At 42.9% G+C, this 139,832-nt stretch overlaps 10 protein-coding genes across 18 annotated transcripts; 6 read left to right on the top strand and 4 right to left on the bottom strand.

The window, feature by feature from the left end:
* Positions 1-21,023: 21,023 nt before the first annotated feature.
* bace2 (beta-secretase 2) lies at positions 21,024-32,697 on the top strand. Its single transcript, XM_034549132.1, has 9 exons — positions 21,024-21,626; positions 25,659-25,747; positions 26,309-26,525; positions 28,434-28,565; positions 29,185-29,319; positions 29,571-29,672; positions 30,037-30,186; positions 30,289-30,457; positions 31,555-32,697. Exons 1-9 carry the CDS (start codon positions 21,339-21,341, stop codon positions 31,791-31,793), a joined length of 1,521 nt encoding a protein of 506 aa, XP_034405023.1. The 5' UTR covers positions 21,024-21,338; the 3' UTR covers positions 31,794-32,697.
* A 1,168-nt stretch (positions 32,698-33,865) lies between these two features.
* LOC117741810 (transmembrane protease serine 2-like) lies at positions 33,866-39,332 on the bottom strand. Its single transcript, XM_034549037.1, has 12 exons — positions 39,243-39,332; positions 38,138-38,279; positions 37,715-37,807; positions 37,516-37,620; positions 37,004-37,133; positions 36,800-36,910; positions 36,665-36,708; positions 36,172-36,334; positions 35,914-36,083; positions 35,455-35,553; positions 34,725-34,867; positions 33,866-34,057 (listed from the first exon to the last, which is right to left on the bottom strand). Exons 1-12 carry the CDS (start codon positions 39,282-39,284, stop codon positions 33,866-33,868), a joined length of 1,434 nt encoding a protein of 477 aa, XP_034404928.1. The 5' UTR covers positions 39,285-39,332.
* A 421-nt stretch (positions 39,333-39,753) lies between these two features.
* Positions 39,754-62,017, bottom strand: atm (ATM serine/threonine kinase). Of its 4 annotated transcripts, none has more exons than XM_034548178.1 (63): positions 61,736-62,017; positions 61,477-61,599; positions 61,216-61,334; positions 60,716-60,861; positions 60,387-60,551; positions 60,046-60,211; positions 59,676-59,914; positions 59,161-59,330; positions 58,844-59,010; positions 58,333-58,704; positions 58,012-58,206; positions 57,633-57,734; positions 57,229-57,463; positions 56,975-57,106; positions 56,724-56,849; positions 56,234-56,323; positions 55,935-56,121; positions 55,497-55,690; positions 55,342-55,421; positions 55,052-55,207; positions 54,560-54,635; positions 54,249-54,391; positions 53,996-54,113; positions 53,731-53,901; positions 53,380-53,555; positions 53,022-53,265; positions 52,740-52,855; positions 52,445-52,571; positions 52,143-52,342; positions 51,841-52,015; positions 51,225-51,383; positions 50,968-51,100; positions 50,771-50,866; positions 50,494-50,665; positions 50,236-50,377; positions 49,877-50,053; positions 49,528-49,705; positions 49,316-49,421; positions 49,037-49,195; positions 48,732-48,840; positions 48,332-48,420; positions 48,116-48,218; positions 47,876-48,024; positions 47,612-47,716; positions 47,393-47,512; positions 47,069-47,303; positions 46,784-46,954; positions 46,419-46,538; positions 45,710-45,927; positions 45,344-45,551; positions 45,121-45,246; positions 44,628-44,768; positions 44,282-44,420; positions 43,951-44,033; positions 43,345-43,485; positions 42,555-42,671; positions 42,191-42,340; positions 41,938-42,103; positions 41,652-41,738; positions 41,308-41,422; positions 41,036-41,099; positions 40,796-40,938; positions 39,754-40,704 (listed from the first exon to the last, which is right to left on the bottom strand). In XM_034548178.1, exons 2-63 carry the CDS (start codon positions 61,546-61,548, stop codon positions 40,524-40,526), a joined length of 9,261 nt encoding a protein of 3,086 aa, XP_034404069.1. In that variant the 5' UTR covers positions 61,549-61,599; positions 61,736-62,017; the 3' UTR covers positions 39,754-40,523. The 4 variants fall into 4 exon arrangements, with proteins under 4 accessions (XP_034404069.1, XP_034404070.1, XP_034404071.1 ...); XM_034548179.1 differs by having other exon boundaries at positions 61,842-62,017; XM_034548180.1 differs by having other exon boundaries at positions 61,477-61,570; positions 61,842-62,017.
* Positions 62,018-62,263: 246 nt separating this feature from the next.
* Positions 62,264-71,782, top strand: npat (nuclear protein, ataxia-telangiectasia locus). 4 transcript variants are annotated; one of them, XM_034548184.1, is made up of 17 exons: positions 62,264-62,496; positions 62,720-62,838; positions 62,946-63,006; positions 63,102-63,174; positions 63,292-63,332; positions 63,819-64,061; positions 64,296-64,371; positions 64,948-65,065; positions 65,510-65,601; positions 65,758-65,839; positions 65,997-66,093; positions 66,197-66,298; positions 66,640-68,025; positions 68,321-68,421; positions 68,598-68,691; positions 68,858-70,227; positions 71,066-71,782. In XM_034548184.1, exons 1-17 carry the CDS (start codon positions 62,460-62,462, stop codon positions 71,144-71,146), a joined length of 4,173 nt encoding a protein of 1,390 aa, XP_034404075.1. In that variant the 5' UTR covers positions 62,264-62,459; the 3' UTR covers positions 71,147-71,782. The 4 variants fall into 4 exon arrangements, with proteins under 4 accessions (XP_034404075.1, XP_034404077.1, XP_034404076.1 ...); XM_034548186.1 differs by lacking the exon at positions 71,066-71,782 and having other exon boundaries at positions 66,197-66,310; positions 68,858-69,916; positions 70,068-70,212; XM_034548185.1 differs by having other exon boundaries at positions 62,265-62,496; positions 66,197-66,310; positions 66,640-67,968.
* Positions 71,783-72,226: 444 nt separating this feature from the next.
* vmp1 (vacuole membrane protein 1) lies at positions 72,227-85,460 on the top strand. Of its 2 annotated transcripts, none has more exons than XM_034548188.1 (12): positions 72,227-72,526; positions 72,913-73,014; positions 73,323-73,455; positions 73,622-73,712; positions 74,227-74,337; positions 78,149-78,316; positions 78,634-78,765; positions 80,397-80,477; positions 80,691-80,807; positions 82,084-82,145; positions 83,719-83,818; positions 84,383-85,460. In XM_034548188.1, the coding sequence occupies exons 2-12, from the start codon at positions 72,948-72,950 to the stop codon at positions 84,524-84,526; spliced, it is 1,206 nt and encodes a 401-aa protein (XP_034404079.1). In that variant the 5' UTR covers positions 72,227-72,526; positions 72,913-72,947; the 3' UTR covers positions 84,527-85,460. The 2 variants fall into 2 exon arrangements, with proteins under 2 accessions (XP_034404079.1, XP_034404078.1); XM_034548187.1 differs by having other exon boundaries at positions 72,229-72,526; positions 72,913-73,026.
* An 891-nt stretch (positions 85,461-86,351) lies between these two features.
* On the bottom strand, positions 86,352-89,454 carry tubd1 (tubulin, delta 1). The gene is made up of 8 exons (XM_034548326.1): positions 89,103-89,454; positions 88,863-89,010; positions 87,929-88,145; positions 87,610-87,841; positions 87,215-87,379; positions 86,971-87,099; positions 86,706-86,889; positions 86,352-86,587 (listed from the first exon to the last, which is right to left on the bottom strand). Exons 1-8 carry the CDS (start codon positions 89,251-89,253, stop codon positions 86,482-86,484), a joined length of 1,332 nt encoding a protein of 443 aa, XP_034404217.1. The 5' UTR covers positions 89,254-89,454; the 3' UTR covers positions 86,352-86,481.
* Positions 89,455-90,409: 955 nt separating this feature from the next.
* On the top strand, positions 90,410-98,219 carry rps6kb1b (ribosomal protein S6 kinase b, polypeptide 1b). The gene is made up of 15 exons (XM_034548532.1): positions 90,410-90,595; positions 91,685-91,728; positions 91,838-91,958; positions 92,050-92,118; positions 93,871-94,018; positions 94,135-94,192; positions 94,323-94,423; positions 94,638-94,728; positions 94,887-94,977; positions 95,105-95,212; positions 95,316-95,378; positions 95,494-95,571; positions 95,800-95,907; positions 96,388-96,500; positions 96,919-98,219. The coding sequence occupies exons 1-15, from the start codon at positions 90,527-90,529 to the stop codon at positions 97,172-97,174; spliced, it is 1,518 nt and encodes a 505-aa protein (XP_034404423.1). The 5' UTR covers positions 90,410-90,526; the 3' UTR covers positions 97,175-98,219.
* A 60-nt stretch (positions 98,220-98,279) lies between these two features.
* Positions 98,280-104,615, bottom strand: slc33a1 (solute carrier family 33 member 1). Of its 2 annotated transcripts, none has more exons than XM_034548804.1 (9): positions 104,512-104,615; positions 102,960-103,420; positions 102,705-102,858; positions 102,396-102,591; positions 102,074-102,273; positions 101,744-101,928; positions 101,519-101,636; positions 100,524-100,739; positions 98,280-100,430 (listed from the first exon to the last, which is right to left on the bottom strand). In XM_034548804.1, exons 2-9 carry the CDS (start codon positions 103,376-103,378, stop codon positions 100,263-100,265), a joined length of 1,656 nt encoding a protein of 551 aa, XP_034404695.1. In that variant the 5' UTR covers positions 103,379-103,420; positions 104,512-104,615; the 3' UTR covers positions 98,280-100,262. The 2 variants fall into 2 exon arrangements, with proteins under 2 accessions (XP_034404695.1, XP_034404696.1); XM_034548805.1 differs by having other exon boundaries at positions 104,340-104,586.
* A 2,647-nt stretch (positions 104,616-107,262) lies between these two features.
* Positions 107,263-118,707, top strand: gmps (guanine monophosphate synthase). The gene is made up of 16 exons (XM_034548168.1): positions 107,263-107,591; positions 109,009-109,181; positions 109,326-109,440; positions 109,693-109,790; positions 110,426-110,529; positions 110,814-111,007; positions 111,804-111,969; positions 112,595-112,746; positions 112,929-113,102; positions 113,423-113,528; positions 113,745-113,860; positions 114,381-114,506; positions 115,460-115,575; positions 115,695-115,825; positions 116,408-116,580; positions 116,748-118,707. Exons 1-16 carry the CDS (start codon positions 107,565-107,567, stop codon positions 116,847-116,849), a joined length of 2,073 nt encoding a protein of 690 aa, XP_034404059.1. The 5' UTR covers positions 107,263-107,564; the 3' UTR covers positions 116,850-118,707.
* Positions 118,708-118,929: 222 nt separating this feature from the next.
* LOC117741809 (vomeronasal type-2 receptor 1) lies at positions 118,930-125,956 on the top strand. The gene is made up of 16 exons (XM_034549036.1): positions 118,930-118,942; positions 120,301-120,457; positions 120,883-121,174; positions 121,278-121,520; positions 121,624-121,815; positions 121,917-122,042; positions 122,216-122,253; positions 122,308-122,400; positions 122,829-122,949; positions 123,052-123,279; positions 123,409-123,532; positions 124,108-124,268; positions 124,386-124,581; positions 124,662-124,915; positions 125,003-125,202; positions 125,635-125,956. Exons 1-16 carry the CDS (start codon positions 118,930-118,932, stop codon positions 125,954-125,956), a joined length of 2,760 nt encoding a protein of 919 aa, XP_034404927.1.
* The last annotated feature ends 13,876 nt before the right edge of the window (positions 125,957-139,832 follow it).

Below are 139,832 nucleotides of genomic sequence, written 5' to 3'. Positions count from 1 at the left end.
TGTGCCAGGTATAAAAATAAAGAGCAGTGTCGAGAAACCAAGCTGGACCCATTTGTCTTTCTGTCACGCTGTCTATTCGCCTTTGCCTCCATCCCTTAGCCTACTTTAATATTCAGACTGTGGCGCATCAGGCGCACGATGAAATATCTCCCGGAAATGTGGTCTTGAATAATCTGATTGAAAAGTGGATGTGAAATATTCAGCAAAGATGCAATGGTTGGAAAAAAAAAAAATGCAGAGAGGTCGAAGGGACATGTGTGATTTCTTTTTCTTTTTTCAGCATACATCAGGCAAGTCTACATGAAGTGAGAGGAAGAAAAAGAAAGAGACAGAGCTGGAGACATGTTAGTGAGCTACAATACGTCAGGCACATGCATCATGTCCAGGCCAGAGTCGCAGGGATCAATTCAGCCTTGGGCCTCCGGAGTGTGTCGAGTTCAAAGCCTGGCCCCGGTATGTGGAGGACTGGATTAAGAGGCAGTATTTACGAGGTGCAGCGTGAATGTTTGTCTTGGTGGGTGATGGATAGCAAACTCATCACACCTCCGTCACCTGTCTTCCACAATGAACAAAAGCTCTAGTGGGGAGCTCAGACACAAGGACTGTGGTTTTTGTACAACACATTCAGTGCATTGTGTGTGTGTGTGTGTGGACAAACTTGATTTGGTTATGGTTAGGGAAAGCTTGTGGTTTTGGTAAAATGTTACTTTAATAAATAAGTAAACACGCCTTAAGTCACTATTGACTTACTCTAACCTTAATGTGATGTGAACCATAACCACAATGTACTTACTGACTGGATATTGTTGAAAAACATGACACACGTGAGTGAATGATTCCTCCTCCATGCACATTAGACAGGGATAGTATGAGGCAATAAGATATTAATGATGCATATTTAAACCATTTTCGTATACAGCAGAGCAGATAGACCAAATAAAGTGAATATAAAACAAAATAAAAACTTGGAAGGTGAATCCGTCCACAAATACCACAAAAGACCTCCTCTATTCTGTGTATGTCGATCAGCGATGTAACCGCAGATGATTTGCCCTGTCGGTTGATATAGTTATCATTCGTACTCTGGTTGTTATACTTTTAATATCTCTGGATGTACATGCTGCTATCTATACACAGTATGTATTGGTAAATGTATTCTCAATACAGACGTTACTTGGTTGGCCACGATACAGTCAGAAGAAGTACTATTATGCCGCTAATATGAAGGGAATCAGCACTGAACTGTACATCTTCACTGATGGGTCCAAGAAAAGGGGAGGAGACTGGTACAGAGAAAGCCATAGGTCAAGATATCTCATGTCTGAGGCAGGCGTTTTCTAAACTTCAACACTCTTCTTCCTAAAATCTATGCAACTAAATCCAGATAGAAGCACTCCTGCACACGGGAGCAGAAGCGCCCCTTTCTCGACTTAGTCAGTTTTAAACTGTCAAATAAAGCTTTTACGCCAGCTCCTCCGCTACAGTACCTGTGCAGTGCAGCAGAGTAATATAACATGTCACTTTGACAGGTGCTGAGTGAATTAAAAACATCCTCTCTACTGAGAACGCTATCTGAGAGGGAAACCCCCGCCAGATGTACTACAACCGCACTTTGCACGCATGATCAAACACCTACATCTGGGTGCTGAGGGCTTCTCTGCTCTTCCCTGCAGATGCTAAATGATATCGTTAACATTTTAATGCAAGAGACATTTACACGCGGGCTCGCGCAATTACAACTCTGATTCAGTGGAAGCCAGACAGACACAGTGTGATCGGTAATTACATTTTGCATTGGCTGAAACGCAGCACACACACACACACACACACACACACACCAGTCGCCGAAGCTGGCTCCTAATTAGAGAACTAGATAGGCTCGAGGAGGTACGGTACAGTAGAGTAGCCCTCATTATACAGCTGGGTTGTATGAACTAGGGGATATCTGTTATGATCACACATCAGGGTATCCATTACCTAACATTAGCAGCCCTTTCAACTGCAATCACACACTGACTTCTGAATGTAACCCAACAAACCCTCTTATAACTCACACAAGTGAGCAGGAGTTAAGTGGGTTTGTAAACTTAATTTAGCCCATTAGATATTCATATCAGAGTACGACTGCACCAGATGATCTATCACTTGACTGTGCGCTACGTGTGTTTTCATGGGGGTAATTTAATTTCACGAGCTGTGATAGCGCTTCGGCAACCAAACCCTAATTGGTAATTAGTAAACAGACTAATGCCTGGTCAGGTTTCACCCCGTTGCCTCACAGAGTCGGTGAACGACCACTGTGGCCGCTGGGAGGCCGCTGATCGTTGGACATCTTTACACAGGATTGACAATCACCTCACTGCTCTTATCAGTGCACTGCCTTCATCGGGTCATGCTTCATGTGGATTTATTGCCATGCAAAAATCCTGTTCCCCTGTTCTAGTCGCGGCCAAGTTCAATCCATCTATTTCCCCCCCCCCCGGTCCCTGTAGCGTTTTTCCTCCAGAGTTTCAGATTGCTAATAATGTGGGGTCATGTAAAATTGGCAGGCTAACTGATGTTGGCAGCTATTTACTGTACTGTAAGCTACATTGGGTGTGATGCTATTGGAAGAGATTCCTTCTTCCGAAGTGGATCTGCCTTTACCCTGAGAAATGTCACAGCTAATTGAGATAGAAATTTGATTGCGTGATCCCCTGACCTCTACGTAAATGTTCATTTATTGAAGACGTGCGAGATAAGCCCTTTTAAGTCACGAGCATCAGGTTAAGCCGCCTGTATGTCTACAAATCACCGCGGTCTTCGTGGGGACTGCATGTGCAAGAAGCCGTGCCTCATTATGTCTTTGCAATGAGAATTTGAATAGGCCAGTTTAGCTTGCTGGGGTTTGGCCTAGAGGCAGCTTTCAGGGAGAGATATTTAATATGTTACCTCTTCTGTACTGATGACTCAATTTATAAATTCTACTTTGAAGAGCACGGGAAATAGCAAAGGCATGAATACGAGAAGAAAAAGAGCCTGTGTCGGATTAAACATTGTTATGACTCAAGAGTTATCTAAGGACTGTGGTTGTCTTTTGCTTCCTTTTGACGTAACTTGCAATGAGAAATCAATTGCGATGATTTCCACTATGAAAGCAATTAAGATGAAATATTCTGAGAACATTGAGCAGGTGTGTATCTATTTTCTTTTTTTCTTTCTTTTTGCTGAGTTCATTGAGCTGACGTAAATACGGTGAAATGACCACAAGGCAATGTGGAACAGAAAACCTGGTTGCCATTTGGCCACTTATCACCTGACAATCTGATGTAACAGGATGTGATTAGCTGCTAATCAAGTAACACTGGGTCAACTCGGTTTGAGAAAAGAGCCAGACTCCAAAATCATACCATATAAACTGTATGGTCTACTATCTCCATTCTGCCATTTTGTAGAGGTGTCCGATTTGTCTAAGAAGCATTATTACACCAACCATCGTGGACAAAATGATCCAACCGAAATTAGAAGCACCGATTCTGAATGCTCAGTAGAGTGTTTGATCTTGACTTGTCGCCATCCAGACAACAACACACCATATAGTTTTCTACCCACATATATAGAGTGAGTGAGGGAACGTTTTCGGACGCAGCCCCTGACACCCATTAAGGAGGTTACCATAGAGACAGGCCAGTGAGCATGTGATAGGCCTAACTCTGAAACAGCAAGAATTGTCTGGAATCCAATCGCTGTGCCGGTTTCTATCTACAAGGTCATTCATTCATTTTGACAACGCCTGCTCAGCCGACGAACACCCACATTTTCATGATAATCAACAAAACATCCGACGGCAGAGGACAACGTCATATAGCTGTGCCTCTGTACGGGGGGATGGAGAAATCAAATCAAATGACAACGCAAACAGAAAGTGATAAAAGCTCCATGATCGCGGCGCGAATGACAAACACGGAACATGTAATGTCTGCAATCAACGCTGTCTTACTGCTTAATCCCTATCAGTTGTTTTCCACGGGCCTCCTCCATAATCCCTTATGCAATAAACGGACACAATCTTGCATGGCAGTTGATCTAATGTCAGAGTCAGATGATTATGATTAATGAGGATTCCTTATTGTTCCTTTATGAGTTTCCGCACAAGCTGGGCTGAGGGAGATACCATTTTATATGGAGTCAATAAACGAGACCGTATGAGGGTTGCCTCGTGCCGCTGAAAAAGCGACGACACGGAAACAAAAATCCATTTCGAAGCCTTATTTTATCATCCCAGCCAGAAGGGAAAATCCATTTTGGGGACACGCCATATCATATAACTGCCCCTCGATGTGGTTTAATGTATTCGTACCTGTAAATCCCCGAATATTTTGCTTCGTGAATTCTTGACCCTTTAAATCAAATGCAACCAACCGCAGGCTTGATTATGGTTTCAATACGTGTGCAATCCCCATCTTGTCACCCTGATGTGTTTTCTCACACGCATGTTTCCATTTTCTTTCCTTCTGCCTCTCCTTCTTTCGACTCTCCCTTTTTTTTTTTCCTTCTTCCCCTGTTTTTGTACACACCCAGTCAGCCATAATCCCTCCCTGTAGAAGGGGCTCTGGCCAATAAGTGAATGCAATAAGCTGTATCAATTTTCTGCTATTGATTATAGATACGCTGTATGAACACACACATATGCATGGTGTCAGCCGCATGCATGTGTGCACTGGTGCACACGCAAATACATATGTGTGCAAGAAAACAGGACGCACAACCAAATCTGTGTGTTTGAATACAGTATTTAAATGGAGAATCAGACTTAAGGATATTTGAACGGAAACATTTTGATAATTGTTTTTGTGTGCGTTTGTGAACTACTAAAAAGTGACTTTTGTGAAATGTGTCTCATCAACAAGATTACACTTTTTTTTATTTTCTTAATCACAATTTGTACTAAAGGTACTCATTTGTGTCTACAAACTAAATGTATAAGTAAATGGCATGAAGCTGTATTCAAATTAGTGACACAAATTGGATGCACATATGTTGGAAACATTCTGAGAGAATATGCATTACTGATTCTTTAATATGTATATAAACTGGCCATTGCAATGCAATATATTAATTTAGGCCACTTTAAACTTGACAAATATGCTCACTGTGGGGGAGGGGGAAAGGGTTAAACCAAATGCCCATTATACCAAATACGTCACTTATTACTAAGGGCCACAGTGGAGCAAGCTTGTGACAGAATAAGTATCAATACGAGTCAAACACAAATCACATTCATTGGATGCAAATAAAAAAATTATTAAAACTTGACTCTAAAAATCACCTCCAACTAACACAATCAAACTAATTAATTAAATACAGGCCCACAAAAACAAAATGTATATATCCGTTTTATTTAATCTGACACAGGATGTATATATCTGAAGGCCAGAGATGTGTCTAACGGTTTGTAGGAGAGCTTGAAGGGGTTTAAAAACGCAATTCATGCCTCGCCTCTCTCTCTCTCTCTTCCTCTATCAAGGGTGTCAGCCTTTTGACAACCATATAAAATCCATTTCATGTGGGTCACAGGTGACCTCCATCCCGCTCCAGTCACTTAGCTGTCCACCGGTGATTTGCCTTCTGCAATATAGGTAATGAGCGCTAATAAAATTAAAAAAAGATGAGCCGGTGAAACTTACCATTCAAGATGCTCTGGAAGAAGATAAAAGCCAATATCCACATGCCCTGCTCCGTTCAATCCCCCCAAGCTATGCTTTCTCTTCTGCCTCCGACCGGTGCCTCCCTGGGTTTCTCTTCTGTGCGCTTGGGGTAAGGTTACACATTTGCCACTGTCTTGATGCAAACCCGGTCCAAGTATCTACTTTTAATATCTCCTCCCTACTTTTTCCGCGACACGCGTTTCGTTTTCTTTTCTGAGTCCGCTCTTTGCGCTTGGAACATAAATGCGCCTCTGTGATTGTCTTGGGGAGAGCTGTGCTCAGACTCTCTCCTCCTCTGCTCCGCGTCTTGCTGCTTCTCCCTGTTATTCAAAAGGATGCTGAAGGGGTGAAGCCCAGGTGTGTGTGTGTGTGTACGTGTATGTGTATGTGTGTGTGTGTGATGCTGAGTCAGAGCCCGGTACGAGCGGATCCTGAAACAAAAAAAGGAATGCAAAAAAAAAAAAGAGGCTAAACTAAATCTTTCTTTAAAAAAAAAAAAAACTCAGCTTACTCAAATAAAAGACTGACTGACGGATCATCCTTAAGGGAGAACTAAACACAACCTCGCGAAATTAAAAAAAAAAATAACTAAAAGAGCAAAGAAGCAAACAAGGGGAAGAGGGTGGCAGAATAAGAATGACAATCAGTTTTGTTTCTGAGACTCCAAAGTCAGATCGTCTTCATCGCCTCTGAGCGTCCAGCAAGAGGCGAGCAAGCGCATCTTCCCCGCTCTCTAATCGCACCCACACTGACTCTCTGAGCATCACACAGAATAATAACCCTCTCCCTGCCCCTGCAGACGCTTTAATTCCTCATTGCCTTAAAGGAGCAGAGGCGGTTACCGGCTCGGTCCTGGGGGGCAAGGTACTTCTGGAGGTGAGAGTGCGAGAGAGAGCACACGGCGCGAGGGGCAATTTGCATTAAGGAAAATGAGCCGCACCTGACGCGCGGAGGTAACCACGGGATAACATTTTTACGCACGGAGATGTACACGCGGCTCGGAACAGAAAGCGCTGCGTGCCGGTGTGCAGGTGCACTCATACCGCACTATATACCAGATCCGGCTTGAATTAAGCCAATAGGTTATTTCTCCCATACGGATAAGGATATAGTTCCCTGTAGGAATGGAAATGTACAAGGACATCCAATGACGAGTGTTTTAGTGTTCATTTAAGTGCATGAATGAGGCTTTTTTTTTTTTTGGTGTGGATTTGAGTGACACTTTTAAATGTATTGAAGCGATTTAACAATTGTGTGAATAGAAGATAGAAAGGGAAAGGCAACATTTTGACAGCGGTTGCAGAAAATACAGGGTTAAACTATACAGCATCCCCCACCCCAAACACACACGGACACACACACACACATACACATACAGACTCCATACCGCCTCCCTCAACCCTGTAATCCACCACCCCTCCATTTTAATGCCTGCCTTGAAGTCAAGGGTGTAGCTGTAGTAGGCAGTGGAAGCCTGTGGGCCTGTCCACAGAGCCCGGTTACACTGAATGTGATATAACCAGCAGGGCAGTCTGCATCTCATTCTCTATTCCACATGACAGAATATACTGAAAGTGAAATCCTGCTTATTTACCCCAGGATACACATTGTCTGCTCTATACATCTGGACTGAGGAGAGGATCTTTACAATTTGGAATGTGTGCAAAAGAAAATAAATGGAGAAAAAAAAACAATACATGGTTGGTGTGTGTGTGTGGATCACATGTCTTCCCCTGGTGATATAAATACTCAGCACACTCTGTGTATAGCTGATTATATGTGTTTGTCTAAAAGAGATACGGTCTAATCTCTGTGGGTTTGGGAAAGATGGAGGCATAACTCTACCTTTTCCTCGTGTTTTGAACAGGCAATTTTCTTGTCTTTCTCTGTTTGTCTAGTCGGTCCACTTGTCCGCCTGTCTCTCTCTCTCAGTGTTCACTCCAGTGCAGCAGACGAACACTGCTCTGCATTCACTGAAGTCTGCGCCAGAACACACTGTTCCAGCTAGTCGGAAGATGGCATGGCTCTTTTCTTTTTACTTTGTATTCAGCAATAGCCCAAATTAAATTGTTCTTTCACCAGAGATGTCCTCTTTTTGAACTATTATTACACCAAAATGTATGTTTAATTGAGTAGGATTATCATTTTACTTACACCCCCCCCCCCCCCCCTACCCTACCCCTAAGCTGTAAGATAAACCCAAACAAGTTGATGTCTCTGTAGTGCTGAGGAGAAAACATGGGTGAATCAGGGCAGTGGGTCAGAGATCCTGCCTGTCATTTAGAGTGGATTAGGAGCACCGTGCTTGTGTTTCGGCTCTGGATTCTTGGCTTGGATGGGCAAGTAAGTTCATTAGCAGCAGCAGACTGAGAGATATGATCATTTAGAAGGCAGAATGCAATACCAGCCAGGCTGCAACATTATGAAATGTGTTCATCCTCATGAGATGCAAAGCCATTTACATCACAAAGGCTGCAACTTCTAGTGCCTCTGAACAATTTTTGTGGGAAAAGTGAATGTAAAATACCTTGCTCAAGGGTACCTCTGTATTTTTAGTGTACTTGTTTTCTGTAAAGTCCACATGTGTGTGTATATGATGCCAAAGGCAAACGCCTACTCACGCCCTACAGGTATATTCAACCACAACAGACCTGCAGTAGTCATTTCCCTTGGTTGAGCCTTCAGTAATTTGTGTTACTGAAGGTGACATTAACAGCCAGCAAAGACAAACAAAACACTCAGAGACAGGAAAAAAAAGATCTGACTGTGGGCTCAAGGGATTGGGAGAGGGGATCCGTGGAATTAGAGGGTGCCATCTGACATTTTAGGGGAAATGAGACATTGGTATAATCTAGCTCAGCAAACAGGATTTATTGAGAAGCCGAAATTAAAAACCAAAAAAAATGGAAAAAGAAATGGAATAAGTAAAGAAATGCAAATCAAAAGGTTATATTTGTTTGCGTGGGACACGGAAACAAAGGCTACCACAAATAGAACAATCTTCTGGCATCATTTGAAAAGAGGAGCGATGGCTCTTTTCACCCAAGTACATATAGGCCACAGGGGTATTGTGTGTATAGTATATACACACCAACATAACTGTATACAAAGTACGCATATGTGGGAGTTGCCCATCTATAAGCAGTTTCACAATGTGTGTTTGACAGCAAACAAACACAGAGTAACATCAACACTGACCAAATGACCTTACAGCCACCAAATGACAGCAGGTGTGCACAATGGTTTCTCAAATTACTGATATTATAGGTTGAAAAAAGAATCTATATAATTGTGTTTGACCCTGTGTAGCATTTAATACTTGGTTAGTGAGAGTTAATCACTCTTTCACTTTCAAAACTGTAATTAAAAAAGAATTTCCTCCTTCTCTGTATCCACAAATATTCAACTATAGGAGGGAGGCTTTTAATGACATGTGCATTTAGGTACAATACAATCCCGGAACACACAGCGGATAACAAGAACAGTTTAGCAGTGTAGCACGATATTGCTGTTGTAATTTTGCCGATACAAAGATCAAATTTAGCTGACCGCGGTGATACACGTGGATCAAATGTTTCTGTTGGTGCCACACAGGGACTTCCATCCTCATGGAAAACAGGTGCTGGCGTGTAGCAGACAGCTGTACTACTGAACCGGCTACTTGTGATGTGAAAGACAATACCTTGATTTTCACTCTGAAGACAAGAGCCTTGACCTTGTGACTGCGGTATTCAGTGGTGAACCCTTAAGAGATTATATTCAGGCATATGTTTGCCAACTGCAAAACCAATATCTACATCCTTATAGGGCTAATGTGAATTATTTTCACTTATATACTGAATTTGAAGCCCCTCATGCTTCTTAATTAGTATATAATTATGACCCGTTTTGGGGTGTGGAGGAACACTTACAGTTAAACTGCATTATAAGAAACAATGATCGTGTTTGTCAGGTTGCACCTGTGCCATGTAACTCAATAATGTAAACTCTAAACAAACATTACAAAAGAGAATTAATGTGGTAAAAAAACATCTCATTTACAACGTAGTTTGTCATCATATATCCTCATGACTACATGGCCCAAGTAACATAATTCACTTATATTTTGAGTATGAGTAAAGTGGATTTTTGGTGGGGTTTGAGTTATCTGTGTGGGTAGTGGGTATGAAAGGGGTGTAGTTCACTTTAGCCCCCCAGCATGATGCCTAAACAGTGGTAAGTGAATGTGACAATGAGGCCCCTGGGCTGTCTTGGCCCTGCTGTGTGGCCATGCATGCGTGTGTCTGTCTGTCGGTGTGTTTACATGTGCCACCATGTCAGTGTGTGGATACAAGGAAAGAAGTAGAGCACATATGAAACGATTCATGGACACTGCTCACCCCAGGCCGTGACTCCTCTGACTGTTATACTCACACTGGCATGGGATCTGGCCTCGGTGCTCTTTATTTTACTGCCAACTTCATCATGAACGATAAAAGAGGACATTAATCAGAGTGTCGGTGGACGTTACCAGTGGAAGTTGCAGTATTTTAATTTATCCCACATAGCAATGTGAGAACTATACTATGTGAAATAATTTGGTGTAAAGGCTGTTAATGTCTGGAGGTGAATTCACTTAATATGCAAAATATTAAGAGGGGAACATATCTCACAGTCCAAATGTTTGGCAAACAATACATTGGGATTAAATATATGGTGAAGCAAAAAAAGATGTAGATGAATGGATAGAGGGAAATTAAAGAAGGATTTTTGAACTGCAAATTAACCGCATCCTAATATCAGGGAGGTTTTCTTCATGTATTGGTGTTCTAACAGATGAGCAATTTAGGGATACAGAATATTTGAATTATCACAGTACTTTACTGCATTTTTTACTTTGAAAAGGTGCTCAATACAAAATTATGTGCATTTCTATTGCCTCCACAGAGCTCTCAATATAGCGTCGGTGAGCCTGCGGCTTGCAGCTAATGGGGCTAACAGCGCAAACTAAGGCAACAGTGCTGACAAAGTTAACAGTGTTTACCTGAGGGGATGTCAACAAAGCACAGAGGCTCAGATTACAACCCACATAGATACTCAGGTATGCTGTTTGCTGCAATAATATTTGCTCTGAATATTGTATAAATAATCTTTATTTAAGACATTTATTTGAAAAAAAGGAAGACATAAAACACATACAATACACAAACAAAGCACATACATGACATATTAGCCATGCCAGAACATTGACAGTGTATTGAGCTTTAAAAAAAGGTTAAGATTAAAAGGGAAATGTTATTTTTTTTGTCCTTTATTTCTGTTAGTCATAGTAACAACTTACTCACCAATTGTGTTACACCAGCAACAGGGACTTCCAGTCGGACTGTCCTCGAACAAAGAAATTCACGACAAACACTCATCAAGCTTGTCCAATAATTGATTAGCTGATTTAATTTGACAGATGTGTAAAAGTGAGTTTCTCCACCAAAATACCACTTTAAAAGTTGTGTTAACCAGCGAGGTACTGTAAGTTATTCAGCGTGAAAAATACATAAAAGACGACCAAAAAACGAAAATGGCCAATTAGTCTACCCATCAATTAAGAGAGAACGGCGCTCATTCCCAGTGAACCACTTTTTATTTTTATTTTTAGTCTGACACAAAAATAAGAGTTATATTCTTTAAAAGCTGGAGCAGGCTGAAGCTCTTTGCCTCCATCGATATTACTCTTAGTGCTCAAATCTCAGATGGTAAGTAAAATGTTACCAGTCTCCTTATTCTTTATTACAGTGCCATTTATCCCTATCTTTCATATTTCATATTAAGTGAAAAAAAAATGTTGGTCCTCCAGAGCTGTTTTGTTTGGATTGCAACCCGATCAGAGTCACATCTCATCTGCTCCTCTATTTCAGAAACTTTTCACTATTCATGACAAATATGTGTTTTTATTTATAAGATACTTTGACCTGAAGGGAATACTCACAGCTTTATTCTTACTCAACTCGTCAATCTTCACATCTTTATCCTCCTAAATTACTTACTAGCGGAGGTCAAATGTCGATAAGATTCAGGGGAACCAAATTATGGAGTGGCTTTTCCTACTGAAAAAAAAGAGATATATGTTCCTCTATAAAAATGCATCAAAAGATGCTTAAAAGACTATTTATTTGCTGATTTGTAATTGCTTTCCTTATGAATTATTGTCCATGTATTCCTTGTTTCAGGTGTTTTTTGTTGTTGACACTGTTTTTGTAATTATATATCATATCTTGTAAAACATATTTTGCATTACGTAGTCATAACTTATGTATATTAATTTTGTGATATTTAAATATTATATAGGTGAAGGCTTCAAAAAAGCCGAGTGGGTTTTCTGCCTCTTCCTGCACCGTTATATATATTTATCTATGTTATGTTTGTGTATTTTATAAATCGTGAAAAATAAACTAAACTAAACAAAAAATCTAATGACTAATCGTGATAATGGACTAAAATATGAGGATACAATCTGCTGTAAATTTCCCTTATAAATATTCCTGGGCATTACACATTAAACATCAAAGAAAATGCTTCTACCACACGCCTTCACTCTGCACTCCATCACACACTGTCCTCTACTGAGCTAATGAATTGAGATCAGATAGGTACCAACACACAGTGTATCTTCAGCGGTCATACTAATTACATCACAAGCTAAATCAAATCAAGTGCTTCTTCTGATTTATCGAAACATATTCCAATATTATTGTGGTCAAGTTGGCATGTAATCATTTTAATAACCGTTGTTGTTGCAAAATAAAATAATTGAAAGTAAGATAGAGCCACAGCTATGTTTCTTCCTCACGCCTCACACATGTTCATATACACACATACAGGCAACACAAACACATACACAGAGCCCCCCGTCCCTCTGGCCGACCCTGTCCCTGGCGTGTGTGCAGAGAGGCTGGGTAATCCCTCAGGATGGGGCCTCTTGTTTTGACAACTCCTGTGAAGCCCAGTGTCCCTTACAACAAAACACAGACTGGCCTATCATCTTCAAAATGTCACCCCTCGGCTCACCCCATCGTCACCCAAAGGAGGATTAGGTTACCTCTACACTATGCGACCCATTAACTCAGAATAGAAACATTCTCAGCACCAGTATAATGATCCCCTTTGTTTGCTAAGACAATGACATTGATAAGAGACAAACGCGCTGGTGGCTCCTGATAGAAGTGTGTATAAGGTTTCATGTGGCCAGGGCAGGAGAGACGTGGCTCCTAAACAGAGTTCAGCGTGGTGTACTCTTACCTTCTACTGGTCCCAGTGGATGGAAAAGACACCAGCGGGTCAATCAGCATCAGGACACATGCACACTCCTTAAATTAGGACTGCTATAAAAGGGTTTAAGAAGTTAACATGTCAAAGGGACTCATGATGACATAAAGAGCAGATGTGAGGTCAGAGGAAAGAGTAAAGGAGTAATGTTCTGAGGTTTGATTACCTTCATTGGAGGGCCACCCACATCAAACATGCCCTCAAGGCACTGCTTGATGGCGTAGATGAAATACTTTATAATTTGAGTTAATATTTTACGGACACATAACATCTTAAGCGGTGAGTTAATCTCTTGAGTGAAATATTTGGGGAAATGTGCTCATTCGGCATTGCGAAAGAGGCCGGACCAATGAGGCCAGGCCCTTGAGACAGGAGGCACAAAGAAGGAGGCAGGGCCATTGGGAAGGAGGCCAGGTCCAGGGGCTGGATGCAGGAAGCAGGGGCAAGGAGTCAGGACCCAGGAGCCAGGACTATAGCTTCAGACACAGCCAGGTCCAATGGCGCATGCCGAGCTCCCGTCCTTCTGTCTCTAACACTGTAGAGGGTGCTGTGGACCAATCTGCAGCGAGCACACGGAAAGGCTGCTGGAGAAGGAGAAAGAAGGAAAAGACAAACGTGCTTCTTAGTTCAAACTTTTATTGTGGGTGCTGGTAGCCAAATTTCTAATTTAGACTCTAACTAAAATGACCATGAACAGATATAACAGGATTTCAGAGACGAGACATTTCTGTAATACAGCCCCACATTTCCTGAATACTGTATTTTTACCCTCGATGGACTGGCGGTCTGTCCAGGGTGTCCCCTGCCTTCGCCCTATGTCAGCTGGGATAGGCTCCAGCGCCCCCGCGACCCTAATGAGGATAAGCGGTATTGAAAATGGATGGATGGATGGATGTATTTTTACCTATAAGACTTCAGTTCCTCTCTGCAGAATGGACCACAGTACATATACTAGAGTAACCTTTTCCATCTCCCTCTAAATTCCCAATACCAACATCCTTGCCTGCTACAGCAACCCCAGCCAGTTTCCCATTGGTTAGCCCCAAGGCACAGAGGAGCATATCTGTAGCCAACCTTGACGTGCTAAACTAGGACGCTGAAGGGGACAGAAATGGGAGGAGAGAGGGGGAGAGGCAGGGGAGCGAGCGAAAGAAGGAGGGGGGCAGGGAGCGTAATGAAAGGCTGGAGAGTGGCAGAAATACGGAAGTGAGGATGGAGAGCTGAGAGAGTGATGGAGAAGAGGGGATAGAGAAAGGAGCGGCGAAAGGGTATAGGGAGTGAAGGTGGCGAGTGCAAGCAAAAGGAGGGAGAGAATAGGGTGGGTTTTGGTGATTTGTACTCTAGCTGCATATGCGCCTGGTCTCCATCTCCTCCACTCTCTGCTTGAAAACTGGAAAAATCAATACACCCACAGTCTAGTGTATCCCCACATGAACGGAATCATTAAAAATATATAATCAAACACCCCGCCGTCATTTTTCATCACTATTACCATCATCACGTATCTGAACAGGCACGTCTATCGGTATATCACAACATGGCTGTAACAATGTATTAACCCAATCAATGGCCTCCTAATTATTCCAGTGGCTCAGTTAAGCGTCTAGTTAAAGCATCCTTTCAGCCTTGACTCTCAGAATGGCGCACAGAGACAGGCTGCTTGTTATCAAATGTACACAGCAGACCCGAAGTGAGGCTGTTGTAATAAGAATATCTGACTTCTCAGCTTCACAACTCAATCCAACTCAGGGGCGCAGTGTTGCCTAGTAACGATGGCACACTACTGACCTTATCAATGTGGTCATAAAAATGTATGAAGAAGCCCCCCCCTGCGCGTTCCTTCAAATCCCACCCTGCCTTCAAACCCCTCCCTGCCTTCCTTCAGTCCTTCCCACAACCCTCACAGCCCTTATCTCCCCCTCTTTTGAGTAGCGTCTATCCATGGGGTAAGCACCCTCCATGCCCCTCTCTTTTATTACGGGGGGGGGCATTTTAGCCTTGTGCAAAAACACAACGTGCTTGTGTACACTCACAGTAGGTGCACGGAGAACACAACAGATACAGCAGTAGTGGGTAGGTAGTGGGAGGCTGGAAGGATGCAGATTGCATACTATGAAACTGATAGATAGCTGTAAGAACAGAGGGACACAGTCAAGCGCAAAGGAGACTCAACACCACACCGCAAGGTGAGCTGGCACACCAGCCTTCATGAGGATATTACTTCAGAGTGGAATCTTTGCTCTGCCTGCTGCGGGAGCAAAGAAAAATTGCAGAGTGTGAGAAAATGTGGTTATTTGTATGAGAAAACGACAGAAATACGGTCGGCTTACCTCTGCAATGAGCATCCCAAATGTTGCTGCATTTGTGAAAGCTATTTGCTTGTGAGAGATGATATGTATCTGATCTCTATCCACTCATGAGTCCTTAGAGCCAGGTTCAGCTTTTCTAATTGACTATCACCTTGGAGATGCCCATCCTAATGAGGAAACAAACTCCAGGTGTTGCACCTGATATAACCCCTGAGAGTCACAGGGGGAGTGCGACACGTACTGTATACACACACTCATCTGCTCCATCTGCTCTAGAATTAACACTGGCAGGCCATAATATGTCCGGATTTCCACCGCAGAGTAGAATCAAAGATTAGTAAACTGCTTGTATCTTGTTTATTCAACTCTGTTTTGGAAACCAAGTACCAGAACTAGGAAGTCATTTTGTGTTGCGCATGAAACTGACTCTAAACCATCAAAATGGGTTATTTCATGTTATCTCTTTTGGCAAAATCTAAAACCAATTTCTACACCAAAGTAAAAACATCTGTAGCTAATATGTTTGTTATTTCTAACCAAAGAAACAGTCTCACCTGCGAGAGGTTATAAGTCATGACATCAGATGCAGATAATTATCCCAGCGGCTGCTTTAAACCAATCCCAGTACAGCGTGACCTAACTACGTTGACAAACAGCATCTCAATAATGTGGATCGGCCGAAGCCCGCCACCACTCTCCGGCCCCACTACTACGGCTACATCTGCTCTGTGGCACCCGACGCATCAGGTGGGATCTGTGGTATTTGAACAAACACAGACGGCATATGTTCGTGTATGTAAGCGTTAGAGTAACCAGGAGACTGGTGAGGCTATGAGTAGTGCCTTGAGGCGAGGAGCAGAAGGGGTGGCAGGGTTCCTGACTCCCACTGCGGCCTGACTAGACACTAGCCTCTATGACTCATCTCCGTGTCACTAATGCTTTTCCTATGAATGAACAAACAGATACAGATACACTGCAGAGATGCAATGCTACCACCACGGGGGGAGGGGGGGAGAGTAACTGTGAAAAGCCTGCGAGACTTGCATGAGCCATCCTTAGTCATACTCCCGCCTGTCTAAGCAGTGAGAGTTGCCATACAGTTACAAGTAATTGATCTAAAAAAAAAAAACACACACAAAATAAATCAAAACCAGCTGTCTTTTATATGGCTGGAAACATGCAGGTACCAGGGAGTGAGCAGTGGCGTACCCACGCACCTGTTGTCTGGAGCGTCCCTCTCATCTTATTCAGGCTCTCCTCATTTGGGCTGCTCTCCTGCAGTAGCAGCTGTGAATATGTACACCTTGTTAGGAGGTAGACAGTTCTGGCAGAGGGAGATACGGTGAAGTAACTTGTTATGAAGAACGGGATAACTTTATGTCAATCCCTGCTATGCAGTGAGAGGAAATACAGAAAACAGACAAATAATAAACAGGAGATCTTCTTTAGAATACGGAATATACGAAAAATCATCTTTTCACTTCAGTCTAAATGAATTAATAGAGCAAGCCACATTATATCAAGTTAAATATTTGAATGTACCGCGTTAAAGCTAATTGACCCCGGCCACTCTGCTAATACAACAGCATGCTAGACTGGATATCAAAATGAGATTTGCCTCGGAACACATGTGGCCGGCAAGCCCATAATGACCTGCCCCTCTGTAATCCCTATTTGCAGCTCATCCAGCTCTGTCATGCCTGCGCTGTAATTACACTGCGTCCAATATCGCGGGGAAACGCTAACAGATTCAACAAATCTCTGATCAGCATTATGGACTTACAGTGATTGGGGCTGTCTGTGGGGCTGCTTATCAAAGCTCTCTGTGACGCTATGAAACACAGTGCGCCGGGGTTCACCAAGCAGGCAAGAATTCATAATGTACGGTTTCAAAGGTAATCATAGCTAATGTTTGATTGAACTTTCCGAAAATGTAAATGCAAATACTCGTTTACTTTCTTGCCGAGAGTTCGTGACAATAATATATGTTGAGTAAATATAAGGCTACACACAGTTGGTTAGCGTAATATAGCATGTTATGTCTCATATCTGCACAGTAAATATAGGGTAGATGATTAGCTTAGCTTTGCATATAGGGTTGGTTGGTTAGCTTAGCATCAAGAATTTAAAAGGGCTAACTGCTAACCTGGTTTTATACAATTGTAAACAAAACCACTTTAAACTTTGTTTTTGTACGAATCAAATAAATAATTTTAGGTTTCTTGCTGGGGGGATTTTGGGTGGATTTTGTTTGACTTACATTGTAGCTGTCGAGTTTGTTTGAGTGGCTTCAACTGAAAAATAAACAGTTATATAATTTGTCATGCATTTTTTTTAGTATTTAGCTATTAGCATTTTTGGTAATTTGTCCTGCAGCTTAACCGTTTTCCTGCTGATTGTTGATTGCATGATGTACCCTTTGTAACTCAAATCCCAGATTCACTCACTTTATGCCATAATAACGCATTTGCAGTAATGCTGACATGATTAGTTGCTTGCCAAACAATCGGTGATTGATTGTCTATCAATCTATTATTCACAAGTAATTTATCATAACACAACTTTAGTCCTTAGTTTCAGCTACTCACATTTCTTCTGTCTTTTCTGGTTGTTTATTGAATATCTTTGATTGTAGGACTGTATAGACAATATAAGACATTTGAACATGCCATGAGTCTTTTACTTTTTTTTTTACAGTTAAATATTTTAGGGTGTGATATTGTGTTAAGAAGGAGAAGGATGCTTATTGTCATTGTAAAAAGATACAACAAAATTAAGTTGGCGACTCGGTCAGTTCAGTTCAGCAGCAACAAGGTAAAAATACATTACTGATTTAAAACAATTTACAACATTCAACAAATATATAAGACATTGAATAAATATATAAATTATAAAAGATAAAACACAGGCATAATAATAATAAAACAAATACAGAAATTGCATTAGTAAAAACTAAATTATTTGTAACAATAAGTGACCACAAATCAACAGCCTATATTTGTTATTAGGTGGAGATGTGTGTGTGCTGTTCAGACAAAGGTGGGTGCATGAGAGAATGTGGAGAGCTCTCATCAGCTGTAATGATCAGAGCTGTGAAGATTAAGTACCTCTGTCCCAGTAAAGGAGCTTTGCACTGCCAAATGAAGGAACACCGGCTCTCCTAAACTGGCTGATTTGCTCACATACAGAAGATGCCACAGCACCCTTAGATTGGATTAGAAGCACAGGAATGGTGTGGAGTGCCTTGTTGTGGCCAGCGGTGGAACTGCACGAGGAAAGCTTAATGAACACATTAGAAATACTGAATCAACAGATGCAAAACAGGCACTTTCTTTTCTTTTTTTTTTAAACATAACTAACAAAAAAAAGTAAATGAAAGTTGTGCTGGAGCAATTGTGAACTTTATTTTCAAATGTCATGGACAATTCGCTATAACACTGTTCCATGAAAGATTATCATCATCACAAATCCAAAGCTTTAACTTCGTCTTGATCTATCTGATTAATGCTTGACTCATTTGTATTACCATTTTATTTGTATGACATCTATCACTATTTATGATAGATTCGTAGATTTGTGTGCACTCAAAACAAAAACAAATGTCCACGACTTCAGAGGCCTATAATTGCGGATTGATATAGATTGTATTGGTCCCTGAAAAATAGGTTGTGAGGCAGAATAATTTAAGAAACCTGCTAACCCAAGGAGGTGTAACACACATGATCAACCACTGGATTCACTGTGTTTCATGGATAGTAACAGACAAGTAACATATGCATTCCTGCTTCCCGCTGTTGTTATACTCTCAGGCGAAGGAAGTGTCTCAGTGTCACAGGGTGCAAGAAAGAAGGATTGTGCTTAAATAGGTCATTCACAAGACCAAGTGCATGACAACCAATACACCGGAAAGAAGATGTTTTGTGGTCACAGTCTTGCCCCATATTATTCAGGTTGTTGTAACTATAGTGATTTACTTCAATGAAAGAGGGAAACAGAGAGAGAGATGGAGTGAACATGTGACAGCGTAACTGTGGACTCATGAGGAATTCAGAGTGAGACAGTGGTTGTCTCTGTGTGAAACAGGCAGCATGGAGGAGGCTTGTGACATTGATCTTGCCTCACCACTGGGATCTGTTTCCTCTCTCTCTGCACTGTCAATGCGGTAAATGAGAGTGTCCTGGTTGAAAGCATGCAAAGACTGAGGAAAAAATAATTTGGAAAATCAAATGCAGGAAATACCCATAATATATATACAAGAGCTGGTATTATTCCCCATATTGTAGTGGAACGGAAGTAGTCGGAGGAAATGCTTGTGACGGCTGTTGGCATTATTTTTGGCAACTTAATCGGATGTAAACTAATTGATCTTCGTGCATTGGCCAAGTTGGGCATGCTATGGGAGTAAATGGGGGCTTTAAAACACTGCATCACGCTTATTTGAATAATATAACTATGCATGTCATCAACATGAGCCTTTGTGAGCAGTTATCTGAGCATGTAGAGACTTTAAAGGAATAGCCTATAATACACTTCAGATACACTGTATACACTTTCATTTTTTTACATTTTCATTTCCTTTATTATTTAAATTCTTAAATGTAATATGCCCTGCTATTTTATTTTATTGTATTGTATATTTGTAAAAAATGTTTTGCTGCTGCTTCAAGAAATTTCCCCATGGGTATGAATAAAGCAAAAATCTAATTTAAATGCAATGTGACTGAATGGGCTTTAACAGATTTATTGTATAACTCCAAATACAAACTGTGAATATCATCCTAATGGCCTTATGTTAATAAATGTACACTACTGAGCATACTGAAATCTCAGTGTGGTTTATACTCTCAAAGCTGGGAAAAAAATACATCGGTTGTCTATATATATAAAAAAAATAATAATAATCAAGAAAAGAAAAAAAAACAACCCATTTATAAAAAAAATTGCACAAGTTGACATATGAATTGCCTTGGGAGCATTAACACCTGTATTGTAAGAGATTACACACAGGACTGTTTTTAATTAGTCACATTTCAATTGAACTTTAAAGATGTCATGACTTGTGAGGAGATTTACTTTTCTGTGACTGGCCACATTAAAAGAGCTTGAGCGCCATAACAAGACGACACCAGTGCAAAGGATGGAAAATTGGATTCTCGTCGTAAATGGGGACACATTAAGCGAAGCAAACATGTGTGGAACAATGTCTAATGTTGGTAACCGTTACCTGTCCGGAGAGTTCAGGTCAATTCAAGTTATAGTGGGTAGTTGTTCAACTCCCCTGGTTGGTTACAATCTTTTCCAGCACCCAGGAAGTGTTGAAAACAGCCGCGTCAAGGCTGTAACAATAAGACAAACGGTTAGGCCATTTTGCATTAAAAATAAAGGTTTTCACAATACAATACCAACAAATTAAAATAAATGAAACAATAAAAAAGACGCATACTAACTAGATAAAATGCAAAGTGTTGACGAACCACACCTTGAATAATACGAAGCAAGCGCCACAACACATTTATGCTCATACTTTTTCCTGGTATAGTCTGTGATTTGAGTATGTTCTTCCCTTTAATCATGACGCATGTGACTCATATGCCTTTTTTTTTTTTTAAAACACTTTACTGTTTTTTTTTACACTGAAAAAAAACCCAATAACCGCTCAGGTTTACTTTAATTTGAAAGCTTTATACAACCGGAAGCCGTTGTTTCATATTTTCGGCGAGCTTGATGCAGTTCTCTCCGACCATCAGGTTACATTGTAGCGAAACATCTCGGGAGCCGGGGGGGGGAAGAACCGACAGCCAGCGGTCAGACAGTCGTCATTGTGTCCGTAACACAAGTTCTACCATGTCCGCGTATGTGACTCTCTATTGACGGCGTTTCCGTGATGTCCGTTGTCGCGGCAGAGGCGTTTCCGTGGTGGCCGAACTGAAAACTTAAGGAGCAAACTTTGAGCGAGGAGCCTGAGACTTTCTCCAGACTTCCACCACCCCCCGGCCCTCCTCCCCCCTCCCACCCGTTATCATTCAAACTAAGTAACTCCGCAATGGCACACACCGCTTCTGTTTCGACTTGGGCATTTGTTTTTAGTTTTTACTTCGGCGTGTCGAAGTGTTACTTCGCTATACCGCTCAAAATGTACGCAGGAAGATACAATATATCGTCGGCCGTCGATTTGACCCGACGCGTCCCGTTAACGTCTGATGAAAACGGCCTGTCTCTGGCCTCTGATCCGACCGGGACCGTGAACTTTCTGGACATGGTCAACAACCTGCAAGGGGACTATGGAAGAGGCTACTACATAGAAATGTTACTTGGTACTCCTGGTCAAAAGGTAATGATCACAAACACTGTTGCTTTTCGTTGTTTTTGTTTGCCACCTGTATTATTTGCACATGTGTTTTGTTTTTCTTCCATTTTTTATTAAGACTATTTAAGGTTTTTGACCTGCATGAAACCGAGATACCCCTTTCTTTCCCTTTTCTTTTCTTTTCTCTACTTTTCTTTTTGTTTGTTTGTTTATTTGTGTTTACAAAAAGTCGCGTGTTTATATTCAGACACTCTAATATATTCAGACACGCTAATGCACCCCACGCATGGGTGTGGAGTGCATTAACTGCCTCAAGTCTTCCCAGCCTTTGGGTCTGAAGGTAGACTAAAGCCCCACTCACATGCACTCACATGATGCAGCCTGTGAGGACCTCTCTTTCTTACCAAGCAGCTGATGGGGATTATGAGGCTCCAAGGGAGCAAAGAGCAGCTCCACAGTTGTATAAAACAGCACTAGCCCTCCAGGTATATGTTCTACTTATCTTCTTTTGGTTGCACTGAAATAGGCCTGTGAAATGCCAGGTTGTTATGTAAAGTGCCTAATGAGATCATATTAATGATTAAGGGGGTCTAAATGGTCCCGGAAGTGCACTATTAAAAATGCATGACGGCATTAGGGTGTTGTAGGTTTAAAGCTATGCCTTGCCATTGTGTTGTAAGAAGATGTGTTTGAAATGGAGCTTAATCCGAAAGGTGAATTATCTCATCAGTGACTTGACCTGTTGTTCCTGGGCCTCTCAAGTTAAACAGATCAGAGATGTTAAGACTCTTGGGTGGCACAGCTCAGATCCTCAGGCTCACACAGGCTTATCAGTGCTAGCTGCCGTGTCACTGCTCTGTGTCAACCTCTCAGGGTACAGTACTCGCAGTACTCGTAAGAGTAGAGTTTCCACAAAAGTTTACAACCAGTCCACAGATGTACTTTGAAAAATATACTTAATGGTATATGTTGTTTGAGTCGAACGCCCCCTGTTTTAAAAGCTCAAAGGAGGAAACTCTCAGACTATGATTTATTCAAAGAATTGTTGTTACTCCTTTATCATCAAACTGCATAGAGAGCAACTAATACACTGAACTATACACACCCTTTAACCAAGCACAGGTGTGTTTCCTTATCAGGAATCAACAGTCAACCGATAACTAAACGAAAGATTTAGAACATTTATCATTTGACTATTTCATAATTAATAACCAGGAGATAAAATGAATCAAAAGTATTAATCCATGTGGGAGTAAATAATTAATTAAATTTCTTGATCATGACAAAAGTGTATTCGTTGTGTCTCCTCTTCTTACTCAACAACATTATTAACATATTGTATTATTTATCTGCGTTGAGGATGATGGTGCTGACTCTCGACAGTTCTTTTAAGATCCTGTCAGTGTTTTGTCACGAGACGTGTACGAGTCTATAGCTAATAGAAGTTACGTTTTTAGTTATTTATAAACACAAATATAAACTTCCCTATATGAAGGCATCTTTGATTACTGTTTCAAGGAACAGCGTCAGGGGCGCCTCACCTGGTGACTTCTAATGGAGCTTTGCCACATCAGGAATAAGCACAGGTGCAACTATTAAACACTAACAATGGCTCAGTTCCATTAAGTGTCCCAGTAAACAATTCCAGTGAGCCTGCAAACGCAATGCCGGGACCCTGAAACCATGTCAGTTACGCCTGTGTGTTTCCTGCCATGACGTGACAAAAATAAAGCTGTGACAAAGGTCTATTGGGGACCTTGTGTCGGGTGACTTTCTCTCTGCACAGCCCGAGGAAGCTCAAGAAGAAGTGAACATTGATGTGAATGCTTCATGTTTTTACTGATGAAAACATCTGTTGCGGCCTTTATACTCATGTGCCTTGTGTGTATTTATTTTTCCTGCCTGCAGAGCTCAATTCACGTTTTGTTGAGATTGGTTATGCAGTGCCAAAATGTCCCGTAACTCATTACTATTGAGTTATGCTCTCAATATTATTCCAACTAAATGACGATGTGATTACAGGGCTGCGGTGTTAAATTAGGCACTCTTCAAATGAGCCACTAATTGCTGCATCTGTTAGCGTGCGGCACAGCCAGGCTCGGGTGTCGGATGGAGAGCCTCACATCTGCTAATTGGTACAAACAGGTAGCAGATGCACATTGCCGCCATGGAGCCACTGCCAATTAGACAGCGAGCGCTCAACTGCAGGCTGCCGCAGCAGCGGGGGTAAAGCTTCGCCTGAGGCTCAGCAGCCGAGCTAAGGGAGGATAGTGTGACCAGAAAAGATACGTGGTGTGGGGGGATAAGGAAATGCCCCTGCTTCTCTCTCTCCCCCCTCACCACGAGGTTTCAGTGTTTTCCAATCTGGCCTGTTTGGCCGGTTCAGGCCTTGTGTGGGGGTTTTCGATGGCACAGTCACACTGATGGGACCAGAGCCTGTCCAATGAGGAGGAACTGATAAGCCTGACTCCCACGGACGGGCCAACTAGGGCTTCCGGTGCCCGACTGAAACGGTCGATAACACATTCTTGATAATTACCCCCCCTCCCAATTGTTTTATAATGACTTCATGCACAAGTGACCATGACAGAGGGACGTTGGCTAAAATAGCTAAGTTCAAATACTTTTAGTGTCTGAGGAAATAGTGTGGTATAATAATGATCATGCTCCAGTTAGACATGGTTTAGGTGTGATAGGCTCGAGGAACTAAGCTTGAGGAAGTGGATTTCTACACGCAATCGTTATAATTCCTTGTTCCTTCCCTGTCAAACACTTACATATCTAAGATAAACTACTTCCTGATGTTCTGGTCTTTCTAAAATAAGGGGTAGGCGTGTCAAATTACCTCTTCTCCTGCATGCCGAATTAACCCCCTTTCTCATCATATATTTCTATTGACTGTGTCATGTGACATCATTGAAAAGCTAGTGTATAGACCTCTTTGTTGTTGAGTCATCAGGTGGCCATGGGGCATTAGCTTTATGACGCCGTCCCAGTGAGAAATGCTTGCTTGTGAGTGTTAATGTGGCCACTGCTCAGTAGTGGAGGTGACAGAAGTCTGCGGGCTAATTAGTTCCTGCTCGTTGACTTGATGCCTGCAAGACAACATTATCTCAACCGCTGTTCGCTGGTCTGACCACACACACACACACACACACACACACACACACACACACACACACACACACACACACACACACACACACACACACACACACACACACACACACACACACCAGGATGGCCGCATAGGTCATCCATTCATGTCAGTAGCTAGAGGCAGTCATGTTTGTCTCAGGGAGCAATTACATTAGAGATGCATAGTAATTTCTGCAGTTTGTGTGACACTGGAATCTTTATGAATTGGCGATACTGCAGTCAGGGTTTTTTGTTGTTGTACCTTATCCAAGTTAGTATGACATTTCTGATGTATGCCCAGTCCCATAAGGATGTTTACAAATGATCTAATAAAATACAGCAGTAAAGTACACTCTTCCCTTTAGCCTGCAACGAAACACTGACCAAAACGTTGACTGTCTGTGCCGCATCAAAACAAAACACAGTTTGCGTTGCTTTAATTTCCCATTCATAACACATATGTGACAAGAGGCATTCTGTTGATTTTAAAGAATGTCTTTATAAAGTCCAAAATCTCAATCTTTCAAATAGGCCTGAAACCTCGTTCACAGAAATCAAAACAATTCGTTGTCTTACTTTTTTTGTCTTTTTTTTGTCCATATTATAGTCTTCACTATTTCCAGATTAATTTCCTCATCATGTTTGTGTTTTTATTTACTATATTGTTGTTGTTGTTGCTGTTTTCCCTCCACGTCCTCTGCTTTTTCCTCCTCTAATTACTCTTATTTGTACAAACCGAATCTTTAATGTCTTAGTGGCATTTCAAAAGTCTTCTTAAAGTCTTCTCACCAGTGTGTTCTACTGCGTTACAGCTCTTACTTTTGCCCTGTGACTCAGGAGCTCTGAGGCAGGGCGTGGTGGTCATGAAGCAGACATCAGCAATGGTTGTTCCAATAAACTCTCCTTTGTGTATTTCAGGTAAACATCCTGGTGGATACGGGAAGTAGTAACTTCGCCGTGGCTGCAGCTCCACACCAATATATTACTCACTTCTTCGACACTGCGCTGTGAGTAGCGTGGACACTGTGTGAGATATTGAAAAACATGTCATGAATATTCATGTTAGAAATAATGAGAATAGATTGTAAATATAGCGATTATCCGCTCAGGCTGTATTGAATTTGGGTGTGCAAACTTAGGGTTTCAAGTTAATACCTAATTTATAAAAAAGAATGACTCGTTGGTGAAGTTATAAACTGTGTACTTTGCTTAGGCCACTGCTGGTTGACGGAAATGTAGTAATAAAAAATACGTGCATGAATGCATGCAGTGCTTTGGCCCAGACAGTGCAGTAGTGTGTGATGCACATGTAATGGAGGAATGCACTGTGCATGCACAGGGTTGTCATTTTACTGAATTTTTATTTAATGGTCCGCTGCCAAATGATCTGTACATGTGATCCGATACACAAACTCTCGGAAACACCATACCAATATTAATGAATTTCATGATCTCTGCTATGTAATGTATGTCTTGAGATAGCCCCTTTATTACAGTCCTAGACCTGTGTTACCACACATTTAGCTTGCTAACTATTCACACTATGTGCCTTCTTACCCTGTGTTTAGCTCCAGTACCTACCAGTCATCTGGCCAGACTGTGGCTGTCAGGTACACTCAGGGCAACTGGGAAGGTGAACTGGGCACTGACCGTGTCTCCATTCCCAAAGGCCCAAATGGGACTATCACCATCAACATAGCTGCCATCCTGTCATCTGAGGGCTTCTTCCTCCCTGGGGTCAACTGGCAGGGCATCCTGGGACTGGCCTATCCCATGCTGGCAAGGGTGAGAGATAGATGCTCTTAAAGTTCAAATCCTACTTTGAATGTTAGTTCAGTGTTATGCTTTTTAATGCTTTTTAAACTTTTTTTTACACTTTCTCCGAAAAATTGACAAACGATATATCACATATAAAAACAATGCCAAACAAAATAAACATTACATAGTCTCCATATTGGACTCTGTGTTGCATCTCAAAGGCGCTAAATAAAGAGCTTACAGTGCTAACAGCACTAACAGTGCGAACTACAGCAAAAAAAAAAGTTTCCTGAATCGAGACTGTATTGAATGCGGTAGAGAAATGGTACTTGCATGAGTCCACCCTCTTTACTTCTTCCCCCTGGATGACAACCAAGACAGGACATATCCTGTTCCTCTGGTATTCCACCACAAGCTCATTGGTTTAGCTGATATTGAGCTTCAGGTGATTGCAGTTGCACCATGTGATGAAGCTCTTTATCGGCCCTCTGTACTCCTCTGTAATAATGGTCAAGGTGTGGACAGAAATAGATATTAACTGCAACTGGACTGGTTGGAGGAGGCATACAACTGTTAACTGTTATGACTGTTTTTTTTTTCGAGGTCTGAGTTTGTGTCTCGATCATTGAGAAATATATTTGTATATAGAGGTAGGTTTCCCATTCTTTGATGCAAAGAACTAGAATCAGTGCATATTAACAGTAAATGTATCCTATAACTTTTATTTGAACTTAATAAGATGATAGCAAAAAAAAAAACCATCAAGTTAATCAAGCAGTGACTTCCTGCTGTTGTACATGTCTTTCACAGCATCGAACGACTTTGAGATCTTATCTGCGAACAGAAACATTTCATGTTCGTGATTTATTTTCAGCAGCAAGACTGATGCTTTTGCATAATAATAAAACAACTCTGTTGTAACAGATCAGTAAATTACTTGTCATAGTGATTTTTGAAGATTAATTTAATTGGATAAAAACTACATATGATTATCTGGCCTCCTCATTAGACATACAAGAAGCACATTCTCTGAGTCTGAGACTGTGGGCCTCCCCTCAGATGAAAAAAAACTACCCCCAGAAGCACTGTATCTCTGAACCATCTCTTTAACCACAATCTAGGCTCTTCTATGTGATCCTCGTTTGATAACCAAAGTAATATTTGTTCACTCCTATTCACTGAGCCTCCACAGAAACTGTTGGGAGCCTTCCTCGGGAGGCCCGCCTTTCACTTTCATACTGCCATACAGTATGTGTGAAGTTTAACACAGGCACAGAACCAAGGCGCTTCGCCCCATCGTCTGCTTTCTTTAATGCTATAATATAGTGTTGATGGGACGGGGGTGACATTAATGGTATCCTTTCATTCTGTGCCCACCGTTGGTATTACATGCCAGTGATTGAGGGGCAGATAGGCTCACACTGACCACTTTGTGCTGCTGCCATCTCCTGAGTGTTCACGTTCAACGTGCTTGAGGGCTGTTTGTCATGCGTGACATCAGAAGAAGACGGAAGAAAGAGAACATCCTTTAGTCAAGGGGCACACACGCCCCTGTCTCATTCACAAGTCCTCGCACGCATTCTTACGGATACACTCGTACACCAAAGTATTGTGTTCAATCACAGCCTGACCAAAGGGTTATGGTCATGTCCTTTTTTATTTGTGATCCTTTTAAGTAGCAGTTATAGTAGCATACCTATCCTTGTACATTTTTGTTAAACGTCTTTGCTGTTATTTCTTTTTCCCCATGTAATCGTGTTTGGATGTCCCAAAAAAGAAAGTATTTCTTTATTTCACAATAAAAAAACTTTCATTCTTTTGTTTTTTAACTTTAATAATTTATTTTGCTAGCCGTCCATACTTAATGCACAGTACATGTAAGTCTGTCTGTATACTCTTGTGTTGATGATTACACATCTCCTGTCTCTCAATTAGCCTGACTCGTCTGTGGAGCCCTTCTTCAACTCTTTGGTGCAACAGCTGGGAATTCCCGACATCTTTTCCCTCCAGATGTGTGGTGCTGGCACTTCAGCCAGCAGCACAGTGGACCCCCTTGTCGGCAGCCTTGTGAGTAGTCGGGAGGGGCCGAGAGTGATCAAAGACACCTTTTAATCTCTGCAGTCTTCTGACCTTTTTTTTAATTAAATAACACGCCTCTAAATGGGTGTTTTTGTAATACAGTTAGTGTCTCATGAGTGCATCGGACATAATAGCTGATATCCTCCTCGTCAATGTGGTTTCTCCACTGGAGGTCCAGTCTAGTTGGAGTGGAGCTAATTAAGCTAAAATAGCATCCTGCTGAGAGCAGGTCTGTTGCTGTTATACAAACGGCCTCGGTGCCTCGCTCACTGCATCTCCATCATGTGACCTACTAATGCAAACTGTGTGTGTGTGTGTGTGTGTGTGTGTGTGTGTGTGTGTGTGTGTGTGTGTGTGTGTGTGTGTGTGTGTGTGTGTGTGTGTGTGTGTGTGTGTGTGTGTGTGTGTGTGTGTGTGTGTGTGTGTGTGTGTGTGTGTGTGTGTGTGTGTGTGTGTGTGTGTGTGTGTGTGTGTGTGTGTGTGTGTGTGTGTGTGTGTGTGTGTGTGTGTGTGTGTGTGTGTGTGTGGCCAAATTGTGGAGGCATCACTGTGTTGTTGTTGTTATGACCCATACATGATTGAAGAAGTATTTATTTTCCTTCCTTAGATCATGGGAGGGGCTGAACCAACTCTGTATCGGGGGTCAGTGTGGTACACTCCTATAGTAGAGGAATGGTACTACCAAGTGGAGGTTTTGAAGCTGGAGGTCGGCAACCAGAATCTGGAACTGGACTGCAGAGAGGTATACACAAAACTATGTCTTACATTTGAAGCAGAAAAGCAATAAGTTGATAACCTACTTTTTTTTTTTAATCGGAAATTCTGAGCTGATTGTATCAAGGTCACAGCAAGGAAATGAAACTTGATTTGAGTCGCAGTACTGCAGGGGAATATACTCAAGAGCGTCCTCGTTTTACATTCTTTGGTTTTGCTCAAGGTCCTCCTTAGAAGCCTGTTGACTACTGCACGTCACTCTTTCTCCCTTTCTTTCAGTATAACATGGATAAAGCTATAGTTGACAGTGGGACCACGCTGCTGCGTCTTCCTGTCAACGTCTTCAATGCGGTGGTAGAAGCCATCACGCGCAGCTCTCTGGTAAGCTGCCGTCTCTCCGCAGACGGTGATGAAACATGTTGTCAGAGCGATGCAGGGGAGGATAGCACACACTCACCGCTCAAGGACATTGTGGCTTTGAGAGGAATGATCGGGAGCTTTTCTGCTATAAAAATATGCTTTTTGTTTTTCTTTCCTCGTTCTACATTTTTTCTACATCAACAGTACTCAAGGTTCATTTGAACCTGGAAGCAACATTTTCAATTAATGAACCCACATCCTTGCAGATTAATCCAGAGTGGGACAATGAGAGAGACACAAAAAAATGTTTTGGTGCTGTACTGACCTTCTGATTCTGAGCGTTCGTCTCCCTTTGTCTATTTCTCTTTGTTTGTCTTTGGTTCAGATACAGACCTTTTCTTCTGGGTTCTGGGATGGCAGCAAGCTTGCATGCTGGATGAAGGGAGAGACCCCCTGGAGGTTTTTTCCCAAGCTGTCCATCTACCTAAGGGCCACAAACACCAGCCAGTCCTTCCGCATAACCATCCTGCCTCAGGTACCTGGATAAACATAAACCAGAAAACAAGTAATCGCTTCTAAAGAGACACAAGCGCTCATTGGTCCTCTTTAATCTCTTAATGTGTCTGTCACGTCGCAGATGTACATTCAGCCAATCACAGACGTGGACGGCACGTTGGAATGCTTCCGTTTTGGATTGTCTTCGTCGGCTACCGGCCTGGTGATCGGCGCTACTGTGATGGAAGGCTTCTACGTGGTGTTCGACCGAGCCCAGCGGAGACTGGGCTTTGCACTCAGCAGCTGTGCAGGTGAGGGTACAAACACGACTTTGACTAAGACGGAAAAATGTGTCCAACGTATCACAGTCAACAAATGGGTTCAGGTTGTCATCCCGATATTTATATTTTTGTCAGCCTAATGATAAAATGTGTTTGGCCCATCTCAGCATGCTATTTGTAGTGTATGCTTGTGTAAGGAAGTGCCAAACTCAATTATTCTCAGCAGTAGAGACGGAAGTTTGTACAAACACGGCTGTGTTCATACTCCGTTATCAACATATGCTCTAAAATCACCAAAACACTTGATATCATATTGACTGTCAAGTGTTAGTGTCAGCAACCACTCACACATACCTACATGCTATATATCTATAGAAAATGTTGCTTATGATAGTGCTTCAAGACATTTCACTTTTAACAAAGATGAAAAACCATAGTCTGAAACGTGCCTTTTATTAACTTATGGAAAAGCAAACGGTAACGTATGATGTATTCTTTCACATTCGGTGCTGGTTCACTGACCAAAACCCAGAGAATATCCTGGTCACCATGACCTAAACAGCAACGTTTACAACTTTTAACAGGACCACTTCCTTGTATTTCTGTGCAAATATGAAGCAGGGCTTCCAACTCTCATCTTAAAGTACAAAGATCATATTGTTCCATATTTGGCAAACAGCTCTAGCCAATGTCGGCTGAAGCTTAAGGATGGAGGCTTGTGACAGTAGGGTAGACAAAGAGCTAGTCTCATCATTTTCTATTGATGACTTGCTCATGTATTAAAGAATGAACCTCGAAATACTTTAATGATGCTGCCAGTCTAAGACAATTGTTGCTGTTTTAAGAGGACGACACAAGTAAATGTCATCTATAAGCTCATACGTATAGTTTTTATTCAGCAGTGGTTAAACACTTTAGTTCTAAAAAAGTATATGTATGAAGATGTTTGAGATGCATTTATTTTAACATATTTAAGTGAGTGCTTTTTAAGGGTCAAGCGGTGCATTTAGTTTTTTTTTAGCTGGTACATCAATATTAATGTAAGTTTTCCAGCACATTTATACTTAACTTTTAACTTGCCAGTCAGACGTGAGACATGCAACGATCTGTCTTCTATCTCTCCGCAGTGAGCGACGGAGAGGCTCTTTCAGAGATCGCAGGGCCGTTCTCAGCAGCAGACGTGGCGGCCAACTGCTCCGGCGGGCCGCCGAAGGAGCCTCTGATGTGGGTGATCTCCTACGCCCTGATGGCGGTCTGCGTGATGGTCCTCATCATCCTGTTGCTCCTGCTGGTCCTGCCGTGCCGCAGAAACCGCGCCGGGGAGATCACCGACGAGTCCTCTCTGGTCCGCCACCGCATCAAGTGACTGAGGGGAGACGGGTGGGCGGACGGGGCGAACAGCCAGCAGAACCCATCCACAGCGCCGCTGAGAGGGGTGACAGTGACACGCGCCTCCGAATGTCTGACTGATTCTAGTCTGCAATCAACGGCCTGGCCCGTGGAGATAGACACAGACAGATCAACCACCTCTTGACAGGAGAATCCACCCCAAAAACTCTTCCTCAAAACGTCTGGCGGTGACGAATTTATGGTTCCAAATTCTTGTTTGACGGTGACTATTGCTTATTCTCCATCATGTCATGTGTGACACAGGGACATTCAGCTTGGTGGTAGAAGGAGAAGCGATGCGATTTCTCCACTGACTGTAGGAAGTCAGTAATGTGATGTCGCTACAGAGCAGTTTTTAGTAATGGGTATGAATTACTTTTTCTCGACTATTAGTATTGCTCTACCCGAAACTACAGATACAGACAGAGGGGTGAACCAAAGTATAAAACACTTTCATCTCCAGACGCACACTAAACGGCACACTGACGTATGACAGTATCACAATAGCTAAGGGTGGAATTCTCCTTATTGACGATAAGGACAGCAGGTGGGGAGGAGGCGCTCAACAACCATCGGCGCATTCTTTAACAATATAAACGCTACTGATTTCCTTTCCAGGCAAACTGTATTATTCATGTCTAGATGGGACCTCTGAAGATTTCCCTTTCCAGTCCAATCCGTGAAGGAATGTTTCTTGTGCCTTGTTCTAGTTTGACGTTTACCTCCAGTCCTCTACGAAGTGAAATCGATGCCTGTGTATGTTGAAGTTCTGGGGAAAAGCTGCTCAAACAATCACTGATGATAGGAAGAGGTTACGCGCGTTTACAGTGCCGGAGTGCCTTTTTAAGCTCAGCTCACTGCGAATACAAAAACAAAAAAAATATATATATATATATATATATATATATATAGTATCATCAGTTTGAGACTTACTCTGCTGAAATGCACTTTGTTTCTTAAGTCAATCAATATTTCACAATCTGTTATGCAATTTGTTGTAATAATGTAATCTTACTAATTTTATATATATATATATATATATATATATATATATATATATATGTCCCAAGTTTATATTTAATTATCTTTGAATGTGATTATTCCAAATGTTTGCTTTTTAGACACTAGATATTCAAGGGTACATATTTATAAGGCATATTTTATACAAACACTAAATCACATGTTCATTCTGGGTACCTGTGGAGTCGGCTTGCTTGAAAAGCTGAACAACTTGTTGGCAACAAAGTTGTCAAGCGTTGTGTTACGGAGTATATCAGTGTTAAAGCTGCACAAATGTGTCACTGTCTGCCTCAACGTAGAATTGACCATTTGAATCTTTGAAGTGTATTTTCTTTCTGTGCCAAAATCGTACTTTGGACCAAATCAAAGATGTAAATCTTTTTTAAATAAAGAAAGGGTGTGTTTTTGTGAAAATGATCCAGCTGCATGTGATTTGTGCTTGACCTTTGGTTTTATGTCGAGATATGACCGGCTTAAATATCACTATTAATTAAATGAAACACTTCAACCATATTTACAAAGAATATAATAAGACTTCAACTACAAATGTATTATAATAAACACAAACTGTTATGAGACAATAAGAAAACATTGTTCATTGGAGCTTCTTATGTGAATTTGAGCATCAACAGTAAATTTAAATTATGAAAACACAGAACGGTAATATGTAGAAAATACATTATGTAACTGATACAGATATTGATACAAAACTTTAACACAAACATCTCAGTTAATCTTTGGTCTTGTCATCCTCAGTCATCTTGATGCTTCTGTAAAGAAAATCAAAATGTAACACTTTTTTTTTTCTTCTCATAATTGTGGGTTTTTACAGCCCTAATTGAAATGAATTGCTCTCTGCAATAATACAACTCGTGTAGGTTTTATCACTGTCCTCCAGCATGAGTCGAGCAGTATTACTCCAAACAAATAAACCTTCTTATTGCATCCGGTCTTCCAAGCAGATTATATAAAATACTACAAATGATCTGTACACGGAAATCCTCTGCATCTATTAGAATCTGATTTTGTTTAACTGCCTTTACAAGTCCAATCTTTCACTGTTTTTACCCTCATTTGGTTGTAGATCCAGTCCAGAAAATAGGTGACGTTGCCATAAACAGCTGGTTTGCTCTGCTCAGGGCAGTGTTCCCCCCAAATGCCGTCCCCTACGAGCCACCACACTCCATCCTTCAGGGACACCAGAGGGCCGCCGCTGTTTGTCTGAGAAACAGAACGGATTGATATTTCTATGAACTACACACTCTGGAAGATCCATGTAACGCTTATCAAGAATCCCACATTCAAGATCAAGAGCATTACAATTATCTCAACGTCTCTTTTGGTGAAATTTAAACACAATAAATGCTTTTCATGCAGTCTCATTTAAGGTCCTTCAAGGGAACGCCAAGGTCCACAAATAAAACATGATATCATGGTCAGCTGCCACCTCAGGGATCTAACTTTACATTCATTGTTGACTCGACTGTATGAGTGGTTTGTTATAAGTCAAAGCTTTTTACCACGTACAGAACATAATGCAGGTCTTGTTGGACTAGGCCTCAAAGCAAGTTACATAAGAGCATGAAAATGCATCTTTAAAGTCAAGGAACTGCTCAATTTGCACCAGAAGATATCTCATCATAACGAGTGTTTGCTGCTGCTTGGGTGCACTCTCATCGTTCTAACCAGGGTTACATCTCTATTTAAAGAATGTATTTGCAACTAATATGTAGAACTATTAACCCTGGGGGCAGCCACACTGCAACTGTCTGGTACTTACGACAAAACAAAACAAATTGTGAGATTTTAATGCGTATCATTGTCTCATTATTTAAAGAAATTAAACATTTTATTCATGTCGCGTTTCTGCGTGTGTGGCTTGTCTTACATGGCACACGTTGGCTACTGCCTCCGTCTCTCTGGCGCATAACATGTCCTGTGATATCCTGCCATCGTGAGCGATGGAGCTGTTGCAGTATGTGGCATTTAGGAGAGAGACCTGAGCCTCCATCAGGTGTACAGGGCCAGAGTCTGTCAAAAATACAAGAATGCACTTTGACCTTCATTCAATGTGATTTAAAGTATTTGTTCATATATGTATATACATTGTATGTAAAAATAAAAAAGAGACATATTTTAAGATTAGATGAGACTTTAAAAATTCATTCAAACTATCTTTGTCTTTACACGCTGTGACATTAAAGCGATGTACTGTACACAAAATGCATCAATATGCACAATCCAATAATATAATATATTCTGGAATGGACCATCACGCAGAATGAGCTTGTTTACTTTTGGTACTTTCAGTATATTTGAATGCTTAAAAAATTCAGAATGCAGTCCTTGTCACAGAGTATTTATACAATGTAGTGTTGTAACTTTTACTGAAGTATAATGTCAGAGTACTACTTCCATAAATGTGAATCACTATCATTGAGCACAGAGTGACACATTTTCAGTCTCTGGTGCCATCCAGTGGTCGACGATGCAACAGACATTATCTTTACACACTTCTAAAGTCAAAATATGACTTTGGTAAATTGGTTTAAATTTCGAATATCTTTAAAATGTCTTGAATCACAAGACATAACCACGTGTGACCATAACAGTCTCACCTCCATTTACACGACTGAATCGTGTTATCCATCCCTTCTGAGGAGCAGCGATGCTTACGCCAACATTCGGGAGGCACACAGGTCGGATATTACTGGAGGCTACCGAAGGAAAGAATATGTCTGTCATCATTTATCAGCTGTTTTGCAAAAAGAAAATGTATTGGGTTCACAGAGCTAAAACTAATGCAGTCTAATTCAGCAGTCCTGCAATAAATCCTCCCTTCATGAAGGTTAAAATGTTCACTTCTTTGTTGAAACTGGCTAGGTGTACCTAATAAACTGGCAGCTGAGGCTGTATAAGAAATATACGATGAGTATTATCTTGTTATTACACTAACTAGAATAACTGACCACACAAAGACAACCCTGTGTTGTTATTGTAGGTCGAAGTTCAATAAACTTATCATTCATCGTTTATTCCTTTTTAATCGTTGTGTATGTAAATGTGCCTTTAAACACCTGAGATGGCCAGAGGTTTAGAGAGCCTCATAAGAGCAATGTCATTCCTGCGAGTGACCCAGTTAAAGCCTTCGTGGGCTTTCACGCGGCTCACAGAGTATGCCGGGTTCAGAGTGCCGAGTGGATCCACGATGCCGGCGTACACGGCCCAGTCTTCAGGGCTGGAGGCCCTGCAGGGGACACACAGCAGAGAGTAGAGTCGAGCCGGATCGGGCCACTCATGCTGATTAAAGGAAGTGTGATGAAAAAAGGCCTCACCTGGCCACACAGTGTGCTGCAGTGACGATCCAGTAGGGGGAGATGACGGCTCCTCTACAGCGGTGGGAGCCCGCAACCTGCAGGCTGACCTGCCACGGCCAGGCCCCTGGAGAGGCCAGCTGGCCCCCAGAGGCCCTGCTGGAGTTCACCCCACTCCCACAATCTGAGGGCAAAACTGCTGTTAGAGAGGCGTCGTTGCACTGCGACCGTGAGCCGAAAGTGAAAAAATCGTATAATTAATTAATTATATTCTTGTTATGTGTACAATGGTGTGGCCTTTTTGAATTGGACAACAGACTTGTATCGATACATGCATTTAAAATGTAAACAAATAACAGTAGCTTAAATGAAGATCATTATTTTAAACCTTGAAACAGCTGAAGACATCTTAGGTATATAATATGAAAATCCCAAACCTTTAACGGCAGCAAATAATCAACTCAAATGCAGAACCAGTACCACCCACTCCTTTCACTTCATAGCAATAACATACCAGTACAACGCAAAGTCACCGCACTGTTGTTGGGACAGGTGTTGCTACAGATGGCAAAAAGAACAGACATTTGAGGTCCATGTTGATTCAGCATGAACACATTTTACACTGGTTCCTCTCCACCAGTTCACTCACCTGAGCACCAGCTGTTGCAGGATGGATGCCTCAGGGTTGAAGGCAGACTTAGCTATCAAGTACCCATCATCTGAATCAGTCTGCCGTTGGCCTGATTTAAAATATGTGCCGCTGTCAAACCACACAACGGAAAATATTTTAAAAAACACACAAATCCTTCACATGTCAGACTGGAGTGAAGAAAAGACTGAAGGAGCGTCTCACCGGCTGAAGCCGACCTGCTGGCAGCTCGCTCTCCCCTGCTGGTCGGTCCAGCCGTGAGAACAAACAGTCCTCCAGTTCTTATTCTGAGTCGAGTAGATCTGGAGCAGGAAGCTGGAGCCATGCAGCCTCACTGAGCACAAACAGTGAGGCCGTTACTCAGGTAACACAACAGATAACTGGTCATTAACCACAATGTTCTCTTTGGAGTCTGGAGTAGAGTTGGAGAAGTTTGATGCTTTAAAAAATGTCTCTTAAAGTTCCCATATGACACCTTTTATAAAAGTACCAATGATGGCCTCCAATTTAAATGATGTGGCACTACAGGACACTGTGTTAATGGGATGTTAAAAGTGACAGGCACAGCTCTTAGATGTCATCTTTAATCTAAGCCTGTATCACGGTGTTCCTTTTAGCTGTAAAAGATGTGTAGCTTGGTTTTCTAAATATGAAGGCGAGTGAACAGATTTCCAGGTGTTTTTCTGCACTTGGGTCCCCTGGACGAGCTCGTTTACCACAGTCAGCTTCATCCTGGCCTGAACGACAGTCTTTGGCCCCGTCACACCACTGGGACTCCCACACACAGCTCCCGTCGCCACACGGGGCACAGGACGAGGAGTCTGAGGCGACGACAGACAAGAATCGACTCACAGACAGTCTGTAACGGCATAAGAGCAAGTACGGTGGCCCGCGGGAGATAAAACCTGCACTCACAGTAATAAATGAGGAGGACTCCCACCACCAGCAGGAGGAGCAGCAGGCAGATCACAGCAGCCACCGTGAACTTCACACACCTCTGTTTTACACCTGACAGGACCACGCACACGCACACACAAACACACGCACACACACACAGTTATAGTTGGATAATGAGAACATATTATTGTATCCTATAAAAGACAATGGCTGTCCTCAAAATGACAATAATGAGTTATCAGTTGATCCCATGTATTTCTGTATCACTAACATACGTTTGGACAGTTTATTTACATTTTTGGACATTTGGTACAAACTGTAAACATTCAAATTAAAAAAATATCATACATTGTATTTTGGTTGCAAAACAACATTTCAAATTCTGCACAGTGATCCTATTTGAGAATCACTTGACCAGTGTTGAACAGGAGACCGGCCTACTTCTCTGTTTGGAGTGGTTGATTTCAGGTGGAGGTTTCGTAGCCACATGATGAACATACTGAGGCTTCACATCCGATCGGCTGAGTGGAGGAAGTTTCTGCTCCCCGTCGTCTCGGATGAAACAAGGACCTGAGTCCAGGTACTGTCAGTAAAGCACACGTGATGAAACAAGGACCTGAGTCCAGGTACTGTCAGGACCTGAGTCCAGGTACTGTCAGTAAAGCACAAGGGATGAAACAAGGACCTGAGTCCAGGTACTGTCAGGACCTGAGTCCAGGTACTGTCAGTAAAGCATAAGGGATGAAACAAGGACCTGAGTCCAGGTACTGTCAGGACCTGAGTCCAGGTACTGTCAGGACCTGAGTCCAGGTACTGTCAGTAAAGCACACGTGATGAGACAAGGACCTGAGTCCAGGTACTGTCAGTAAAGCACACGTGATGAGACAAGGACCTGAGTCCAGGTACTGTCAGTAAAGCATAAGGGATGAAACAAGGACCTGAGTCCAGGTACTGTCAGTAAAGCATAAGGGATGAAACAAGGACCTGAGTCCAGGTACTGTCAGTAAAGCATAAGGGATGAAACAAGGACCTGAGTCCAGGTACTCTCAGTAAAGCACACGTGATGAAACAAGGACCTGAGTCCAGGTACTGTCAGGACCTGAGTCCAGGTACTGTCAGTAAAGTACACGTGATGAGACAAGGACCTGAGTCCAGGTACTGTCAGGACCTGAGTCCAGGTACTGTCAGTAAAGCATAAGGGATGAAACAAGGACCTGAGTCCAGGTACTGTCAGTAAAGCATAAGGGATGAAACAAGGACCTGAGTCCAGGTACTGTCAGTAAAGCATAAGGGATGAAACAAGGACCTGAGTCCAGGTACTGTCAGTAAAGCATAAGGGATGAAACAAGGACCTGAGTCCAGGTACTGTCAGGACCTGAGTCCAGGTACTGTCAGTAAAGCACACGTGATGAGACAAGGACCTTAGTCCAAACAAACTCATTTTATTTACTCACATTTATAAACTTATATTTTCATTACTGGCATTATTATAATATGAAATGGACTTAATCTACTTCAAACTGATGCATATAAAATGAAAACTTACCAGGTTCGTGGCCATTCTGTCGAACCAAAATATTTCAATCATCAAACTTGCATGTAATTAATCTGGCCAATATCAGTGTCCAGTCCGAGAGTTATTGGAGGTTCCTCACAGCACTGCTCTCTGATCCAATATCTCCTCTGTGAGTTCTCACATCAGTGATGAAACAAAGCGCTTGTATGACCGTGCGAGTGGCCACACCCCGCTCTTCACTGGCATCGGTTTAAAAGCCCCCCCCCCCGAGCACACAACAGGCACAATAAGGACGGCTGCCTCGTCTAAACACCCCACAAGTGTTTCCTGCTGAGCTGTCAGCTTGCTGAGCGAGTGCCAATGGAAAGGTACTCCATGAACTGTATACAGGCAAACACATTAGGCCTCAGTACCCGAGTCAATGATTGACAGGAAATGCCGTTATATCTGTAAATAAACTTGTGATTAATTAGCAGTCAGTCAAATTGAATTAACTGAGAGATCATTTTGAACAAAAGTATTTAGTGACATAGAAACTGTGTTAAATGGCAGCATTTTTATTTTACAAAACAGATACATCATACAAAGTATAATCATATCTTTTTAATGCATTATACTGCATATAAACCTTAGAGCACATACTATTCACTTCTTTAATAGTAAATAAACTGACATGGCTGAACTGAAACTAACTTCTCCTGGATAAGGCTCACCGTATTCATAAGGCGTGTGTTCACGGTTAAGAGCTTTGGGTAGTCATTGGCAAAACTTAATAACTTCATACGACAATCAAAAAGGTAGGAAAACATTCACATCCGATGGGCAAAAATACAGAACAAAAGCTCACTTTCACATATACATGTCAGACTCATCCCTTCACACTCATGTCAGCACTACAGTGCATTTGTCTTTTTAAATTCCATTTGCAGTAAGAACAAAATACAGAAAAGAAAAGGTGATTTTCTGGTTTGTTTCTCCAGAATCGGTGCGTGCAATCTGCAGAAATTAGGGCAGCAGAAATGAATAATCCTAAAAACAATGTTGATCTGTTTGTGTTTAGTCTGAAAATGAACAGCCTTATAATTGCAGATGGTCCAAAGAGGAGTATATAAGTAACCAGGGAACTTGTTTCACCGTGTTTATATTCTCATTTGCATAGTGTCTTTTGCTTTTCTTAAACTACACGGTGACCGTATTGCTGACTCAAGCGAAGAGCAAGACGCCGGTACTGATCGCACAGAGGAGACAAAGAAAATGTCCTCATCCAACTTGTTGCCTGAAGCAGGAACTTAGTGCAGCTTCCCCTCACGCCTACACCCAGGCCTGCCAGCCGGGGAAGAGTCTACTGAGGTTTTTGGGGTCCATGGCTTGTTGGATGAGCAGGTTGACCTGCCCCCCCACGCTGAGCACCGCGCCCTCCTCCACCCCCTTCAGCTTATCCTGCAGCCTCAGCAGCACCCGCTTCGCCACTTTGTTGAAGTGTTGACTGTCACTGCAGGAGGAAGAGTAAAAGACGATGAGACGGAGCTTCAAAAGAGACTTCAGAAGATTACAATCACTTTTCATCATGTACCGTATAGCACCTGGATTTACGGTGGTTGTCTATGTCATCCCCCCCCATGGTGGAGCCCAGCGTTGCGTTGAGCTCCTGCTGCTCGTCAAGCTGCAGGTAGAAGGCCTTCAGTGGGTTCATGGTCCAGTCAAACAAAGGGTCATACAGCAGCACCTACTCACACGCACGCACACACACACACACACACACACACGTCAGGTTAAAGAAATCCCACGTGATTTAAGTACCTGCGTGTGTCCCGTGATCTCACCTCTACAATAGTCAGCAGAGCTTCTTGAGAGCTCCTCATCACCTCCATCGTCTTCTCACAACATCTGACCAGAGAAAACAGGTGAAGATCATTAAATGTCTGGATTCATCACGGTGTCTCTGAAGGCACCACGAACCAAGGTTTTAAAAATGTAAGTGGAAGTAGATTTTTTTTTTTAACACTGTTTTGACATGAATTTAAAATAGTGGAAACCAATCTTAAAGTGTTGTGATTTGGAAAATAGTAACAGACATGACCTCACTCCTCCTCACCTCCTGAAAACCCCCTCCACTCCAGTGATGCCCATCCCGTCCACGATGTCTCTGGACAGCCTGAAGGGGACAGTCTCGGGGGTGGGGAGGATCTTCCCCTGCTCGAAGGCAACACCTGAACACCAACAGCAATGAGAAGGTGTTGGGATGCATGTCTTGATCTTTGAATTTAGAGCTTTGAAGCGTTCTAATGCTGTATGCATTTTACAGCAAGAGTCCATATCTGATTAAATGTATTGCCGAATCATAAATGCACCAAACTCCTCTCGATGCAGGATGGATCCCTTTTCTGAAGTTAAGAGAGAACTATATATGTTTTCGTACATAAATGACAATGATTTTACCTAGATCGATGTGCACCAGTTCAGCGGTCTGCTCGTCAACCAGAATATTCTGGTTGTGTCTGTCACCCAGGCCGACGATGTAGCCAACTGTGGGCACAAAACAGTAAACAAAAATAGTTGGCAATTCATTGGTTGAATTCAAAAGCTTCTGCATAAAAATCTGTAGCGTTTTCTACACCATTATTGGTTATAATTAAATTAAATAATAACAGTCTGTGTCATAATTTATGCTGTTTTAGATGCCTTGAGCTGAGCCCTGGGGGTGAACATGCAGGACTGTGTGTACCTATAGAAGAGGTGGCCACACTGCGAGTATAAGCCAGCCGTTTCTCCATCCACACCGCGGGGTCCAGGAATCGTTCCATGCAGAAATACCTGAAGACCGGCCTGAAGCTTTTGCACACCTCAGTGTAAGCCTGGAGCTTCTCATCGGACGCCAGCCTCTGAGCCTCCTGCAGTTGTACCGAAACCGATTAAAATACAAAAGAAGGAAAAGGACATGCTCAGGCGCAGCTGAAACCACGATTAGCAAACAGTACCATCATCTTCTTGCGGCAGGCCAGGTTGGTCGGGTCCCGAGGTCGGAAGCGTTTGTGGGCTCCTTTATTGGGATCCACCAGAAACTCCCCAATAGGCACAGTGCCCGAACACCACTCCAACACGCCGCTACGCTGGGAGAACGGCACCACCTGCGAATGAAGACGAGAGAAAGAAAGCAGCTTTGAAGGATTCTTTTAAGGAAATACGGGAATTACAGGGCGACGACAAAAAAAGATCAAACATCTAACCAATAAATTCCACCTGATTTATTTATGTCCTCGTTGAATTAAAGAGCAAAGGGTTTAAATACAAGATCAAGTGTTTAAAAAGAAAAAAAAGAAAAGAAGAATAGATGCGTCTAACCTTATATCGTCTGATGTTGAGCTTCCTCTTGCGGGTGTCCGTGTTGCGCTGCAGCAGCATGGAGCACATGCTGAAGACCTGCTGCATCACCGCGTCCTGCCGCAGGTCGTCCTGACCCTGGTACCAGAGAGAGGCAAAAGGTCACTGGGGAACATACCGTGTACCGCAGCACCGAGAGCCTCCGTACTCTACGGTTATAACAAACTGTTTTATATTTTGCCATATTGATTAGTTTCGTCAACACTAAAGTGTTCAAAATACCAGAAAGGCTCAAGACAGACTCAGCAATGTGAAATTCATATCCCTAAATATTACACCTTTTTATCCATGTGACATAAACAAGAGTGAACAAAGTCACATTGATAGAAAAGTAGAACTGAAGTTAAAGATTGGGGGGGCTGCTCTGGCCACCATGACTCTCCCAAAGTGTCTAAGTGGTGAATTATTAGCCTTCAAGTGGCTGACAAGTGTTACTGCAAACACAAACATGCGCTCTCACACACAAACACACACAATGTCCCCTGAAGAATGTCCTCATAACAAAAGGTGTCGGATTAATATAACAAACTTTGTATTTGCCCTGGTACAAAAAACAGATGAATCATTACTAAACTGAAATGGAAAAGAACTCAAGTTAAAAGTTCTCTGTCAGGCCCGACTGCAATCACACGTGACAGCAGCTTCAGCTTCAAAGAGATTTGTTTAGTCGAGAGAACGCACACGCACACAGGCACACACACACACACACACACACAGGCAGGCACACACACACACACACACACACACACACCTTGACCAGCTGTCTCCTGCTCTTGCCGTCGGAGCCGACACAGTCGATGATCTTGGGCAGGTTGACTCCTCCGACCAGGCGATAATGGGGCATGAAGGACCTGACAGTCACCAGGTTGTCATAGCAACCAGATGGATCCACCTATTTGCACAATGAAACAACACTTGTTATTTCAGAATCAGAAACTTTTAATAGCCAAGTAGGTTTACACCTACAAGGAACTTAGCGTGGTGTGGTTGGTGCAACATAGGACATCAGACATAACAAGCAACAACAGTAGACAACAAATAAACAATCAACAACACACTTGTCCCTGACGTGTCATTCGCTGCCAACAATACTCAAGCAAACACAGACACAACATTTAAATAATTGATTTTTTTCTCACATGAGAATAAAGAAATATTTAAAAAGTACATTTTAACAGGAAAACCATTTTATAAAGAATAATAAGAATAATATTAGTCAAATAAAATCCACTCTGTTAATCAAATAAAATCAATCCCATCATCAGTTGTAATAGGAACCCCCTAGCATGCATACATATGTTATCTACTTCAGGAATTACATCACAAAAATGAGTAGAGAAGTTTGATAATCTTTTACCTTGATCTCCATTGTGGGGATGGTAACCTCATCCAGGTCTTTTATTTGCATGATGGGCTGATCAGCAGGGATGGGAAGAGCCTCTGTCGTGAAAAAAGCACACAAAGGATGACTAAACATCTCGATATTGAGTACACACATTTAGGGATAAGAAGAGAGGCGTTTTCCCCCAATTTCACTCTAATCAAACAGAAATAGCAAACTAAATGCCATTTGCCAAGTATGCAGAAATGTGATAAATGTTGGAATTTCAAGGACAGCTATCCTTAAATCCTTGAAAAAGCCATCCAGTGTGAGTGTTCATGTACGCCGCTGTGCTCCGACCACTCACTCTTCTCCGTCTTGTGCTTGCTGGCGTCCATATAAGCCAGAATGATGTAGGCGTCACACAGACGCTCGAGCCCTCGTACCATCTTGCCTCTCTTTTTCCTGATCACACTGATGATCTTCTGGGCCACGTCTGACCGCTCCTGCACCAGAACAAACCTCACTTGTAAAGACACAACTGGCGGTGTTTGGAAAAAAAATGTATTTGAGGAGGTGGCTGAAGGAGGAGGGGGCATTTTCTTCTATCGAAAACTTTTTGAATATCTTGATTTCATCCAAGAGAGCCCTTTAAATTGTCTTTTATTAAATCGACTTGTGTATTTTCACATGAAATCTAATGAAAGTCTCACCAGGTCGAACGGTGAAGGCTGCCGAGGAGCGCTCTTAGACAGTCGGGTCTTGCAAAAGTTCTCATCTTTGTTGGCGTTCACCAGGGCGAGGATGATGAAGAGTGTGTGATGAGGGTGCTCCAGAGACGCTCGGCAGATCAGCTGTGAGGAGAGAAAACAAATGAAGCAGCAGCTTTAAAAAAAATGATTATAATCCATTTTCTGCATCAAGTGCTGTGTTTGATACAAAGTGGGCTTTTTCAGGTATTGAGTGACACCGGTTAGACACAAAAGTCATCATTGAGAAAAGTCAGATTGCTGCGGTCTGTCTTTCAATCAGGGGGTTGGTGGTTCAATCCCCGCCCTAGTCGATGTGTCCTTGAGCAAGACACTTAACCCTGAATTGTTCCCTGTAGCTGTGTCTACAGTGTATGAATGTAACATGATTGTAAGTCACCTTTGGATAAAAGCGTTAGCTAAATGACATGTAATGTAATGTAAAGTGTTGCATTACCTCTCTGAGGACATCATGGAAGCCTGTATCCTCACTAATGCCAGTAGCCATCTTGGTTCCCATGCGAGCAGCCAGCTGATACATGAGAGGCAGAAACTTGTAGGAAGGGATCCGCTTCCCCCCTTTCTGGAACACAAAATAAGTGAAATGTAAAGCACCGGGCATCCAGGCACTATAGTCCTAGAATCAAAACGCGAAGTCGATTCAGATGCGTTTTACCAACCTTCATCATGTCGTTTACAGCCTTAACGCCGTCATTCTCCAGCCACAGCGAAGCCAGGCGAAACACCCAGGTGTCATGCTCCTCACCTTCCTCCAGACACTGGATGTAATTCTCTACAGCTTTACACAGGAAACGCTGTCTGTCGGCCCGCAGGTTGGACAGGGCCTTCTCATCTAGCTGCAGCTCTTTCTCCACCTTCACTGTGTACCTGTGAAGTCAGAGGAAGAGCCCATCCGTCTAGTCAGCCATGTTAAGTCCCCCCAATTGCTTTTTATTCATTAATCACGTAAAATGTTAAATCTTTGCAGAGGAAGGAGCCAACTTTTTCACGTGACTTTAAACAAGCAATTAACAGAGCATGTGCACCTGTTGGAAGTCACTTTACGCTCCTTTATCAAGTCCACTTCTTCTTTGGCCTTCTCCAGCAGCGCCTGCTTGTTCTCAAACTCAGAGGAGTTCATGTATTTGTCGATGCTCTGGTACTGAGCATCAGAGAAGCGGGCCAGAGACAGGAAGGCCTCAGTCCGCTGACTCTGCAGCCTGGAGTCGTGAACTCCTGATTCCTCCTCGATCAGCTCCACCGCCTGAAGGAACAGCACAGGAGAGCCCTTTACAGCTTCTCTGTCACAAGCAAGTTAGTGTCAAAATAATGCTGACAGGGAAGCATCAACAGTGAAATTATATATATATATATATATATATATATATATATATATATATATATATATATATATATATATATATATAATCTGCCGTAGCCCAAGTACATAAACTGTTAAATTGCAGAAGTAATGTCCTTGGGACATAAATGATGGGTAATGTGTGCACAAATGTGCGTGTGTGTGTACTTCAAGGTGTTAGATAAATCTATCAGGTTACACATATTAGATATTTTGAGACATTTAGGTTTCTGTTTGCCACCCTTTTCCACTTTCCATGAACTATGGACATCACCGTTTGTAAAAACGGTTCTATTTTTGCCGTTTCCCTGAGAAGATATCCATGAAAATACTGCAAGTCAAACAACAAGGCCTGCCTGTAAAAACTGGCCTGTTATCATTTTGCTTTCTCTTACCCGCTCCAGGTATTTCTCCAGTATTACTCCGGGGCTTTCCAGGCAAGTCTCAGCCAGCCAGTTACCACACAGCCTGAGGCACTCAGTGTAGACCGGGACCACAGCAGGATTCAAGTCCACCTGGCCAACGAAAATACAACAACACAGAATAGTTCAATGATGTCTCTTGACATTTTGGATTTTAATTATTTTAATTAATCTGATGCATGACGGTGAAGATGTTGCTACTTATAAAACGGCTCAATCTTACTGTGTTGCACTCGTTGCAATGTGAAAAATAGTCTCAGTGGACAGCGTAATAACATTTAAGGATGTTCCATAATTAAAGTTAGGTTTTTTTTTTTTAATAGATGCTAAATACTGACCTTGTCCTCAAGGTTGTGTATCATCTGTCTCAGCAGGCCCAGGGCAAGTCCCTGCTCCCCTTTTGCCCAGAACACCTGGGCCTCTTCCAGTTGCCATGACAACACAGGAGGTGAATCCAAGAACCCTCCACCACCACGCTGCTTCATCTGGAAGACTGCCCGCTCTGCGAGCTGGACAGGAAATACACCACTGAGTATTTTGTTGTTAAAATAAAAAAATTAAAACTAACATACACGCACACATGCACACATGCACACATACACACATACACACATACACACTACCTGCGTATTCCCAGCCTTTCGAGCCAGCCGGCAGAGCTCCATGAGGTGGTCAGTGAGCACAGAGCTGAGGTACTGGGTGCTGTCGGGGTCTCCCACCCTAGATATCAGGGTGTGGAGGGCCACGGTGCGGACGGCCAGAATGGGCTCCACCAAAGCAAAGTCACTGTCAGCGAGCAGCTGGGAGTGCTGTCGCCACTGGCTACAAACTTCCCTCAGAGTCAGATCCGAGAAGGGCCTGATATTAAAAGTACATAACATAAATCCTCAAGACTCCTTCCTGTGTGAATGACTACGTTGTTACTCATGTTTGACCACTCATATCACCTAGAAAAGAGCTGTTTCACACTCTCCAGCTCCCTGATGCTCTGCAGGTTCCTGAGAGACGGGTACAGAGAAGACACAGCCTCCAGACTGCCTCTGCACAGCTCCTCCACATCTGCACCCCTGTGGAAACGCACACGTACATAGATAAGTGGATTATTCTACAAGTGGGAAAACTGAATTAGAGTTAAAAATGGAAATTTCATGAGATGTCTATCATACCTGGCCTGTTTCATTGTTTCATAAAATACGGAGAACTCTTCGTCCCTCAGCGCTTGGAGGGAACAAAACAGGGATTCGTGAAAGCTGGATTTGGAATTTTCACTCCTGATACAACAAATTAGATTCGGAGGGAGAAAAACAAAAAAAGGTATTAGGTGAGAGATTGCCTCTGCTTCTCTGATGGGTTACAGTTGTGTTTTGTGTAGCAGACACCACGCTCTCAGCTGTGTGTGTGTTTGTGTGCGTGTGTGTGCTTTGCCTCACCTCTCCGACAGCTCACAGTCCCACTGTGTGTTCCTCCAGGCGGCCTGAAAGCGGAGCTCTCTCAGCTCAGCTCCACACTCCACCCCTTCACTCTCCAGACCCCTCATGTAGGTGGCAAGGATGCTGCTCAGACCAAAGTTCTGCAGGCCCTGTTGGTGCAAACATAAACAACTCAAGAGAATGCATGACATGCATCAATATCTGAAATAGAAGAATACAAATTTCTCTTCGTTATTTTACCTCCACGATTCCCACTTGACGAGTGACCTCAGGCAGAGGAGTGTGAAGGTCGTATGAAGTCAGGGCCTTGCCCCACATCGCCTCATGCTCATAGGTTCGAATCCTATAAATGAGTGTGACATACGACCTTTGTAGTTCTGATAATGATTGAACACTGCAGGGAACAAGTGACAATGTGAAAGGGATGCAGGTCTCATTAATCTACTTATTGATTACCTCGTCAGTGGACTGGTCATCGTCTCCCCGCCGCAGCCGTACAGACTATCAGGCTCTCCGATGCTGCGATAAACCTCAATCAGCAGCTCCTACAAAAAAAACATAAGAGAGAGTGGAAATAAATCACTCATGACAGTATGAATTTATATTGGATTGCAGACTATTTTAAAGCCATTTACACTGTTGTGCCCAACCCCTGTAACATTACAATGCAAGTGTTGTGCATTTGTGCCACGTTTTGAAGTCATTGGTCATTAAACTGGACTCACATTGGGTAATAAACAATCTAACTTGAACTGCTTCAGGGGACATTTTTCAGAAATACTTTAGGGAGAAATCTGAATGAGCAATTGCTTTGTGTTGTTGGCTTAGATACAAAGTTGTTAAATGAAAAACTGACCTGCAGGCTGATATTGGTGTCTTCCATACTCTTCTTAGTGAGGCTGGAGACAGTGACGTTCTGGCTGTTCTCTTCAAAATTGAGCATACGTGTTGCTCTGGAGTTGGTTCTGCAGATGTGGTAAATGCACGGATAAAATAACAGGATAATTCGATAAAACTCTCAAAATGCTAATTACAATGAACCTTTAGATGTAGCTTTTCAGAAGCTTAAAAATATATATATATATATATATATTTACACATTGCTTATCAGTAGAGAACCAATTTCTAAGTGTCTGAATCCCATGTTTAAAAGTTGCATACCGTCGACTTTCCTCCATGTTAGCTTTGATCTTATCCACATAGATCTCAGTGTATAGCAGAGCCGTGAAATGTGCCGAACAGGACTGAGCGGCTTTGGCCACCTCCAGGTAGTTCAGCTCCAGCCAGAAGTTTGAGTCACACACCGTGCCACAGGAGTTGCTGGAAGGAGGATACAGTGTTTATTTCAAAGACACCGTTTGTCAGTGTACATGAACCTACATTAACAAATACACAAAGTCCCTGAACACATCTGACACATATTTGATTACAATAACAGACCTATCAGCTTCCAGTGGTCTCTGTTGGTGTCGCAGATAGTCAACAACGGCAAGCATTGTACGCAGAGAGGTCTTGTCGTACAAGCCCTGACTGGCAGCATCTGACTCTGTGAAGAATAACACACTTCAATCACAAAAAAAATATGAAAACATACAACCTCCTGAACGTGAGCGGCTGAAGAGACTTATTATTTGTCATTCTCTCAAGCTTACCGGAGTCAGAGTTGAGAGGCGTGGCAGAGCGACTGGCAGCCTGAGTGCTCCTGGAACAGAAGCTGAAGAAGTCCTGAATGTGGGAGGAGAGCAACTCCCTCCACAAACCATTACTGTCTTCCAGAAGGATGGAGTGAATGATGAGCGGCAGCAGCCTCTGACAGCAGTCCACCCTCACCTGGAGACGGACCGAGGACACAGGTTAGAGCTGGAGACCACAAATGCTACAAAATGCTCTAAAGCACAAAAACCCAATACAAGATGTGGATACTTTCAGCACATAGAACCCCATTCAAACGGTGTGTGTGTGTGTGTAGGCAGGGTAAGAGGTCTACCTCCGTGTGCTCACCAGACATAGCGGTCGTGACAGCAGAAGAGCTTCTCTCCTGACTCCTCCGCTGTCGAGCAGGGAGGTGCACAGAGCATTCAGCCAGGCCTTGTGGCCGCCCGCCTGGGGAATCCAAAGCTCCTGACTCACCAGCTTCTCCCTGGCCTTCAAACTCACCTCATCACTCACAACTTCCACCTAGTTGAGGAAAGTCAGAGGTAAAGCGTCAGACACAGATGTCACACGTGCATACCCGAAAACACAGTCATACAAGCGAGGGAGATACATTGGTGTTCAATTGTGAGTGCAAAGTGGTGAAAAGTTGTTGATCTGTTCTGTTTATTGGTATACATACACACTGTTAAACTTCCTTAACCCACCTTCTCCTTGGCCTTTCTGAAGGGGTTGAGGTAGGTCAGCATGGGGTCTCTGTTGTCTTTGTGCTGCTCCCAGAAATCGACTCCAGACTGAGTGGCGAGGATGCTCTTCACACACTGAGCGGCTGCCTGCCTCACCTCGATACTGGCAGAGGATCGCGGCACAAAAAAAAACACAGTAAATATAAAACACAAGCCGCTCCCTACTCCATAGTCGTGCACAACAAATGTTTGATCGCTGAGATCTCGGCTTCAGTGTACCGCTGTTGAGTGAGTGCGTCATTCATGCAGTTGAGGACGATGTAAAGACACTGCGACTCGGTGGAAGTGAAGAGAGAGACAGCCTTTTCATACAGAGGGTCTCTGCCATGAAGCAGGGCGATGGTGGAGAAATCCACGGGACCCATTTCTCCCAGACAGCTGCCTGCTGCCTCTGCAGGAACAGATTTGTGTTTGTACTAATGACGAATGATTTATGTGTCCCGACAAGGCTGAGAACACAGCATACTGTCGCTGTAGGAGTTCTTGGATATCTTACCAAGAATGTCTGCTCCTCCCGGGTGGTTGGCTGCTAGCTTACAGAGCTGCAGCAGACTGAGAACCAGCTTCACCAGCACACTGTCAGTGGGTTCAGCTACAGGAAGGACAAAGAGAGGGAGAGAACAAGCTTATTAGACATTTCACATGCCAAAACGTGTTTATGCACAGACCATTTTGCCTCATCTGGCATCGTACTGCGGCACTCTTTGAGCAGCTCTCTGATCTGTTCCTTGTTGTCATGCAGCTGTCTGGTCAGCTCCTTCAGCCCCTCCAGTCTGGTCAGAGGTAAGGAGTCACATGACGTCACTGACAGGAAGTGGGCTATCTCCTGTGAAAGCGAAACATGGGAGGATGTAGGTCAGCAATGACATTTCTAATTGTTCATTTCCATTGATAACCATGACATTTGCATAAAGAATTACTTGTGTACATGTTACATGGATATTAGTTACCTGTCTCAGTGTGAAGCTCCCAGTGTTATATTTGAGCTTGTGCTGCACAGAGCGCAGCTCTCGGAATTCAGGGAGGTCAGGAAAAGGCTCCAACCTGCTGATGGCCCCTTTTAACTTCTCCTGATTTTCTATCACGAGAAACTGCAGCAGAATGTTCACCTAGAGGGCCAGAGAGGAGTAACGTGAACGTTAGAATGTGGCTCGCCAATGCTGAAAGGAGGCAGATATTTCTCTCAAACAGTGCAAAGTGCAGAACAGTAATACATGTCTTAAGGGGAGTTAAACAGTCTATAAATACAGGGAGAATAAACCAGTCCAGACTTTTGTCTGGATGCAAAAGTCCCACATTCTACAGTGTGTGGTTTTAAACTGCACTTCTCTGCGGATGTAAAAACTCTCTAAAAGGGTATTTAGAACATATTTAGAAAAATAACCCAAATGTGTGAAGGAAGTGGGCCCTTTTTTCCACTGTGTAACATTCCTGCATGTGGCAGTTTTGCTTAATACATGCCTTCTTCTATACATACGTCTATTGCATTTGCCTTTATTTACATATAATTTCCTCTGCCAACATGCAAAACAGAAAACTCCTGTACATTGACTCCCGGTTGCTTACCTGCTGTGAGATGGCGGGCCGGCTTTTCACCTGAGTTGTGAGAGTCCCAACGATGACCTGTAGGTGGCAGTCCAGAGCATCGTCACAGAACTCCAGAGCTGCCCGACACACAGAGGTCAACAGGTCGCAGCACAGAGAGAGGCTCCGGTTAGAAACCTCATCACATTTAACTGGTCTGAGGATGAGAGAAACACAAACTGGTTCGACTTTGTCAGGGAAAACAATATAGTGAGTCGGTTGTGTCTGCACAGCATGACTGATACTGGGTCTGTGATACCTGGGAGTGTTTTATGTGCACCAACCTGCTGTTGAGATGGTGAATGAGTGTGTACATGATGTCCCTGAGGACGAAGGCCCAGGCTCCCCCGAGGCCGTCCTTCACCTCCCTGAGCAGCAGGTTGACAAACAGGTGATACATGAGGAGGATGCGATGACGTTCATAGCTGTTGGTCGTCTCTGCCGCTCGTTCACACACCGCCAGTAGAATCCTCTGGATGGAAATCTAAGAAGGGACGACCCACAGGTTACGAGCTACTAAACACTACTTCAGAGCAAAACAACGTCGGTCAATGGAACCACATAAGGGACAACTTGCATGTCTTACTGGAGTTTTTGAAAGAATGGCTACCACAGTCTTGTGGTTTGCACTTTGGCACTTGCTGAGGTAGTCCAGTGTAGCTTTAATGACATAAGAGTTGAAGTATGGCGGGTTTGGTACCGGGTCCAGTTCCCTGAGAGCCGTTAAACAGTTATTTTGTCACATTTTCTTCCACTTTTCTTTACATTTTGATTGAGACAAACAACTTTTATTAACGTCCAGGGTGTATGGAAAAACAAATGAACTAATAAATAAAATGGACTAAAATGAGGAAAGCATGGTACATTTGAACAACCATTACCCTATAAAGAGCTTCAGGTCTCCTCGGTCCCCTTCAGCTCCACTTCCTTCATACAGAGTCATCAGCAGTTCGACCACTATGTCCGCCAGGTTACTGTGGATCAGGTTGTCAATTTGCTGCGGACACATACACAAACATTTTGCACTTCAGATTCACCTTCTACTGACAACTTAAAAGTTCACACCTGGTCCTGAAAATCACATGTATTTGATTTCCCTTGCTGTCTGTTTTCAAAAGGTAATTATTGTCATGATGTGATCAAATTATAAAAGCTGTGTTTACCTGTTTGCCCAGACAGTTGGCATCTTTGAGCAGGTCGTACACTTTGTGAGCCTTCTCCCTCTGCTGTGTGACCTGTGAGTCCTGGCCAGACAAGGCAAAGTATGGCAGGATGTTGACCATGATCTTGGGGAAACAGTCGGCCAATAACTCTTTCCAGTCCTTCTCAAGATACCTGCCGATAGACTTCACCTGCTCAAAGTCATCCAGGAAGACCAGGTGGGGGATTAACACCTGGTAGGAAGAGCTTCAAGGAAACACAAGACAACAGGGTATCGTTGGATTTTATTATCGTCTGGGGGGGGGGGAAACAACATCAAATGGAGTTGTGACTTGAAATAACAGAAGTTAAGTTCCTCACCTATAGAAATCTTTGATTGTGTCGTGGTCTAGGAGGGTGTAGGGGAAAGATCCAAGAGTGTAGCGATCGTCGGACTGTCTCTGCGCCAGCCACTCAGCTACCAGGTAGTACAGGTGAGAACTGACAAATGTTTTCACACTCTTGTAGCCCAGCGCTCTGGATACACTGCACAGCATCTGTGACAGAGAAGAAGGACAGAAACGGTTCCTCTCACTCGCCTCTTTCTGCATTTTTTTTGGTGTTATATGCACAGGCACTAGTTTCATTGAATCAGTTAAAAAAAATTCTGTTATAGAAACTGCATTTGGCATTTTGATCCTTTCACTAGGTGCCGGGCCCTGACATTGTTACCTTTTTGATGAGCTGTTCCTCTATACTGTTCTCCTTGTAGGACTGGAAGAGGGCAAACAGGGCCTGTTTCTCACAGACAGGACTACAACAGAGCACGCCAGACAAAGTCTTCAGCAGGGTGGCCTTGCGGTTAAACAACTCGTCCGTCTGATCTTCGGCAGAGCTGCTTCTCTGTGTACGTTCACACAAGACACAAGAAGCATTAGGAAAGTCAAACAGAGGTGGGAAAACGCCACGCATAATACACTTTTCCTGATGAACTTACCGGGAGCTTCATTCCTTCCTGAGCCTTCAGGTAAACGTTCTCAAAAGCCGCCTGCTGGTGTTTCAGCGGCAGCATGTTCCTGTTATCTGGATGCTCTGGACTCGTCTCCAGAAACAACCTGGAGAGACGCAGGAGAATAATGCCGACAATCAGATCTATGATTTACCATGTTTAGAAGAGACATCTGTTGTGTGATGTACATCTATTACTAAAATGCATCCGGAAACGTTGTCAGCTCCGGGCTTAAGTGTACCTCTCCACTGACATGGCGACCAGCATGCGGACTTGGTGGTGGGTGTCTGCGAGGTGAGAAGGAAGGATGACAGACACTGGGCGATCTTCCTCTCTGTCGGGCCCTCTGATACTTAAGACCGCCCAATTACAACAAGGGTCAGCCTGTCAGAGGGGGGAGAAGGCAACAACGAAAACAAAAGCACGTGAAATATAGAAAGCGACTTTTATATTTTGACTGAATATGTACATAGAAATGCTGCATTTCATGGTTGTGCAGATACATACAATAACTAAAGCAATAGTATTCCCTAAACCTCCGTGAGTGCTCACCTCCAGCAAGGCAACCAGACATCTCACTAACGCAGCTCGTACAGCTGCCATGCATTTCCCCGTTTGGCTCAGGAAACTGAAACACATTATAGTCATTGAGTTAGTATCAGACATCGGTTCCAATACCGATACTACCGTACTATTTATTATATTAGAACAAGATTTTGTATTTGCTCATTGACGGCTTCAAATTTCACACGATGGACTGCGATGGATATCTGAGCAAGAAGGTCGAAGTTCGAGGTGCAGTGTTTTGATGAAGTCGTATGTCCCGGTTGAATGCATACTGCATGTGACAGTACACACTTTGTAAGGGCAGCTGCAGTATGTACTAAAAGAAGAATCCCTTCACAAGGTAATACAAAAATGACTTTTAGAAGGGACTTTGTTCTCCTGAGGCACATTTTACACTTGATCCTCCTCCTTCAAAGACATGTAATCTCTTGCAGACCAACCCTGCATCTGTTCATGCTGTAAAAATAGGCTGCTAACCAGAATCCAGACACCACTTGTAGCAGAGATCCCTGAACATGTCTCATCTCCTCCGGCATGTGGTGGGTTTTCCTGAGGCTCGTGATGGAGGGTAACAAACCCAGCAGTACAGCAGCACAGATCTCTTGGTCCTGACGGTACAAAGAACACAGGTCCCTGTAAACACAGAAATCATAAACAAAATGCATTAACTAAACGGCATTATTTCATTTCATTTTGTTTTATAAAAGACAGAAATGGATGCATTCGAAAAGAAAACATTAATTTGTGTGGCAGAAGGATTTCCCTACGCGAGAGGACGGAGCAGCGAATCAAATTCCTCCGGAGAGAGCGAGTCCTCAGCTGGAAGCTTCTTCAACAGGACAAGATACTGGAAGAGAACCAGATATTAATGAACCATCAGTGCCGCTGCAACCCACGACTCTCCACAGCATCCGCTACCCACCAGGTTGAGGTGCAGGGCTTTGCTGAAGTCCATCTGCTTCACCAGCAGCAGCAGTCTGCGCCGCACCTCCTGTGGTTTGAACAGCAGACCGTGGACGTGCTGCATGGAGCCGCACTCACACAGGAGCTCCAAGGCTGCGAGGAGAGCCACGTCCTGTTGGGCCAGATGATCCTCTGCTAACAGGCTTTTTGCACCTGACGGAGGAGAGAGCCAAGATTCTCTTAACAGTCATCCGCTTATTTGGCTTTGCTGGCGTGTGGTTCAAACGACACATCGAAACCCTTTTTCCTTCAACTGCCTACGTTTGCAGACTTGGCTTTACGTGTAGTAGCATCCATCCATCAAACACACTGGATCCCCCATACAAGTGAAATTCCACCTTGCCCAATGATAATATCAATAGCAGGTGTTCAATGCGAGAGATGGATCCCTTCTTACCTGGCCCACAGGAAGCCTCCCTGTTGTCCCCCTTCTGTCTGCGAGTCTCATTGGTGCTGCTGTGGGACTCTTCGCCCTCATCAAACAGGTCAATGTCGTCCCCTAGTTGAGTTCTGCTCACGTCCAAGTCATCACCCATATGATCGTCTTCATCCACGACACTGACTCTCTTAGAAACACTGCTTAACTGAGGATGTGAGAAGAATGTCAGCGTGTTGTTCCTGAAATGAAGATCGTCCCTTTTTTTTCTTCTTTTCTATCCTCTTGAATATGCTACGTACTCAATATATGTCACTCACCAACAGTTTGCAGATCTCAGACAGTTCACTGAGGAGACCGGCCGGCAGAATCATCATGAACAGACTGGAGGAGGTAGGACAAACATTATCCTGCAGACGAAAGGACAAAGATGTACTCCAAACAAAGAGCTCTTGGACAGCATCCTTCATTTTAAATGTGTGATTAAGATTCATCTGTATTATGTCAGCATTGTGCATCCCGTCGAGAGGGAGGCTCGCGGCGGGCAATATGGAGAAAGTCAACCATTGGTGCTTTTGGAAAATATTTTGCCAATAAGATTTTTGAGAAATAATCAGCAGTGCTGTGGATATAATGATAATAATAAGTAGGGGAGGGCAAATGATAGAAAGGCTTGGACAGTCTGGAAAGAAGACTTCAGAACTCTAAAAAGACAACACTTGCCACATGACTATTACAATATCTGGTCTCATGTCACAATGTCAATGTAATATCGATTTATTGCCCAGCCCTAACGCAGACTTTTGTCACCTTGTTTTTTCTGCTGGCTGACCGTGTGCAGAGCTTCATGACAGATCTCAGAGTGCTCATGGTTCCTTCCTCAGTCATCTTCACTCTCACACTAGAAACAAACCCGCTGAAGTCCTGGGCCAGGGCCTGGCAACAAAAACACACCGACAACTTTAAATACTTCTGTGACTTCTGTTTTGACGTAATGTTTTAATGTTTAGGAACAATAACTGAGGGATGGAATGATTCACATATTGCAATGCATCTGATACCTTGGCTTTCGTGTAGAGTTGTGAGCGGCAGGCCTCCTCCGAAGTCAGAAACCCAGTGGACACGTAACCTGCTAGAACTCCCGTCAGTAGACTGAAGCAGCGCACCAGACACTCTGGAGGCGTGGACTGAGACTGCGGTGGGGGGGTGGGGTGGGGGTGGGGGTGGGGGGGGGGTGGGGGAATCAGAATAAAATCTGTTTTCACCGCGACAACTATACAGACACATAAACACACGAGCATTAACTTCCACTCACATCGGGAGAGTAGCAGTTGAGCAGGTTGTCAGCCACACAAAGCAGAGATTGCTCCAACTTGTTTCTGAGGCACGGGACAGCAGCGAATTGTCCGTGAGTTGAAGCCGCGGTCGCGGACTCGCCAGAGTCTCGCCTCGGTGAGGGCAGCGTGTTGAAGCTGAACTGCAGGTAAAGCCTCTCGATCTCTTCCAGGTTGTCTTTGGAGTTGGATGTTGTTTGTTCTTGAGAAAAAGCACTTAAAAAAAAAAAAAAAAAAAAAGAACAACTGAATTATTTATATTCCAAAACAGCAATTAACACATGGATTGTACAAAAAGTAGGATTTAGATTGGAGGTCTGTCACAGTGTCTGTGATTTTGGTACTTTGAACACTCGGACTGTCCGACCAGGATCCTTGCCCTCACCTTTCTACTCCTTCAGTACCCAGCAGACGCTTCAGGCCAGTTCTCGTGTCTTTCAAGGTCAGGGAGACCAAGATGTTCGCTATTAGGTTGTAAGGAAAGTCTCTGCACACAAAATCAGAATGAAGCATCAATTTACAGACTTTGATTTTAAAAGAAAAATAGCACCATCTTAACACAGAGAAAAGAAAGGGGGAAAAAAAGAGAATGAAAGTGTAATTTGTGTTTGGAGCTTGTATTTTCTGTGCATCCCGTGGGGAACACCAATCCGTAAGTGGAGCTTTCATAAAAGCAGATAGTCTCAAGAAATTACAATTCACTTCTTTAAATAAGCGAGTACTGAACTAGGATGAATTTATCTAGAGTCAAAGTCGGTAAAAACCTGCAGATGATGGGGTGAGGTCTGGAGCTGTCCTCCATCTCCTCGCTCTGATCGGTCATCAGCAGCCAGGCTATGAGGGTCTCCTTCAGGTTGGGTGTTGCAGAACCCTCTGTGACCCCCACATAGTCCCTTGAGATGATACTTTTAGGGGTCGGACAGCTCAGCAGGGCTTGGGCGAGGCAGAGAGCAGCTCCCCTGTGGATAGAGAGAAACATGGGGCTACTAACTGCAAACACAAACCCCCACACCCATTTATCATAACGACACATTTTCAGTATGAAGGCATTTATTGTTATATGTCGAGAAATGACGACGACTCACTGAGACGGTTTACATGCTGATCCACAGAAGAGCTTCCAGAATTCTCTGTCCATATTGATGAGTCCACTGTGGACAATGGAGCTCAGCAGGTCCAGGCTGAGGGACTCCGTCTGAGGTGAGCTGACCCCTCGCATTGCCAGGGCCCACACCCGACCCCACAGCCGGGCCAGCTCCGTCCTGTGGACTTGGGCCCTTTCTGGGTAGCAGGCCTGGCACCGAGCCACCTCCCTCAGACAACGCAGCACGTATGGCCCCCGCTCTCCTCTCCGCTGTTCTGCCAGGAGCTGGTACAACACTGACAGCAGCGGGACCAGCTCCTGGCCGGGCACCATGGACGGGTACTTAGAGGTGAGCACTGCAGCGATCTGCAGCCTGAGAGGAGAACAGAGGGTTTGAGTATCATTACTATCAGAGGCTACTTTGAGTGTTTCTCTACCACGAAATACATACTCGGAACTTACTTATTTACCGTTAAAACATTCTTATTTTAATCATAATAAGATTTTCATACCATGGTATGACATCAAAGTCATTTTGCTGAGGCTGCAGATGGTCCCGGAGGACCTCCCAGCCCAGTTCAATGCGCCGTCGCTTGCTGGTGGGACTGCCCATGTGTGTGGCTCTGAGGGAAGCCTGGGTCACCTCCACGATATGGGTGTCATTGTCATCAGGGAACAGCTACATGCAGGAAACACAGGATGAAAGAAATAGTCTTGACAACAGAGCCTTTTATACTAGCTAAATTGGCTAGCTATTAATTATATAAACATTAACATCAAAAGAAATTGTGATTTTCTGTTTCCATACTTGAGACTTGATCTGTGTTACCTGATGACAGATGTCAGCTGTGAGCTCAGTGAGATTGTCTTTGACAGCTATGTGTCGTGTCCCGGTGACGTACTTCCCTCTGCTGCCTATATTGCTAATTTCTCTGATTAAGGCTTCATACAGGTTGTACAGCAGACTGCGCCACCTGGTCCAGTCCTCAGCATGAGCACCTACAATATGAGAGAGGAGACAACTAGGTAATGGATGATAGTCCCAGGTCATACCTGTGGTTTAAAAGGTTTAAGTTCACTACCGTTAAAGCACATATTGCAAACAATTATCCAAGTTAATGCAATTAGTTATCCTTAAAATATTTCCTTGGTGGCACAGTTTAAACTTTAAAGATTAAGTTCATCAAATGCTTCCTCCGTGTCTTGGAACAATCATAATAGGGGTATCAGCCTTGCATGGAACCATACACAACCCACTATAAAGCTTTTCGGCCACACAAGGTCAACTTACGGTGTCACCACCGCGAGAAAATAGTTGGAAAGAAAAAGGAACGACTACTCTACCCGTGTCTTGTGTCTTGGCTCCTTTGGGGTGGTGGACACAAATCTGCAGGTTAAAGAACTCCACAATCTCCTCTTTGAGAGTCACACTGGGCCTCATCTCCGCCCAGACATACAGCACAGAGGGCAGAAGCTCCTCTCCCAGCTGACACACCCTCATGCGACAGTTCATGGCCGCGGATCTCAAGAAGATGTTGAGCGCCGAGATGAGGTGCTCCAAAACAGTCAAGTGCTTCTCCTGCCTAGCAGTATCACAGGATGTTTAGATTACTGTCTAGTTGGTGTATATTATGTCCTAAATATGGATTTTTAAGACAATAGCAAAATAGCCAATTTAAAATGTTGATTTAAAAAAATTAAAAAAAGTCTTCACCTGACATTTAGAAGTGCTTTGGAGAAGAAGCTGAACAGAGCGTTGTAGAATCCGTCAGTCTGCATGCAGCAGCCCTGCACCACCGTGTGGATCACTCTGCTTAGCAACACGCGGTTGATGGACTTGGACGAAGCATTAAACATGTCGCAGTACAAGTTCAAAAGATCTATGGATCACAAATATAAACAAAGGGGATTGAGTATTGAATTGAATTGAAGTATATTGGTCATCAGTAATACAACTGTGTAATGTAAAGCAATAATAAAAGATTTGTGTTGTAGTGATACATTCTCTGATCATTTATATAAAATATACGTAGTTTAAATGGATATCCCACTGACTGTGCCACTGCTGCGGAGGGATGTCACACCAGTACTTGCGGACAGAGAGGATGTCCTTCACTAAGAGGCTGCTATAATTTTCTCCGAAGGCTGAGCAGCTGTATGAATTCTGCAGGATGTCCATCACATGTTTCAGCATCTCACTGCACTTAAGACGAGGCCCGCCTGCAGATAGACAGAGACACGTTAACTGCAGTCCCAACATTACAACAGTATGGTCCAACAGCTCGGAATTTCTGCTGTTTTTTACTCAGATGAAGAAATAAAGGATGATTATTGATGATTATGATCTTGTAGAACCAAATATCCACAGAAATCAGCGTTCTTACGTTTGTTTGCGTAACGAATGAAGTATTTGATCAAGCTGCATATTTCAGCCATCTTCTTGTGCCGCGTGGCCAGAGTCGTCGCAGAGACGTTGGATTTACTTGATTGCATGCTCTCTGTCTCCTTCTGGACATAACGCTGCAAATATCTGACATGGGGAAGAAAGGAAAAAACTGACTAGAAAGTGCTTACTCAGCAAAACCATCGCATCCGACGGATAACTGAACCTAATAAAACTCAAACTCGCACAATATGGAATGAGAACAGACTACGTGGGAACAACTTTGAAAAAGATCCGCCATTGTAATTATAGAAAGATCATATTTAATATGTTGTTAAGTGCAGTTGGTCAAATTTCCATTTGATTAATGGCTACAGTGAGGTTCCCAGAAGTCAGCTGGTATTGATTTGTGAGTGATGCAATGAAAGTGAAACTAAACAGATTGGTGGAAACAAGGCTGAGGTAACATATGCAAAAGTACAACAACCCACATCAGATTACCTGAAAACAGTATCCCATGTGAGTTGCTTGGAGCTTTTAGCTTGAGGTCCGGAGCAACGATCCAACTCCTGTACAACCTCTGGATTTCGAAGGAGTCTTCTTAAGCGTTCAGTTTCTTTCTGGGAGCAGGAGGAGAGGATAAGACTGTCAAAGTTTAGGATTTATGCTGCACTTACTGGTTGAACTTGTTTACAGTGAGGCTGGCAAAAGCTTTGAACAACATATCTCCTTTAAATGTAGTTCATACGCAGGTGAGATTACCTTCCTCTCTGTGACCTTGTCATTATCCAGCCCCTTGCAGCAGAGCAGGAGATCATGAAGAGCCAGACTCATTGTGCTTCAGTGGATGGAGCAGCTTTCATTTAATGGAGATAAGGCGAGATCCTGCAAGGGCAGGATGTTGACATGTTGATTGTTGGTCCACATTAAACATGCAAAGCACTGCTATCCAACTACTGACATTAAATGGCAGTTTAACTACCACCACTTAACTTAAATACAATAAATCTCTCGCCATTACCTTAGCCGCAGTAGCAACAGCGACTCCAGCAATACAACATTGCCAAACTAGTTGTTGTTGTTTATTCACACACGTCCATCCAACCGCCCTCAGTCCGTTCACTGACCTTTGATGGCTGTGCTGACTTCACGGAGCGGTGCAGATGTTCACTGAGGGAGGCGCAACATTTCTGCGTGAGCTCGCGACAACTATTGCGTTGGCATCATGACGTGCGGTAACGGATACACGCACGCACGCACGAGCAGACCACTCAGAAAATTCCCGCCCCGGCATCCGCAGTGGAGAGGCTACGTCACTTCCTGGTCACGGGGAGAACCCGGCGTGTCCGCAAAGTTTAGAGCCAACGGTCAAACAAACGTACTGTTTTTGGTTCGGATGCAATATTATGAAGGTGTTAGAAATCATATAGAAGTCATGTCCGATCTGTTACACTTCTAATGTGTATGTGGCAGGCTCCGGGGCGTAGCGGACGTTTGACGTTTCGGATTGGACTACAACTCCCAACACTCCAATCGGGACGTTAATTCAGACGCTTCCGGGTTACGTGCTTGAGTTCCCCGCCTTTTGAGTAAACGACAGTATCCCAGGACGTCGCCTTCACAATAATAACCACTGACGGCTTTTATTTTTTATTTGACGCGGTACAGCAGATTTTTGAGAGGTTTTTCTAACCATGTAGCAACCCAGCTCACTCTTTACTCTGAATATCGACTGACTGGCAGCCATGTTGCTCCCGTCCGACGTCGCCCGGCTTGTTTTGGGTAAGTCTAATCAGGTTTAGAAGCAAAGCTGTAGCTGTACGTTAGCGTTAGCCAACAAGTATACTCAATTAGCTTAACGTCAACTGTAACAAGGTGGTTCAGTGCGCATGGCGGTTAACGGTTAACCAAATAACCAACGGTGCATTTGGGGTGATTAAATGATCCAAACTGCCGTTTGAGCGTTGTTATCTCTTACTGGATGTTGGTACATGTCCTTCCCCAGGGTACCTCCAAGAGGAGCGACTGTGCGCCACAACACAAGCTTTCATCCACGAGTGCCCAAACTTGAAAGAGTACGCCGAGCACTCCACGGAAGATGGGACTATTCCCGCTTGTGTTTTTGTAAGTGCGCCTTTTGTCTCCGACAGGCCCCTTTCAGAGACTCTTTAGTGTTTATCATGCTCGTCTGTGACTCCATGTTTGTCCCCCCTCCCCTCTCCCTCATACAGTCCATCTTTGGGAAAGGCCTGACAACCATCTTAAACGAGTATGTAGCTGCCAAAACTAAAGGTGAGCTTATCTGATATGGTTACATTTACAAAACTGAGGCGTTTGTTATATATTCTAAATGTGTCGTGCTTATGTTTTGGGTCATTTTTCAATAGAGTCTTGTCATGAGGTACCTGCAGTGATGACCTCTTTGTGGAAAAAGCTGGATTTTACCCTCAACCAGATCAAGTAAGGAGCTTCAAGTGACCACAATCTCAAATCTCAGCGATTTCTATTCAATGCTGACATTAAGTTGGGTATTCAACACCGATATTGTTACATTATTCTTCCATATCTTTTACTTAGGTCATTGCAGAATTCCCCAGCTATATCAGCAAATCAAAGAAGTAAGTCTGTTATACGTTTTTCCATTTTAACATATTTAATATGGCCATTTTGCCAACAATACTTTTTTATTGACACCAATCTAAGTACATTTGACTCAACTATAAATAGGTCTGTGTTATGATTTATACCCATTTAATGTATGTGTGGTATGCAGTTGTACATATTGGAAAAAATTGATTCCTTAATCGGAAGCTTAGTGTGATTTCAGTGCTTTTTAATACAGTGTTGAATACTATAACCCCGAGCACCAGCATGTAAAATCCCACTCTAAGCACAAAATGTGGGAAACTAGGATTTTTTTTTTTTTATCTGACCAGAATTGCTGCTCTCTAGTAATGTTGATGTGTTCTTCTGTTGGTGTCGGTTATGGTTGTTGTCAATGGTAAAGTTTCCTATTTATGTATCTTATATTTGCTGTCTGAGATGTGTTTTTGCTCAGGGTTTGTTTTTAGGCCATTTTATTGACTAGTTTCTGTTCATTGCAGTACGTTCACGCATTGGAGTGGCAAACATGGCTAGACAGCGGGTCTTGACCGTGGCTTCGGCAGGTGCTGTTGTCTGCTCATCAGTCTCTGAGACAAGCTCCATCATCAGCCCTGCAGACATCTCCCACAACATGCTCGGCCACTCCACTCCCCTGAGCTACACTGTCGCGCAAACCCGACCAGCTACCGGCAGTGGCACACACCAGCAGATCCATGATGGCAGCCGATTACTAAATACGCCCAGTCAGTATCACAAAATAAGCAGTACTCTATGTTTTTTGGTTTTATTTACAGTGCAGTTGAGGTGATAGTTTTGATAATGTAGAAATGTTGAGACAAACATGTATTCTATTTTTCTTGTGTTTTTGGTGATGGCGTAAAAACGTTTCCCGGTTTATTTTGTGTAGATTTTGTTGATCACCAATCATAAAACAAATGTGCTTTTGTATGAAGTGTGACATAATGTGTCCACCACAGGGGATTCACCAATACAGATCATTGTTACGGAACAACGGCTTAATCCAGGTCCGATGTCTCCTGGACGGCGGAAATGGTATGGATGATTAACAGTCAAATGTAGGAAAAAAAGCATGCGTGTAAATGATCAGATTATTGATCACTGAATTTAATTTAGCTGCTTCCGTTTCAGGGTCTTTATTGTGCATGCTAGTTCACTGTTGCACTGTCATGGCTTATTGGGGTACATGACTAGAATGCATACCACATTGCATTATGTGATATTAATGCCGTTGTAGTTTCCAGTCTTTGCATTCTGTAATATTAGACTGCAAATTGCATGCAATTTTCAGCCTATTGGTTCCATACTAAGGTTTTGGATATACCTACAATCTTGCGCTCTGTCTTAATTAATAAATAGCAGGACATTTTGGAAGAAATCAAAAATATCTACCGTGAAAAGAGCTATTGAAGTCTTGATATTTTAATTAATGTATCTGTATGACCCTGGCTCAAATTTGGTGTGTGAGGTACAGGGCCTTTGTTTAGACCTTATATTAATTAATATTATTAGTTACACCTGTGTTTTTGTATGAAATTGTGTTGTCATGCCTTCTGCTTGTTAGCAGCCACCTCATAACCTCCCATATATATTATTTTCTGATGCCTTCAGGGACACACCCAGAAAGAGAGGTGGTGCTCAGAGTGGGTCCAGTACCCCTAGCAGATGTGCCATGACTGTACCCCCCAATGCAGAACCTCAACCTGAAGATGGTGATGGGAACTTTCCTGTAAGTAGAATATATGTTAGTTGTTGTGACCAAACAGGTGTTTTCACTAAACCAAAGATCTTGTGCAGCACATTAGGGCTAAATTACCTTTTAGGTTATCACCTCTAGGATACCTGAAATAAATATGTTTCATTCTTGTAGTATGTTGAATGACATAATACTTTAGACACAGAGCAGTAAGGCTTTAACACTGAACTTTCAAACAGTTTTATCTGATTAATTCTACAGGGCCAGTTTCCCAGGGACATGTCTCAACACTTCTTGAATCTATTCTTTATATTTTTGGAGTTAAGTGAGTTGGGTAAAAAGGGGGTAACGGGAACAATTGTTTCTCAGACCAGCAGTGGGTTACCTCAGTCTACTATTTCTAGAAGCAATTCAACTTTTTTTGTTTCATATATTATTTTTTTTTAGATGTTTCATAACACATGCTAATTTCCACAGCAACTTGTGATACAAAATGCACGTGACAAAATATTGGGAGACAGATCGTTACAAGAGAAGCTTGCTGAAAACATCAACAAAATCCTCGCCAAGTAAGTTTTGAGTTGGCATTTCCTTCACTGTGTTTGCATTACATTGTTGTGATAGATGATTTATGATTTGCTCAGTGGCAAAGTTGTGACATGTCTGCAAGCATGTTATTACCAATGTTAGTACCAATGTATCCTCCGTTTCATCTCTAATATCAGTGAGCCAATGCCCCAAACATCTAAGGCCCCATCAAGTACAGTGGAGGCGGACCAGTCCATAGATGAAATACTGGGACTACAGGTGCTGGAAAAACTAGAAATACTCGTATCATGTTTAATTCCTTTGTCCCATAAAATGTTCCTCATAGACGGTGATCACAAGCATAGTGATCCCTCCATAAAGATGTGCTTGTTTTACTGTGTTTACATTATTTCCTGACATATGTCCTCTGATACAGGGGGAAATCCACATGAGTGACGATGCCATCCATGACATTTTGGAGCAAACTGAGTCCGACCCAGCTTTTCATGCCCTCTTTGAGCTCTTCGATTACAGTAACTTACTTTGCTTCCATTTAGTTTGCTGTGCAGAGCACTTCTTTTTAATTGTGTTATAAAGCACTATAGAAAAGAGACCTTTTATAATGTGTATTTGCAGATAAAACACGATTCCCTGATGGCGAACCGGGGAATGGAGATATTAACAGTAGTCCAGAAGAGGGTGACCCTGCTGGACCTTCGACAGTTGGACCCCTTCCAAGTAATGATCCAGGTATTCTTACAATGTAATTCAGTAGTAAGCTCTCAGAGAAAACCATGCGGATACAGTCAGATTTATAATTTATTGTGAAAAGTCGTGATTAGGGTCACAAGCTTCACTAGAGTGTGCAGACTCATCACAGTGTGTTGCTGACCAGCAGTTGGCCAGCTATAGCAGACTCTTTATTTATATAGAGACATTTTTGGTTTTGTTTTCAAATGCTGATGTGGATTTTTGATGCACAATAATAAAAAAAATGTCATACCCCTATTGAAGAAAAAGCTGCATTAAATACACACATAAGCACAGAGTAATCCTCAAATATTTATTGTATCTTTCAGTCACTGCTCACCGAGATGCTAAGGCTTCGGATACAATGCCAAAGACTATAAAGATGAGAGCTGGACAAGAGCATAAGACTAGAAAGTCAACTGCGCCCACCTTGTTAAAGAAAAAAACTCTTGGCCCCAGCGGCAGAGCATCAAGAATTGAAAACAGTTCAGCCAAGTTGTTAGTGAGTCATGGGGATCATCGAAGTGTCTCGTCTGCTGCTGTGGACTCAAACAGGAAGGAAAAGCCCTCACTCTTCAATAACAGTGTTTTTGTAACACCAATGGATATTGATGAACCGTTGAATACACCTCCCCCTCCTTCAGACTGTATGACCATTCTGGAGCCCGCCACAAAGGACTACCTGTCCATTGCAATTTCTCCAAGTGAATCAATTATTCTTCCCTCTGCTGTATTTAATGTGCCGGAAGCGACATCAAATGTTGTTGAAGGACAGGAGCATATACAAGAATCTAAAGTGCAACTTGCGACAGCCCCCTCTGCTTTTTTGTTTCCTTTGCCAGTTGAACTAAACAACACTCCAACGCTGACTGCTGACCTGCCTCACATGTCTCTTTCAAGCAGTGGAAGAGACACTCAAACAGGGGGTACTCGCTCAGTGACACCTGAATCTGCCACTTACACATCTCCTTCTAGCAGTGCCACAGTCACAACTGTGCCTGCCTCGCCCTCATCGACACCCACATCAGCTTCTACCTCTGCAACGCTAACAGCTACACCTGCCTCCTCCTCTCCTGTCTCACCCGCGTCCTCCTCTTCTTGCGCCCCAGTTGGTGCAGCACCTGAGCCTCCAACTGCCAACCACACCACTCCAAGCAAGGCTGCATCTAATTCCAGTGATATAGTTTCTTTGGAGATCATCATTAGTGATAACCAGGATGAGGATTTTTCCAACAACACCCCCTTGAATCCGGAAATTTCTGGAGACAAGATACCCACCATCTATCTTTCCTCTCCACCTAAGTCCTCTGGAGGCCCTGGCACACCAAAGGCCACCTTGGATGAGGCGGCACAGGCAGTTAGTTGCTTACAAAGCGCTGAGGCACATGCCAGTCCTCTCAGCTGTAAGGCTGGAGCTGTAGTCACATCTCCATTAACAGGCACATCACAGCCTCAGCAAAACTTCATAATTCAAATCCCCCTGAACACTGCTAACCCTGCCCTCCAAAGAGCCAGCTATTTCCTTGTGACTGAACCCCCAATTGCAGATGCTCAAACCAGACCGGTGTTACTGTCTGCTGGACTCTCAAAGGGACAGCCTTTGCCCACTAACCTGTATGGGATGACCACACCATCTCGCGCTCGAGGCTCCTCCCCCGGTAAGAGACAACAGACTCCAATAGTGGGTCATCTCGGTAGACAAAAGTTACTCTCTAGTAAGTATCAGTAGCTGGCTTTTGATTTTTGTAGTTGCAGCTTTTGATGATTAGTTTGTTGTTTTTTTTAACTTACTGTGAAGGGGACTCTTCCCCTTTTTTAAGGTACTTTAGGCTGGACAAACATTAGACATTGTCACTTTTGCCCCATTTTTAGAATATGATAATGCAATACATAATGCATCATTTGGTGTGCTCGTCTACATTGAGACATAGGTTGCAGTATAAAATATTGAAGTTGAGCAAAGTTCATTTTCATTCTTGTTTTAATTGTTGTTTTCTTTTGTGTGTGCAGGGCCAACACTCATCTTACCATCACCTGTTAAGCCCATGTTGCTTCCTCTTTCTGTTATGGGGCCAAATACTTTAGGGAAGGTCCAGGTGGTGTCCAATCAGGTAAAATACATTTATCTGCAGTTCTTAAGTTGGTAGTCAAAAGGTATTTATTTTCCTGATAATGCTGGTGATCATCTACCATTCTACACCTTGGAGGAAAATACTCTTTGACCAACACTTTGGTCCATGATGAGTAAGTATCTTGAGATCTAATGGGCAGATTGTTATATTTACAGCTTGTCGCCATACCAAACCTAGTACCGGTACAACAGTCAGAATCTGTCAAGCTAAAGTCTTCCACAGTGGCAATCCAACCGTCTACTCCTGCTGGTGAGTTGCAAGTTAAATTGACCTCATATCCTTTTTAATAATAATGCATTCTATTCATTATTATTTTGTTTAACTTTACGTTACCAACATATTTCCTCATTGTTTCTCTGCTTAATGTTTTAATGTCACTGCCTTACTTCTCTCACCTTATTTCTCTGAATTCCAGGCACTGAGCAACACCTGGTTGGTAAATTGGTTCAATCTGTGTTTGTTGAAAAAACAGACCAGCAGGATACAGCAATGGGGCCTAGTCATAGGAGAATCTTGTGTTTTGACTCTTCTGCAGAAGTCCAACCACAAACTGCTAAAATAACTAGAACCAGCGAATCTACAGCTACAAATGCATCTTCACCACAATCTGTCCAGCAGACTGAGAAAGATAAAGAGTCTGTGACTCGGACTAAACCTACTATCTTGGGTGGCAACAAGCCCATGAGGAGAATAGAGACTATCAGATGTTCGTCAGATCCCCGGACTGGAGGAGGCTTCATGAAGGAGGCAGAGAAGTCCATTTCTCCACAACAGCACCAGAAAAATCCTCTTAAAAAGAACTCTCGCAAACAAGATTATAGCAACCATAACGAAGAGTATCAAAGTGCAAGTACCAGCAGTGTTGATGCCTCACAGCTTGAGACTTTGAAAAAATCAGAATCAGGAAGGAGATCAAAATCTATAGATACGATACACAATCATGATAAGGATGATGATGCAGCAAAAGCTAAGGATTCTCTTGCTTCTGAGTCATTGTCCTCTGATTCTGCTCTAAAATCAGGTTCTAGAAAGGAGAAAGATGAGATCAACAGGAAAGAACCTGCAGAAAAGGCTCCTGGCAAATCACGTGATGGGCGTACAGAAAAGAGGACTCTTACTCAGGAGGTGCCAAATGTAACAGCTAACAAGGAAAATGAAATGAAAAGCAGCTTGCAAGAGCAGCAGCATTCAACACCGTCATCCTCCATATTAAGAGACTTCAGCCCTCCAGTTGTCACCCAGCCTGCATCTAATCCTCAGGCCAAGGTCACAAAAGCACCCTCAAAGACCAGCTCTCTGGCCAAACAGGCAGCTGAGATGCTGCAGGACATCCAGGGGCTCAACTCTCCTTCCTCCCCAGTCAAGAGGCCTGGAGCCGGCAGTTCAGACCACAGTCTTCCTCGTACCCCGGGGACGGGCTGTAGCCTGGAGGAGTTTGCTGACCGTGCCAGGACTCCTTCCCGACAGAGGAAAGGTAAAGATGGAGAGGGGACTCCCAAGCATCTAATTCCTCCCAATACCCCGGATGTCCCCACCTGCAGCCCAGCCAGTGAGGCTGGCAGTGAAAACAGCATTAACATGGCTGCCCACACACTGATGATTCTCTCACGTGCTGCCATCGCCAGGACAGGCACTCCACTGAAGGACAGCCTGCGTCAGGAGGAAGTTGGAGAAAAATCGCCCACAAGCTCAAAGAACTCTAAGAAACGCAAACAACCTTCGCCCACAGCCAGCCCGCGTGCAAAGAAAGAATCAAAACCATCTCCCAGCCAAAAGACAGACCGAGTGAGTATAACACGAGGATATGTGTTTTAGTGTTAAAACTAGAGCTATTTTCTGTTCTAAACAAGTTCTGCTTTAACAATATCCTGCAAACGCCGACTTTCAAAAAAATGGTGTCTTATTTTCTCGTTTAATCGCATGGGCTATAAATTGTCAGTGAAGAGTGAGCATTTTACAATTTAGAAAAGCCCACAGTGATGTCTTCAAATGGCCTATTTTGTCAAAACTTCACATTTGAAAAAAAGCTGTAACAAGGGATTGTTTGATATTTTAGATTTTAAAATGACGTGCAGTCATTGAAGGCAATTAATCAATTATCAAAATAGTTTAGCAGATACAATTTCTGTTAAACGATTAAATGACTAATTGTTTCAGCTCTGCTTGAAAGTCTTGCTGTTGTAGATGTAATTTTAACAGTATTTTCCCCTCCCACAACCCTGCAAGACTACCAATATGCTCTGATTCTAATGATACTATGCTAAAATGGCATATACTGAAGAAAGTTGAGCTTAGTCTTTTAAGTTAGCCTGACAGGCTTTTTTCTTTTAAGACATGCAGGTTTGGACATGCATCTCTTAAATGTAAATGTGTCTACATGTGTTAGTCCTGTAATAGACGCGCAGTCGGCACGGGGTGCCCTCTGTGACAAGAAAAGTGGATGAATAGATTTAGGTAACAATGCAGCTTTTACTCTGGTGTCTGTCGGCCCCTTTGGTTAACAGTACTTTTATTTTAGATTGTAATGAAGTGTTTATGCATACCCAATCAATGCCCAGAAATGAAGAGTCATTTTGATTCATGTCATTGTCATGTAATTCTGACCTTTTGTTTAAATCTGCAGGAAAGGAAGAAGCTTGTAGATTGTTTCCCCCATGACTTGGATGTGGATAAGTTCCTATCTTCACTACACTATGACGAGTGAAACCGGACACGGCCACAGGAAAGGACCACCATATTGCTACCTGCTTAAGTCACTATCCAGGAATAGAACAAGCCATCTGGTCCTATGGTTCCTATTAGTAACCTTGTCTGAGGCCTTATAAGCTGTAATGTCTCCTTCAGCCAAGGAAGGACTGATCTATCTTCGATTGTGGATGATCTGCATAAAGTCTTGTTTGATGCAGCAGCAGTCGGGCAACATGGCACTTTGTTGTATTGTTTTTATTTTTTTCCCTCATGCGTGCTTCTGTTTTAAATTATCATTGTTTTGTACAAACAACATCACTTATTTTGGAGGTCTTTGACAATAATGGATGCATGGTGATGAAATTGTGACTCAAAGCATTTTCTTGGTCAATATTTGACTAGTTTGATCAATCCAGCTATCACTGGCTGATAGGGGTTGTATGTATATGTTTTGTAATTTTAGTAACACTGAATGCTCTCATTGGTTTTAGTTTTTCATGTTCAGAGAAGTCTGGTTAATTGAAAAATACTAAAGTAATGTGACATTGTATGTCTCGCACACAGCGTAGGAGACACAAAATGGCTGCAATTGTTCAAAACTGCATACTCAGGCTTTATTCAATGTTGTAATAAATCAGTCTGTGTATTCTTCCTCAGTGTACAAAGATGTATGTGGTCAAGGAAAGTACAAGGCCTAAATGTCACGTCATGTAGCTCAATAAATTGAGTTTCTGCTCACTATGAATACAATAATGATATATGCAGATTTTGTGTGGGGCATAGGCTCAAACTGTAAAACAGATGCATACCTGTTTTACAGTTGGACAGTCCTGACCCCCTGACGGACAGACGGACGCTCAGACTCAGACAGTTTTAGAAATGATCAGGAGCAATGCCGTCTTCATCTGGTTTTAGACAAATATCGCCCAATGGCTCAAGGTTAAAACTAACCCATTGCGAGTGTTGCAATAGTCTCACTTTGTTGGCAAATTTGGCAGCCTCCTATTGGACCATAAAACACACTTTACGGAAATACGTCTTCAATCAAGTTTCACAATAAAAGCATCACCTTTATAAGTTGAATCTTGTTTTTTAATTTGAAGACCAGACGGTGCTCTATATAAACTCCGTCTTAGTCCCAGGTTCATACAGCGGATTGTTTCACCATAACAAGATACCAAACCTGCTTAAAGAAAGATATTTCACGGCTGAACCGCATTACCGGTTTTTACTTTAGCACATCCACCGTTTGTTTCCGGGTTTAAAGGACAGGAAAGAGGTACGACTGTCATATGATTTCAGCCAACATCGCTCCAGACCCCCTCGATGTAGAATAAATGTTGTCCTTACTATAGCAGCAGAACGACAAGGAACGTTTTTACACATCTCCCTACAAGTAAGACGACTTCTTATTGATTTTAAAAGCCATTACTTTGCTGTAGAAACTGCCAACCTCCCTAGCTTAACCATTAGCATGTTGGCTAACCGGTTAGCATGTGGAGGCTGGTGATGTGCACGCATTTGGCTTTATGTTGTTACAGATTGCCCCCCCCACGGAGCGACGATTATTAAGTTAAAGACACGCGCTATTGTCACGAGGCAGTCGGTAATAGAGCTTGTGTGATATTTGGTCTTTGTAATCACATGTGAATGTCTGTTGGCGTGTCCATGGCGTTGTTTCCCCGTTTTTTAAAAATGTTTTAAGCTGATAAGGATTTCGTGACAGTCATATATTGTCTCTTGGTCAATGGGGACCGACTTTTCCTCTCTCTTTCCCACTAGACTGCCTGACCTGCCCTGCTAAAACCTCGACAGACATGGCAGCCAATGGAGCACGTTGTGGACAGCCACAGAAACGTCCAGGAGCCAAAGCAAAACAGAATGGCAAGTCGACAGGTTGGTGAACTTTCCAAATGTAGAGCAGAGATCGGGCCACTCATCTCCGTTGTGTCCCTGAAGTATTCAACTTGCGTCATCTCTGATGACACAAGTTGATAACTGCCACCATATGGGTTGAACAAGTCATAAAGACTCATTTCATGTAACTTTTTTCGATTTCAAAGGGTGGCCTGAAATATAACTTGTCACACGCATCATGTATTTAGCATTAACAGGTCATGAGACTACGGTAGTGGAAGTAGAGGCAAGTATTCCAGTATTTGAAGTTGATTGGATTTCTGTTTGCTCTCCAGACTCTTCAGTAAGAGAGAGGCGACAGAAAGATAAGGAGGACCGCCTGTCTCTGGTGGTATGGAGGAGGCCTGTCACCACACTGCATTATTTCCTCCTGGAGACCCTCATCAAGCTAAAGGAGTGGACCGTGAAGTAAGAAGTTTAAAAAATAAATAAAAATGTCTAGCGTTTTGTCAGGATGTTTTTGTTTGCTGGTGCTTAGGACCGTATGTCATGTTTGGAGACACTGACTTTAATAGTTACAATTATTGGAACTTGTTTCCTTACTGACAGTTTGTCTACTTTCCTTCCTGTTCAGGCTTTGGCAACGACGAGGCACGGTGTTCTTAGTTTTGTTGTTATGTTCTCTGTTCTCCTTCGCCTACTCCACTGAGGGAGCACACCAACACGTAAGGCTTGACCGATTCTGTTATTTATTCATTTGTTTTCCCGTTAATAATCAACACCATTGCTCTGTCACCAGCCTGTTTAAAGGTTAATGATAAGTCACTCTTTATCCATCTATAAACATTCTTGTGAGGAAGCTGTTAGGAAATAATGAGGTCTGCGCTGTTGTCTAGTTAACCCTTGGTTATAGTCGGTTGGCGGCAAGTTATGTTTACAAATTCCTCCGTGCAGTGGTCCGTTACCGTTCGGTGAAAGCATCGGCGAGTTTCAACATAAAATGAATCTCTCTAAATTCCTCACATTTCTAATGATGAAATAATATGTAACCCACAACAGCTCTTATGTAAATCATTACATATGAGTGAGTACGTTGTAACATCCAACAGACACTGAAGCACTCAAACTGTTATTTACAGTAATTAAGAATCGCCTTTTTTAGAACAAGGACATCATTCAATTAGCATTTCCTGTTTCCTACGCCATCTAATCTGTTTTATTTTACTCTCCTCGGTGAAGTATGTTAAGTACCTGGAGAAGAGGTTCCTATGGTGTGCCTACTGGGTAGGCCTTGGGATCCTGTCCTCGGTTGGCCTCGGGACTGGCCTGCACACCTTTCTCCTCTATCTGGTAAGATGACACTCTATGGTTTGGCTGAAGTGTTTTTTATACACCAGTTTTTTTTTTAATTGGGTTAGTACAAAATATAGAGACGCTCACAAACAATATACCAAAAAAAGATCAGGCTTCACTGAATTAAGAAAGCGCTGCAATCCCAGCAGCCACCTCACTGCTATGGTGGCTGTGAAGAAATCATCAATTTTAAGCAACAGTGCAAAAGGCTCCACTGAGAGTAAAAACTAACATCTTAATGAATTCGAAAACCGGCGACTGTTCTGGCTCTAAATAAAGTTGAAACCAACTGGAGAAAATGTTGATGAAATGTGCCATTTTAATAAGCAGCATGAAATTGTAATAACCGGAAAAAGTATTTCAGTTGCCCACCTGTACAAAACAGAAATTATAAATGCATGTATCTCTCCACTTAAACCACTTTAATATCGTATCATCCACATGTTTTTGTCATGACTGTACCCATTACTACATTTACATATTTCCTGGAAAACTTACTCCAGCTGGCCAACATGCGACCCATATCTCAACATCTCAGGAGAGACTGGTAACTGTCATTATCTGGTCGGCTCTACTCGGCATGAGGGCGTCCTGTGTGTTTCTACAGTATGTCAATTACATCTAATAAACCACACGCTCTAGTCTCTTCTAGATGTACCTGCCCAATGGACATAAAAGCCCACGTGTGTCTATTCCTGTAGTTGCCAGAGGATGGCGTCACACTCCATAGTCACCGTCTGCTGCTCCTTCAAACTCATTCCATTTTGTCACCCTTCAGTCCAGAGCTAACCAGAAGTTCAGTGTCCTTTTTCCCTGACATGCAGTCACAGAATGACTGTATGACTGAGTCACCAACATCTGTCATTTGTCTTGGTTTTTTTAAATTTTTTAAAAAGACAAGAAATTAGCAACATAAAACTAGAGTGCGACACAGTCCGCTTTAGACCGATGATGTGGCTTCTGTTATGGAGAACTTGTGCAGATGTGGACCTGCTGAGTCAGATGTTTCCATGATATTGAAATCATTGGAAAATATATTGCTGTGCACTCCTTCCATCAATGCTTCACATTGCACCGTGTGTTTGTTTGATTGGATTCACGGTCCTCTATTGTCTCTAGTCTTCAGTTACTTCAAACACTCAGTCCACCAACAATATTGCACTGCTAGTGGTGGCTCATACTACTTCTCTTTAACACTTAGACCGTGTGACCTCATCCTCTCTCCCTTCTCTGCCTGAGGGAGGTTTCTTTCAATGAGTAGGCACCATCATCTCCCCCATATGGAACATGTGGAGCATCTGTTTGTCCAGTTTGTTTTTCCTAATTTATGCTTTTTAACAGGAGGAAAGTATTTAGTTGGGTAAACCCATTCCTTTGAAATTCAGGACAATCATATCATGTCTCATTTGTTTGTTATCATAAGTAGGAGGGCTCTTGTGGCCCAAGACTGAAGAATAACGTAACTTTTCATCATGAATGGACCAAAGATAGAATTGGTTTCAACAGCATGTTCAAGGGGTTGTAGCTGTGGAGGAGTGGTCTTGAAGAGGTTTCCTGTTGCGGGGGCCACATCAGCACATCAGTCCTTTCCCAGTTCCTCTCTGGTCGACCTTCTGCCATCTGCTCACACCAATGCAGGCGTCCTTCATCGTGTTCCCCTCTAGATTGTATCGCATTTACTTTAGCTCTCATACATATTCACCATATGATGTCAACATGCTCTGCTCACAAGGAGACGGTTTCCTGTGCCTCTGTTCCCTAAAACAGAGACACGGGAACAACAGCTCCTAATACTGCAGCCTACTCAGTGTTGATGTTGGCCGTAGACGGGTAACCCCCGGTTTCTATTTTGAAGGGAAAAACCACATGTCCCACCTGCGCAGTTACACTGTGAATTCACCTCGAGCCTGAAGCATTAATAGATAGCCCCATAGAAACGATGAAATCATCATTCACTCACCATGATCTTATGATTCATCATGATGTTTTGGATGTCATTGCCGTGCATCTGTGTGCTGGATTCTAGTCATAATATTGTGCATGATAAGAGACTTGATCAAAGCTGTAATGATGGGAGCTAAAGACGATGATGTTGATTCACCCCTTTCTCCATTCGTCTCTTTGGTTTCAAACGGGGTCAGTCCTGCTATGACCTTTTTTATGATGCCCAGAGAATGATTCCTAATTTTAGGAACTGCATGCCTCATATCGGGTCAAAATTGAACTCGACCAACACAGGGTGTTTTGCTAATTAGTTGTTGGCATTCCATGTGCTGTGGTTGGTAATGATCCCTACAGGATTAAATCATCATCAACATTTTTGGTGAAGCAGCAAACCTAAAAACTTCCCTCCTGCGCGATCCAGAGTTCAAAAATGTCAAAGCAGTTTGACCGGGAAATTTCCGGAACTCCTTCATGCAAAGGGATAAACCATTTTAATCACCCCATGGCCATTCGTCTCGAGTCACCTTCCCAATAACCTTTTACATACTGAGACCCATTACTGGTTGGAAACGGAAGAATTGGTAGTATGTTGTGTGTGTGTCATACAGCGTGAATGTAATGAACTCTGCTGCTTTATGGGTCCACTAGCGGTGTTTTTGCCTGGTTGTCTTGTTCCTAAATACTCTTTTTAAATTATTTTTTTTATTTAATGGAAATCTACTTTGTCAATGGCACACATAATTGGTTTATCTGACCTGTATGCAAACTGTTGTACTTTGGTGAACAAAGAAGTTCACTGTAGGGCAGCCTGTCCGATGAGTATCAGAGTATTAACAAGGAAGAACTAAGCTGTGAGTCAAACTCTGAAACCAAACTGACTTGTCGTGAAGAAATGGCAGTTAAGTGAAGTCCTGTTTGGTTTAAAACAGCGTGTTGTGTAAACTAAAGAAGCCTCTTGTGCACTCATACTTGGTGGAGCGGGGGGGAGGTGTACTACGGGGGCTTGGGGGATGGTTCCAGTCAACACAGATTAATTGTGTGCTGTCCATCTACTGCCTGTATCACCTTGAGGAGGCATAATGGAGGAGCTGTGTTGTAGTTACAGGTGGGCCAACTGTTATTGAGGCCAGGTGGCTGGGGCTAACCAGACGCCTTCACAATGATAAAGGATGACATACCTGGCTGTCAGTCAACTACCGTTGGTCTGTGTCTGTACCTGTGGGTCGATGAGTCTGTTCGCACACTCCGTTTTAAAACGTGTGTGTGTGTGTGTGTGTGTGTGTGTGTGTGTGTGTGTGTGTGTGTGTGTGTGTGTGTGTGTGTGTGTGTGTGTGTGTGTGTGTGTGTGTGTGTGTGTGTGTGTGTGTGTGTGTGTGTGTGTGTGTGTGTGTGTGTGTGTGTGTGTGTGTGTGTGTGTGTGTGTGTGTGTGTGTGTGTGTGTGTGTGTGTGTGTGTGTGTGTGTGTGTGTGTGTGTGTGTGTGTGTGTGTGTGTGTTGTAAGGTCAAATCATACTCTCCTATAGACAGCCAGTCGGGGTCTCAGAACAGCGAGGGAGGACGAGCTCCTGAGACCAGAGGGCCTTTTAAGTGCAGCACCTGCACACAAGGCCCAGGTGTTGCCAGTGCTGCCAATTTACTAAGTACACATGGCTAAAAGTAACAGTTCCCAGTTTATTAGGTACACCTAGCATTTACTGACTGTCTAAAATATCCTTTTACCTGGGACCTCTGCAGATTGAGTGTGTACTGTATTCCCCATTGCTCAGCTCCCCCGAGCCAAAGTTTTTGCCACATTTATGAAGCGGGTCAAGTAGTTCATGATTTCAAGTTGGATGAAATGATTGTCTTGTCTCACCTCTCTCAGGGTCCTCACATAGCATCAGTAACCCTGGCAGCATACGAGTGCGGCTCCACAGACTTCCCAGAGCCTCCGTACCCAGACCAGATTGTCTGTCCCCAAGGTGGAGGGATGGAGGGAAGCATCTCCCTCTTCTCGATCATGTCGAAGGTCCGCCTGGAGGCCTGCATGTGGGTAAGTCGTAGTTTGAATGAAAACACAATTCAGTGATGCACTCTGAGAAATGGCAAGAATGTTAGCCAGTGCCAGCAGTGGGTGGGCATTGTGACAGCTGGAAACTACTCTCACTCTCATTTCAACATTCCTACGTTATATTTATATACGCTCGAAAAGCTTTTTTTGGTAAGAGTTACCTACACAAAATAGTCGTCTGTGTGTGTGTACGAAATTCAAAAGTTCATGGTGGCATGAATTCGTTGCCTTTGGATGAACGTGGGGAAATGGATGAGCAAATGCTGACATGGAGCATTTTTTTAATTGTGCTGGTTTAGGGGGCGGGCACTGCCATCGGAGAGTTGCCTCCGTATTTCATGGCCAGAGCGGCTCGTCAGTCAGGAGCTGATCCAGAGGATGAAGACTACGAGGAGTTTGAGGAGATGCTGGAGCAGGCGGAGGGCGCACAGGTCAGTTACACACTTGCACCCACACTGATATGACAACCATTGGCTTTGTCGTCAGCAAGTCATGTACACAGAAATACAAAGAAATATTCATATAAAGATTTAAGAAGCTGTACCCACCTCCCAGAGGATCTTTTCTCTTGATTAGAAGTGGCACAGAGTTACACCTTAATGCAAAGTGTATCATTTTTCATCTGAGTCAGGTAAAAAATCTCCAAAGAACACACACCCAAGTTAACTGAATAGGTTACACTACGTTACCAAATGTGCCACATTTAGTGCAGAATGTGGCCTATATTCAACATCCTGTCCTCCATTGAAGACACACAGCAACTACCCTGAATGTTGAAGTATTTATCCCTCTATTAGGTTACATATTAGCACAGGTGTTTACACTTTACCTACCCACCCAATATGATATGATCATATCTGATCTGGCCTCATCTTTATAATGCACCACTGACCATGCAGCCACTGTCCAGTGATTGGTCTCAAAGTGCCATGTGACTTCAGTGAAGCCCCTCCCTCCTTGCGCTTCCAGTAAATCGGTCTGTTTGTGGGTGAGTCACCCTGAGCACAGCTCCCCCTTTAATCATCCCCTGGGCTTCACTCTCTCTGCCTCCCTCTTTCCCCTCCTGTCTTTTCACCGGCCTCTAATTTGAATGACAGAGAGTTCTGTCAGGAACCAAGCTCACATGACTGGAGACGGCTGAGATCAGATGCTGAGTCAGCAGCAGCCACAGAAATCAGAGAAACCTTGTACATTGTCTCCATGAGCTATTCTCACTTCGCTGGTTCTCAGAACAATGGGATGAAGAGGCCCACCTCAGATCACATGGCTTTCATCATGGCATCTTATGTCAGGGTGTATCCACATGTGCCTTTTTCACATGTTTACTAAGCAATTAACTCGACAGAAGAGTCAGAAGCATTTTTACTAAGAGCTGAGGAACACATGGTCCATGGGAATAAATGTCACACAAAATATCTTAAGAAGTAGATTACATCCAGGTGTGCATTGCTATAAGAAATATTCTTAGTTCAGTATTCTTTATTGGACTGAAATCAGATGACAAACATGAAAAAAATAATAAATAAGAACTTGTCACTTCTAACTGTCATACAAATACCTTTACAATTACTAGAGAACATGAAACGGATAATCTGTCATTTTAATCAGAAAATATGATTAGAAGTTATTTTAAGTAACTTTAATGCTGCATCTTTAAAGGTGGAAAACAAAATAATAAGGAGCATATAATATTGCTCGCGCAGGGTTTTTGTTTCTATTCATCTTCCCTGTGTAATCGCAGACATTCACCAGGATGAAGATGGATCTAAAGATCTGCTGCACTTTTGTGCCACTCAGTTTTCAGATGTAATGTCACCTAACTAACTAAACCAAAATAGATTATTTTTTTAGAGAAATGGCAGGTATTTCACTCAACAGGGCAGTTCTTTATTGCAATAGCCTTGCAAACTGAGAATTTGCCGAGAAATACAGTTCAGGTATTTTCAAAAATGAATAAAATGGTGATGTGTTTAGAGACGCCAATGAGTTTAAAAAGTGTGCAGTCATTCATATCTGACAGCTGTAATGTGGTTTGAATTGTTTTTTTCTTAATTTGTTGCAGGATTTTGTCACTAGAGCAAAACAGGGCGTTCAGCATATGGTGCAGAAAGTGGGATTTTTTGGGATCTTGGCTTGTGCCTCGGTAAGTTCTTTAGACTGTCCCTGCAAGTTTTATGCATGCATCATCAAAGATTAATGTTGCATTCAAGATGTCTTTCCTTATTTCAACAAACTTGTGTCACTGTTGATTCAAATATACTTCTAAAGGAATTAACCTGTAATAAGGTAACTTGTGAACTGAAGCCGGTTCATCAGTAATATGTGCTTTATGATTTCTGTTGCGTGTGCGTTTCAGATCCCCAATCCCCTCTTCGACCTGGCCGGAATAACTTGCGGCCATTTTATGGTTCCCTTCTGGACCTTCTTTGGAGCAACTCTAATTGGGAAAGCCATCGTCAAGATGCATATACAGGTCGGTATCTGACGTGGTTATACACAAGCAAAGGACCAGTTCACGTCAAATTACACCAGGCTTTTCCTTTTTAACATAAAAACCACACCGGCACAGAATATTAACCATCTTTTGTTTCATGTCATCACTATTCTCTGTCCACATATGGTATCAATGCATGTCAAACAATCCACTCATAAGAAAAGAAAGAGGTATGCACTGCTGACTAATTCACAATCCTCACAACCTCAAAACGTGTGGGAGAACTCCGAACAAACCTAGAGCTTAGATCATGGGCCATGTGGCTGTGAGAAACTCCTAATTGTGCACTTCTGGTTAACTCTTTCTGACAGGGTCCTTTTGGGGATTCCTTATTCTAGTTCTTAGCTTTGGGATTCATCCAGACCATATAAACAGGCACAAGATGAAAGGAATGAAGCTTTTAAAAAGTCTTTAATTAGAGTTTGGATTTTTGTTTTAGATCACAAAAAACGGTTTTAATGATGGCTCAATTGTTGAGTCAGCCACACGAGTGACTAATATGAGCCGATACAATGAGAGTCTGTCTGCGGGTGAGTCGCTGAGTGTCTTAACAAACTAAACCTATCCATCTCATGGGGGTACCAGTCGGTGACCTCACTCTGAGGCCTTTCAGACAAAGGTTATGGAGGCTTTAGAGTGGACATGAGCAGCCAGACATCAGAGAAGGAAGTTAATCAGACGGTGAGACGCTGCAGGGGGTCCGTTTGTGTATATTCTTTCTTTTTTTTTGTACCTTGGACCTCTTGGGCATCACGTGTCATATCCTGTCTGATTTTGTCCAGGAGGCCATGTGTCATGCTGTTTTAAAGCTGATCAGTTTCAGGACCGGAGAAAGAATATTGGGGATTTTTTGCCCCCCCCCCCCCCGCTTTGCAAACCACACAAAGCCCCTCACAGCCCAAGATTTAGCTTACTGCCAGGTTTGGGTTTTGTAATTGGTCTGTGACGCTGGCAGATGTGGCCTCAATTTCCCACAGCTGTGCTGCTGAAATAATAAATATCTAAATATGTTGTATCTGTAAATATATATTTTTGTTTGTTGTGCATTTCTAGAGACACTTTGTTGTTTTGGTAATTATTTTTATTATGAATTATTTTCCTTCCTAAATGTTTCTTCCCATTTCCTGTAAAACATTGCTTTATAAAAAGATATATAATGTTGTGTCGGGTAAAAGTTATATGTTGTATACCTCTGCATATTATCTGAAAGTAATGTTTTTTAACGCTTATTAATCTTTCCCTTGTTTTCCTCCAGAAACTATTTGTTATCATTACCTTCAGCAAGCACATAGTGGAGCAAATGGTGTCTCTCATTGGGTAAGTGTGTGTGTGTGTGTGTGTGTGTGTGTGTGTGTGTGTGTGTGTGTGTGTGTGTGTGTGTGTGTGTGTGTGTGTGTGTGTGTGTGTGTGTGTGTGTGTGTGTGTGTGTGTGTGTGTGTGTGTGTGTGTGTGTGTGTGTGTGTGTGTGTGTGTGTGTGTGTGTGTGTGTGTGTGTGTGTGTGTTGTGTGTGTGTGTGTGTGTGTGTGTGTGTGTGTGTGTGTGTGTGTGTGTGTGTGTGTGTGTGTGTGTGTGTGTGTGTGTGTGTGTGTGTGTGTGTGTGTGTGTGTGTGTGTGTGTGTGTGTGTGTGTGTGTGTGTGTGTGTGTGTGTGTGTGTGTGTGTGTGTGTGTGTGTGTGTGTGTGTGTGTGTGTGTGTGTGTGTGTGTGTGTGTGTGTGTGTGTGTGTGTGTGTGTGTGTGTGTGTGTGTGTGTGTGTGTGTGTGTGTGTGTGTGTGTGTGTGGGGTGGGGGGGGGGGGAAGACAAAGACAGACACAGACAATCAGGTTATTTGTGGAGTCATGGTCTTCTCCTGGTTTTGTGGATGGCAATACAGTTGTAAACATTTTCAGATGCATTTTGTCCCCTGATTGGAGATCCTGTATGAATAAGTGCTTCCACTGCGGGGGGTGTACGTACATGCATTTTGCATTTTTCCACACAAAAGATTTACCTCACACACAGTGGGTGTCTGGCATGTGAGGTCCCATCTGAACATGTTGATCTGACTCACCAAGTTCAGCTTTGACTTAGATATTTACCCCAGTGAGGTGGGAAACCTTCTGACTGTTAAACTAATTTCACGTTTAACCAATTTTAAGTGCTTAACGGTAATATCTTAATGTGGCATTCAAAATTCAAATTTAGCAATTACCCAGTTGTTTAGTAAATTGTCTAAAAATTCATGCAGTGGGAAGTCTGCTTTTCTTTTCTAGGTAATAATAAGTTTCACATCATGTAGAGATCCCTTTCAACTGTACTACTGTTGGCCAACATCTAAAACTATAGCTCCATTGCTTCTATATGACATGAATTAATAAGATTGTATCCATTATGATTGCCCCCCTGGTGAGCTGATCCACATAACCAAATAAGGACACGAGCACACCCTGATTGGATATCTTTCCACCGAGAAGGCAGCAATGGTGGTAAAGGTGATGACATCATGTCGACTCACTTCCTGATTTAAGGGGCTGACACTGGCTCCTATAGAGAGCTGAGGAGTATAAAAGGAGGGCTAAAGGCTTTCTGCTTCATTCCGCTCTGCTGTCTGCTCCTGCTCACAGCGGAGGAGAGGAGGTGGAAGCTCCAGGATGGGGCCCCACATGTAGGATGGGGCCTCCAGCAGCCGTTACAAGGATGCTCGTTGAGGACCTTTGGTAGTGTTCAGGGAAAGAGAAGACTTCATGAGCTGCTCTTTAAGGCTCTCATAGGGAACTAGTGTTCTTCTTCAGTTGTTTTTGTCTCCATGTCAAAGGAAGGATGCTTAAAGGGTAAGTCAACTAATGTTCTTCCCCTTCCTGTCTCTTGTGTCTCTTTTCTTTGCCATGCTGTGTGGATGTACGGTGTCAGGTCTGTGCCTAGAGTGGGACCATCACTCCAGAAGCCCTTTAGTCAGTACCTGGAAGCACAGAAGAACAAGCTGCACCATGAAGGAGGAAGTGCACCAGCGGTAAGAGCAATACCTCATTTCACCGGGCACCACTTTGGAATGATGGATTTATTTATTAATTTATTTATTAATGGATTTATTTGTTAAGATGAACAGTATATGTATTTGAGCCTTTTGTGTGTACTTTTTACATATTTTTTTTTTATAAAGATACTTAGACTTTATCATTAAAGAAGTGTGAAGATGATAGTCAGTGCTCTCTAGTGGGCAAAGTATGTAACTAAAGTTTTATTTAGTATTTCCTCAAACGTCTTTCTTCCATTTCTGTAGTGTTTAGTTACTCGACCAACATATGCGTTGATACTTCTATATTTTCTAGCTCTGGGTTGTAGTTTTTAATCAGTCTTTGGCTGCTAGACTACATATACGATACACTCCATGGGTTATATTCTGCAAGTGGGGAAGGTTTGTCATTGCATATGAATATCATTTTCTTCATGTACTACTGACATGTATGGAGGATGCAATCAATACTCACAATGTTATTTCTATGAACTAATACTACACTATGCTCTTAATGATGGTAACTGATGGCATGTGCACCACCCAATTGTGTGTTTCCAGGATGAGAACTGGCTGTCGTGGGTGTTTGAGAAGGTGGTGCTGGTCATGGTCTGCTACTTTGTCACTTCCATCGTCAACTCCATGGCTCAGAGCTACGCCAAGCGCCTGCGGCAGCAGAGGCTCTCGGCGGGGAAAACCAAGTGATGTCCAGACAGAGCGGTACAAACATCCAAGTGACTGTTTTTCCGCTGCCGCCGCTGAGAGCCCACCACCCACCCCCACTCGGCCACAGCCACTTACAACTTAACAACAAACCTCACCCCCCCCCCATCCATTCTCAGAGGCTGACCACTCAAAAACCAGGCACTATTTGTTGGTGTGTGCGAGCGCGTGTGTGCTTTTGAGGATGTATGTGCTGTTTGTCCCTCTTCAGGTTTTGTAGTTCTTCCTCTCATCTCACTCTCTTGGTGTGTGTGTAGTGCAATTGGTTTTATTTCTGATCTTATGTTACTTTGTTAAATTAACCCATTCATTGACCTCAGATGTAAAGCAGCAGTTCGGTGGTGACTGCTGTGTAGGCGCAGTGCCCATCAGATGCTATGCCTTATGCAAGACGGGGAGGTCTCACTTCTCTTGAATATAGTTCTTGACTTAACTTGATTTTTATTTAATTTTGTAACATTTCTGTATGGGTGGATCTTGACTTGTTTGTACAGTGTGCTGCCAAGATAACTGCTATGGACTGTCTTTATTTTCAGGGTTTAAATTTTACTCATGTTTTTGTCCTGTTAAACGAGACCAAATTAGTCTTTTTTTTTTTTGGTCTCTGGAATTGTCAGTTTTCAAATGGTGAAGGAAAAAAAAAAAAAAGAAGCAATATCAACTTAAAACATTGTGGTATTGACGGTTTGCACATTGTGTAAATATCTTAATATCTTTTTGACAGTATGCACAGATGTATTTCTATTCTAATGGTCTGTGTGGACATGAGTTAACTTGAACCAAAACAAAAAAGAAAAGGTGATATCATTTGTAAAGTGACATTGTACTCTCGGCTACCTAGACCCATTTCTATTCTGTACATTTAGGTTGAACCTTGGATCAGATCATATATAAAACATGTAAACCATGGACCTGGTTTCCAAGTCTGATTGTCTTTTTTTTTCCCTTTGCATTCTTTTTGTTGAATAACTTTTAAATGTTCATCCTCCATAAGCTATGTTGTGGTCTTGTGCTGTTTAAAAACTGTTGTGAAGATTCTTAAAAACCCACTAATGCTTAATGTTCTGAGAAATGAACATCGTTCAGGTAAGTGAACAGTTCAGCACTATCCGTTCTTAATGCTTCTTGTTGCAGTTGTTAATCGGGGCTGACTCAGACTTTTCAGCCATGTCGGGGTGGGGGGAGAAGTCCGGTCTGAAACATACTTTGGTCCACTCCAGCTGGTGGATAAGACCCCCTTCTCTAACTTTCCCATCCCGTCAGCTAGCTTATCAGACTGGTGTTGGCTGGTAAATTAGCACGGCAACAGCGGTCTGTGAGCTGGCTGAAGCGATGGGCCTTCAGCACTTTGGTTTGTGCCGCTTCGTCCATTTGTGGAAACGAAGACCCGTCGAGAAGCTCCGCTTTTAATGTCGGGGCCATTCCACTTCTGGAAATACTGTGATGAAAAAAAAATTAAAGTGTTGGAAAAGTATGTTAATGGCTCCTGTCACTTTTTTTTTTCTTTGTGCCTAAACACTGCTGAACACTCATTTACATCTTCAAACCAGAAAAGCTCTGTAGCTGTTGGGGAGCTTCCTCAGCAGATGGCGACGCTCCGTTGTGGAAGTCGACTTTTTCGGAAACTCTTTTAAAAGGCTTCTCGTTTGTCGTCTGAAAAGTTGAAATTGAAAGCAGCTTTTGACAATTATCTAATCCCAAAGTCCATCATGACTAATTGAATAGTTCCAAGGGAACCTGAACGTGTCTCCCAATGATACTTTGTGTAAATAAATTGTCAGTGAAGGAATTTATTTCTTCAAGTGAATCAAATAAAATATTTCTTTTATTTACATGTTAAAAACCAAAAGCAGCAGTGCTGCAAGCACAAACTGGTATATTGTGTGTGGGCCCTGCAGTCCAAAGGGCCAGGTGGTGCTTGTTAGATTTCTCCATTTCTAGTGCAGTTGACTGTAGCTGGAGATGACTTGCTCAATACACGTAAAGCTGTCTAGAAAGTCCTCCTCTGAGATCCCAAATTTAATGTACTGGTGGATGTAGGCCCTTTAACAGAGGAAAGGAAACATGATTAAAAAAGACATTTAATCCAGAAATAAAACATTAAAAAATAACTGTTTGGACCCAGCATTTCCTAAAAGTTGAAGCATTTGTTCTGACTCACCTAGACGCAAACATATTCCAGGCTTTTCCCACCATGTTGTCCAGAGGTCTGAGCAGAGCCTGGCTGTTACTAACCAGCGTGGCACATTTTTCATACTTATTAAAAGGCACTGGGGATTTCCACGAGTTGAAAGCTTCTTCTGGCGAGAGCCAGGAGGTGTACAGGGCCGGGTCCTCAAAGCCACCTGTGGACAGCACAGTTTACATCTCTTGTTCACTCCCGACGAGTTAAAAATATTAAAATCTGAAAGCCATTTCAACCAGACCCGTCTCTGCGCTGTAAACGTCTTTCCCTCTCAGTACGAGCAGGTTGGCTAGGGAGCGGTTAAAGCCGGATCCCGCGAGACTCCTGGTCCGCTCGGAACCTGCAGGTGGACGCACCTGCCAGTCGATACCTGACGCAGGACAAACGGCGACTCCCTTAGAAGTGTTTCACTCATCACACTCACTTTCAATCTATATAATAACAGCTTGACCAACTAAGCTGAGACTGAATTTGACAGAACTTGCCTTCCTCCATCTTGGTGTTGGAGATGAGCATCTGCCGCAGGTGTTTGAGCATGCTGGGCCAGCTGAATGTGCTGTAGGCCATGGAGACACTGGGCACCTGAGGGATGGTGCACACGCTGAGCAGCTTGTACTCCGGGTGGCACGCCAGGGCGCTCACCAGCTCACCTGAGAGACGACAAAGCGTAAAGACATTAGCGTACATGCAATGAGGAGATGGGAGGTGTGAGCTGATGATGTTGGGAGTCATTTCCTGGCAGAGGACGTTTCCTTCCGAGTCAAATTTTCCATTTCCTCTTTTAAAGAATGTATAACACTCTGTAAACTACACCTCTCCTTATCCCATTCCAGGAGATCCGGGCCCTGTGAGGAAACCTGCGTGTCTCGGCACCGCTCACCCAGGGGATTTCTGCCGTAGAGGCCGCGGGAGTCGGCGGTGAGCGCGGGCTGCAGGACGCTGCCCAGCTGGTGAGCGATCACCCTGTTGACGTCGCCGAAGGAGATGTGTTTGATGTTCAACAGCTGACCGCAGATCCTGTGCACCGTGTCGTTCTCGTGCACCAGGATGGCGTCCGACAGCTGGTAGAGGTGAGCCTGCGTCAGCACAGAGTTGTAGTTCTGGACAATCACCTGGGAGGAAAATAAAAAAAACAACATTAAAAGAAATTGCACATTATTCTAATATTAAAGACGAACGCTCGATAGCCGTTTCCGTACCTCCCCGGTCCCGTACGGCCAGGTGAGGTGGTTGAGGATGAAGGACTTGGGGTAGATGTCTCGGAGACACTGAGTCACGTAGGTACCAACGCCGGACCCCGTCCCCCCCGCCACACTCATCATGGCCATGAGTCCGGCCAACCTGTCACAGCGCTCCACCTCTCGCCTCACCAGCTCCTCCACCGCATCTCTGTGACGAGGCCCGTGGACACAGTACCTGGTGGGATACAGGAAGCAGGTGATGTATCTCCAAACACAGGAGGACTTTCCTGTGTTTGTGAGGAGTCTGTCCTAAAAAGATGGTCATATTGAGTTACATTTTGATTGTTTTAAAAGAATGAAACAGTCCCAACTCAAGGTCCGCTTACTAGCTTTTTGTCAAACTGCCACTTCTAAAAAAGGTCAAGAATGAACTTTGATGCTTCATTTCCGAGCTGAAACAATGAATTGATCAGTTAGTGGATCGACAGAAAATTAACCAGCAAATGTTTGGAAAGTCAATCAATCGTTTCAGTAATTTTTTAAGCAAAAACTTCTCAATTGTGATGGTTTGATGCTTTTCGTTGTAATAAACTATACTAAATAAGACATAATATAAGGGCTAATTGTTGACAATTTTCTAACTAAACAGAAAGATCTGCAAATGAATCAATAATGAGTCATACTTAACATATGAATCCAAAGAGTCCTTAAAGTGCCATTAAGAGCTACTGAATAGTGAATTAATAAGAGCTATTAAGTTAAGTCATCGTAGTCCTCGAGTTGGGATTGTTTTGAACATGTTTACAAAATGATGAGGCGATCGCCAATGTTTTGCTTTATACTCGTCATACTACAATCACAAAAAGTGTTATTTCTAGGCGCCACTTGTGTTTTTTAAAAACCAGAGTATTCGATTTGTACATATTTTACAGAAAAGGTCAACAAGTCATACCCATTAGCCCAGTTGTTCCCGGAGCCCTGCTTCTGGCTGAAGTGTGCGGTCTCTCCATACCTCCACATGCCAGACTTTGCAGCCCTGCTCATGCTCTGGTTGATCACTTTGGGCTCCATGTCAATCAGCACCGCCCTGGCTACAAGCTCTGGTGTTCAGAGGGGGAGACATGACAGTTAAACATGCGTTATTATGCATTATGACGCCTATGTCACCCGGTACAGGATGATCAGGTGTTACCTCCACGTGTGGTCTGGTAGAAGAACCGCTCGCAGCCCGCCGCGCTGTACACTCTCCTCTGTCCCTCCAGAGCATCGCTGCAGAGGACGTCAAACAGCTCGTAGCCCACCTGGTTGCCGCACTGGCCGAGCTGAACTGTGACGATGGACATGTTCGTATCCCCAGGTGTGAAGACTCTCCGGGAGGATCGATAGGTTTCCGATCAGAGTATCAGAGCACGCGGTCTGAGATCCACTGGCGGGTTCACGCTGTGAGTGAGAGGTTGTCATGACGGAGTCCACGGAGCCGTCAGCATCTTTGTTGTTTAAAAGAGGCGCTGTCGTCCCCCGCCACGGGAAGTTGAAATGGCATTTCCGGTAGAAACTTTAGAAATAAAACTCGTGTGGTGAGTTGTTGCAAACCTGTTTGAATCCCCCCCCCCCCCCCCCCCAAAAAAAATTAAATATCCGATTTAAGTAGTATGATATAATGTACAGAGAATATTATTATTATTATTATTATTATTATTATTATAGTGGTTTATGGGTAATGATAATGTATTATGTTACTGGTGTGTTTGTGATTGAAATAGACAGACATAAAAATACGTTTTCCTCAACGTAGACTGAATTGTCATTTTTTACAATGGTTTACAGTGTTTTTCGTACAAAATAGAGCAAATTCAAGCAGAATACGTGTCAGTATTGAACTAGTTTAGCATTAAATGCACCTGGATATTGTAAACGTCAGGAGAGACCCGAATAGTAGTCAGAGTAGTCTCCTCCATCAACCTGACTGTCCCCCCCAGCTCGTCTGTCCACCATGGGGTCAAGAGCCTTCAGCCGCTCTGCCCCTCGTCTCTGGAACTCCCTCCCCCCTGACATCAGAAACATTGACTCTATCATTTTATTCAAAACCCACCTCAAAACCCACCTTTTCAGGCAGGCCTATGCCTGACGTGTTCCCCTCTGGGTTGCTCTGCTGCAGACTGTTCTGCTTTTAACTGTGCTGCTTTTTAAATTGTGTCAGATTTTTTAATATGTTGTACGGCGACCTTGAGTGCCTTGAAAGGCGCCTTATAAAACAAATGTATTAGAGGAGCTTTTTTTTTTTTATCCAGACCCTTTTTATTGGCCTAAGTATTTATATTGAGAATCTTTTTTATTTCAGTTTATTGTTATATTTCTATAAAAGTCGACGGAAAGAACTAATACGGTTTATTTCATATTTAGTTTTAACTTAGTTATTATACTGACGTTCGTTTATGAAAAAAAAAAGAAAGAAAAAGCGAATCGCCCAGGGTACCGCCCCTTTTGGTCGAGCGTCGCAATGCGCATGCTCAGTGTAGTAGCCGGTTATGGCGGCGGTGTGTGTTCGTCCATGAGGTGGGGGGACGCCTGCTATTCTTGCAGTCTGTGACGGAGCGAACCGAGCGAAGCGCTGCCATGGCCGGAGTGTTTGACATTGATCTGGACCAGCCGGAGGAAAATGTCTCCGACGACGAGAACGAGGAGGTACTTAGATGGCGAGACGTTGAACGTGGCTGCGGGAGTTTGTCACGGCGGAAACTCTCCACGCCAGAGTAGCTAGCTGTTAGCCTCGCAAGCCGACACGGGCCTCCTCCTGCAGCCGGGGCTATCGGGCCTGTTCACACAGGGTTAGCGGAGGCTGCTGGGAACCTGACAGCGATCTTCACGGGGCTGTCACTCGGTTCCGTTTCTATTTCACGACTAGTGATAGCTAAGCGATGAACTGCATGTGTGTGTGTGTGTTTTTTTAATCCCGTCTCGTTGAAATAACACCCCTCGCTGTCATATCAGAGTTGTGCAAACAGAGCCCTACTTGGCCAAAGGTGCTGCAGTGATAAATGTGGCTCGGTGTGCAACAGTTTATTTTGGCAAGTCTGTCCCAGAGTGGGACTGTGGAGTGGACACAGAGCGTGCGCGTGCGTGAGTGTGTGTGTGTGTGTGTGTGTGAGTGTGTGTGTGTGTGTGTGTGTGTGTGTGTGTGTATTCACATCGAGCAGCAACAACACAACAACTGACTGCACACTTGACTTAATATAACCATTACCTGAAATGGTTTTATTATTATTCAATGGTGTGTCAATACTGCTTCATGCAAATACAGCGAAACCATCATGGCATGCTATTGAAGGAGTAGAATAGTCATTGAATAGGCGATAGCACCTCTGCACACACATTGGGGATGTAGTTTTCATCAAGATAAATCACGTGGATGTCCAGTCTATGAAGTATGGATTATAGTTGAAATATAGTTAAGCTTTTTTTCTTCTTCTTTTTTTTACAATAATTCAATTCAGTTTATTTTGTATAGCCCAATATCACAAATTACAAATTTGCATCAGAGGGCTTTACAATCAGATATAATGTAACTTGGGCTGCAACTACTTTAATCTGACAAAGTGACAAAGTCTACTGGATCCGCGTTGATGTCTTGACATTTTTTGCTTCAAAACAAATCACATTTATTGCTTTTTAGCTCCTCGTTTTCTCAACTGCAGTCTCTCTACTTCCTCATTTAGAACAAAAAAGCTTCGACTTTTGTGTTTATGTTTTGTTTTGTTTGACTTTGTCTTGCAGATTCAAATCGTTGACATCATGGACCAGTGCAGTGGATTTGAGTTGTAAGTTTTCACTGTCCTTCCGTGCTTGTGTTCATTTATGTATGCTGTTTTTTGTGTGCGCAATTGAATCTGATAAAACAATAACACAATGCATTGACTGTTTCTGCAGCAACATGGACGACTGTGAGAAGATTGAGATATCGGAGGACAACGTCAATCAGGGGACGGAGAACATCAGACCCGAGTGCTTTGAGCTGCTGCGGGTCCTGGGGAAAGGGGGTTATGGAAAGGTACTTGTGCTACCCCCGAAGCATCAAGCCTTGAGAAAGTGTTTATTTGAGTGTCTTAAACTTTTCAATAATTTCCCCTCTTTTTTTGCAGGTTTTTCAAGTTCGAAAAGTTGTTGGAGCTGCATCTGGCAAAATATTTGCCATGAAAGTTTTAAAAAAGGTACATTCCTCTGCTTAAATACCTATAATTAGAGCACTGTACCGCCGCTGTGTTTGTATCCTATGAACGTAATTGCATGCTTGTTTTTTTCTTACAAATAAACATTATGCTGCTTCTGTCTGCAAATATGGGCTGTCCTTTAAGCCAGTGGTGGGGTAAGGTTTCATTGCTAGTTGGTAGGGTGCCATCTGTGCTGCTGCAGCCTTGGCACCTTAAAACACTCTGCCTCAGCCTCGCTTCTGCTTGATTGGCTAAAATGACCCCAGTGACCCGTTGAAGACCTGCCAGATTTCAACCGGTCGTCTCAATCGTTGAGCTTCAGAGGGCCTGTGGTTTTGGGCTAGAGCCCGGGACCCGTGTCTGTCGAAGCATTTCGGAGGAAGACATCAGTCATGACGTGTCCAAAATTCTCAATGACACATATGCAGTCGTACATTTAGGTTTTTCCAGGTTTTAGGAGAGCTGCAGAACAGTACCAACCTGTTGGGAGTTCTCAGCAGGTAGACGGCAGCCGGACAAATGGCAACAGACACGATCCAGCTCGTGTACACACACACACACACACAATGTGCAACATTTGATTTAGAATAGAGATTTTATTAGATTGAATTGGAGGGAGAGAAACAATCAGATTTTGTCCAAGATAATTCCACTGCAGAAAAAGTTACATTATATTCCAATTAATACTGAATTATAATCTGAAATGTAGCCACAACATCTAGGATGTAGCTATGGCTGCTATTCCACATCAAAATGTATTTATATACTAAAGTGTAATTTATGTATCATTTTTATTTTCAGATCAGATATATTTGTAGTCTTTTTACAAACAGAACTAGCTTGTAATACAAGCTTCAAAATGCTGTGATTATTCTAGATTTTCCTGCTTCACATTATTTATAATCTGTTTTGAATGTATTGATTACACATTGAACCACAGAGAAAAACAAGCTAGAAGTTATTGTTAATGAATTATGTGTCATATAACAATTATGTCATTAACTCTTAAATGAGAACTTTGATTATTTACTGTGCGTGCGTAGCAAGGCTCATAAACAACTTACTCCTCTAAGGTTGAGCCACTGATTCTTAGATGTTTAATTAAAATGGTCCCATGATGTAAAAGCTCACAGCGTCGTAGAGCAGTCAGTGGATGACCGCTAGTTACTACTGGTAGTCCAGTAGACGGAACAGGCCCAGTTTGCGACTGGGAAAGGCCTTAAAAGTCGGTATGCATAATTGGTCTCGGCAATAAGTGAATGGTGAAGACATTTTAAGGTTTCTCAGCCGGCACGCTTGTACTGCACCATTTCAAATGGAAGGGCTCGTCCCCGCCTCAGTTTAGCTCCGACTCTTGTGTGGTTCTGACTCTCAAAGCTAAGAACATTGCTGCTGACGGCAATATACACAAGGTATATTATACTGTATCTGTTGAGCTCTCTGATAGGAGAGTGCTTACTATCAACTTTTTAAAGCATCGTCTTCATTGTGAAGATTTAGTGTTGAGTGAGTCAGAGCTAGAGACCCAGAAACAACAATAATACATGATATGATCTGCCCTGTTGGACTGTATTCATTGACTACATCAGCGATAATTAAGGAATATCAATGCGTTATCATATGTCAGCGATTTGTCATTGAGAGCGTTTCACATCGACATGAATGAAAACATGTTGTTTCACCCTTCCTTCCGTCTGCCTTTTGAGTTGACTAATGCTGATGTGCTTCTCCGGGGCGGGGGGGGGGCACCAGGCTATGATTGTACGCAACGCCAAGGACACGGCCCATACCAAGGCGGAGAGGAACATCCTGGAGGAGGTGAAGCACCCCTTCATAGTTGATCTCATCTACGCCTTCCAGACCGGAGGGAAGCTGTATCTCATCCTGGAGTACCTCAGCGGTCAGTACGAAACATGCACACAACGCACACTCTGCGGGACGATCAATGCATAGGTAGGGAGGTGTATGTGTGGGTCACCTGTGTTAACAGCACACAACTTGTGTTCATCTGCGCAGGAGGAGAACTTTTCATGCAGCTGGAGAGGGAGGGCATCTTCATGGAAGACACGGCCTGGTGAGTGGTGTTTGTGTTGAATAAGGACGCTCAGATAGCTCGGCAGACTATTAACTACAAACATATGATATACAGTCCCAGTCTGGTAGATTGGCATTTGGAAATATTTTTTCTTTGTCTTTCTCTGTAGTTTCTACCTGGCAGAGATCTCCATGGCTCTGGGCCACCTGCACCAGAAGGGCATCATCTACAGAGACCTGAAGCCTGAGAACATCATGCTCAACAACCATGGTGTGTGTGCATGCGTGTGCGTGTTTGTATATATGTGATGAAATTAACTCAAACTTTCCTGCATGATTTGTCTTTTTAAAAAAACATTTGTCCTTTAAATGTCACTACCCATATGCACAAATACCACGTCATGGAAATAACAGTAAATAGGGACCTTGTTGCAATGTAACAATTGTAAACAAGTGCATCTGAATATGTGTTGTTTTCCTCCCAGGACACGTGAAGTTGACAGACTTTGGACTGTGTAAAGAGTCGATTCACGACGGCACGGTCACCCACACGTTCTGCGGCACCATTGAATACATGTAAGTGGAGCGCTCCGTCGATCTCGCTCACTCTTCGATGCACTCGCATGCCAACAGGCTTCCTCACTCACTCGTACCCTCCTGTCTTCTGTCCTGCTCGGGTATTGACCCGTTTCCATGAATTGATGAGTAAGAAGTGTGCACTGGCATTGTTGCAGGGCCCCAGAGATCTTGATGAGAAGCGGACACAACAGAGCAGTAGACTGGTGGAGTCTGGGCGCTCTGATGTACGACATGCTCACCGGAGCGGTCAGTTAAACTTACACATTACCCAAAAAAACAAAGCTTTCTACTGTACTATTTATAAAATATGAGTCACAATTTGGGAACGTTTGTGTAACCCATTCCTCTCCTCTTCTTTTTCCCCCCACTGTAGCCACCGTTCACTGGTGAAAACCGCAAAAAGACCATTGACAAGATCCTGAAGTGTAAGCTCAGCCTCCCACCCTACCTCACACAAGAAGCAAGAGATCTCCTGAAACGGGTATCTCCTGTTTGCTTTAAGCTTATACCACGTGTGTTTATCCAAAATAAGTGTGGCGTTGTCGTGTACGTATCCTTTTGACACTTGACTGCTGGTTGTACAGCTGTTGAAGAGAAACGCCTCATCGCGGCTGGGAGCGGGAGCAGGAGATGCCACGGAGGTGCAGGTGAGTTACTGTCCCACAAACCCTCTCGGGACACACCGGTGGTGACATACGTGGTTGCTGTTGTGGCATCAACGGCCGTCTTATGGCCCCGTCTTGTGTGTTTGATGTCCCATAGGCCCATCCCTTCTTTAGACACATCAACTGGGAGGATTTACTGGCTCGGAAAGTGGAGCCACCCTTCAAACCTTTCCTGGTGAGTATCAGAGGAGCAGGCCACAAGGAGTTGCAAATTAAACGTTGACTCGTTTTTCGAGATGAGTTTTAAATTTGGGCTACCTGCCCAGATGGAACCAACTGAACCAGTTTTTGGTAATTCAAGCCAGGACTTCTCGTGTTTCAGACCCGCCTGTTGTCAGTTGACACATCTACTCGGGTTGCTGCACCTCCTCACCTGCCTTTGTCTTCCCTTTTATCTTGGCAGCAATCGGCCGAAGACGTGAGTCAGTTCGACTCAAAGTTCACCAGTCAGACACCAGTCGACAGCCCGGATGACTCCACCCTCAGCGAAAGTGCCAATCAAGCTTTTCTGGTGACTTTTCTTTTGTTTGTTTTTGTTCTGCCGCCGTACATTGGTACCTGCCTCCAGTCCAAGTGTGTTTTTCGTGTGGCACAAAGATCCAATAGGACTGAAGGAAGAACTGGTTTTGAATTTGGTGGTCCAAGATCAAGGTCATGGTGACCTCATACCAAAATAACAAAAACAGATGTATGTGCTCATTAAGACAATTGCACACAAATGTCTAAAAGGATAAAAATGATGAAGTGATTGAATTTAAGATGGACTCGGATGTAATCTTAATTATCTCGTGAACACGCAATAAAGTTCATTCTTTAAACAGGCTTGTAGTTCACCAAATCAGTCGGGTGAAGCATTAAAATATCAGCTTGAAAGCATTGCTGATTCACGCTGCTGCTTCAGACTCGGTAATACAAGACGTCTTCCTGCCCCTCAGATGTGACCGTGCACCACCTGCGGCTGTGTTTGTCTCTGACGTCTTTGTTCCTCCAGGGTTTCACGTACGTCGCCCCGTCAGTCCTGGAAAACATCAAAGAAAGGTTCGCATTTGAGCCTAAAATCCGCTCACCTCGACGCATCGTGGGCAGCCCAAGAACACCTCTCAGGTATGCCGGCAGCAGCCACTTGGACTGGTTGGCAAAACCAGCCCCTTACTCCAACCCTGAGTTTGTGTTGAATACCTGGCCTCACTTTGTTTCACCCAATTATTGTCATGTATTGCTGATTTAAACATTTCCCAGTTTTCTTTCCAATCATATATGTAAAACTCTAGCTTTTCACTTCACCTGAGGCAAAAGAAAGCGGTAAAACTGTCAGGCCCACAGCACAGAAGCCCAACTTGATTAGCTGCCCTCATTCGTTACACAGAGGGTTGCATGTTTACGCCGTCGCAACTGCCTCCTTAACAGCAGCTTATTGTACATATGAGTTTTAACTAATTTAACTAAGACCAAGAATATAGCAGAGACAAATGCCTCTCGGTTACATCTGTCCGTTTCCTTCCTCTCCTCTTTGCCCTTTCAGCCCAGTCAAGTTCTCCGGTGGAGAGTGCTGGGCCCGGAGCCCCCTTCACCCTGGCGCAGGACCAAGTGTCCTCCAGTCTCCTCAGGACCAGGCCATGGAGCTGTCCACCCCGGAGCAGATGGACGTCACAACGAGCTCCGAGGTCTCGGCCCCTCTTCCCATCCGTCAGCCTTCCGGGGTCAACCTGGCTCAGATGAAGCAGCAGGCCTACCCCAGCATTGCCAAGCGGCCCGAGCATTTACGTATGAACCTATGACCCCACCGCGCCTCTTTAGGAAAGTTTATTTCGTGACTCTTTTTTATTATTATTTTTTAAAGAAACAAAGCAAAAAGGTATGGATGCTCGAGACAATTCAAAAATCCAAATTTGCACATCCGCACACTCCGTATACTGTCACAACCTGGAGTTTGTCCGTGGGTCTGCGACTCCAGCGCGCTGCAGTGAGGTGCTACCGACGATATCAGCGCCTCGCCACTTCTCCTCAGGTCTCGTGACCCTTTCTGAACTGGACTAGTGGGACTGGAAACCTTTTGAGGAGCCGCGGCCTTTCCAACCTGGAAATCAAAGGCGACCATGTATCACACCGTATGCAAGCTATTTACTCTGAAATGCCGTCAGTCTACTGTACAAGATGACGTCCAGAGTGCTTTGTGCTATTTGAATGAATGCCAGTGAGGCAAACTACTTCCATTGGGAGATTTTGAAAGATATTCTCAGACAACAACAAATGCTTCCTGGCTCTGAATGAAACTATATAAATTAGGTTAATTATTGAAAAGGATCAAAGAAATGAGCATTGTGAGCAGCGGATAAGCAGAGGTTCTGTTATTGATGAATATAGCTTCATGTCTTAAGATGTTTTACACAATGGATGCATTAACTGTGTTATACATCAATGATGACTCAAAGAGCCTCAATTAAACAAGAAAAAAAACTTTGACTTTACATTCTTTCAGCATTGAAGGCTTATTTGATGTGGGAACCTTATTTCAATGATCTGCTCTTAAAGCTTTCTACACTGTACGATGAATCACTGGATTAGTTGACACATTAGACATAATTCAGCTTGATCACCACGACCACCCACAAATGTCAAACTGATCTCGGTTGACCCCCGCTCTGGTCGCCACGGAGAGAGTTCATACTGGAGACTGTGGCACCAGTTGATCTGGATCTGCAGTTGTGGGCTTTAATGCTCCGAAAACATGTACAGCCTCTTACATCAGCTCACTTGTTTAAGAGGGACATTTTTAGAAATCCCCAAAAGCAAGAGAAATTCTAATAAAATGTAAAAAATATATATATACAGAATGCGTTGTCTTTTTTTTTTTTGTATGAAAGGAAAAGACATCTGGAGTCCTCACAAGTGCACATGTTTTTTTAATTGCGTACAAGATATGGTTTCAGATCTCAACATTGCATCCCATGAATGTCAAAGATCCTCAATAATCAACATTATAGAGAGCTGCCACTCGCATATTTAAATTTCTTACTTTACCATCACCCTGTGCTATACTTTTACTTTATACGATTGGGAATTTAAAAACTCATTGTAAACTAAAGTTGTGCAAAGTAAAAAAGAAAGTCAGTCAAAGGATAAATTAAAATTATTTGTTGCAGCTGAAATGCACCTAAAAGCCAATTTTGCAGATTAAAGTATTCGATCAGAAACTGATATAAAATATAAAAACAAACAGTAATATTTGTCAAAGAAAATCAAAACAATAAATCCAATCTAATGGGGGGGGGGGATAGGCAGCGATACAACAGTGATGTGCTGGTACAAAAACAGAAGGAAGGCCCAATAAACATAAAACAAAAAGGCATGCAGTGTAACTTTTAACTGATGTTAATGTAGAACAACTGCTGCCATCGTATAGTAATTTGAAATCGTTTGACCTTTGACATGTAGTTCAGAAAGTCGGCCTCAGAGTTCAAAATGAAGCTCTCCTGACATGAGCCCTGATTGTGTGCTTCAACGCTTTCATTTGACAGAAGTTTTTCATAGCTGGCGTTAGAGGAAAATACTGTAACATTCAGTCCTACATACAATATGAAAACATAAACTGGGCACCCCTGCATATTACATTTATCTTCAGGGCTGCCGGTCTGGGATCTCAGGCTGGTTTTAATGTCCCACTCGACAGGCTTTATGGATGTTAAGATGTCTTAATTATGACTGCTGTAATACATTGTTGCATTAACAGTTAGTGTACAGCATATTGGCCTTTCACATACAATGTGTTTGGATCGTAATGCATCTGGAAAATGCAGCGAGACTTACTAACCTTAAAAAAAGAAAGAAACTTTTTGCAACTTAAAAATGACTTGGGAGGGATAACGTACCAACCAGGCCCCACTGATAACCAAGAGGCCCCAACAGTTCAAAGTCCAATAATGCGATTAAAGATTACATTTGGTCCTATGATGGATAAAACTGATCAGACTTAAGGAAAGTGTAGAAAACAAAAAATGTTCTCCACAAGAATAGTTTTTAATATTTCAGACATTTAGTTCATTTAACCGTTGATCGGCAGTAATAAAGTCATTCATGAGGAATGCGTGCTCAACTTTATATGATGGAGTATGTATAAAGAAACAAACTGCAGTGTGATCTACCAAAACAAAAGAAAGACTTTGAAACACCAAACAAGGCACAAATCACTGAAGAGCAAGAAAATATATATTTAAAAAGGAGGATTTAAAGAATAATTTGTTCAGATCTGAGTCAAGCAACAATCAAAGATAGTCTTCACACTGGGTTTAACCAGCAACCCGACAGTTCAGCTGTATGTTTTGCCTTTTACTTTTAGTATCCGGTACTAGATACAGTGGTCACTGTCCGGGAAGGTAAACAAGAGTCTGAAGTGCTAAGTTTACGTGTTTTTCAGAAGAAGTTCAAGAAGTTATTTCAAAGGCAAAAACTGTACTCAACTTGTACTTCCCACATCGTATAAACTCAATAAACTGGCAATCCAAACAGGTATAAACACACCTTTTCGTTTTTTTAAACATATTCTTTGAGTCAGCTCTTGTTTGGTTAAGCTGTTCCAAGCAGCAGAATATGGTTTCAGAAAAAAAAAAAAAAAAAAAAGTAAAAGTTCTCAGCTAGTCTGACCGGTTGTTTCAGATTTCAGGGCAAGGTTGCAAAAGCACAAGTAACGATGAGATGGATTTTTTACCTCTACAGAGACAATGGAGTCCTTCATCAGATTTATGCCCCTCGAGAGACCAGCTGGACTAAACGGACGTGAATGGAATAACAATATGTCCACCATTCAGCTGTCTTTGGAGCAGAGTATCCGGAGGTGCAAGAAGAAAGTGGCCCTGATGAGAGGCGTCGTCACCGATTAGCTTTGCACCTCCATGCAGCGGGCTTCTGTTCCTGCAGGCGCCTCATCTTCTTCCCAAACCACACCCACCAGACTAAACCGATCACAACGCACACCACGGACTCCACGTAGTAGCCGTCTAGTGTCGTCACACAAGCTCCGCCCTCCTTAACGCACAGCTGCAAACGGGAACAGGGACAAAGGAATCAGTATATTAACTCGAGGTAAGTGCATACCCCACTGTGCAAGATTCTCCATCGCTGCTCACTCACCCCGACCTCCTCTACAGAGCCACAGCTCTGCCCGACGGCCCCCTGGCACTCCTTAGAGGTCAGGGGGTCCACCATCCACAGAGCCAACGTGGAGGGCCAGTTCCCACCGAGGTTGGTGACCGTGTTCAGCAGGGTCATGTAGGTCCCGCCGATGAGGGGGTCGCTCACTTTGGCATGGAAAGCCATGCAAGCCACGTACATACTGTACAACGCCACCTGGGGAAACAACATGGGAAACATTTGTTCAAGCTGATCAATTGTCAAAATTACCATGATATTGAACAACTTACTTATCATCACATCAATTTAAAAAAACATTTAACTGCTGTTTTTATCTTTTTGGCCAGATGGTAAAGATCCAAGGTCCAGAAAAAGAATAATTATAAGCAATACAAATTATTAAAATTTCATAGAAGCAAACATAACCTCCCTCACCAAAATATGCCAGAAGTATTACAAAAAGAAAGTGAAAAGGGATAGAAATGTTCCAGCCCCTGATACTTTAGATTTCCTTCTGTTGCACAGTGACATCTGCAGGCAGAGTTAGGAAATTAAAGCAGGTTGTCATCTTTCACACTTGTCTGCCTTTAAACAGCGTTATACTTAAAAATGAGGCTGTGACAAACATCCGTGTGTCTGCAACACACGTTTTGATAAACCTGTTAATAGATTACATATATGATTTGCTTTTAATTGCTTCAGTAATGAAGACAAAACAAAATTAAAGTCTACAGCCATTGTAGCAGCACTGCAAGGCTGATCTCAGAGCTAAATGCTAATATGTTAATATGCTAAAATATGCTACTGAGCAACAAACACAAAGTACAGCTGAGGCTGATGGGAATGTCATTAGCTTTGTGCGTTTGACCCTCTGCACATTCCTAATGTCAAATGCCCTTTCTAAGCAGCGGACGGATCCTGTCACCTGGAAAAAGTATGATACGGGCTAGAAGCAGTGAATGGAAGAGAAGCACGATATTAACACAAATACAAACCTGATGCAATGCGTAGCTCAGCAGCACTATGGCGTAGTAGTAAAGCGGGAACCCTCCGTCATGCTTCACGCTGGGCGTCCACCACACCAACAGAGCGTAACCCAGTCCTATGAGCAACCTGCAACCACAAACAGCAAAACTCTGTCAGCATTTAGTTTGTTGAGTGTGTGTGTGTGTGTGTGTGTGTGTGTGTGAATGGGTTTGTGAGCCTGTGTGTGTTACAACCTAAAAGGGAAGGCCTTGTAGAAGACATCCAGAGGTCTGGGCCCTGCGGTGTATTTGCTGATGATCACAGGTAGTAGGATCTGCAGAGGCACCATGGGCACTGCCAGCAGTGCCAGCTGCTCCTTGGGAACTCCGGCCTCCACCAGCTTCAGGCCCGTCACCGCATCTGCTGCCGAGAACCCAATCTGAAACACAAGGAAAAGACGCAGGAGAAATCTTTCATTTCACTTTGGATATGTGTGTTCAGCATTTGTGTTCAGTGCATAAGCAACACTTTCAAAGTAATATTTCAGAAGTAAACCAAAAATGTTTCACGTAATGCTCAAGTACTTTGGCGGTGAGGAGCAGGGAACAAAAGGTGAAGACTGTGGGCATCTTGATGATAGAGAACAGCAGCTTGTAGGTTTCCATGACGCCCTGCGTTTCCTCCTGGACTCGCGGCTTTCCTTTGCCCTGCTCATTTTCACTTTTCATGATGGCTACCAAAGTCGTGGAAACCAGGAACACAATTCCCCAAAAAAACAAGAACTCTGCAGCCGGAGAACAGAAAGCATTAGAAAATTACACTTAATTCAACTAAAAATGACTGCTCTGTTGTAAAGTGTCAAATAAAAAAATAAAAACCCTCTGTGAGGTCAGGGGAAACACATACCTGACAAGGTGACGATGCCTGTGTCCTTGGGCTCGACTCTGAGGTATTTGTTGCAGAAGTCTGCAGACTCCAGAGCCAGAAAGAGCACATTTCCCAGGAAGTATCCCGCTGTCTGGCCCACAGAGTTGCATGTAGAAGCATATCCCACATTCTCTCTGGATAACATAGTCAGGGCCCAGCCATCTACAGCTATGTCCTTAGAAGCAGAGAAGCCACAGAAATTGGAGGACAGGATGAAAAACCAACCGAATTGAATGTAAATTATCTTCCTGAATGTGTGTTAGTGTCCCGGTGTTTGCGATTGCCTACCTGTGTGGCTGCGAGGAAGGCAAGCATAAAGAAGACCGCAGTGAGTGTCACCACCTTCGGTCCTCCCTCACTTTGCATCAGGGAATTGACCGTCCCAGAAAGGTAGAGCATGAAGAGGCCCAGCAGGTACTGTGTGGGCACCAGCCAGGATTTTCTGAAAAATGTAATAAATATAATCAGGAAGAAGATACCGTATAGGGGGAAAAAAAGAAGATTAAAACATCAACATAAACAGTATGCGTGTGTCCTTCTTACCGTCTACCAAACCTGCTGAAGTAGAGAGCGTCCACCAATGGTGCCCATAAGAGTTTGAGACTAAATGGCCAGAAGACAAAGCTGAAGAAGGCTTGGTCTTTGTAGCTGATGCTCTTACTCTGTAAGATCAGTGGGATGCTACCTGCCAGTCCCAGAGGAATCCCTTGCAGCACATACAGGAACAGCAGAAGCAAAACGTTCCCCAACTCGCCACGGATCCCCGGCCGGACCCTGTGCCTCCTGTCCTGCGTGTGCATCACTTGGATGAGACCATCCCCTTCCTCTTCCTCTTCCACTTCTGGTTCAGAGGCGCTCGTCTCTCCCCTGTCCATGCCCCTAATGTTGTCAGAGAAGAGGGTGGTACCCGCGATTTTCCTCTGCCGTCCGTTCTTGTGCGTCATCGAATTAGAGTGCTCCATGTTGGAACAGTGGGCATCAAACCCGCTGTGCCCTCAGCAAATCTGCACAAAAAGAATACAGGGAACTATTGAAGCAGCAAAATTGACTGCATGGCGGCCATGAATATTTTCCATCATTTGAATCCCATTAAGATTGTTATCATTGCTGTTTGGAAGGCATAGCCGCAATAGCAAAGGTACAGAATGTGACATGCGGACAAGCTGTTAAAAGCAAGAATAAAGATACAATAATCAAATGGAATAAAGTAGGATACAATATTGAATAGAAAGGTTTGTGTCATGGTAGAAAACAGCCAAACAGGATGAGTGGAAACACATTCAGTGAACTACAAGCAATGGCATGTTGATTATGCATGAGCAAAAGCAGTCAGCATACCGGTCCCAGGAGTTTCCAACTGACTAGAATCTTAAAAAGCAGACTCATATCATATGTGCACACACTTCCAATGACACGATAAAAGAACATATACATACACAGAAACTTGTGCAAAAGAAAAGAAAAAAAAGTGTCAAGTCATTATTGCAGTGAAAGATGACGGTGACACTTCCAGAGGCCAACAAATCGATCCAGGATTATGTTGCTTAGAAATGAGAATTTGTAGAGCTTTATAATTCATACTATCTAATATAGTACAAGGGAACAACTAAAAACGGACTGTCCAGTGTGAAATAAGCCCTAAACTAATGCAATGTGTCCGCCCACTCACTGCCCACCGTTTCAAACAGAAAGCAATCAAGGCTATATGTAGACGATAAATCAATTAATGTGTTCACCGTTACTTTCAGCTGTCGCCTAAAACAATCCCCAAATGTTACTTTACGTTATCCTAAACGTAAAAGACAAGCACAGTAAAATGATTACATGAATAGTTTATAGAACACACAGAGACGTACAAAGGACATGCGTGAGATGAAAAGGTAGAGTGAAATCACACAAGCATTAAGATGAATTAATGTATACCTGAAGATAATAACAGCATGCCGAATGTGTAATGTCAGATCGGAGAAGAAGAAAAAACACAAACGGCTGAATTACAGAGCGAATCAACGGGGAGACGATTTTCATTCTATGCTCATGCAATTGCGGATTTGTGGCATCTTAATATTGGTAAGAAACACGAAAAAATCACTACCGTTTCACTCAGAACAGGTTACATCGATACACACAAACACAGGAGAAGAACCAGGAAGTGCGGCGTGTGCGACGTCTAAATGTGTCCGGCACCTACAGATGACGTGTCAAAGGCTAACTGACAGGGGTTCCGTTTCAGTATGTCACGTGGGGGAAAGAAAATACATTTTAAAAAGTCCCCTCTTGAGCTCATAATTAAAGTTTTTGCATCATCATCATCAACTGTAACAGCAAGGCAGACAAATGGTAATTTGATCAGTTTGCAAGTCTTTTTGGCTGAAATATACTATAATTAATCAGGGTGCATATTAATTAATTCATTGTGAAGTGTGAAGCCCAGAGCATTTTTTAAAAATTCATTATCATTTAAAGTCTATCATATTAATAATGTCTTGGGGATTTATTAGTAGCATTATGAGTAGTTATGGACAATTTTGTTTTCAAAATTAACCCAAAGAAGTTACATTTTTCCGAGAATACCGAAATCACATTCAAACATTCTCCTCCATCAAAAGATCTTATGGTAAAGGTCATGATGCCTCCACCCCATTTAAATAAGAGGTAATGAATAACGGGACGCTCTGCCTTGTGGTTTTTATGAGTGCACGTGAAGCTGCTTATTCACACCGAAGGCATGTGACAACATACAGGCATATTTGGGTGGATCATCATGTGATAACAGGAGCTCTTGGAAGCTACAGTTTTAAACCATGTGAGAGGGCGTCAATCTGCCACAACGTCTCCTGATAATAATGCAGAATCAGAACAGAGTATATTATTGTACTTACACCATGGTCACTAACCACATTAGATAGGCTACGCTCCTATTGTTCGAAGAAACATCCTTTTAAAAAATATATCTTTAACTTATTTTCACCAACAATGCAAACTGGACATCTGCTTAGGGCCCTCGAAGGCTCCATATTCATGATGTCTCGGTTGGTTTGTGTTGATCTGATTAACTGCACATTTGTTTGTGAATTTGCACCAATGACAGGCAAAATGTCAACATGTCTGCATGCCTTGTAGATATGAGCTTTGTCAAAACATACATGGTACATGATATTCCTAAAATAAATGACCAAAAGCAAAAGGTCAACAGGGACACAGATCAGTTGTGCTTTGTTGATTCACTGAACAGGAAGTACGGCTTTAATGGTTAGTGTTGTTTGTGCACTGGAGAGAATAGGTTATAGTTTGACTGGTTATAGATTGACACCCACCAGTCAATCAGAAATTAGTATTATTCTTATTATTCATTATTCATTATACACGTAACAATTGTGTTATAAAGTTTCATTACATTTTCCACAGGATGGCGCTGATATGATCTGAGTAGCAGAGCCCAGTGGTTCTCAACCTTTGTTTATGTGCCTTCAGATGTTTTATTATCCCATCACAGGCACGTTTGTTGAGCTTTTTGTTTTTACCTCTGAACCTGCGATTCATATGAATAATTGTTCATTATTTATCTTGCGTTCTTTAAGAACTGTGGTTCCCAGACCTTTCCTGTTATGCTACTTTTTGAAATTTGGGGAAAAAGACGAGTGAGAACCATGCAGTTAATTCACAGGAAACATTTTGACTTGTGGTTGCAGGAAATGCACAGATGGAAGTAATAATTTGAATGAAGGCTCTGTTCCAGCAATCATCCAAATGATATGCCACAATTAATAGTGTAAATAGATGTGCCCTCATGGGCCTTGTACAAAATGGACTTGGATACAAAATGGAATGGATATTTGACACTTGAAATTATGTTTTTGCTGTTACATTGCTCTTTAGCTTTCAGTAAAGCAGGATGAATGTTTCTGAGAGAATGCAAGAATCTTTATGTCGGAAAAAATATGGATACCGCAACTACATTATTATTAGCTAAATAAAGTAATAAATGGAAATGGCATTGGCAAACACAAAAGACACCTAATATGTGGCTTTTGTGTTATGAACAATGAGCCTTGAGGTAAAAAGAAATGGCGAAACGAAAGCTTGTGTAACATATAGTAGAGTAGATGTGTTAAAGTACAGGGGGCTCCTCTCACATACTTGCTGCCTGTGCCTGACAGGAGTCTGAGGTATGAGGCATTGTAGACTCATTGTGATGTAGAAAAGGACTTTCTTCCTCATAGGATATATTTTACTTTGGGCGATACGACCACATATAAAGTGAGACTATATAAATGTGTCTATTGTAAGAGAGAGCAATCCCCTTAATGCCACCTGCTTGTATTCGGATATTATTGGCACTGTCACAAATACGTGAACCGGACTATTTTATGATGATTTTGAATGTATAAGATTAAGTTCAGATTAGGTAATTGGTCAAATATAGAATATGAGATGAATTCACTGGATAAACCAACAACAAAAAAACAAAAAAAAAAAGGATATTACCATCTGTTTTCTTAAATCTACATAAGTTGTCCAGAAACATGTGCATATTATGATCAATATTCACACTGCAACATCAAATAAATTATAGCATGTGTGAGACAAGTTATTTATTCACATGACTGTGCCCCTGCCCTAGCACACAGGTATGTCTTTAGCTGAGAGATGTCAGTAAATTTAAAATACAAATAAATTGTAAAAAGAAAAGAAAACAATTCTTGCGGTTAGGGATCGGGAAATATCCTGGAAGATGGGACGATTACTAAAACACCTTGCTATTAAACTCCATCTCATATTCTATATAAACGTTTAAAACCCAATTGCCACCACTATTTTTGAACACGGTCAGTCAGATTTGACTGTGCCGTCTAAGCCCAGCCCTCTTGGGGCCCCTGTTCTTCACTCTCATTCCGTGGGATTTAACTTTGCGCTCCACCCCATGGCACGTTCATTTAGTCTGTTCCCCCGCTGTGAAAGTTATTCCCTGCCGGAGAGTCTGTGACAGCCCATCTCCAAACCTCCACAACCCAAATCTGCTTTTGAAACAGTAGTTGGCGTGCTGAGCCAGGAGCTAACCAGTAGCCCTCTCTCTCTCTCTCTCTCTCTGAGACCTGGGACACCGAGGCGAAGGGGAAAGCTCATTCCACCACACGGCAGTTCTCCATGGCTGTGTGCAACGGAGACAGCAAGGTCAGTGGTACGGGGACGACCCGCTGCTTTCGGTACTTTGTAACCCGGTTGACCGGTTCCCTGTGTGAGGATTCCCGGTGTAGTCCCCCCCCCATACCCCCCGGTTAATTACGGCCTGTGTGTACCTCCAAAGGGGGGAAAGTTAGAGTGCATGCAGCGGTATCCCCGGCTCTGCCGAGGAGCTCCGAATACGCTTTTGCCTGTTGCAGTATTACATGAACACGTTGCTGCTCGTAGCCGCACAGGACATCTCAATTACGAGTATCCGAAGTCTTTCACACGTTTAAACTCTAGTCGTGGCTGCCCTCTCCCCATGGTGGATCACTCCCCGAGACCCTTCGCCTCCACGCACCGCGTGGGTTTTTAGCATAGCTCCGCTAACTTAGCCAGCTGCTCTGCGGGACGTGCTGCTAACACGCTAATGGTGATTACTGCTGTTTATACTGCCCGTGACCTAGCATGCTACACGGGATGTCTGTTAGCTAGCTCGAGCCCGATTTGTAGGGAAAGTACTACGAACCGAAAGTCGTGTATTGTGACTGTTGGGGTTTTCATTTTGTAAAGTGATATTGAGCCCACGTTAGTTTATTATACTCGGCTGCCTGTCACATACTTGAAGCCAACGGACGTTAACTGACAGCCTGGCTAACGTCGTCACGAAGCTAGAAAGAGCCAACTGGCGGTTAACGTTCTGTTTTCTGACAACAGGAGCCACTAATGGATGTGTTATCCGCTGATTTGGTAAAGTTTGCTGTGAAACTGTCGTTTTTTTGTTGTTGTCTTGATGCGACAATGTGTTTTTAACGTTAATACGCCAGCTGAAACTAAAGACGACACATCTGAGGTGATGCCTAATGCAGGTTTGTTTTTAGAAAACATCTACAGCGGAAGTGTCTCGACAAACCACGTGGGATGTACCCCGTTTAACATTTTTTTAGATAAATTGTCTATCAGTGATCTGACATCTCTCTAGTTATTGTACTGACAATTGCTTCCCAATCTTAGAGATGTGCTTAAATTAAAAAACAATCCATACTTAAGTTATGTCAAATATAACAGATAACGAGCCTTTGACTGACTTTTAGGTTTCATGTGATTCTACTGGAATCACATGAAACAAGAGTTGACTGTCTGTGGTCAAAGCTCACATGTCCATAATTATGTTAGGCTTCATTGGGTCACATTTTCCACGGGGATGTCTGAAGTGGAGGCGAGGAGGAATGGGTTACCTTACAGCCACCAAACTGTCGACGTTAAGGACGGAATTAGGGAATAACTTTCTCTGTGCTTGTCAAAATCATTCAGTAACTACTTGTGTGCATGAGAGACTATATGTATGTACTTTTTTGCCCGCTCAGCTCAACACAAGCCCTTAAATCAAGACTGTGTGTGTGTGTGTGTGTGTGTGTGTCCACAGCTGGAGATCAGCAGCACAGAGCAGAATGGATCATGTGAGGGGGCGGTGGCGATCCTGGATGCTGGGGCCCAGTATGGCAAGGTGATTGACAGACGGGTGCGGGAGATGTGCGTACGCTCTGAGATCCTCCCTTTGGAGACCCCGGCCTTCGCCATCAGAGAACAGGGCTACAGGTACAGATATGAGAAGCATATGAACCAGATAATGTTTTTTTTAATATTGCATTATATTATTGTTATTACATGATTCTGTCATTGTGGAAGTGTTTTATAATAAATTTTTGTCTTGATTTGTTTTCGCTCTGTTCCCCTTCTTAGGGCAATCATTATTTCAGGAGGTCCCGCTTCTGTGTATGCAGAAGATGCCCCCTGGTTCGACCCTGCCATATTCACCATAGGAAAGCCTGTCCTTGGGATTTGCTATGGGATGCAGGTATCTATGAGCATGCATGCATACACAGTACACCTCTGTGATGGGAGGACTTTATAGTGGTTAGGCATGTGTTACCAGCTGAGGGAGAAGATAGCATTACTTGCTACATTTTCCCAGCTTGCCTGGAAACTAAAATCAGCAGCCATCCATTCCCTTCTCATTTCTCTAGACAGCTGGCAGTTATCTTTGTAATCACACTGACATGTCATCTTTGTGTCAAAGTGTTAACTTTGCTCTGCGTGTGTCTTTCAGATGATGAACAAAGTTTTTGGCGGCACAGTACACAAAAAGAGTGTCAGGGAAGATGGCGTGTTCACCATTGGACTGGACAACACGTGTTCTCTCTTCAGGTAATATGGTTGCTCAAGAACATTTGAATCAGATTCTTACACATACTTGCATTTTTAAACATATTGAGAGTTTGTGGATGAGGACAAAACATACAAATATACTGTGCATAAACAAAATGGTGTAATGCACACTGAAGAGTTGAAATTAGTACGTGGAAGGAGCATCTAGGGTCGGGCCCTCTCTCTGCATGTGGCTGCAAAGGAAGGGCAAATGGAGTTGATCTGACATGACTTTAACCTATTGAAGATAGCCAATGTTCCTCAACCCTAAAAATATGCATTCGAAATAATCCCTTCTTGATCAGTCAGCAAACTTACAATACCACCTCTTCGCTTAAATAATGGAGGACAAATTGTTGTGGGCTGAATAAAAATTAAAAAAAAACTGCTGTTCAACAGGTTTGTCCCAGTGCCATATTTACTACATAACTTGCAGAAGCAGTCCGGCAGTCACACATTTCCCCCTGGTTGTTACACAAATACTGCAGAGTCTAAAATAGATGTCTGCAGTCTTTTATTACGGTCTGCCTCTCACTCTTAACTTGCATGCACCCAGCGAAAGCAGGCCTGTACACATTTAACATTGAACACCGCATATCTTCCTCTGACGTCGATGTGTGTGTCTATCTTCTCAGGGGCCTTCAGAAGGAGGAACTGGTCCTGCTGACCCACGGAGACAGTGTGGATAAAGTGGCCGATGGCTTTAAAGTGGTGGCCCAATCGGGGAACATCATTGCCGGTGAGGAGCATGCGAAATGAGCTGTGACCCGTCATTAAAATAATCTAAATTTAGATTGTGGTTATAGACTCACACGCAGGTCTCAAATAAACACCTGTATTTGTTTGTTTTTGTTAGAAAGCATACAATACTGTATATATGTATACACATCTGACACTAAGAATACTAAGTCTATATTTTGAGTTTTTCTTTTTCAAATCTATTAAAAATCCTAATTGTGTGTCATTCAAAGAGGATAAATAGCAATGTTAACAGTCCTTCACCACATCTGATGTACCCACCAGGGATTGCTAACGAACAGAAGAAACTGTATGGGACACAGTTTCACCCTGAAGTCGACCTGACCGAGAGAGGCACTGAGATGCTGCGTAACTTCCTGTTCGAGATTGCAGAATGCACCAGTAATTTTACCGTGCAGAACCGCCAACAGGTCTGCATCGACGAAATCAAACAAAAAGTCAACAAGTCTAAAGTGCTGGTGAGTAAAACTGCACAAAGTTTCATGATTGTGTGTTCTAATCCAAACATTTCTAGGGCAGATGACTTAAAAAAAGAAAGAAATTAAAAAAGAAAACAGCAGAAAAAGGAACAAAATAATTTCTCAGCACATTTGAACCAACAATGGGAGATCATTTGACTGAAGTCAAAAGCTGGGTTGCTGGTTGTGATATTTAGTAGGCACTCATGAAGTTGTGACAGCAGCAGCAGCAGTGAGAAGCAAAGTAGAACCAATTAAACTCTCAAATTAAACCCTGTTTTATCTGAAAAGAGGTAGTCGACTCCCTGAGCGCCTTCTAACTGGGCTTCATCTCAAGGGATTGTGAAAGCGATAAATGAGTGGAAGAAATGACCTCAAGGCACATTATTTATATTTAAAGAAATAGTTGCATCCTCTGTTTCTTATTCTTGAACTACAGTCTCAGTGATACATGTTTCATGATCTGTACGTCGTCGTAGTGGCTCCTGTCGTCCATTTGGATGTGAGTCACAAGTTAGTAGTCAGCTAATATAAGTAAAGAAGTGTCTTGGCTGTAGTCCTTTTCTTTTTGATTGGGTTGAAAATGCCTAATATTTTACAGGCTGCTACCAGACAAAACACCAGAAACAGTCAAAGACAACATGACCAACGCATTGAGAGTCTAACGAGATTAGACATGTAGTTGTTTAGCGAGCGAGACCGAGTTAGAGAGAATTCCTCTGTAATCCAGCAGAGGCTGGATGCTGCTCAACTACGTGTCTGCACAGCTAGTGACTGTTTCTAATGTTTTATTCAGGTGCTGCTGAGTGGTGGAGTAGACTCAACCGTTTGCACAGCTCTCCTCAACAAAGCGCTAAACCCGGACCAGGTGATAGCAGTTCACATCGACAACGGCTTCATGAGGAAGAGAGAGAGTCAGAGTGTGGAGGAGGCCCTCACCAAGCTGGGCATCAAACTCAAAGGTAGGGAGCAAAGTCCTGGTGTTCTATATGAGTTGGGCTGGTACAATGAGACCTTACACGTGAAGGGAGTGCATCCTTTATACTTGTTATTACAGTTTATAGATGGAGGGTTACTTTAGTAATCCTTTTTGCTACAGCAGCAATTATACAAACAGGTATGCAATGAACAATGCACAATATATACAAATAATAGAATATCAAGAAAAATGCACAGTATCTACAAAAAGAATAATACTATTTAATTAAATTAACTAACAAAACCAAACAGTGCAAAGATGTGGCCAAACAAACAACAGTGTAACTGTTATCGTTGAGTGATTGATTTGGTCAGAGGGGATTTATTGTAAAGTGTTATTGCAGTGGGCAGGAAGGATCTCCTGTATCTGTCCTTGGAACTTGGATGGGTCTGTTGTCCCTGCAGTAAGTGGTGAAGAAGGTGGTCCGGGTCCAATATGGATAATAATTTCTTCAGTGTCCTCCTCTCCACCACCTTCTCCAGACTGTCCAGTATGCAGCCAATGATGGAGACGGCCTTCTTGGGTAGTTGTCCATTATATTTGACAGACTGTAGACAAAATAACTAATTGGTATCCAAATGCAATCATTCTTTTTCTGCTCTATTTAGTGGTGAACGCAGCTCACACCTTCTACAACGGAACGACCACCCTCCCCATCTCTGAGGAGGACAGGACACCACGAAAACGCATCAGCAAGACTTTGAATATGACGACCAACCCAGAAGAGAAAAGGAAAATCATTGGGGATACATTTGTCAAAGTGAGTATTTGGTCTTAATCAATTATGACATGCAATATGTTGTCAGTTATCACATTGTCAGCTCAGCTGAATTCTTGACTGCACATATGCCTGTTCACATCTGCCAATATTGCTGGTTTATGTTTTCTTTAAGTTACTGCTCCACTGTTGTATCTGACGTTTTGCATTCCGTTGCTTCACAGGTGGCAAATGAAGTTATAGGAGAGCTGAATCTGAAGCCTGAAGAGGTTTTCCTGGCCCAGGGTACCTTGCGGCCCGATCTCATTGAGAGTGCATCCCATCTTGCCAGCGGCAAGGCGGAAGTCATCAAAACGCATCACAATGACACTGAGCTCATCCGCAAACTCCGAGATGAGGTACTGCACATATACACATCCACACAAATACTAGGAGGACGGCTAACAGCTAAACATCGTTCACTTTTTTTTTTTTTTTTTTAAATTAAAAAATGTATTTCTACATCATCCACCATTTCCTTGAAAGGCCTTCTTCAACAGTTGTTCAGTGTCTCGAAGGAGCACTGATTCTTCATTCATCCTCATCCTTATGAGCTGTTTACGGCTCACGTTCTATTTGTTTTTGTTTCGCTCAGCCCACTTTCATATCAACGCACAACAATGCAACACCTAAGAATATAATGCTTTAATGCTGATTCCACGCCTTTGTGATCCTCCAGGGAAAAGTAATCGAACCACTGAAAGATTTCCATAAAGATGAGGTCAGAGCGCTGGGGAGAGAACTGGGCCTGCCAGAGGAGATTGTCTGCCGACACCCTTTCCCTGGCAAGTACCAAACACGTGCCAATGATGTGACCGTGCTGACAAAAGAGATTATTCATATCATGTTTAGTGATTTCTTTCTACCATTTTTCTCCTTTCTTCTGTCTCTTTCTTCTTGTACTCGTTTACCTAATTCAATCAGACGGACTCAAAACTGTCCTCACGTTGCTTTCATATTTGCTAACAGAAAGTGCACCTCCTCTCTGCTTTATTTTTTAGGTCCGGGTTTGTCCATCAGAGTGATTTGTGCAGAGGAGCCCTACATCTGTAAGGACTTTGCTGAAACTAACAACATCCTCAAAATCATCACAGACTTCTCTGCAAGTGTCAAAAAGGTCAGATTAATACAGAGTCATACAAATCATATAACGGATATCTGTTATGTGTTTTAGGGAAATGGCATAAACAGGATCATAATTCATATGTTTGCAACTAATGGCAGGAAATGAACCACTGCTAATATGGCTCTTTTTCTGCAGTTTGTATGATGCATCCACATTTTTGTATACACATTTGATTACTGCTCGCTGAAAACAACCCTTGTGGCTCACAGTAAATTTCCTGATGACAAATATTAGAGGTAGTACATAGATCCAAACAAACCAAAGATGGATGGAGGATTGCCACTTCCAATACATCCAGGGGAGACACCAAGTATTCCAAAAAAGTCACTAAAGTGCTGTAAGGGAATAAAGAGTGTGGACTTTATATGTATTACTGTGTATTGACCCATCATCATGTTCCCTGCAGTTATTGGCAACTGTTCATTTTTCACACAAACTAGCAATAAAGATGCATGATTTTGAAGTTGAAGTTTTACATGATGATTTAATATTCTCTCTCTCTCCCCTCCAGCCCCATGTCTTGCTGCAGAGAGTCAAGTCATGCATATCAGACGAGGAGGAAGAGAAGCTCCTGCAGATCACCAGCCTTCATTCACTCAATGCCTTCCTGCTGCCCATCAAAACTGTCGGCGTCCAGGTAAACTAGCTTCTCAATCAATTCCTCAAATCCAACCAAAACGCTCTGAATGTGTGTGCGTTGTCTTTTTGCTGTCCCGCAAAATCTGGTAAGATGGGCTTTTCTGACAATTTGTAGGGTCTACATCTTCTGTCTCGCATGATGTGAGTAATGCTTCAGCTGACGTGCAGCCCCAATGCTTTAATCTGCAGTCAAAACAGTTTGAAAGCAGACCTGCTACAGTGGCTTCTTAAAGGCCCAAGTGAAAGTTAAAGAGGACAGTTTGTAGGTTGAGCCAAACATAGCTCGTTTGTTTAGGAGTTGTTGGATTCACATGTATGCCGAGGGTTCAAATGTCTCTAGAACTGCAGCTGAATGTTTAGAGGAAGCGTGAACCGGTGTGTCTCACTACTGCCGTTTGTCTCGCTGTGTTTTAACTATAATTTAGTTGTTAACCACGAGGCATACTCACCCACACAAAGCCTCTTGGTTACTTTATTTTTGACTTGTTTGTGTGTCTCTTTCTCTTTTTTTCTTCTCCTTTTTCCCCCTATCCAAGGGATCGGTCTGTTGTAAATATTGTGACATGTTTTAGTTTCTCCCTCAACTTCTCTGTGGCTAGACATGGCAAACACAATTTTCCAGTAATTCATATGGACCTGTACTGTTTCACAGTGACTATGGGCGTGTCCTAGTATTTCCTGTTTGAGTTTTAAATCACCCATAACCTCAAATTGTGGGGCAGACAGGAGACTGTGGACACACACAGGCAGCGTTTATTTCTGGGGAATTTGTTGAAAGTGACAGATGTGATATGTACACTTTATTTGAAGAAACTTCACTGTTTTATTATTTTAAAAGGGAATGTTTGGAAGTTGAAACATTTGTTGCAGATTTGTGTTATCTTGTTTTTTTGTTTTTCTAATAAGCCTAATTTAGAAATGACTGTAAAAAAAAGACATCTTCTGTCTCAGGGGGATTGCCGGTCCTACAGTTACGTGTGCGGTATCACAAGTAAGGAGTCGCCACACTGGGAATCTCTCATGTTCCTGTCCAGACTCATCCCTCGCATGTGCCATACTATCAATAGGTAATACACCGCTTTGCTGTTCATCGCTCCCCAGTTATAGGCCACATTAGACACTGTGTGTATTCAGTTGACACTCACCCATTCATTCACGTCTCTCTCTCTCTTTTTTTTTTTTCCAGAGTCGTGTATGTGTTTGGCTCTCACTTGAAAGAGCTGCCAACAGACATTACCCCGACCTTCCTGACCACAGGCGTGCTGAGCACACTCAGACAGGCTGACTTTGTAGCTCACTCTATCCTTAGAGAGTCTGGTAAGTGTTTCTGTGTGTGTGTGTATGTGTGTATAGCCAAGTGGTTATAGACCTTTTTTAATTCAGCCAGATGTATTGAAGGATTACAGATTATTAGTATGTGTGAGCAACTTGAGAAAATGCAAAAGAAACCACTCAAATGCAACTACAGCGCTATCTTAACAATGTAGCCTCTCTTAATATTATTACGGTATTAATATGTCTGCATACTTGCATCGACATGAGGAATTTAACGTTTCCCCAGAGGCAAACCACGTACTGGTTTTTGTGATGTGTCTCTTCTCGACTGTCTCAGTAATTCAGGGTGGATTTAAAGATCATTTTGCCCACATTTGATATTGTATAAATGATCCATAGGAGTATGTCAGCCTTTTTGCTTCATTAAAATATTTCAAAAGCCATTTTTGCACATTTGTTAGGTTATGGCCTCAATATGTAATACAGACAGACATGATTTAATTCATCTTAAAAATATATATATATATACACATTTTTAGATTCAGTCAAAGACAGTGAAGCTACTTGTGTTTGTTTGCGAACATGTTGTTTATAGCGGCAATGAGAACATGTTCTCTCTTACAGGCTATTCCAGGAAGATCAGCCAGATGCCAATCATCTTGACCCCCCTGCACTTTGACCGTGACCCTTTGCAAAAACAGCCATCCTGCCGACGCTCTGTGGTGGTCCGCACCTTCATCACCAGCGATTTCATGACCGGCATCCCTGCCACGCCAGGCAACCATATCCCAGAGGAGGTATGCCATGATTCAAGCGCTCTACTTCCTCTTGGCGTTATCTGACCCTCATGGATACTAACCTCTGTTAAGGGCTTTGAGCATCATCAGCCCCAGAATGATTTAAATATTGTTTTCTCTTTTACTTGTTCAAAGTTTTAAGAGTCGTTTGTCTTGTTTTTCCGCAGGTGGTGCTGAAGATGGTAAATGAGATCAAGAAGATCCCGGGCATCTCCAGAGTCATGTATGATCTGACCTCCAAACCACCTGGCACCACAGAGTGGGAATAAAACACAGCATGATGTTATACAGATAGGACTCACACACACACACACACACGCGCACGCACACTCACACACAATGCACAAACACACTCAACAGATCTCAGAGGACTGGTGAATCCCCCCTCCCCCCCCACATCTCCCCTCCTCCCGCCTCCCTCTCTCTTCAACATTCCCACGGAAGGCAGACCTTACTGTGACGGGCGCACATGCAAAGGTGTTTCTACTCTGCCCTCCCCACCACTCCTCCCTGGTCTTAATATTTTTGGCGATAGGGATTGATTGATTACTGTTGGTTATTGATAATATATCGTCACTTTTGATCCACGTACATCAATGTATTTCCTCTCTATGATGAAAATGTCAATTGCTGCTTGCTGTTTTTAAGTTCAACCATTAAAGTCAAGTGGCAAGAGGCTGTGAAAAGCTCAGAAGGTGAACTTTGATGTTGTGCCTCCGGTTGCATTAAGGGACGAGCTAAACACGAAAACTAGCAAGTAAGTGTCACGAACTGAAAGAGTTCCAGCAATTGTTTTCTGCCTTTTTTTTTTTTTGTCGGATATGTTTTCGTTTCACAGTTGTAGGTCAGACTATCTTCTCTCTTTGTTCATTTTCAGTTACTGCCTGTATACTGTGCTATGAAAAAGGTTGTCTGTTTTTAAGGTAAAAAAACAAAACGGCAACCTATGTGACCAATCAATAATTTTTAAGCTTTCTGTTTTGCCAAAAGTAAAATCTGCCGTGATGATATATAACATTGTGGGCTCCTCTTGACGATCTTCTCCAGGCTACATTAGTTGACAGCTCTTGACTTGTTGCTGTGCCACGGTGGACAGCGGACAACCCGGGATTAGCTCCAGTTTGGTGACTAGTGTGCAGGACGCCAATACGACGGGCTACTTTGTATGTGCCTGTTCTGTTGTTTTTGTTTATTTCTTAATGTGACTCGACCTGGACTTCAATGTACCCGGAAAAGAGGATATAACACTGTTTCTCTTCATGCTGCAATATGTATGCTTTTAATGAAGAATAAACATGACGAGGATTAACTATTAGCAAAATTATAAGTACAGTAGAGTTTATAACCATTGTGTACATTGCAATTGTCTTTGTATCATTATTTGGCTGCTCTTTTGTTGTGCAGGGGCAAATTTTTGCACATTTTGTCGTCTTTTTAATTTGTCCACCCATAAAGAAAGCCTTGGTGCAGAATCTTGCATCCAGTGGCAACTTCAGCTTATTTAAGTGTGTCACTGCGTAGAGTCAAAGGTCAGGTTGTCTGTTACCATCTCTCCACTGCCTCAAAAAGGCATTGACTGCTTAATTAATTTTCTGTTGTCAAAACATTAAGCACATCATAATCTCTAGTCTCGTCATTTAGTCCTCAGTAAATACAGTGCTCAGGTTTAACTGAGATTTTAAAAGTGTATTGTACCCCGATGGAGCAATTTCACTTGGTTCTCATGGCTCCATAATTTGTCTTTGTGCCTCTCATTCTCTGTTTTCTCCTTAAAAATACCCTTAATGCAAAATGAAATGTTTTCCTAACTTGTCTTAACTGCTATTGGTGTCCCTCTGTTCGGCCTTTTATACACGTGTTTTCTGTTGCATATGTCTCCATAGAAAACAACCGCTTGATAATATTGGACACACAATTTCGTATTTGGATTTATCGATAAGATTAAGTTATGCAATTTAATTTCTTTTTTTTTTTTGGGTGGGGAGGGTGATTTATTATTTTTATTCAACTGCGCTCATTCTCCTTAGTAACGTGCCTCAAACCAAGCCACTGCATGCAGGTTCAGCTATGATAACATTTGTACAATGGAAAACTGAGCTTTAATAAAGATCTCCATGTTGAAACTTGTCTCTTCTTTAATGAGCAGTTTATCTCTTCATTCATCAACTTAATTTCTAATGATTTTCATATCCATAGTTTTTCTTCCCACAGTTGGAGAGTATCTCTTTAGAGTACACGACAACGGCAAAATAGTGGAAATCAAAAGCACCTTTCAAGTAAATTAAAGCTTACTAGTTGATTGATTCAAGGGAGCCATTTCTAAACTAGAACAATATTAAAATGTGGATAATGGAGAACTCAAGTGAGGCATTGTAGAGCTTCTTTGACACATGTTACTTTTCCTAATGTTGCTCTTGCTATTTTTACTTTTCACTTGATTTATTTATAATATGTCTTTTGATTATGATCTAAATCCATACTTCATTCCCCGCTGCTTTTAACTACCCCCCCATTGAACAGACGGTTGAAATTATTCCACATGCTTCCATTGCAGCCTTTTGCATTATACATACCAACTGTAAATCACAGCCAGAATACAGAAATAATACCACAACAGTTTTCTTTAGCACTGGAAGCAAGTGGAGGCATTCTGCTTCTCTTTATTAGTTTAGAAGTCGTCACTCAAAACATACAAAAAGAAGACTAATCATGTGCCTCTTTGCAAATGTCCGCCTGCAACCGACCGTTAAAATAATTTCATTAGCGCTTTTTGTGAAGTACTGCACATAATTGACTCATCAGTATCGCTCGGATGTCTCTCACGAGAGAAGTCACAAGGACTCAATTGCACGCACACGCACTCTGAAGGTCATCGTATTATTTTGCCATTCCTGCTTTCTGTGTTTCAACTGCCCTCTAAAATAAATCCATGTAAACAGCTGTATTGTTGAGATGCGTTTAGACTGTAGTTCATTTGTGTGCAGCCGGCCCCTGTTACCCAGCAGAGGTCCCTCTGTGTGCCGGGGGTTCAGCTGTGTGCTTCTCCCCGCTGACTGAGAGACAAGAGCAGACAAGTTCAACCATCCATCAACACACGCTCAGGCCCACACTCGGGGGACGAGGCATGATTCTGGAACAGTAGCCGGGCTGTTAATCTGCAGAAGACTGTACGAGTTACCACATGCGGCTGCCAATTAACATGCGGCCTGTGGCATTTTATCCTCTGCGGCCGACCCGTGTCTGAGACTGATTTGTCTTTACAGGATGACAGAAAAAAGTTGAACAAAGAGAGAAATTGTTGTTTATTTTGAAATTAAATGTGTGCATGTTTGTACGGTCCAGGGACCAGTTTGTGCTATTGGAGGGAGAAAAAGAAAACAAGTGTGTTGCTGTTTGATTCACACATCATTTTATACACCGTGAATCAGAACATAATGCCTTGATAATTACTGAAATCATCTAAAATGAAAGTCCTTTTTGCCTATGTTTTTAACGAAGATGAATAAATCCTCATCCGGTGTCCTCCTCTTCGCGTTAGCTCTCAGGTTTCCCCCGTGCAGCATCCCTCCCTCGAGATACATACGCTTCACCTGTCACACTTTGCTGTCTGCCACAGCGAGAGCTCTCCCGACTCCTTCCTGCGCCCGCATAGCATGGAAATCGGTGGCTTTTTGCTTGGATTATGTGCCTTTTTGTACTTTTATACATCTCTTTCGGCAGAATCCACGTGCAAGCTGAAGGCCAAGTTCCAGTTGAGCGGCTACAAGGATGTAGACAAGAAGACGGTGGTCGTCGGGGGGATGTTTCCTGTTCACATGCGCATCGCTTCCAGAGATGCCAACACGTCAAGGGTGCCGGTCTCCTCGGGGTGTGAGGGGTGAGCTTCTAATTTGTCTTTTGTATTGGTTGTTTTCTTAGATAATCTCAAAGGCCTAATTAAGTGACACTATTTAATATTTTAGCCTCTGAATGATACATAAAAGTACTTAGGTGAGTATATGTTTCAACCTCACAGTGTGCTTCTGAGAACTCGTAACCTGATGATTTTACCATCGAAATCAAGAAAGAGCCGGGCAGCACCTCTGGAGGCCAATTAGCCTCAGTAGCCTATATTATCATGTTGACAGGCCTTTAGTCTGCAAACTGTCCTCTTGTGGCTAATTTAGGTAATAACACCAAGAGACTGAAACAGTCTGTGCACATCTTCCAGTCATGAAGTATTTTCATTTTGCACAACCTAAGTTTTTCTCAGCTTTTGCACAGTGTGTCCCGTTATCTCCGCTCTCTCCCACCACCCTCCAGGTTTAACTTCCGTACTTTCCGCTGGACCCAGACCATGCTGTTTGCTATCAATGAAATTAACAAGAAGACAGACCTGCTGCCCAACACCGACCTGGGCTATGTCATCTACGACTCCTGCTTCACCATCTCCAAGGCCGTGGAGGGCACCCTCACCTACCTGACGGGCCAAGACGAGGCCGTACCCAACTACCGCTGCGGGACCGGTGCGCCTCTGGCTGCTCTGGTGGGCGCTGGGGGCTCCGATCTGTCCATTGCCACGGCGAGGATACTCGGACTTTATCACTTCCCACAGGTAGGCCAGTGGTGAGGTAGAGGAAGACCAGATGGAGACAAGGAGGATGAACAAATAGAGTGAACAAGTGTAACGTGTGTGTCCTCTCCTCTGTCATCTTTAGGTCAGCTATTCGTCCACTTGCTCCGCCCTGGAAAGTAAGTTCCAGTTCCCCACCTTCCTCAGGACCATTCCCAACGACAAGCACCAGTCTACAGCTATTGCCCAGCTGGTGCTACACTTCGGCTGGACTTGGGTGGGCACCATAGCTGCCGATGACGATTACGGCAAGTATGGCATCAAAGACTTCAAGGAGCAGGTTGAGGAAGCCGGTGTCTGCATCTCCTTCTCTGAGACCTTGCCCAAGGTAACATCTTTTCCACATTTCCCTGTCCCTCCTGCAGTTCTGATCACACACTGTCATGAGACCAGTCTCGTAATACAATTTATTCCTGTTGAAAAAACTTCAGGTGAGTTCACAAGAGGACATTCGGCGTATAGCTCAAACCGTAGTTGAGTCCACGGCCAAGATCATTGTGGTCTTCTCATCAGACGTGGACCTCAGCCCTCTAATCTTCGAGTTGCTCCAGCACAATGTGACCAACCGCACCTGGATCGCCAGCGAGGCCTGGGTCACCTCCGCTCTCATCAACCAGCCTGGGGTGAATGCTCATTGGTTGATTGAACAGACATGAGGCAGATGCTTCACAGGCTCTACATCACAATTTGAGCTGAAGTTGACCATGTACATGTTTCTACCCAGGTGAACTCGGTGCTGGGTGGCACTTTGGGCTTTGGGGTGAAAAGGGCTGACATCCTGGGTCTTCAGCGCCATCTCCTGGATTTGGACCCCTATGCCAACCCGCTCACAGAGGAATTCTGGGAGACGGTGTGTTTATTAAGCTGTCTAGTTGGCCAGACTGTCACCATATCTGTCTCCACCCATCTATTGACCACAGGCGAAATCCGATTGAGACAAAATGTGGATGAACATTCTGTGGCAACGCTAAATGTCATACTCAAATCTAGAGAAAGTTTGTGACCTTATTTTTTTTCTTGTAGTCGTTCAACTGCACATTGGACTACAGCAAAGCGGTGAGGCAGGCCAAGCAGAGGGCCAAGGAGGTCAACGGCACGCTGTCCAGGGCAGCGAGGGGGGTTCCTGATGGGCTGTGCACAGGCAGAGAGCCTCTGGCACAGCTCAATAACACCTACTCTGATGTTTCCCAGTTACGAATCACCTACAGGTCAGTTCTCACTGGCCATATTGCGACCACAAGTATGAATTAAGTTTACCTTCAAGCTCCTATTGCTTCCAACATTAAAGTGGCAACACACCCACATTACAAAAAGTAGCATCAGGCCATGGAGATTGTTTTAGTTTATTGAGATTTTGAGATACCTGCCTATGAAACGCAACAGCTATGTATCCCTCTGGAAGCGCTGTTTTGGGAACTAATAATATAATATAATACACACGCAATAGGTGTTTTCCCTAAACTATCTGCAACACCACATAGAACTATGAGGAGAAAGATATTGTTATGTTTTAGCAATTTCTGTGAGCTAATCCTTTAATGATACGATCACTCTGATGTGCTATGATGGCCCGATTGATAATGGTGATTATGATGATGATGATGATGATGATGATGACGATGATGTAACCCCACAGTGTGTACAAAGCTGTGTACGCTGTGGCCAACGCCTTGCACAACCTGGAGCACTGTGAAGCGGGACAGGGGCCGTTCGTTGGGGGCAGCTGTGCTGACATCACCAACTTTGAGCCATGGCAGGTAAGCCTGCGCACGTGTGCGTGTGTGTGTGTATATGTGTGTGTGTGTGTGTGTGTGTGTGTGATTACAACTGTTTGTTTTACACGCACGTGTTTCCCTTAGCTGATGTACTACATGAAGAACGTGCGCTTCAAAGTGCCGCACACGGACGAAGAGATCTACTTTGAGGACGGAGATGTGAAAGGCGTCTATGACATCATCAACTGGCAGGTCGACAGCGACGGGGAGATCTCCTACGTCACTGTGGGATACTACAATGGCTCAGCAGCTCCAGAGGACAGGATGACCATCGTGAACAACTCCATTGTGTGGAACAATGACATGTTGGAGGTCAGCAGCATGTCGATCAAGACAGAGTTGAACTCTTCTAGATTACGATTAGTGTCACATGCATGCGTGTCTCTGTAAATCTGTGTGTGTGTGTGTGTGTGTGTGTGTGTGTGTGTGTGTGTTTTGCAGCCTCCTCGCTCAGTGTGCAGTGATAACTGCATGCCGGGCACCAGGAAGGGAATCCGACAGGGAGAGCCAGTGTGCTGTTTCGACTGTATTCCGTGCGCTGACGGAGAGATCAGCAACTCAACCAGTCAGTATACAGCCTCCAAACGGTTTCTTCATGAAAAGTCTGAACTTCTACTGAAATATAAACCTTCGTGAATCACGTTACTTTCAACACTTTTCACAAAGACATTCAAGACTAATGTTAGCAGAACCATACATCTGTTTTTGCTTCATTTAATAGCCTGAAACTGCTCAACTTAATCCCACTTGCCTGAAATCAAATGTAGCTGTGGCAAACTGGTGTACGCTTTACAATGCTATAATTTGGGGCAAATATGAAATAATCACAAAGTAAATGTGATTATGATATCTTGTAATACTTTAATACGCATTATTGAAAATAAGCACATTACCACAGGGAGGAAGCTGCGTTAATTTTGCCTCACAAAGATGCTGCAAAACTAAGCATGCTGTCTACAAAACCCAAACAAATAATACACTACAAAAGCAAGAACATGCATTATTGTACTCTCATATTCATTGACACGTCACATTGAAATGGTGCTCGATCAGGAATGTCTTCTGTCATGTTTTAGACGCCACTTGTATCTACTGGGCATCAGTTTCCAGACTAAGTCTGAGTTCCTCCCTCTCCGACAGATGCCCGTGCATGTATCCTGTGCAGTTACGAAGACTGGTCCAATGAAGCTCACGATACCTGTGTCCCAAAAATCATTGAGTTCCTGGCGTTTGGAGAGCCGCTGGGGATCACTCTCATCGCCATCTCGGCCTTCGGAGCTCTCGTCACCATCGGTGTCGGGGTGAGACTCAGTCAGGGGAAACAAAACCTCCCGGAGAAGCCAACAGATCCCCTTGTTGCAGAGAGTAAGGAGCCCAAACCTCCGATGGTGTGACTCCCTGTTCTTGTTTGTTTCCAGGTGGTGTTTGTTGTGCACCTTGACACGCCTCTGGTGAAAGCCAATGACGCTCTGTTGAGTTTCTCGCTGCTCTTCTCGCTGGTGGTGACCTTCCTCTGCTCCATCGTCTTCCTCGGAAAGCCTCGGCACTGGAGTTGCATGACCAGCCAGGTCGCCCTGGCTCTTGGCTTTGCTCTCTGCCTTTCCTCTCTCATAGGTGAGTCCACTGCTTTGTTGTTGTTGTTGTTGTTGTTGAATATATATAGACACAGTCTGTCTATCTGCTCTGTAATACAGGTAAGGCTGCAGTGCTGATGCTGAGAGCTCGGGCTCTGAAAAGGACCCGGATTAGAGCCAAAGCAGCTGCCAAAGCTGCAAAGTTGGCTGCAGCAGAAGCAGCAGAAGCAGCAGCCAACGGCGGCACTCATGATGTCATTGTAACCAACACCTTTAACAACGCTGACGCCAACAATGCCTGCGATAACCCTGAAGTTGACAGTCTCACCTTTGCCCACCAGAGGGCGATAGCTGCCGTGGCAACTTTAATACAGGTAGATGCAATAAAGAAAGGCAGAAAGGAAGTTAAGCATCTTTACTCTGACCCCATCCTGTATTATATCTGACCTTCTTCTACCCAGGCTGTAGCGTGCACAGTGTGGCTCATCCTCATCCCTCCACACCCCATTGAAAACACCTCTACCCAGAATATAAAGATAATTCTGGAGTGTGATGAAGGCTCTATAGTCTTCATCTGTTGTATCTTCGGCTACGACATCCTGCTGGCTCTGCTGGCCTTCATCTTTGCTTTTATAGCCCGCAAACTGGAGGACCACTTCAGGTAGGTTTCAGAGGAAGTAAACAGAGGAGCATTGCAGTTGATATCATGGGCGCCACTAAGTTGGAAATAAACAATAATATTTCTGCTATACAGTTATATATATATATATATATATATATATATATATATATATATACGGTTGTGTAAATAAGTTTTAAAACTGATCCTGAACTTGATTTTTGTCCAGAAAAAAAAGATGCCAAAACATTATATTGTAGCGTGCATGTTAAGAGGGCATTGTTTACACTTCCTCATCTTCTTCTCGCACAAACACAAACACACTGGTCTTAATCTGTAAAAAGTCAAAAGATGTGGGCTATATTACTTTTTAATTCAATGTCCACTTGTTCCTCTCTCTCTAATTCAACCATGTTGGTGTAAAGAACCTTTCTCTTGACACTAAAGCACCATGTTTCTTACTCTGTTTTCCAGTGAGGCGAAGTCTGTCACCTTCAGCATGCTCGTCTTCTTCATCGTGTGGATCTCCTTTGTCCCAGCGTACCTCAGCACACGTGGCAAGTTCATGGTTGCTGTCCAGATTTTTGCCATCTTGGCTTCCAGCTTCGGCCTGCTGGCCTGTATCTTCTTGCCCAAGTGCTACATTATTTTGGTCAAACCCGAGCACAACCGAGAGGAGATGATGAGGCCCCGCGCCAAACCACGTGATGGGACCTCAACCGGGACCTCGGCCTCCCTCGCTACAGCTGCTACTGAGGTCAATGCTACGATTGCATCCACGGCTATTGATGATTAGTGGAGCTGCGCCAAGAACTAAAAAGAGCCACGATACTGAAATCATAAAATAATTCATTGGTTCATTGGGCAACTGGTCCAGCTGATTAGGGTCCCCAGTCTTGTTATTCATATATATTTTACAATTGTCATGTTTGTCAAAATATATTTTAAACAAAATATTTATCTTTCAACTGTTTGTCAAGTCAAAGTCAAGTGTACCATCACCTGCATTAGATAGAGTTGATTTCAATAAGCAAAATCCACGAGGAAATATAACTGCTACCACAACTCTAACTATATATTTAAAAAAATGCATTTTTAACAACATTGCTATTTCTTGATATAAATGTCAAACGCAGGACATTTTTAACACGCAATATAATATTGACTTTTCTTGCTTTACTATATTGTCTTTGAATCATGCCAACTTATACTTTAACAAGTTCAGATTCTTATAATCAATTTGCTGTTGTTTCAGTTGTGTAGCATAATTACAATAAAGGCAACGTTTTACCTCAGATATTGTACTGCTGTACTAAAACATTTCAAACCCATTTGACTATTTATAAACAGGATTTATGTGGTTCTCATTCAAATATGCGCTCCCTGTTACTCACAGCTACCATAATAACCTGTCAATGTGATAAACACTAGTGTAACTCTGTTCACATAATACATTTCCTAATAATATATTAGACTTTTTCTTTCGGTCACTATCAAATATGTTTTTCTTGTTGAAGCAAACATTTGATTTTATGCTCATTTTTGGGCACTGCAATAAATTACTGTGAACTGCATAACTGTCAACTCCGTAATGTAGTTATTGTCCTCTCACAGTTTTAAGTAGGACTGCAGAGAATAATCTAGTTTAATGATTTTGTCTCTGAACATAGTCATGCCTCCCTACGGCCACTAGTGGGCTACCCGATTAATTTATTAATTTGGTGCTTCAAGAGGACTTCTTTAAAGCTGCACAAATGTGTAAATATATAAATATATATAACACTTTTTTGTAGCAGCTGGGGATCAAACCAACAGGTGACAAACCAACAGATATCTTTAAATAAATGATATAGCAACTGTTTTCTAAGAAGTTCACTATAATAACTTTATATGGTATGTATATGTCAGATGTTGATGCCAGAAAAAGAAAAGCACTCAACGCAGCTCTGAGATAAGACGTCACAAGAGGAACAAATCACGGCCGATGTTTCAACATTACTTTATGACAAGCAGCGCTGGTTAGCATGCTACCACTATATTAGCTTAGCAGAGGTAGCATGGAGGCAAGTAGGAGAAGTTGCAGTTACATTTTAATTTAAAAAGTAATCCTCAAGGACACGGTCTGAAGGTCTGTCATACCAGAAGACCTCAGAGCTGCAGCTGCTGCTCCTCTACATCAACACTTAACCGGGGAGTTCTAGTTGAAAAGGACGTTTCTGTGGGACATCTTGGTTGCTATAGACTTAAAAGAAACACCAATATTCGTTCATAGATAGATTGACCGTGATAAACAAAGAATAAATCACGGATATAAAGGATGCTATTTTATTTGGAGGAAATATTTATTACATTGACGGAATGTATTATAACAATTTTGTTATTTTGTGTCTTTTAAATTAGCATTTTGTTGGAAGAGACTTCCAAAATGATGCTCCATGAAACGTTGACATTTTTGCCTACTTTTTAGTTGAAGAGAAATGAATTATGCTGGAATACGTGTGATAGAGGACTCAGTGTTGAAAAGACGACAACGAGAGGAAAGCACACGAAACCTTAAAAAAAGATATACTTTACTGAACAATATGAAGTGTGTGTGTGTGTGTGTATTGTTCTTACTGTCGCTCATGAGCATGTGACTTTCCAGGAATCTGTGAAGCTGTGAAGTCCAACCAAAGCTGTCACTGTGGATGGTAATACATCCTCCGGGTGACGGAGTGGTGAAGGAATGTATTTAGGATTTATTGCCAGCTGACGAGAGCTGACAGGAGCAGTAGTGATAAATCAAGACAAAGTGTGTGCACGTGCATCACTTCACGTGTGTGTGTGTGTGTGTGTGTTTATGCATGCACTAATGTTAACTTGCAGGAGTTCTTTTCAGTTAACACTTCATTTTATGAAGTCAACAATCTACCTTGTATAATTTCCTGTTTTTTGATATCTTCATGTTTCATATCGCAGGTCCAAGTGCAACATAGCGATACATTGAAAAATGTATCTATCTATTTTCAATTCATGTAAGGCATCACACACTAATCAGGACAAGTTGGGGTTTTCCTTCTATACCGTTCAAGGACCACTGTGCTCTTAAATTAGCCCGCGTTGATTCAATTCAGTGTTTCATTTCGCCTGAAGGACTTTGAGTCTTTCGTTTACCTTCCTTGGTCTCCATGTGATTGATAAAGAACTAAGTGAGTGTGACACAATCCAAATGAGCCCCCAAAAAAGCTGATGTTGTTTGTTTCTATTCCAAGTAACCGTGCAGCCAACTTCACAGACGTGAACTGTGTTAACTAAAGGAGAGGAATTGATCGACCTTTAATGGCTGGAGACAGAAACTCTTAAGAGATTCAGAGGGGAGCCTCGCTAATCATCAACACGGGGTGTCTTGCGATTAGTCATTGTAGTGTGTCTGGGTGGGTGCAGTCACTCAAAAAGATTAATAGAGCTTTGTGTGTGTGTGGGGGGGGGTATGCGCTTTAAAGCTTTAGTTACAACATACACCAGCAGAGGGAGATGCTCACTGAGGCTGCAGCAGTGAGTCTTGGACACAGTTTCGCATTAAGGCCATCGATCAGGAACAAGATCAGGGACAAACACAATGGGAGATCAACAAAGTGTCTCTGTGAGGTGTTTGGTAACAGAACAGCTTTATGCTCCTTGGAATATATATATATATATATATATATATATATATATATATATATATATATATATATTGTTTATCTCCCAGTCATTTGAACTTACTGGAGGGACGAACGCCATTCTTCATAGGGGTATCCCCTCATTTGGGGTAATGATACTGGGTGTGAAGAGGGCTGTCCAAACATGTCACTCAAAAATCTCCCACCGGAGTTCTGGGTCGAGGTCGGTTGGCCGTGAAGGTGATGACACATGATTCACATTTTCATACAGATTGTTGCGCCGTGCATTAGCCAATCAGGTGAGAGCCATACACTCATAAGTAGGCTAATGGGCAGCAGGTGTTGAGACTGCAGGTTGCCCCTATGCTCAGACTGGGGATGTGTGTGTGTGCACTCCATGTGGCTTAAAATGTTGTGCACATTTAAAAAAACATTAATAATTCTTCATAATTCTTTGAGTGTGTCTGTATAAGTAGTGGAGGGGTGCCAGCACCTTGAGCGTGTTGTACTGTTTAATCATTGTGATAGTGTGTCTAACGTAACTGTTATTGTCGGTTGAAAAGCTGAGAAGAGATGACTGACTTTTTTTTGTAATATGATAAATGCTTTTTAAAATAAATGTCATATAACCTATTCTGACTGTTGTGGCCTCTTTATTGAAACCCCCGAGTCTCAAACTTTGGGGCTTACATTTTCAAACCGTTCAATGACCTTTGTGCCCTGTACTGAAGCAACTGCATTTCTTATTTATTTTCTTATTTCTTCAGTTTTAAAATTTCTTTCACTTTTTAAATTTGTCAAACGATTGAAAACCTGTTCATTTCACTCTTAAGTGCTTGGCAATAGACAAATGTATCACAGGTATTTAGCTGTAAGTGGTACAATCTCAAACCAGTCACGAGAACTTGAACTCTGATACTCTGACATCACTGTGTGTGTGTGTGTGTGTGTGTGTGTGTGTGGATTCTTTGCTCTAGTCTGATTTATGGTAACACATTCTCTGCTCTCAAGAACAATTCATTTTCCACAGACGCACATTTCTTGAACTATACGTCAATTAATGAAGTCGTCAATTAATAAGAAACATTTGGTATAGTATTACATAAATCACCTTGTAATCGTAATAATAATTGTACAAGTTTTTTGCTGTATGTGAAAGAAAGACCTGCTTTCCAAATGTCATTTATTCAAAACTAGAATTCCTCTGTTGTCGAGATTAAGAATGTACCTGACTGCAGGGATGCTAATGGGGATGTATATTTTCTATTAACTTTTAGTTTTAACTGCAGCAGCTGTTCACTTTGTTGAAAGAAAGAGTTAGTTGTGTGTGTGTGTGTGTGTGCGTGCGTGGATCAGTTTGCGTCTTGCCTCAGAGGTCAGGATAAACTACTTGACTGACTGCTTTTCCCCATGCTAGGATTTCTCTTCTAGCGACGAAGACATGGCAGAGAAGTCAGATTGGGTTCACTGTGTGACGAAATGTCCTTGAACATCAACAGGTCATCCAGACAACGTGTGCATGCCTGTGTGCTTCATGTTAAATATGTCCTCCAGCACATCTCCAATACACATTATCTGTTGACCACAGGTCCCTTCGCACTGTTCAGTCACCTTTACCCCCAAAGCCCCTGAGACGAGTCCAGTGAGCTATCAGGGTCTCATTACCCGCCTGAATAATTGAGGGCTGACACTCCATCGCTGATCTGATCACTTGACCTATGAGGACACCGACCTTTCTCTGCTTGGATATCCAGATGATCCTCGGACTACGCAGCCATTTACTGGACACTTAAACACACGTTGGCTAAACATGCAGCTTCAGCCTCAGTGTTTTAAGCATGATGTCATGTATGTAGGAATGAAATAATTCAACTATGTGTTCATCAATGTACAATCAATCCCCTGAAACTAACAATTGTGTTTTTGTTAGCTTAAAATAAGCCATTTATATCTATAAATGAGCGGGTCAGGGTTAACCTTAACACTAATCTTTTTGAGGTGAATCAACTTTCCATTAAACACCATTACAATAGCCCTTATTTAATTCATTAGGTCCTAAAAGTTGCAAAATGCTCTAATAGTCGAATCCAGTTATTTTTGTGTTGTAGGAAATCGAGACAATTGGAAGATAATTCTTTACACCAAGTCCAACCTTTATTGCTTCATTTGCCACTGAGCAACTTTTGTGGGACTGAATGGGGCCACCGATGTATGCAGTTCTCTTTTTACATCCATGGAGCAGCCGAGAACCAACAAGCCAAACACTGGCTGTAGTGTTTGCTCTCCAAGGGAAGGAGGGGTGAGCGAAGGGGCATTCAGTTGATGCCATATTGCACACTCACTGCTAAATATAATTGAATATTATATTATGCTCCTTTAAGAAAACCTTTTACAAGATTCTTGCCTTGAAGCCAGTCAGCTGAACATTGTTTTTAATGATAGCTGACAGGTGTCATAACTAAGGGTTTCACTTTCTTCTTGCATGGATGCTCTTATTCAAATAATTCATTAAGTGAATTTAGTGAGCTTCAACAAATTATGTCTGACATCTCCGGCATCTTTGCAGCTAACCAGTATGTGATCTGCTCACATTAAATTCAAACAATTGTTCAAACACTTTAATTAAAATGAAAGTGCAGTGCTCCCTGAGACTCCTCCAATAAAGCTGGCTCTCATACTTTGGTGTGGATATGTGAGCCAGCACTTTGCTTCTCCAGCTTTTCATAATAAATGAACTTCACACAGGGTCCAAATTCTCTCACTGCCTTCTCCTTCCCTTATTAGACTGATTTTGAACTTCTCTGTGTATTCGGCTAAACTGTGTCGGGCCGGGTGGTAAACGGCCACATCGGCGCCCTGCTCTCCTGCAGGACCTGACCCACATTAGCATCAGCATGCAATACCCCTGCACCACACAAAGGATGATTGAACGCCTGCATCTCCTGGGTCCTTCCACTCACCTTCAGGTAATATACTTCCCTCTCTTTGCAGTGCTGCTTCAGGCAAAAAATAAAGTATTTGTGTGTACAGAAAAAGTTCAGAGGAAGAATCCAAAGTCTGCTAGAAAGTTCTCAGGAAGGTATCCATGACGGCTCTTGGTGTTAGTGTGTGCTTTGATCTTCCAGCAGATCAAACACACACAAATGGAAACGGAGACGGAAACACAAAACCCCACACTAAGCCTCTCTATGGGACTTTACATATACAGAGATTAAACATGTAATAGTTGGATATACATTGTATTTAACATTATTGCATTTTTTTGCAGCCACATGTCAATGTTTCCACATTGTTATGCCAGGCAAAGATGTAGATTTGTGTTTCTCTGTTTGGTGTCTTATGACACAAGGAATGGTATTAAGACTCCAAGACTGTGAAATGGTCCAGTAGGAGTGTAAATATAGAGTTGTCACTGATACCAACCCTGCAGATATACAAAATAATGGGCCTCATGCAGGAAGCGTTATACAAACACATTTCCTCTTATTTTTATTTGTATCCATGATTTGTTCTTAATTTGTTCGTACCCATTTTTCTATGTTTTCTTCTTTGTTTTTTATTGAGAGGTCGAGAGCCTTCTTCCCAAGATAAGAAAAGAAAACTATTGTTTTCACAGTTCACCAAATTGTTGGTCCAACGCAAAAACTTTTTTAATTTTGAGGGGAAAAAAATGCATGAATATCATAAAACTCTTGCACTTATATAGTGTTTAGAAGACATTTCATATACTAATAACAAACAATTGGCCATACGGCTGGAATTGATATTCTTCATTCAGCTCATCTGGGGAAGAGCAGGATGGTTAAGAACGTTTAGTGCATCTGGAGTTGACTTTAATTAATTATTAAATGATCAAATAATTTAAGAGAATGTTGCTACCCAAGGCATAGTGTGTGTGTGGGTGTGTGTGTGTGTGCACATGTGGTGTGGTTTAATAATTGTTGATAGCTCTGCTTCAAAAATTTCCATAATTTGTTTGTTGTCTAAATCTATTTTAATGATCTAGTATTGTCATTTGATCTTCTCTTTACTACCTTCACTTTGCAGTTAGTTTGTTGATGTGGATTGTCTACCTCTTACGCAGTTTGTGAATGTGTTCTTAATTTTTCTTTAAAGTTGTGCAGGGTGTGTGCGTGTGTGATGGTGTGTATGCATTGTCGACACCCCGGGCATGTTTGTCTCCCTTCTTTTAGGCCAGGGCTGGAGGTGACGAGACAAGGAAACCAGGATCCTGTTTCAGGCTGGACGAGGCTATAAGAGACTAGAGAGCACACGGCACGGACAGAAAGACAAAGAGAGACGGACAGATCGGAACACGACTCGAAAACAAAAGCAACAGTAGAGAGTTTGAGAAGTGGAAAAAAGGTTGTGACAGTCAAACAAAAGAAGCTTTCCTTAGACCTGCATCACTCTGAGCCGGAGTGATCAGTCAAAAAGAGGGACTTGGAAAACTGCAGCTCCACCTCTTCCCTCTTGCCCCTCTGAACTCTGCCCTTGAGGGGAAGGGGCACCCTCTGGGGCCATGCTAGCCGCCCGGAGCAGCGGAGGGGGCCTCGGCGGTGGGCACCAGCCGCACCATCCTCACCGCAAACAATCGGTGGCCTCCCTCAGCGGGACGAAGGCCCACCACAGCCAGGATGCCAAGCGCAGCTCCTCGTCCGGGAAGCAGGGGGCCCAGCACAGACACAAGGCGGCCATGATCAGAGAGATTGAGACCAGCTGGTACCTGAACCTGTTTGGACTGGGCAAAGAGGACACAGTCGCGCACAAGACTGGCATGCCCTACAGGTCAGTTAAGCCCTGTGAGTGTGTGAGAATGTGTGTGCGAGAGACAGAGACAGCTTAAATAGCACCCACACAGCCACATTGACACAGTACAAACAGATGGAAGGCCTAATATTTTGTACAGAGCTGCACACACACACACACACACACACACACACACACACACACACACACACACACACACACACACACACACACACACACACGCACACACAGTATTAGAGTATTTTTGCTCAGTACAGTGATGTGCACTGTATTTTTGGGCAGGACCATCAGTTAACAAGTGGTCCCCCTGCAGTCCTATCATTTCATTTGTGAGCATTGCGTGTCACAAAGACCTGCGGCTTGGAGTTGCGCCACCTGATCTGGCCGTAATGCTAATAGCCAGCATCTGTCTTGCCGCATTAGGTCGTGTTGACATCTTCTAACACCATGGTGACATAACATTATGGAGGCTGTGGGGAGATTTGATTCTTGTCTGTGAAACTGACAGACGGAGAGCGCCAATGGTGCCGGTTAGCGGGCTGTGACATGGACGCCCGTTTCCACTTTTAGAAGTTAGAGTATTAGTGCAGCAAGTGGTGGTGATCTTGTGTTCCCCATCTCTGTTCCTTTTTCTCACACATGGATATTTTCAGTATTAGGTTAGTCTTTCCTTGCCACGTCTTTCCTCTCGTCGCTCTACTTTCCTTTCTTGTTGCTAAATGCCTAATCCGTCTGTGCCCCATTCCAATCATTCAAGCCTAAAGCTCCACATTAATGGGTCTATCGTCCAGCCTTTCTCCTTCCCTCTTATCTCCTCTCCTCTCTTTTTTCTCTTTATTCTCCAGGCCTCCTGCTGGTTTTGGGCTCCGTTCACTCTCTAATTTAGAAAAACAAAGTAGAGACTAGAAGGATTAAGAGCCAAGAGTGCCGACAAAAGGTCTTGAGGTCTCCCAAATATGTATGCATCCATTTAGAAGATGTCACAATTCAGATAGATTTCTAGAATCCAAACGTGTTTTTTTATGAACATTAATTAATTAGCTGACGGTTTCAGAATCAGCTGAGACTTCTATCGGCCTCATGTAACTTTTGTTCATGTCATGTTCATTTCCGGCAGCTTTTATGTCCTGTTGTGATCTCTTTTTTTCCACATCTTTTTTATATCAGAGGTAGCAGAATACAATGTAATTGTCCCAGATCCTTTTTTTCTTCTGTGAGGTGATATAAGGTACAGGTGTTACATGAGCCACTTACAAACAAGCTTGGCTCTTCTATAAACCTTGTTGAAATTTAGAATATTTAACCATGAATGCAGCCTTTTCCTAACCTTTCATACGTGTAAATATGATCCAGCTTGATGAAAACCAGGTAATACTGTAAAATACATCAATGCATGGCACTGTACTGTTAACAGATGGAGATGTTAAAGTCTGTATTGTACAGCCTCTCATGGCTCGACTGACGGATTGACAGGTGCATGTGGAGTGTGTGAGTGTGTTGAACAGGTATGTTTCCGAAGTGATGAGCTCAGTGGAAGATCCAATGAAAAAAAGACAATGCTGTATAAATCACTATAAGATTATCACGACCTTCACACAGATAAGCTGTACTCACACACGGACGAAAACACATTTTATAATTTATCCCCTCTGGAAAATGGATACTGATCATTAGTGTCTGATCACTAGGACGCCATGTTTGAAAGAACGATTGTCTATGACCTAGAAAAGAGGTGAGCATTAGATCCAAAAGTCCCCTTCTTTAATCGGCCAACACACACACACACACACACACACACACACACACACACACACACACACACACACACACACACACACACACACAACTCCTGATGTGGATGCCAAACAGCATGCAATGGCTGGATATCCTCTCTCTCTCTCTCTCTCTCTCTCTCGTTTGAATCAGAACAATTGCCACAATTCTTTAGCTCTCCAGTGATTCTGCATGAAAACTGGGGCAGAATGTAGCCACAGAAATCCCGGGCTTTTATAACTGAGCCTTTCCCCCCAAAAATGCATTTAGTTTTCCTTTTACAAATTAATGTAATGCTAATGTGCTTTTGATAGAGACAAGAGTATTTAAACTATTCCTTCTCTTAGTTGTCTTTATACGTATACAGTATAGACATATAGAACTAATGTATTCTGCCTTATAGATCAAGGTAAGTGTATATACTGTACATTTCTCTTTAGGTGGTGTTTGTTATTGTTTATGCGGTTTCATGTTCACGCATATACTCTATAATGTCCGTGCCGTCTTGGGATCACACGGTTTACAGTATTGTACATGTTTTTTTATTTTACTCTGCTGGGAACCTCTGTTATATCTTTGGTTAAGAAATCACCAGAAATCTTATAGAATAAAATAAAAAGAATACGTTGGAGAGCATTCAACAGCATCGCTACACTAAAAAACCTTCTTGGTGCTATCAATTCAGAAAGTTGCCAACAAGCTAGAATTCTGGTCTGAATCTGACCATGTGTGTTATTCACTTCTTCTGAATCATCACTTCAAGGATGTTCCCCCTTCAACACAAAGCACCAAAGGCAACTTGGTTGGTTTAAACGATCATGGCGGCCAACCGTGTCACTGCCCTTCTCTAACCAGGTGTTGGATGTACAGTATATAGCCTCCCTTCCTTGGCCCCGGACACAAAGGTGAGGCGACATGATACTTGTGGAGAACACAAACACATGTTCCATTGGAGCTTGATGGATGAAGGGCGGGGCTGCTGCCAAGTTTAGTGGTTTGATTCCCACGACCGCGACCTTTGCACGGAACATTATAATAGCATCCTTACGCTTTCTAATGTGGCCAAACTACAAAATACAGTTGAATAGTACTTCATCTCCTTGGTTCATCTTTTAAAACCTTAAAGATGATTAAAAAGAACGATGCAATAAAAAGAGGAGCCCTGGGATGGCTGGAAAGTTGATTATGCAACACTTCACATGGTGTATTGTCCATATATTTTACACAGTTAATGTAATATAATGTTATCATCTTTGCGTTGCTCTCACCCTTCAGCTTAAAGCCCCTTCTAGATTTTCAATGATTGTAACAATGGAATTTAATGGAGAATGTAGGCCAACACACTGGTGTTAAAAAGGAGCAGGGCAGTCCCTGAGGCTTGGAGACTCATCACTGGCATAATTATTGCTGCCATAGAGTCAGGTGGCATAGAGAGAGATAGCTTTCTCATTCAAGTAAACCACACATAAATATTGTTTGACACAGTGCAGATTGCTTGCTAGAGGTTACAACGTGAACACAAACTTCAGTCATTTCATGTTTCTTTTAAAAGTAATCCACAAAAAAACAGTGCACAGTGCTGCAGTACGCTGCTCTACTTGTTGTGTTTCTATCCCGCTGTGCGCCGATGGGCAATTATCACACATATGCGATTATTGTAAAGGGATTCACTCAGTGGAAGCATTGCATGTGGGGGTGGTGGCAGAAAAATAAAAGAGAAAGATGGCTAATTGGTCTCAGGGAGGATGAAGCTAATGGAAAAAAGTTCAGGATGAAACATAGGTAAACAGATAAGGGAAGAGGAAGTGAGAAAAAAGTGTAAAAAAAGAAAAGTGTAAAAGGCGAACATGAGTTAAAAGCAGTTTGTTACTCATAATATACTCACTGCCATAACCCTCAACTGGACCCCCCAAACTGACCTCTCCCTGCTTTCTCCCCCTCCCACCCTCCATCCATCCATCCATCCATCCTCACCCTCTTGTTTTGGTATTCCTGTCAGTGACTCACCTGCCCACATGCTGAGCGGATCAAAAGAGACTGTGACTGTTCTCAACACCAGAGGTCAAAATTAAAGAGGGAGAATAACAGACAAAAAAACTAAAACAAAGCGAGAGAGTTTTTATTTGTAATTCTTTGTTGTGGTGTTGATAGTAGAGTTTACTGTACATGCATTAAGTGTGCGTGTGCATCCCAGTATGTAGGCTCCATGTGTATGGATGTGTATGCTTCTAGCGACTATAAATACTCAGTAAACACACTCTGCCTGTTGCATAAGCTCAGCTGACATTTCTGCTGCCAGGCAGGATCAGTTTTTCCACCCATCCTGCCGGACAATGGATACAGCTGCCCCTCTGCCTCAGCTTCCCTCCCTTATTCTGTGTGTTCGGGTGTGTATGTATGTACCCGGCTGTCTCGTCTGCACTGATACAGTCAATTTATGCCCCAGGTTCATATTCAAACAAAAACAATTAAACTAAAATCCCTGCAGCGACACTCACCAGACAGAGTCTGCTGGTTTACTATATACACTTTTTTAAATTTTTTTTTAGAAAGTTTAAGAAATAAAGGACAGCCAGTAAGAAAACGCTTCTTGATCCTGACAAACAAATCTTTAAACTTAGAGGATGGATCGATGTTACGATTTATAGCCTCAACAGCACATTCACACCTGGCTCCGTGGGGCAGCCTCGTCTCGATCTTGTCGACATTACACAACAAAACTAACATTAGGTTTAGAAAAAACATCAAGGTTAGGTTTAAAACATCCACCTCCCCAACCATCCACCAATCTCAATATTTAATACAACGTCACTCTCTCTTACTTGGCGGAGCAATACGGAACACACAAAAAAAAAGAATTTGTGACACGGCTGGGCTGGCATGTGTATGTTGTACGAAACAACTTCTCAATCTATTTGTTGAATACCTAGTGTGTGTGTGTGTGTGTGTACATGTTTATATGTTTGTATAAAGAGTGACAGTGTGTGTACTAACACAAATTTCCTGATATGGGAGAATGGGATTCCGTATAATTCCCACAAACCACTGGACCAGACCAGACGTGATGTCATTGAACGCTCCCTTGAGGAGGAGGAGAGAGAGAGAGAGAGAGAGAGAGAGAGAGAGAGACTTCTTTATTTTGTGGTTCACTTCATTACACTGTGTACAATTGTGCATAACTCGCTGTCAGCTTGTGTGAGAGTGTGTGTATTTTAGTTTGTTATGAGCCAAACTCCAGAGTACACTTTGTTTAGAGAGAGAGAGAGAGAGAGAGCGAGAGGGGAGAAAGTACAGGCAGGGAAAAGAAATGACCGACAAAAGGGAATATACAAGGGACATTGAGGATGTAAAAGTGATTAAAACATGCACACGTGTACACACTGTGTATTTGTGCTTGAGTGGAAGAAAAAGGAAAGCAGGAAAGAGACAAGAGGAAATCAGAAGTAAGTGAAAGGGCTTGTAACAGAGGGAATACTCAGAGACAAAAGAGGGATGATGGCTAAAGTGAGAAAGGATAAGAGGGAGTTGGAGAGAAACATTTTTTTTTTTTTAAAAAGGGAGAGAGAGAGAGAGAGAAGGGGGGGGGAGAGATGGAGAGGGAGGGAGGGAAAATAATGTCCCAGATTCCCATGCCATTTAATAGGGAGCAAAACCAAACTGAGCTTATAATGTAGACTGGCTGAGCAGGGGGCAAAGTGACAGCGTGTGTGTGTGTTGTGTGATAGAGGGAGCAGAGGAGAGAGAGTGGGATATCCGTGCCTCTATATCTCTATCTGCATGTGTGTGTGTACAGAGAACATATGTGGCAAAACAAATGGAGGAGCACATGTAAAGAAAAAGGCGTTTTTTCCTGTGTGGACGTGCAGCCTGCCGACAGATTGGATTTTATGGAGTCATGAATACCGTTTTTCTCTTTTCAAAATTATGATATTCCAAGTTGGATTTTCCTACATTTCTTCTTCTTCTTTTTCTTTTCTTGGAGCTTCATCTGGAGGAAAACGTCACTTTCCTCTGAGCTTTCATGACACACTCCTCTGCTCCATGTAGCGCTGCGTGGGCGAAGCGGCCTACCTGGATTACTCTGAGCGTACATGTTTGTGGGACAGAATCACAGAAGACCGGAGAGACTGAAAGAAAGGATAAAGTGAAGAAGAAGGCAGGAAGATGTACCTGTACAAAGCAACGTGCCCAGACATCCCCAACCCGAAGCAGAAGGGGTCCAGAGGTCACGGCGGGGTCCATGCCCAAGGCCCGGGTCAGGGGAGGATCGCCAGGCAGACGTCCATGGGCACGGGGCCGCGATCTTACGCTCCTCTGATGTTGTGGACGCCAAAAAGATCCAAAAGTGTGGCGCAGCTCAAACAGCTGGAAGAGTTTCTCAACTTCCACTCGCTGTCGCTGCAAGACACGATCAAGAGCCAGACAGGCATGACTTACAGGTAACCTCACGCGTGTACCTGTGTGTGTGTGTGTGTGTGTGAGAATGTT

The sequence above is a fragment of the Cyclopterus lumpus genome, chromosome 13 (assembly GCF_009769545.1).
Source record: "Cyclopterus lumpus isolate fCycLum1 chromosome 13, fCycLum1.pri, whole genome shotgun sequence".
Lineage (NCBI taxonomy): Eukaryota > Metazoa > Chordata > Actinopteri > Perciformes > Cyclopteridae > Cyclopterus > Cyclopterus lumpus.
Note: the sequence above shows the minus strand (reverse complement) of the source record. Positions and strands in the feature narration are given on the sequence as shown.

Excerpts from the sequence above, each read along its gene's own strand:
- npat (XM_034548182.1), top strand. The coding sequence starts at position 62,460 with ATGTTGCTCCCGTCCGACGTCGCCCGGCTTGTTTTGG. Across the intron at positions 63,333-63,818 it reads TATATCAGCAAATCAAAGAA|TACGTTCACGCATTGGAGTG; the intron begins GTAAGTCTGTTA and ends TGTTCATTGCAG. Across the intron at positions 68,422-68,597 it reads TCCAGGTGGTGTCCAATCAG|CTTGTCGCCATACCAAACCT; the intron begins GTAAAATACATT and ends TTATATTTACAG.
- LOC117741810 (XM_034549037.1), bottom strand. The coding sequence starts at position 39,284 with ATGATTGAAATATTTTGGTTCGACAGAATGGCCACGAACCTG. Across the intron at positions 36,709-36,799 it reads CTGCAACAGCTGGTGCTCAG|CAACACCTGTCCCAACAACA; the intron begins GTGAGTGAACTG and ends TGCCATCTGTAG. Across the intron at positions 36,335-36,664 it reads GGTGACTTTGCGTTGTACTG|ATTGTGGGAGTGGGGTGAAC; the intron begins GTATGTTATTGC and ends TTTTGCCCTCAG.
- rps6kb1b (XM_034548532.1), top strand. The coding sequence starts at position 90,527 with ATGGCCGGAGTGTTTGACATTGATCTGGACCAGCCGGAGGAAAATGTC. Across the intron at positions 94,193-94,322 it reads TTCATGGAAGACACGGCCTG|TTTCTACCTGGCAGAGATCT; the intron begins GTGAGTGGTGTT and ends CTTTCTCTGTAG. Across the intron at positions 95,379-95,493 it reads GAGATGCCACGGAGGTGCAG|GCCCATCCCTTCTTTAGACA; the intron begins GTGAGTTACTGT and ends GATGTCCCATAG.
- vmp1 (XM_034548187.1), top strand. The coding sequence starts at position 72,948 with ATGGCAGCCAATGGAGCACGTTGTGGACAGCCACAGAAACGTCCAGGA. Across the intron at positions 73,713-74,226 it reads CTGAGGGAGCACACCAACAC|TATGTTAAGTACCTGGAGAA; the intron begins GTAAGGCTTGAC and ends TCCTCGGTGAAG. Across the intron at positions 83,819-84,382 it reads AAGGAGGAAGTGCACCAGCG|GATGAGAACTGGCTGTCGTG; the intron begins GTAAGAGCAATA and ends GTGTGTTTCCAG.
- bace2 (XM_034549132.1), top strand. The coding sequence starts at position 21,339 with ATGGCACACACCGCTTCTGTTTCGACTTGGGCATTTGTTTTTAGTTTT. Across the intron at positions 21,627-25,658 it reads TTGGTACTCCTGGTCAAAAG|GTAAACATCCTGGTGGATAC; the intron begins GTAATGATCACA and ends TGTGTATTTCAG. Across the intron at positions 29,320-29,570 it reads TGGAACTGGACTGCAGAGAG|TATAACATGGATAAAGCTAT; the intron begins GTATACACAAAA and ends CCTTTCTTTCAG.
- atm (XM_034548178.1), bottom strand. The coding sequence starts at position 61,548 with ATGAGTCTGGCTCTTCATGATCTCCTGCTCTGCTGCAAGGGGCTGGAT. Across the intron at positions 54,636-55,051 it reads CAAGTGGTGTCTGGATTCTG|TTTCCTGAGCCAAACGGGGA; the intron begins GTTAGCAGCCTA and ends AATGTGTTTCAG. Across the intron at positions 40,705-40,795 it reads GACAACCACCGTAAATCCAG|TGACAGTCAACACTTCAACA; the intron begins GTGCTATACGGT and ends TTCCTCCTGCAG.
- slc33a1 (XM_034548804.1), bottom strand. The coding sequence starts at position 103,378 with ATGGAGCACTCTAATTCGATGACGCACAAGAACGGACGGCAGAGGAAA. Across the intron at positions 102,592-102,704 it reads CCTTCCTCGCAGCCACACAG|GACATAGCTGTAGATGGCTG; the intron begins GTAGGCAATCGC and ends TCTGCTTCTAAG. Across the intron at positions 101,929-102,073 it reads CCCTGCTCCTCACCGCCAAA|ATTGGGTTCTCGGCAGCAGA; the intron begins GTACTTGAGCAT and ends CTTGTGTTTCAG.
- LOC117741809 (XM_034549036.1), top strand. Across the intron at positions 121,175-121,277 it reads GACTTTATCACTTCCCACAG|GTCAGCTATTCGTCCACTTG; the intron begins GTAGGCCAGTGG and ends TGTCATCTTTAG. Across the intron at positions 125,203-125,634 it reads AAACTGGAGGACCACTTCAG|TGAGGCGAAGTCTGTCACCT; the intron begins GTAGGTTTCAGA and ends TCTGTTTTCCAG.
- gmps (XM_034548168.1), top strand. The coding sequence starts at position 107,565 with ATGGCTGTGTGCAACGGAGACAGCAAG. Across the intron at positions 111,970-112,594 it reads GCTGGGCATCAAACTCAAAG|TGGTGAACGCAGCTCACACC; the intron begins GTAGGGAGCAAA and ends TGCTCTATTTAG. Across the intron at positions 116,581-116,747 it reads GCAACCATATCCCAGAGGAG|GTGGTGCTGAAGATGGTAAA; the intron begins GTATGCCATGAT and ends GTTTTTCCGCAG.
- tubd1 (XM_034548326.1), bottom strand. The coding sequence starts at position 89,253 with ATGTCCATCGTCACAGTTCAGCTCGGCCAGTGCGGCAACCAGGTGGGC. Across the intron at positions 87,842-87,928 it reads GGCCGTACGGGACCGGGGAG|GTGATTGTCCAGAACTACAA; the intron begins GTACGGAAACGG and ends TTTTCCTCCCAG. Across the intron at positions 87,380-87,609 it reads CTACGGCAGAAATCCCCTGG|GTGAGCTGGTGAGCGCCCTG; the intron begins GTGAGCGGTGCC and ends GTCGTCTCTCAG.